This window comes from Rhinoraja longicauda, chromosome 4 (genome assembly GCF_053455715.1).
Source record: "Rhinoraja longicauda isolate Sanriku21f chromosome 4, sRhiLon1.1, whole genome shotgun sequence".
NCBI classification, from domain to species: Eukaryota; Metazoa; Chordata; class Chondrichthyes; order Rajiformes; family Arhynchobatidae; genus Rhinoraja; species Rhinoraja longicauda.
Window position 1 is genome coordinate 14,571,213 of NC_135956.1, and position 126,209 is coordinate 14,697,421.

Genomic DNA, 126,209 nt, shown 5'->3' on the forward strand with positions numbered 1-126,209 from the left:
AGATGTCGGTCACTAGTCTGTCTCCTGTAATGGAGATGGTGAGATCCAGAAATGGTAGGGAGATGTCGGAGATGGTCCAAGTATATTTAAGAGCAGGATGGAAATTAGTGGTGAAATGTATGAAGTCAGTGAGTTCTGCATGGGTACAAGAGGTAGCACCAATGCAGTCGTCAATGTAGCGGAGGTAGAGTTCGGGGCCAGTGTACGTCTGGAACAGAGATTGTTCGACGTACCCGACAAAGAGGCAGGCATGGCTATGGCCCATGCGAGTGCCCATAGCTACACCTCGGGTTTGGAGGAAGTGGGAGGAGTCAAAGGAGCATATTGTGTTCATCTTCGATGTAAACCACCATCAGCAGTTGCTTCCTACACTAATGTTAATAATAGTATCCCTTGCTATCCCCCTCTCTCCACCCCCCTCCCCTCTAGTTCTACTAGTTTCACTGTCCTCCTGCTTTGATCTGTCGTTTTCACACCCATATCGGTTCCCTCTCCCCTGACTCAGTCTAAAGAAGGGTCTCGACCCAAAACATCACCTATTTTTTTTCTCCACAGAGGCTGCCTGACCCGCTGAGTTACTCAAGTATTTGGTGCCTATCTGGAGTTTTTAATAGTGTAAGAAGGAACTGCAGATGCTGGTTTACACAAGAGTTTTTAATTGCTGTTTCTACGGACAACGGAATAATGAAACTCTTACTTGCAGCAATATAACAGGCGTGTAAAGATAACACACGTAGATAATGTAGATGTATGTATACATATAGATACACAACACAACGTTTAAGAAACATTTATTCATGTACATGGATAGGATAGGTTTAGAGAGATATGGGCCAAAACGCAGGCAGGTAGGACTTGTGTAGATGGGACATATTGGTCGGCACGGGCAAGTTGGGCTGAAGAGTCTGTATCCATGCTGTCTAACTTTATGACTATAATTTATAATAAACCAAAAAACAATAAATGGGTAACCAGAACACCATCAGTCTTAGTACAATCAAATATAGTCCATAGAAGATACTAGGAACTGTAGATGCTGGTTTACAAAAAGAGTTCATAGTTCAGGTTAGAGTTAGTGGTCAGTAATATCCATAACAGCATCCCAGGAAACATTATGCATGGCGGTCTGACAGACGTGCAAGAAACAAGCCATTTTCTAAACATTAGTGCAGATGAAATTCAGCCCCAAATAACGTCCAAAGAAAGGAGAGTTTGCTTTGTATGCTGAGCTGTCTATGAGCAGTGAAGATGCCATTGCATCTCATTGTTCACCAAGGGAGAGAACTGTTCCATACGATAAAGCTGTCAAATGAACATCTAGAGAATAGAAATAATTATTTAGGCTACAGCTGCCGTACGCTGTGCAGTTCTGATCACCATACTGTTGGAAGGAATTGACTGCATTGGAGAGGGTGTAGAGGAGATATACCGGGAATTTGCCTGGGATGAAACATTTAGGCTGAGGCCACAATGAGTAAGTTGGGTTTGTTTTGCTTGGAGCAGAGAAGGAAACATATGGAAGCACACTCCAAGGAATGGCAATTATATGAGATAAGTGTTATTTCTCAGACCGTGCATACAAAGCTTCAGACCGAACCAAAACCAGCTTAGAAATGTATAGGAAGGAACGCAGATGTTGGTTTACACCGACGATTGACACAAAATGCTGAAGTAACAGCGGGACAGGCAACATCTCTGGAGAGAAGGAATGGGTAACATTTTGGGTCGAGAAGGGTTGAGGAAGGGTCGACCCGAAACGTCATCCACTTCTTCTCTCCAAAGATGTTGCCTGTCTTGCAGAGTTACTCCAGCATTTTGTGTCTATCACTAGCCGGCCACTGTAGGAAGTGCAAGTGATGAAATAAAAGGGGAAAAAAGGGAAAGTGCAGATAAACTTGATTGGAAGATCATTTTCGCAAATTGGATGCAATAATGAGGATTTGGAGTAGGCAAATGATTCATCCAGGGCCAGGTGTAACATAAAATTTTAATCTAATGAAATACCCCTGTTGTTGGTTTGAATGAATTATTTTACAAATCTTACACATTTTTTAAAGAAAAATAATTGCGACATTAAGGATCACATTTAAAAATGAAAAGGAGGTAGAGATGTGATATTCTATATGATATGCAACAAAAAACTAATTCATACCTGACTGTGGCTGTAATTCTGACTCAAAAATTATATATTTTTGGATATTTGTGACTCACTGAGTGAGATTTGTTTCTCCTCCCTGTACGCATCTTTGGTTCTGTATCTAGTATATAGCATGAAACATAGCTCCACACATTTTGTAATCTCTAGATGTGACTTTTCCAGCTCCCTCCTGTCAACATTCATTTATTGCTCTCCATAACCTTATCCAAAACTCTGCCCTCCTTGTTCTAACACGCTTCATCTCATTACTTCTCAACTCCCATGCTTGTGAATCTACTTGGGTACCCAGTTAGGCAGCCTCTTGATTTTAAGTCTTTCATATTTGTTTGCAAATCTCTGTCAAACTCCTCGTTCATTATAACACTTCTCTAATTTTGATTTCCTACTCATCTGTGAATTTAAGCTCTTCAGTATGAGTGACTGTGCCTTCAGCTGCCTTCTTTTATTGTAGAAACATGCAACTGCAGATGTTGGATTACAAAAGAAAAATACACAAATTGCTGGAGTAACTCAGCGGGTCAGGCAGAATCCGTGGAGAACATAGATAGGTGATGTTCCGGATCAGGACCCTTCTTCAGACTATTTTTATTCTTCCTTAAACTGCTTCTCAATACTCTCCTCTCTGACTTTTTAGTTTAAACTTTGGCTCAACATCTCCTTTGTGCCTAAGCACCATTTTTTTTCAATTGATATGCTAATATAAACTGCTATGAGATGTTCTGCTACATTAAACCTGCCAAATAAATGCAAGTTAGTATTGTGGTTGTAGTATTAATTTTAAAAAATTGCACTTAAGATTTAATTTACATCGATCATTTAACTTTGTTTTTGCACTATTTGTTTCCTCAGAAAATGTGTTACTATGATGATTATCTTGCATCTCCTGCTATACCCTTATTTAAAATGATGTTCCATTTTTCCATTTCAATGTTCTCAGAATTAAAATTTTGTTCTGCAAAATATAATGCACTATTATTTTCACAATTGAAATGCCTGACTTTTCATGCCTTCAGCTCTCTTTCAGAGTAAAATTCTCTATCATTCTGAAGACAATCTTATGACAGGCCAAATTTAATTTCAGTATACTCAGGTACCATAACTTAAACTACAGTTTGAAACAGTGGCTTCCGTTTAATTCGAAAATTCAAGTGGCATAAAATGTTTTTTCTTCAACCTAGAAAGCCAGTAGAGGAATTTCCATTTTACTTTCCTTTAAGCACTTATCCTTGTCCATTGGCATACATAAATTGACACCCTACACCAGTACATCAGCGAGATTTGGAGGTTTTTAAATTATTCTGCGCTTTGTAATATGTGGTCATTTAAAAGGAAAACAAATCAGATATTATTCACATTTAGTTAGGATACTAATTAACCATAACCTATCTGAATGGAGTGCATTGGCTCATCAATTTGCTCCCTCAGTTCCTGAGACAAAAACGACTCTGAAATTCAAGAGATAATACAAAGAGAAAAGCTGACTAATATCTAACAGTGCCTGGAAATCTATTTCACTCTTCAATGCATCAATGTGTATTGTGTTTACAGGACTGTTATGCTGCTGCTAGTAAGAATTTCATTGTTCCGTTTTTGATTGAAAGATACAGCATGGAAACAGACCCTTCATCCCTCCAAGTTCACGCCAACCATCGATCACCCGTACACGCAGGTTCTACGTAATCCCACTTTTGCATCCCCCACACGCTAGTGGCAGTTTTACAGGGGCCAATTAACCTACAACCCTGCACATCTTTGGGACAAGGGAGGAAACCGGACCACCCGGAGGAAACCTACATGGTCACAGGGCGTACGTGCGACTTCCATACAGACAGCACCCGAGTAACTTCCACCTTTTCTGGAACTGCTCATCAACAGACTTTTTTAAATTCTCTCCTTGACTATAATTCAGACTGAAACCTAAGTTTTACTTTTGAAGGGATATTGTATTATCGGAGAATTTGTGCCTCACAAGCACTATCAAAGGAAATAGGAAATTAATCAATGCTCTGGAGCAGTAAAGCTTCTTCTTAATCCCAATTTTCACTCTCCCCACCCAGTTACCATCAGTACATTCATTCCAAATGATTCCCTTTTCTCCCCTCTCCCATCGGGCAGACATAAAACCTTGAAAACACATACCACCAGATTCAAGATCAGCTTCTTCCCCTCTGTTACTGAATGGTCCTACCATAAGCCAATGGGGTAGAACCAATCATCCATCCTATTTCATTGTGGATCTTGCACTTTTACTCTGCAACTGTAACGCTCTAATAGCTTTAATGTTCTATACAGGCTCCTGGCGTTTTTGCACTAGTATTATGGTTATTCATTTATTGATTTTTTGTTTATTATATATTTGCTAATTCTCATAGAGTCATACAGTGTGGAAACATGCCCTTTGGCCCAACTTGCCCATACTGACCAAAATGTCCCAACTACACTAATCCCACCTGCCTGTACTTGGCCCATTTTCCTCTAAACCTGCCCTATCCATGTATCTGTTTAAATTTATATACTAAAACTCTCTGTTTGTTTGTTTGTGATCGAACTTCAGCCAAAACGGTACTCGATAGCGCGACAATTTTAGGCTCACCTTACTCACTGTCATCCCTTAGGTGCTAACGGAAGAAGTTTCATTGAAACCGGTGTTACATTTTAAAAGTTATTCACATTTTAAAGTTTAAATCTATCTCCGAGGGGGGGGGGAGGGGGGGGAGGATAGGGGGTTGAGGGGGATGGAGTTGGGGGGGGAGGGGGGAGGGGAAGGGGGGTGGAGGGAGAGGGGGAGGAAGGGCAGAGAAGGGGGTAGTGGGGGGGAGGAGAGGGTACGGCACCAATGCAGGAGAGGTTTGGGCCCAACGGGTCATCTTGGTCTAGTGTTTTTTAAACGTTGCGATATGCATCTATGTGATAGGCATGTTTTTTGAATAATGCAATTCTCTACATACTAACAAAATTTAATTTACGCATTCCTATTTTTGGAATAACATGCTCAAATTTATGCCTAGCACCATATGGTATTGTAGTTGCATCCGGCGCTTGGCATACGGTTGATTTATATCTTTAAAATGCGAGGTGCCTGCAATTTGCATGCTGAAATTTTTCCCCTTGCTTCATCTATAGTACTCGTTCATGTATGGCTTGATGGCTTGATTGCGGTCATGAATTAGAGTGCGATTTGACTGGATAGCATGCAAATAGAGCTTTTCACTGTAACGGTACACATGACAATAATAATAATAAACCAAGTCAAACATCCTCTTTCTCAGAGCTTGCCCTTTCGCAGAATCAAGAGTACATTGGGTATTTATGTCCCTTGACAGTGTGAACTTAACAACTTCCCTTTGTGCAGCAAATAATGCTACTATTCCCCTTCACTAATTGATCTTACAATTAAAGTCAAGTACAAATTCCTAGCTATTTTCCAGCAGTGGATTGTTACTAAAAAAATGTGATTAACATCCAATTAAACCTACTGTTGGTTAGGACATATATTGCAAATGTTAATGCTCAGAAATAAAATTATAAATCACATAGAAATTATTACGCAGATAATGCTATTTGGTTCAATTGGATGCTGATTTCCTCTTTTGAAGTTTGTTATTGTGCAGCAAGAGTCACAGGTGAAAAGCAATTTACTGAAACAATCAGAATCTCAATATAAAAACTGGTCTACATATTGAGTAATCAAATATTTATCAATTGTTAACACTTATAAAGGAGGTCGCCATCTGCCTTAAAATGAAATCCATAATACCGGTGCCCAAGAAGGGCAAGGTGACTTGCCTCAATGACTACTGATCGTTGCACTCACGTCCTTGGTGATGAAGTGCTTCGAGAGGTTAGTTATGACGCAAACAACTCCTGCCTTAATAATGATCTGTACCCAGTCAGTTTTTTCATGCTCCCTATCTTTGACGGGACCTACAGGAAGCACTGCCTCAAGAAAGCAGCTAATAACATCAAAGACCCACACCGCCCTGAACTCGCTACTACCATATGGAAAGTGGTACAGGAACTTGAGAACCATTGCCTCCAGATTCAAGAACAGCATCTTCTCATCAACCATCAGGCTGTTGAAGCATCATGCACAATCCACACCACAACACCCAACTACTATAGACTTTGCACTATGTACTTTGGCTTGCACTCCCCAGTCAGAATAACAATTTATTGCACATTTATTTGTTTAAAGATACAGTTTAGAGATACAGCATGGAAAAGGCCTTTCCACCCATCGAGTCCACACCGACCATTGATCACTGGTATGTTGGTTCTCTGTTACCCCACTTTCGCATCCTACAGGCTAGTGATAATCTGCAGAAGCCAATTGACCTACAAATCTTTACGTCTTTGGGATATGGCAGGAAACCGGAGCATCCAGCGAAAATGCATGCAATCACAGGGAGAAGGTATAAACCCCATAGAGAGAGAGCAACAGTAGTCAGGATCGAACCCGAGACTCTGGTGCTGTGAGGCAGCAGCTCTACCACTACACTGTACCGCCCCAATTATTGTCAGACAAATTGTTATGTCGTTGTGTTTATTAGAATTGTTTCATATTCTTGTAAAGCTGCTGCAAATAAAAATTTCATTGTTCCAGACCCAGTGCAAATGATAATTAAACATTCTTGACTCTTAATAAAAAAGCTTTCGCTCTTTAAATATGGTTAACAATTAAAAATTCCTAGTTGTTAGGAATTACACAGAAATCTTTGATTTGCGTAGATTTCATTGATGCTGGATCTTGTGCTCACCATCATCAGAGGTAGCAGTAATTTTGTTAATTTATCACTATATTAATTATACAGGCCCTTGGACTCATTGAGTCCGCACCGACCAGCGATCCCTGCACATTAACATCATTTTGTACACACTAAGGACAATTTACATTTACATCAAACCAATTAACCTATAGACCTGTACGTCATTGGAGTGTGGGAGGAAACTGAAGATCTCTGGGAAAATCCATGCAGGTCACAGAGAGAATGTACAAACTCTGTAGAGCCAGCACCCTTAGTTCGGATCGAACCCAGGTGTGAGGCAGCAACTCTACCGCTGAGCCAACCGTGCGGCCCTGAACCCTAATGTGAGAGATCTTTCTGTGCAGTTACTATTTTGCAGTCATTTCAAATAAACATCCTTGAAGAACATAGAACATCTTCCAGGCATCACAAACTATTTAACTGCTGCTGCAATAGATGATGACCAACATGTTCTTGGATTATTCTGATATTGCACAGATACATAAAACTGTTTCCAATATTGATATAGAATAAATCACTTTCTATTGAAAACAATTGCTGATTCCTTTGGTGATATTTCATAGAAACAGGATATGTTTTTACAAAGTAATTGCAATTTAAAAAAAATCCCCTCATAGAAACCTGAGTGAACATGAACACTCAGCTTTCCCGCTAGAATATATTAAAAATGAATGTACATATTCATATGTCTACTTTCATATTTTTCCAGAGGACTTAACAAAATGCTTTATGGTCAACATTGTACTATTGACAAATGTAATGGCCAAGTGTAAAGCACAAACATAATAAATGAACAGTTAATCCCTTTTATTTGATGTTGGTGGATTACAATTAACTCTGAGACTAGGAGAGCCTCCATACTCTGTTGTAAATACAGTTAAGAAATTTGTTTTACCTCCCCAGGCAGATAGAACATATATTTAGGAATACTTGAACAGAAATATGTTCTGCAGCTCCTTGTTCCCATTTCACCACTTAGCTAGATGACGGTCAATCTGTACCCCAATTTAACACTTTACTTTTCATTTTCTTTCGGCCCACCGCGTCCACACCAACCAACAATCACCCCGCACGCTAGTTCTAACCTACGCACTAGGAGCGATTTACAACTTACGCCAATTAACTTACAAATCTGCTTATCTTTGAACTGTGGGAGAAAACCGGAGCACCCGGAGAAAACCCACAGTCATAGAGAGAACGTACAAAACCATACAGAACTGTTTCTGTCTAGGAATGATTGATTCTCAAATACCTTTAATTCTATTTCCCTCATCAAAGATAAGCTTCAAGTACAAATCATCAGATGCACGGGAACCTCTATTTCGCCGACTTTGTTTCTCCATTTTTAATAGGATTGAAACAAAGCTGATCATTTGTGTATTATTATTGCATTTTCTAGCTAAAAGAATCATGGCTTAAGTTTTTAAACAGATGTTCTTTCACTCATTGTCAGGATCAAACCTGGGTCTCTGGCGCTGTAAGGCAGCAACTCTACCACTATGCCACCCAATTATCTCTACTTTTAAATTAAATTCTCTAAATTAAGTAGTGCTTCCAAATTGCAGTACTAACTCTCCCAGCTCTAATTTATGCTTATGCTCTATCATTTTGGATTCCCCCATCACAAGAACTGTATTGCATCAGAAAATGTTATGCAGTGAATTTTTAAATAATTTTATTTCTTCATTGAATGTTTGCAAAGCAAAGTTCTCACAATTTTAACTGTTTAAACTGTGGTGAAATGGTCGTCCAAAATTCAGTATTTTCTGTAACACAGGATCAAGTATTGCACAAATATTTCAGGCTCCTATCCTGGAGCAGAGCCAGAATTGGTGCCTGACTGCCAGAGATGCAGGAGACTGCTATTGAAAAGGTCAGTGACTCAATGGGTCAGGCAGCATCTCTGGAGATCATTTTTAGGTGACATTTCTAGTCAGGACTCTTCTTCTGACTGATTATGGGGGAGACGGGACCAAAGCTGGGAGAAAAGTGGTGCAGGACAAAGCATGGCAAGTGATAGGTGGACACAGGAAGGGAGCTTTTATGATAGGCAGTTGCTCGGACAAGAGATGAAAAACAAGGTGTGAGACAAAAGGATTGGAGTTGCAAATTGTGAAGCCATGCAAGGTATGTAGATGGAGGGGGGGGGGAATAGGTGTGAGTCCAGGTTGGTGTGGGGGAGAAAGGGGAGGGTGGGGGGGGGGGTTGTTAGAAGTTACCTAAAACTGGAGAATTCATTGTTCATACTGTTGGGTTGTAAGCTATCCAAGTGGAATATGAAATGCTGTTCCTCCAGTTTGCGTGTGGCTTCACTTTGGCAATGGGGGAGGCCCAGAACAGTAAGGTCAGTATGGGAATGGGAAGGGGAGTTAAAATGATTAGCAACTGGAAGACTCAGTAGGCCTTGGCGGATGGAGTGCAAGTGTTCGGCGAAACAGTCTACGGTTTGTCTCGTCGAAGTGCAGGAAACCACATCGGGAACATCAGATGCACGGGAACCTCTATTTCGCCAACTTTGTTTCTCCATTTTTAATAGAATTGAAACAAGGCTGATCATTTGTGTATTATTGCATTTGCTAGCTAAAAGAATCATGGCTTAAGTTTTTAAACAGATGTTCTTTCACTCAATTGAAACTAGATTTTGATTTGCAATTGGATTTCTTAAGGAACTTTATCATCTTCAACTGAATTTATCACACCTCAGTAGATGCCAATGACCGTGATAATTTTTCATTGGAGTGCCACTATATTGCATGGCATCAAAAACAATGGTGGTCTTCAAATGTCTGTCCTAAGAATAAAATCAAATGCTTAACGAACCATTGCTATTTGATGTCTCTTCAGCTGGAAACTGATTGATACTGATTTTGTTTTAGCGGCTTACTGATCGCCTGCAAGTGAACACAAATAATACTGTTTCTGTCTAGGAATGATTGTTTCTCAAATACCTTTGATTCTATTTCCCTCATCAAAGATAAGCTTCAAGTACAAACCATCAATTTTAGCATATATACATTTGCCACTGCAAGGTTTCAAACAGGGACGCAATCCTATAATATGAACCCAAGATGTCAATATGTGGTAATGGATGGATTTTACAGATAGCTGCACACTAATACATCTTTCAGCTTTAAATTGCCTTATTGCTTGGTCGGCCCCATTTAATCAACAACAATGTTAATGCTACAGAAATCCTTCAACAAATAGAAAAATGTTTATCCAATTTTCTTTATTTTTACACATGATTTGCAGATCTATAGTGGCTCTTTAGTAGGCGGTAGCGGTAAGACACCAACGTTGCAGGATTTGGGGACAGTTCTGTAAAGTAGAAACTCAGGATTTTATTCTAGTAGGAATGAACATATAGTGAGTGCAATGTTTCCAAATTAGGATGGTGTATAATTCAGAACGGAATTTGTAGATGGTCGTGTTAATATTTGTTTGCTTATGTTATTCAGTGGTACATAGATAAATAGACAACAGGTGCAGGAGTAGGCCATTCGGCCCTTCGAGCCAGCACCACCATTCAATGTGATCATGGCTGATCATCCACAATAAGTACCCCATTCCTGCCTTCTCCCCATACCCCTCCATCTAACTCTCTTTTGAATGCATCCAGTGAATCGGCCTCCATTGCCTTCTGAGGCAGAGAATTACACAAATTCACAACTCCCTGGATGAAAAAAAAATTCCTCATCTCAGTTCTAAATGGCCTACCCCTTATTCTTAAACTGTGGCCCCTGGTTCTGGACTACCCCAACATCGGGAACATGTTTCCTGCATCTAGCGTGTCCAATCCCTTAATAATTTTATATGTTTCTATAAGATCCCCTCTCATCCTTCTAAATCCCAGTGACTGCAAGCTCAGTCGCTCCATTCTTTCATCATATGAAAAGTCCTGCCATCCCGGGAATTAACCTCATGAACCTACGCTGCACTCGCTTAATAGCAAGAATGTCCTTCCTCAAATTAGGAGACCAAAACTGCACACAATACTCGAGGTGTGGTCTCACCAGGGCCCTGTACAACTGCAGAAGGACCTCTTTGCTCCTATACTCAACTCCTCTCATTATGAAGACTAACATGCCATTAACTTTCTTCACTGCCTGCTGCACCTGCATGCTTACTTACAGTGACTGATGTACTAGGACACCCAGGACTCATTAAGGATAGCGGAGTTAGGGGGTATGGGGAGAAGGCAGGAACGGGGTACTGATTGAGAATGATCAGCCATGATCACATTGAATGGCGGTGCTGGCTCGGAGGGCCGAATGGCCTACTCCTGCACCTATTGTCTATTGTCTATTGTCATTGTACTTCCCTTTTTCCTAACCTGACACCATTCAGATAATAATCTGCTTTCCCGTTCTTGCCTCCACAGTGGATAACCTCACATTTATCCACATTATACTGCATCTGCCATGCATCTGCCCACTCACCCAACTTGTCCAAGTCACCCTGCATCCTCATAGCATCCTTCTCACAGTTCACACTGCCACCCAGCTTTGTGTCAAATTTGCTAATGTGACTTTAAATTCCTTTATCTAAATCATTAATGTATATTGTAAGTAGCTGCGGTCCCAGCACTGAGCCTTGCGGCACCCCACTAGTCTCTGCCTGCCATTCTGAAAGTGACCCGTTAATCCCTACTCTTTGTTTTCTGTCTCCCAACCAATTTTCTATCCATGTCCAATACCCTACCCCCAATACCATGTGCTCCAATTTTGCCCACTAATCTCCTGTGTGGGACCTTATCAAAGGCTTGCTGAAAGTCCAGGTACACTACATCCACTGGCTCTCCCTTGTCCATTTTATTTGTCACATCCTCAAAAAATTCCAGAAGATTTGTCAAGCATGATTTCCCCTTCATAAATCCATGCTGACTTGGACCGATCCTGTTACTCTATCCAAATGTGCTGCTATTTCATCTTTTATAATTGACTCCAGCATTTTCCCCACCACCGATGTCAGGCTAACTGGTCTATAATTCCCCATTTTCTCTCTCCCTCCTTTCGTGGAAAGTTGGGTAACATTAGCTACCCTCCAATCCACAGGAACAGATCCAGAATCTATAGAACATTGGAAAATGATCACCAATGTGTCCACAATTTCTAGAGCCACTTCCTTGAGTATCCTGGGATGCAGACCATCAGGACCTGGGGATTTATCAGCCTTCAGTTCCATCAGTCTACCCAACACCATTTCCTTACTAATGTGAATTTCCTTCAGTTCCTCCTTGATCCTAGATCCTCTGTCCTTTAGTACATATGGGAGATTGTTTGTGTCTTCCTTAGTGAAGACAGAACCAAAGTACCTGTTCAACATGTCTGCCATATCCTTGTTCCCCATAATAAATTCACCTGATTCTGTCTTCAAGGGACCCACATTTGTCTTAACTATATTTTTTCTCCTCTTACCTAAAAAAGCTTTTACTATCCTCCTTTATATTCTTGGCTAGTTTACCTTCATACGTCATCTTTTCTCCCCGTATTGCCTTTTCAGTTTCCTTCTGTTGATCTTTAAAAGTTGCCAAATCCTCTGGCTTCCCGCTCATCTTTGCTCTGTTATACGTCTTCTCTTTTATTTTTATACTGTCGTTGACTTCCCTTGTCAGCCACGGTCACCCCTTACTCCCCTTAGAATCTTTCTTCCTCTTTGGAATGTAATGATCCTGCATCTTATAGACAATAGACAATAGATGCAGGAGTACGCCATTCGGCCTTTCGAGCCAGCACCGCCATTCAATGTGATCATGGCTGATCATTCACATTATTCCCAGAAACACCTGCCTTTGCTGTTCCATCGTCATCCCTGCTAGGGTCCCTTTCTAGTCAACTTTGGCCAGCTCCTTCCTCATGCCTCCATAGTCCCCTTTGTTCAACTGCAATACTGACACTTCTGATTTTACCTTCTCCCTCTCAAATTGCAGATTAAAACTTTTCTTATTATGGTCACTACCTCCAAATGGTTCCTTTACCTTGAGTTCCCTTTATCAAATCCGGCACAACACTAAATCCAGAATTGCCTTCTCCCTGGTAGGCTCCAGTACAAGCTGCTCTATGAATCCATCTCCAAGGCACTCTACAAACTCAGTTTCTTGGGGTAAAGGCCATAGTTTTGGCTGGTGCAACTGAGGAAGCCGTGGCAACTTGTACAATACATCCAGTGGATGGTACTTATTGTAGCTGTGATGCACTAGGGTGAAGGGAATATGTATTTAATATAGCACAATGTACTGGATATGGCCAACTGTTAATGGAGTGTGACTCTTGCTGGCAAATAACAATTATTTCTTCACACTCTTCACTTGAGCGTTGTAAGTGTTTTGTTTTGTTTAGTTTAGTTTATTCTCACACGTACTGAGGTACAGTGAAAAGCTTTATGTTGAGTGCCATCCTGTCAGTAGAAAGACTACATGATTACAATCGAGCAGCCAACAGTACAGATACAGGATAAAGGGAATAACGTTGAGTGCAAGATTAAGTCCAGTGAAGTCCAATGAAAGATAGTCCAAGGGTCTCCAATGAGGTAGATGATAGCTCGGGGCCGCTCTCTTGGAAAACAAAAGAGATTGCAGATGCTGAAATCTGGAGCAAAAAAACTACTGGATGAACACAGCGGCTCAGGCAACATCTGTGGAGGAAATGAGCAGTTGATGTTTCGGTTCGAGACACTTCATCTCAACTGGAATAGGCTGGGATTTCAGTCCAGATAAAGGATCTCAATCCAAAACATTGTCTGTCCATTTCCCTACACAGATGCTGCCTGGCCCACGGAGTTCTTCTGGCAGTTTATCTTTGCAGGTGATGGAAAACTTTCAGGTAGTCAGGAGATTGAATTAATCAGCATCATAATTTCTGACTGCTTGATGCTTATTGTGACCAATGGTGTTTCTCAAATAGTTGATAGTGGAAAATGGAGATATCAAAGGTGTCAATAAAACATGGTTAGAATAGCTCTTGGCAGAGATGGTCATTGATTAGCACAATGCATGACACAAGAATGGTGTTTTTCTCTAGATTTTACGTGTTTTGCAGACTTCTTTGCACTATATTTGGCCAAATGTCAAGAGCAGTCAATATAATCTCATCACTGTAATTAGGCTGTTTTGTTCATATTTAGTCTAGTCTATTATTGTCACATGTACTGAGTGGAAATCTTTTGTTTGCGTGCCATCCAGTCAAAGAAACAAGTACATGAATACAATCACAGTGCACAGGTAAAGGATAAAGAATATTTGGGCTAAAGCTGTCATGGAGACCACAGAGGAGCTAATATTAGGAGACCACAGGGGAGCTCTGACTCGGAGACCACAGGGCAGCTCCAACACGGAGACCACAGGGGAGCTCTGACGCGGAGACCACAGGGGAGCTCTGACGCGGAGACCACAGGGCAGCTCCGATGCAGAGACCAAGTGGAAGCTCCGACACAGGGTGGCACGGTGGCGCAGCGGTAGAGTTGCTGCCTTAAAGCGCTTGCAGCACCAGAGGCCCGGGTTTGATCCCAACTACGGGTGCTGTCTGTATGGAGTTTGTACGTTCTCCCCATGATCGTGTGGGTTTTCTCCGAGATCTTTGGTTTCTTCCCACACTCCAAATACGTACAGGTTTGTAGGTTTGTAGGCTTGGTGTAAGTGTAAAATTTGTCCCTAGAGTGATGTTAATGTGCGGGGACTGCTGGTCGGTGCGAACTCGGTGGGCCGAAGGGCTTGTTTCCGCGCTGTGTCTCTAAACTAAACTAAAACAAAACGCAGGAGCTCCAATGCAGAGACCACATGGGCATCAGTGGGATGAAAGAATTGCCGTCGTAAGTGTAAGTTTATGTAATTCATCAATTAAGTAAGTCGGGGAGTGCTTGTATATCCTTTTTCAGGAATTGCTTTGCTGAAGTGTAGATGGAGTCACTGAGGGGTTGGGGGTTTGTGTGATGGAATGGGCAGCTGTCTGCAATTTTTTGCTATCTTGAGCAGGGCAGTTGCCAAACCAAGTTGTGATGCATCATGATAGGATGCTTTCTCTGGTGCATCTGTAGAGATTGGTAAGAGTCATTGGAGACATTGAATTGCATTTCAGGCATTGCTTTTCAGGGATTTAGTCCACAGTATTTGAACACATTTCAATTGGGGACCAGCATGTACAAACAAAGAAGGGTCTCAACCTGGAATGTCAGCTATTTTCTCCAGAGATGCTGTCTGACCTGCTGAGTTACTCCAGCTTTTGAGTCTATCTCCATGTACAAACGTTTCGTGGGACGAGAATTCAAAACGTTTAAAGTGTAGAAAATGTTTCCTAATTTGAATGACCAAGATATAGTTGGCCACAGTTTGGGAATACCATGCACTCCTGCTAAATCTCATCTATATACTAAAACTCTCGTTTGTTATCTTGTTTGTGACTGAACTTCAGCCAAAACGGTACACGATAGCGCGACAATTTTAGGCCCACCTTACTCACCATTGTCACTTTAGTGATAATGCAAGTAGTTTTATTGAAATCGGTGTTATATTTTTAAAGTTATTCACATTTTTAAGTTTAAAAGGAGGGGAGGGGGAGGGGAGGAGGGAGGAGGGAGGGGTGTGGGGTGTTGGGGGGGGGAGTGGGGGAGAAGGGAGAGGGGAGGGGGGGTTGAGGAGAGAGGTGGGGGGGACAGGGTGCTGCACCAATGCAGGAGAGGTTTGGGCCCAACTTTGTCTGGTCTACTATAAAAAAACAAGATAATAAATCAATTGAAATGTTCAAATAAATTCTCTCACTAGTCTGATTTAAAATTTAATCTTCAGATAATACACCATGTTGAAAATTAATTTAGAGTTTACCTTTACACAAATATGTGCAATGCCAGTGTTATAAAGATTTGCTTGAAGATTTAAGTAAATTGTCTTGTTTCATGCTCTGAAGTAAACAGTTTGCTGAGTACTTAATAAGATAATAAATGGACTGCCTTCACTTAATCTTCTTACTTAACTATAAATCAGAGTGCATAATTAAGCAGATTGCTTTGAGTATTTGTCCTGGTTCTTTCTATTATCTATACCTAAGAGTACAATTAAAAATAACATGCTAACTGAAATATTAACATAATTAATATATTCACGACATCAGATATTAATTTCCACATAAAATATCTCCCTTCACCAAGATGATGTTACTATTGTGAAGGCTGAGATAATTCTTTTCTTTTGTTACAGAACATAGAACAGTACTTGGCGGCATGTTGGTGCAGCGGTAGAGTTGCTGCCTTACAATGCCAGAGACCTGGGTTCAATCCTGACTATGGGTGCTTGCCAATACGGAGTTTGTACGTTCGCCCCGTGACCTGCGTGGGTTTTCTCCGGGATCTCCAGTTTCCTCCCACACTTCAAACACGTCCAGGTTTGCATCTTAATGATTGAGATAAAGAAAAATTTCTTTTATTAGAGGCTTATGAGTTTCTGGAACTCCTTGGCTCAGAGAGTTGTCAGGCAGACGGAGGGAGGAAATGAGGAAATGAGGAAGGAAGAAAGCAGGGAACATCATGTAAGAAGGAACTGCAGATGCTGGTTTATACCAAAGATAGACACAAAACGCTGGAGTAACTCAATGGGTCAGGCAGCATCTCTGGAGAAATGGAATAGGTGACGTTTCCGGTTGGTACCCTTCTTCAAACTTCTTCAGACTCTGATGCAGGGTTCCAACCTGAAACGCCGCCTATTCCTTTTCTCCAGATGCTGCCTGACCTGCTGACTTACTCCAACATTTTATGTCTAAGAAAGGATACATTGTTCGGTTTAATTCTACAGACACTCTATAGACAGTCAGACACCCAAAATATCTGTGTTAGGAACAATTGATGTTACTTGTATTCTCTGCGTTATACAGCATAGAAACAGGCCCTTCAGCTCAACTTTGCCATGCCGACCAACATGTCCCATCTACACTGTCCCACCCGACCGCATTTGGCCCATATCCTTCTAAACCTTTCCTATTCATGTACCTATCCAAATAAAATGGGGGGATCTTATAGAAACATATAAAATTCTTAAGGGGTTGGAGAGGCTAGATGCGGGAAGATTGTTCCCGATGTTGGGGAAGTCCAGAACCAGGGGTCACAGCTTAAGGATAAGGGGGAAGTCTTTTAGGACCGAGATGAGAAAACATTTCTTCACACAGAGAGTGGTGAGTCTGTGGAATTCTCTGCCACAGAAGGTAGTTGAGGCCAGTTCATTGGCTATATTTAAGAGGGAGTTAGATGTGGCCTTGTGGCTAAAGGGATCAGGGGGTATGGAGAGAAGGTAGGTACAGGTTACTGAGCTGGATGATCAGCCATGATCATATTGAATGGGGGTGCAGGCTCGAATGCCGAATGGCCTACTCCTGCACCTATTTTCTATGTTTCTAAATGTTGTTAGAGTACCTGCTTCAATTATCTCCTTTGGCAGCTCCCACCATCCTTGGTGTGAAAATAATTCCTAGATGAATCTGTTTGAGGACTGACAAGGTATGTTCTAGCAATTTCTTCAACTCATGGTCTGCCTTTTAAAAATATTGATTTATATAGTCAGCCTGGTCTCTCATAACATGCTGAGTAAAGTTTTGGTCAACATTCATCATTGTTGGACAACCAGGAGTTAAACACTGTAGAAACAATAACAAAGTTAAATACTGTATGTCTTCCCAATATAGGCACAGATATCCTTGGAAGATGCCTGACAATAACTCACATTGGAATGATCACAAGGATGATTGAGTTAAAGCATGAGGAACATTTGATGGCTCTGGGTCTGTACTCGCTGGAGTTTAGAAGGATGAGGGGGATCTCATTGAAACTTAACAAATAATGAAAGGCCTGGATAGAGTGGATGTGGAGAGGATATTTCCACTAATTGGAGTCTAGCAACAGAGAGCACAGCCTCAGAATAAAAGGATGTACCTTTTGAATGGAGATGAGGAGGAATTTCTTTAGCCAGAGAGTGGTGAATCTGTGGAATTCATTGCCACAGAAGGCTGCGGAGGCCAAGTTATTGGGTATCAGTCTGAAGAAGGGTCTCGACCCGAAACGTCACCCATTCCTTCTCTCCCGAGATGCTGCCTGACCTGCTGAGTTACTCCAGCATTTTGTGAATAAATACCTTCGATTTGTACCAGCATCTGCAGTTATTTTCTTATACTACTGGGTATTCTTAAAATGGTGATTTATAGGTTCTTGATTGGTGAGGGTGTCAAAGGTTATGGGGAGAAGGTAGGAAAATAGGGTTGAGAAGGAAAGATAGATCAGACATGATTGAATGATGGAGTAGACTCAAAGGGACAAATGGCCTAATTCTACTCCTATATCTTATGGCCTTACGTAATGCATACCGTGGAGTCCACTGTGTTGTTTGGGAATGTTTCTTTGCCATCGAATAGAAAATATGGATGAGAATTTATTTAAACTTCCAGTTATAAATTATCAACATTATTAAATATCTTTGATGTTCTATCAAAAAATCAGTCATCTTTCTTCGTCGCGTGTTCAGGAACCTGATTGTTTTGCCTACGATTTGATGATATGACAGCATTAAATTAGGTTTAATAATACCTGGTTGAGATTTAAATATTTGTGCCTTCAAAGGGATGCAGATGAAATCTGGGGTAGAAAAGTGGCTTATATATTCCAGCTTATACTGGACTCTCACTGTAAGAATTGAGTCTGGTGGAGTTTAATCCAGAGTAAGCCATGATTAGAGTGACAATCTCATTTGATTTCTTCACATCGACTCGGGAAAGTACATTTATATTGTTGGTGCTGCAAGCACGTTGCCACAAAATGTTTCATGGACTCTGGTTTAGATTTAGAAAAGTAACACCAAAGCAGGCAGAACCAAACAACATTCAAAATGCTGGAACCCAGGGGAATGGCCAGCAATCCATGGGACAGGTTAGTGTACAGCAGTTTGTTTTTCCACTGACCTATCTTTACGAGAAATCTGGTACACAGTTTTTATTTTATTTTCTTTCACAGTTTATTTTCTTATTCATAGGAAACTAAAGCAACTGGAAATTATTCCAGGAAGACAGAAGAAAAAGTTTCTGAGGTCGTAACAGTTCCTCGAATCATTGAGCGCAAGCAAGGTTTGGACTGAGAAATAATTACTGTATTTTTTAAAGGATAAATTAATCAATAACATTTACTGGGCGGCACGGGGACCGGGTTCGATCCTGACTACGGGTGCTGTCTGTATGGAGTTTGTACGTTCTCCCCGCGACCTGCGTTGGTTTTCACCAGGAGCTCCGGTTTGCTCCCACACTCTAAAGGCGTACATGTTTGTAGGCTAATTGGCTTCGTAAAATTGTAAATTGTCCCTAGTGTGTGTAGGATAGAGTTAGTGTGTGGGGATCGCTGGTCGGTTGGCCGAAGGGCCTGTTTCCGCGCTGTATCTCGAAACTAAACTAAATTACTATGTTTAGGAACAATGTACAGTTAGAATGCAAAAAAATCCTTTGTAAAGACTTGCATTTAATTACCACTTTCGATGTAATTCACCAAATGTTGAATATAAATATATGGGATAGGAAAATCCATAGGTTATTTATAAAGAGATATAACCATGATATTAACCAAGAAATTCATAACAGAATCAGTTTCAATGCAGGATATCATTGAGCAAGGTTGCATAATTGCCCCAACAATCTATTTGTTAATATTCTGTATTTCAACTTTAAATACCTTCCTGTCATAAAATCATTCATCCCAGAGAGAGCCATTATTAAATGTATTCTTAATATTTCAATTTCTCCTTCTACAGCCCTTGTCCAATGGTGCATTAGCCACTTCATTATGGGGAGAGTAATGATGCTCTACATCTACTTAGATTTCATTTCAAAGGGGATCAAACATTTCAGGAAAAATGCTAAAACAAAACTGATAAACACATCTAGTCACATACATCTGTACAGAAGTTTTGATTGTGAGCACCATTTTCCCACTGCACAAACCCCTACATCAGCAATAATAAGACATCCAGTGGTATGAACATTGAATTTTCTAATATTAGGTAACTTCTACATACAGTCCTTCCCCCCCCCCCCCCCCCCCCCCACCCCTCACCCCTTCCTCCATTAAAGGTCGATTAGCCAGTTCCACAGTTCGCAATGTTGTAACCTTCTAGGGATCACACCGTCTAGCAACAATTGGCCTATCAAGGAACCACCCTGCCTGAAGTCATCTGTTGCTGGCTCTGCTTTGTCCGGTCTATTTGTGCTTCCAGCTCCCCCCCACCCCCCACCCCCCCCCCCCCATCAATCAGTGAAGAAGGGTGCCAACCAAAACGTCACCTATCCATTTTCTCCAGAGATGCTGCCTGACCTAATGAGTTACTCCAGCATTTTGTGTCTATCTTTGGTATAAACCAGCATCTGTAGTTTCTTTTTTATTATATTCTAGCAGTAATAGTTCTGTCATTGTGTGGCACAGATAATAAAGGAAAAATAATATTCACTCAATGAAGATTAAATCAACTCAAGTTTTATATTGCAGAGGCTTTTCATGAGAGAGATAGTTGGGTGAACTGGTTTTGGGAGAGATTATTAAAGAAAGGACACAGTAACCGAAGGATCACATACCTGCAATGAAACGTCAGGGGTCTTTAAAAGAACAGAGATATGCACTTGCAGGTATCCAACATGCAGAGTGAGCGATAGAGCCAGAGAAAGGAAGGCCTGTAGAGTCAACCCTCACAATAATGGACCATGGGGGAATGGTGTCCATATTGCCAGTTGCCCGCTATAACCAAGTGAGGGGCGTAAACATAGAAACATAGACAATGGGTGCAGGAGTAGGCCATTCGGCCCTTCGAGCCAGCACAGCCATTCAATATGATCATGGTTGATCATCCAGAATCAGTACCCCGTTCCTGCTTTCTCCCCATATCCCTTGATTCCGTTAGCCCGAAGCTGCTACTGTAAATCCAACTATCTCTTGAATACATCCAATGAATTGGCCTCCAATGCCTTCTGTGGCAGAGAATTCCACAGTTCTATTCCACAGAGAATTCTAAAGTTTGACTCATCAGGCTGGAGAGCCACAGAGCCCCTGGCCTGACACACGATGTGCGAGGGATGGGCCCGGTACTCACGCCGCATTTGTGCTGCTCGTTCTCTCTGCTCCTGCAACCGGTAGTACATCACCTGGCAACAGTTCATTGGGTAACTGGCAGAAGTGGAGGGGAACAGCGCAACGGGAATCCGCTATAACCGAAATCCGCTATATCGGCGAAATGTGTGGGAAGGAACTGCAGATGCTGGTTTAAACCGAAGATTCAATGGGACAAGCAGTATCTCTGGAGAGAAGGAATGGGTGACGTTTCGGGTCGAGACCTTTCTTCAGACTGTCTGAAGAAGGGTTTCGTCTGGAAACGTCATCCATTCCTTCTCTCCACAGATGCTGCCTGTCCCGCTGAGTTACTCCAGCTTTTTGTGTCTATCTCCGCTTTCGAGAGGTCCATTATCGCATGGGTTTACTGTACTACTATTTATTAAATTATTAGCCTAAGAATTCAACTGACACAGAAACAAAAGCGAGGAGATTTTTCTTTTCAGAAGCCTTAAGCAAATTCTTTTCAGAATTCCTGAGCAAACTCATTTATATTAAGACTTCTATTCACAAAATGCTGGAGTAACTCAGCAGGTCAGGCAGCATCTCAGGAGAGAAGGAATGGGTGAGGTTTCGGGTCGAGACCCTTCTTCCGACTGTCTGAAGAAGGGTTTCGTCTGGAAACGTCAGTCTGAAGAAGGGTCTCGACCCGAAACGTCACCCATTCCTTCTCTCCTGAGATGCTGCCTGACCTGCTGAGTTACTCCAGCATCTTGTGAATAAATACCTTCGATTTGTACCAGCATCTGCAGTTATTTTCTTACACTCTTATAATAAGACTGATTTATTATGTGTATATTACTGCACAACTTGCGAAGGAATGGATTGTTTATCACTGTCCACAGCTGATCACTTTTATTTTAAATTTCTATATTCTGCCAGTGGTCTTTTGCCAATTTCAGGAAAGTTGGGTCTGTTATGGGTTGCAATTAACACACCAAATTTCTAGAAGCAAGCAACTGCAGATGCTGGTTTACATAAGATGCTGAAGTTACTCAGTGGGTCAGGCAGCATCTCTGGAGAACATGATGTTCTCAGAACAGTCTGACAAATGATGAAAGAATGGGTCGACTGGACTTGTATTCACAGAAATTTAGAAGGATGAGAGAGGATCTTATAGAAACATAAAATTCTTAAAGGATTGGACAGGCTAGATGCAGGAAAAATGTTCCCGATGTTTGGGGAGTCCAGAACCTGGGGTGACAGTTTAAGAATAAGGGGTAGGCCATTTAGGACTATGAGGAAAAACTTTTTCACCCAGAGAGTTGGGAATCTGTGGAATTCTCTGCCACAGAAGGCAGTGGAGGCCAATTCACTGGACGTTTTCAAGAGAGAGTTAGATTTAGCTTGGTGCTAACGGAATCAAGGGATATGGGGAAAAAGCAGGAACGGGATACTGATTTTGGATGATCAGCCATGATTATATTGAATGGCGGCGCTGGCTCAAAGGGCTGAATGGCCTACTCCTGCACCTATTTTCTATGTTTCTATGGGCATATTCGTGGATTTACATGTTAACATTTAAATCCTTTTATCCAAAACTCTAGAAAGACCTATAACCAATGTGATAAAATCACAGATAAAAGTTTGCAGTAAATATGGGTACATTTGATTGCAAATACCTTTCTGTTAATGAGACATTTTTAGCATTGTGTTCATTTCATCAAAACAAAATTATATGCACTAATGATAATAAGGAACGTGAGTTTCACATTTGTCCACCCTAAATGGTCACATTCTACCAAAACAATGCTCAAATGTCATTATTCCTTGAAAGGAATCCATTACCAATTCTCAGAGATGCACTTTATTGCTCTAAAGCAATCAATAATTTATCTGTCGTGCTGATGTGCTGAATGGTTAATTTCTAACCACAGTTGAAAGCGTAAAATGATATATTGAACCAAGGCAAGGCAATTTTAAAGTATTAAATAATAAGTTCCAACAAAACTATGAGTTTCAGGTATGTGAAACATTTTCCTTAACACAAAAAATAATGTTTCTTTTTAACAGCAGCAACCACCCAACTTCCTCTTCCTTGGAAAAGTACAACAAGGTCAACATCATCCTTTGAACTAGCAAAGTCCCATGCAGGAAGTGAAGCCACCCCAGAGCTGTCATTTCAGGGGCATGAATCAAGATTACACATTGATCCAGCACCAAAGGACGATGAAACTGAATTTAAGTAAGATTATTAATGTTACCATTCAATTAACATTCATTATCTCCCTTACATATATTGATGTTTGGGTTGCTATTAGATGTTACTATTAAAGTGCTACTTTAACTCTGATTGAGTAACCAGAGGAGGTAGTTGAGGCAGGTAGTACAGCAACATTTAAAATCCATTTGAGCAGGTACAGGGATAGGAAAGGTTTGGGGGGATGTAGACCAAATTCGAGCTAATGGAACTGGCTGAGATGGGGCATCTTAGTTGGCAAGGGCGAGTTGGGCCAAAGGACCTGTTTCTGTGCTCTACGACTCTATATGCTGCTTGACCAAAGTTCCTCAAGCAGTTTAGTTTTTTTGTACAGCGCCTAAGTGCAGGCTCGCCTCCTTAAAGAATGGAGTTTGTCTTCTGTGACAGTTTGAAGATTATATGTCCTGATACTCGTGCACACATTTACCAAATTCAATCTCATTGGTGTGATTGGCACTTGTAAAGTTTGGACTGCTAAGTCCAATGTATAACCAACTGGCTTTTCTGGAAGTTTCAACATTTTGCATCCTGTATAGTTTAACAGGATTTCCACCAACCGTGAGTTGGTGTGAATTATCCTGAGGTGCCAGGAATTATTGCCACAACAAGAAATTCATCCTGAAAGAGATCATCGTTTCACTATCCCTGATTGGCATCCAAAGAAGACAAAAGATCCTGTGCTCTTTTTATTGCTGGGCCCATCCGCTTCATCAAAGAGGCATAAGATCAATCGGCCACTTCACCCTGTTTAGGAGAAGCTCCACCGCCAACTCTGTAAATCTTAAACAACAAGCACAAAGTGCTGAAGGAACACACTGGGTCAGGCAGCATCTCTGGGGATTATGGATAGATAGGTGGTGATGTTGCAGGCGGAGACCCTTCTTGAGACAGATTGTATTAGGGGAGAGAATACTGCCAAAAGAGAGGAAGGTTGGGGCAAAGCCAAGCAAGTGATAGGTGGAATGATAGGCACTTTGTGTTTTTGCTCAAGATTCCTGCATCTGCAGTTCCTTGTGTCTACAAATCTATAATCACGTTGGTGAATGTGGGGCCAGTTCCACCAATTTTGATAAGATTAGCTATCTTTCTCTCTTTTCTTGCTTTGTTATAAACCTCAAATCTTTTTTTAAATGAACATGCTTTTTATTTTTTTCCGAGGATATTTACTAATTTCTGAATTATATTGGATGCTTATGGCATAGCAACAACTAATGAGCTATTTCTCAGACCAGGCATTCTGTATGAGTAGCAGAATTTGGAGAAGAAATTTGTCATAAAATTACAAACCTGGAAGCCCTAATTCTCCAATTTTAATTCAAATTAGCAAATGTGGGAGGGAGGGGGAGGAGGTCACAGAACATGGCCAATGGGCTATGATTTCCCAATTACAACCTGATGCACTTTTCATTAGGAGAAAAGTCAAATTGGCGAACCAGCTGAGAAAGATACGTATTGTGATAGTGTGAAATTTTCTGAGTGCCTGTGCCACACAATGGGTTTATCATGCAGCAGTCATTTTGTCCAATAATTATGTGTAGACCATCCTCAATTATTTGCACAATTATTTCAGTGACTTGATAGATCATGTGTAAGTCATGTTACGAGAAGTCAGCAGCTATGAACAGCATCAGATCTCAGAAATAAAACAATCCTTAATGCAATGTAGCCTGGAATATTTCTGTTAATACTTTATTCAGTGTTGTATAGCCTTTGGTATCTATTAAGCCAAGATGTTTATTTTCTGCAAATCAAATATATGCATATATTTGACTTTCCTGACTCAGCTAAAATCTGACTCAAGCCTTTTATTCTTCCCATTATGGCAGTCTTCAATTAGCCTCTAAAATGCTCTCTTATTCATATTCATATCTCTTCCTTTTCTCTTTCACGTTCTCTTTCCTCTCTCCCATGCTCCCTCTTTAAAAACCTCACAAACCCATTATGTTTTTAAGTTGTTTCTCAGGCACAGCATTAGCATTTTCCTTTTTTTAATTTCTGAAGCACAGCAAATTTTAGCTAGATTAGTCTAGTTTTAGTGTATTGTGATTGTATCTGTACTGGGATACAGTGAAAGCAAAATAATCTTCATTTCAGAAAAAGACACAAAGTCCTGGAATAACTCCACAGGCCAGGCAGCATCCCTGGGGAACATGGATAGCTGACGTTTCACATCGGGACACTTCTTCAATGGTGCCCCAATCCAATTTGTCACCTGTCCATGTTCTCCAGACACACTGCCTGACCAGCTGAGTTACTACAGCATTTTGTGTCTTTTTTTTGGTAACCCAGCATCTGCAGTTCCTTGAATCCACAATTTTCATTTCCTTTTTTTCAGCCAAACACCATAGATTGGAATTTTTTGGTTAGCAGTCCTTCTGCTAGGGTTGCTGGTGGAGGCAGACACAATAGTGGCATTTCAGAGGCTTTCAAATAAGCGGATAGATAGGGAATGGAGAGCTATGGATCACAATCAGGGCGAGGAGATTAGTTTAACCTGACATCGTGTTCTGCACTGACGTTGTGAGCCTAAGGGTCTGTTCCAGTGCTGCACTGTTCTGCATTCTATTACTCTATGCCTCTATTATATAAGGTACATGTTCAAATTTCACTTTTTTACAGTCTTCTCAACCATTTTGGCCACATTGAAAGATTTGTGAACTTGCAGCCAAGTTGTTGGTATCTCTTTAAAATATTATCATTATTTAATTTACATCATCTCCTCTCATTATTCCTACCAAAATATGTAATTTCTCATTTATCTGCATTCAGTTTATTTTACATTGTTCAAAATGTCATGCCATCTGCAGTTTAGGAATTATGTCCTCCAGACTCAACTCCAGGTCATCAATACAGAGCAAAAAGAGCAGTGATCCCAAAACTGAACCCTGTGGAAAACCATGTTATCTCCAGTCATTTTAAATGGCCAATCCAATTTATTTTAGTTTAGTTTAGTTTAGAGATACAGCGTGGAAACAGGCCCGTCGGCCCGCCAAGTCCGCGCCAACCAGCGATCTCCGTACACTACCTCTTACCTACACACTAGAGACAATTTACTATTTTTATCGAAGCCAAATTAACCTACAAACCTGTACGTCTTGGAGTGTGGGAGGAAAGCAAAGCATCCGGGGAAAACTCATGCGATCACGGGAAGAACATACAAATTCTGTACAGATAGCATCCATAGTCAGGATCGAACCCAAGTCCCTGGTGCTATAAGGCAGCAACTCTACCACTGTGCCACCGTGCCGCCGCCAATTGTTGGAACTGGGGTGGCCGTTCAGTTTCTGTACCACCTCCCTGAAACATGTTCAGTTCCGAATCAAAATACTTAATATATCTTTAAATTATTGCACCACACCTCCCTTAACCCACTTAATTCATGGATCATAATTGTCCCCTCCCCATCTTCAATTTATTTTCCACTTTAAATCTGACATAATGGCATTTGTGCTTTTACATGACACTACTTGTCTGTTAAGGGCCAGAGGGTTTATTGTTTGCGCACAAATGAGATTTTGATTGCTTAAAGTTAGAGCTTAATTTAAAATTTGTTTTGCAGTCAACAGAAGTCAGTTTGCATACAGCACCTCGGGGTACATATTAAAAGGATCAAAATCCAATTTACATGGCTGACATACGTATTTTAAAAAAAGTATGGGGGCATGCAAGGTTTCTTATGTTTATGGAGATATTAATATCTCCATAAACATAAGAAGCCTTGCATGCCCCCATATTTTTTTGAACTAGTAAACTGAGATTCTGAATTACCATGGGTGTTTCTTTGATTAGATATTAGCCACTTGAAAATGAACTCACTCTACATGTATCAAAAACATTGCCTTGGAAGACATTATAATTTGATTAAAATATTGCAATTAAAAACTTTAAAGGAAAATAATCCAAACACCTTTTTCCTCATGGTTAGCCATCCAGTTTGATAGGTTTTGTTACATTTTGTTAGAAAAATGTCATGTATTATCTGACATCCCGTTCCAAATTAATTAAATGCAGGTTTTGACTATTGTATTGAGATAAAATCTCAATAAAAACATCGGGCAAAGGAAAATGAACTTGCATGCTTAATTTTCATAACATTATATTTTAAAACTATTTCTTGCAAGGACTGCTATTTTATCTGCTTAACAAGCCATTTGTAAAAATAACCTGCACCCACGTTTTTTGGAACTAGAATTAAAACATTTGAGAATATTTTAGCCCTTCAATAATCACATGCACATAACCACAAAGATAATAATTAACTAATTAATAGCCTGCACCATGAGTTTAGAGTTTAGAGATACAGTGCGGAAACAGGCCCTTCGGCCCACCGAGTCCGCGCTGACCAGCGATCTCCCCGTACACTAGCACTATCCTACACACTAGGGACTATTTACAATCTTTTACCAAAGCCAATTATTCCTACAAACCTGTATATCTTTGGAGTGTGGGAGGAAACCGGAGCACCCGGGGAAAACCGACGCAGGTGACGGGGAGAACGTACAAACTCCATACAGACAGCACCCGTGGTCAGGATCGAACCTGGGTCTCGGGTGCTGTAAGGCGGCAACCTTACCGCTGCGCCACCTTTTTGTAAGGTTTGCTGAATAACAGATATTGTAAAACCTAGTTAACTTTTATCTTCATAAATATTGGTATTTTGCAGTAATTCACCCAGTGGTCAATCTGAGAAGCCGCCACTTGTATTTGCCAGTGATTTTGCTGATGCACAGCTCCAGAGCTTGGTGATACGAATGCGGCAAAGGACTTCTCTGTACAAGGAGAAGCTGCTTGATCAGGGTGGCTCTTCCTCAGATGAAACTCTACCAGCCAGTAAGTTCTACTATTGACGGCGAAGATCCAGTTCCTAATGGATTTCATAGCATGCAAACATTAATCATCTACGACAATTAATCATGTAAAGTTATGAGCAATGTGTCTGGAGATAACATTATATATTAAAACGATCCATGTTCAGAGATCATAATATTGATGTCTTTTGTTACGGGGCTTCTTTTCGTCCCACAAATCGTGGTTACAAGTGTTCCATTATGATGTAAGGTATCGTTGACGGTGCTTACAAGTAGAGGGAAGAGATCCACTGACTAGGCATATTGATAGGCCCATGTATGCTCCATGTGCTTCAGCGACACAGCTGGTTGAGCTGCTGCCTCACAGCGCCGTAGGCCCAGGTTCAATACTGACCTTGGGTGTTAAGTGTGTGGAATTTAAACATTCTCCCCGTGATCACGTGGGTTTCCTCCAAGTGCTCCAGTCTCCTCCCGTATCACAAAGACACACAGGTTCGTAGGTAAATTGGCCTCTGTGAAAATTCCTTTGATATTCAGTTTCAGTTTGAGTTTACTTTTATTGTCACGTGTACCGAGGTACAGTGAAAAGCATTTGTTGTGTGTTGCAAACCAGTCAGCGGAAAGACAATACATGATTACAATCGAGCCATTGTACAGTGTACAGATACATGATAAGGGAATAACATTTAGTGCCAGATAAAGCCAGTAAAGTCCAATCAAAGATAGTCCAAGGGTCACCAATGAGATAGAACCACTGAGTAGTTCAGGACTGCTTTCTAATCGATATGGTGGGAGTGGATGAGAAAGTGGGATAACATAGAACTAGTGTGAATGGATAATCGATGATCAACATGTACTGAAGGGCCAGTTTGGAAGCACCACGATTGATTTTATGCAATTGCAGTTGCTAAGGCTTAGGAAGATGAAATTGGACAGGGCCTTTGAAGAATATAAAGTGAGCAGAAAAGCAGGCAATTAGAAGGGTCAAGAGAACATGAAATGTCATTGGCAAGTTAGATTATAGAAAATCCCATGGCTTTTTATATGTGCGTTAAAAGCAAGAGGGTAACTGAGGAGAAGGTGTGACCACTCACATCAGTCAGCATGAGTTGGAGGAGCATATGTGCAGGGAGATTGCCGAAAGCTGTAAAAATAATAGTGCAATAATGGGAGTTTTTATCTTTAGTTTAGTTTAGTTTATTGTCACTTGTACCAAGGTACAATGAAAAGCTTTCATTGCGTGCCAACCAGTCAGCGGAAAGACAATACATGATTACAATCGAGCCATCCACAGTGTACAGATACATGATAAAGGGAGTAACGTTTGGTGCAAGATAACGTCCAGTAAAATCAATTGAAGATAGTCCAAGGGTCTCCAATGAGGTAGATAGTAGCTCAGGACTGCTCTCTAGTTGTTGGTAGGATGGTTCTGTTGCTTGATAACAGCTGGGGAAAAACTGTCCCTGAATCTGGTGGTGTGTGTTTTCAACTTCCCCAATATTGACTGCGTCTCTCACAGTATAAAGGACGTGAATGGGTTCATGGAATGTTCTGCCAGGAGAAAGCAGATATAATAGTGGCATTTAAGAGGCTTTTAGATAGGCAGGTGGTTGCTTATGCAGGGAATGGAGTTACATGGATTAAGGGCAGGCAGAGGTGATTTGTTTATCATGTGAACATCATGTTCGGCGCAGATATTGTGGGCTGAAGGGCCTGTTCCTGTGCTGTGCTACTCTATGCATGCTAAACTACTCCCTCAAAACGTTTGCCTTTTTTTAACAAAAAGAAATATCTGCAGTACATCTAAGGGCATTTAAGGAGTAAACTCAATGTATAAGCAAAATCTACCCGTTCATTGAATAATAGCCGGTTAATCGAAACATACAATAATTGCAGTCCAACAATGTAACTAAAGATAGAGCAACATGAGATGGAAACTTGAATGAAAGGTTTCTCCCAAGAATGGATTGGAAAGGTTTCGAGGGATATGGACCAGGGCCGGGCAAATGGACCAAGCTTGGACAGGGCACCTTAGTCGCCATGGATGATTTGGACTGAAGAGCCTGTCTCCATGCTGCATGATTCTATAAACTAAGAGAAATTAATTTATTATAAACAAAACAACTCCATAATTTTTAACCTCTGGATCAGTCGATAGTAATGTACTCTGTCATTTTCGTGCACAATGACATAAAATTAATCATCATTGAAATGTAGGATAGATACCCTTTCAAAACAAAACACCATTGCTAACAAGACTCTCTAATTGCATCCTGAAAGGAACACAAATTAACGCAAAGTGTCTATTCCTAAAAAGTGTTAACATAGACGGAACTTACAAAGTTCATAGTTTGGAATAGATAGAGACAAGTCAGAGTAATAGTCACCAATACTGCGTAGAAACAGGCCCATCGGCCCAACTTGCCCACACCCACCAACATGTCCCATCTACACTAGCCCCACCTACCTGCATATGCCCAACATCCCTCTAAACCTGTCCTATATCCATGTACCTGTCTAAATGTTTCTTAAACGTAGCGACAGTGCCTGAAGAATGAAGAAGTAGAATGAAGATCATAAACCTGAACCCTATTTTCTGTTTCTTTCTGTACAAAAGCTGCCAGAAAATGTGGAGTAATTCAAAAATTATTTTTATTTTCGAGTTCCAACATCCACGGTATTTTACTAATGTGCTAAAAGAGGCAATTTTGCATGTTGTCTGTCGTCAGGCATCCTTCTTCCTCAGTTGCAAGATAGTTTTAAGTAATCTGTAAAGAACATCTGTCCTGAGGTAATTCATCGAGTGATACTCTGACTCCTAATAATTAATGCCCTGCACAGTAAGAATGTTGAACATTTCTTTATAATTAACTGACTTCTTGCACCAGGGATTAATTTGAGAATTGAATTTCTTTAAAATGTCAACTGTATCCTACTGAAGATCCACAGGTAACTGACTATTTTTTAATTATACTGATAAAGATTGTGAAATTGCATTTCATGTTATTTTTATATATGCAAGGGGATGGAAAGCTTACAGCAAATTTTGAAGTTAACGAACCTAAAACATTGGCAAGGATTGGCAAGGAAAACAGCTTTTAAGATTGATATACACAAAATGCTGGAGTAACTCAGCGGGTCAGGCAGCATCTCTGGAGAAAAGGAATAGATGACGTTTGGGGGCGATACCTTTCTTCAGACCTTTTAAGATTCAGATTGTTTAAGATAGATATAATTATATTTCTTGTATTGCTTAGCACCCATCAAAAAATCACCACCACCAAAGGAGGACAAAGGTAAAAAGGAGGAAAAGAAACCAGAGGAGGAAAAAAACCGGAGGATGAAAAAGATGGGGTCGAACATAAAGAGGAAAGTTGCTGTGACATGATTGCCTGTAAATTCAAGAAGCCTCCAGTCAAAATGTTTATACAGCATCTACAAATACCTGAAAGCATTGATACATATTCAGGTAACTTGCTGCTAATCCAAGACATTTTTAAACTGTAGATTGAATGACATTTTCTCTCCGAGGCATTGGGACCTCCGTGCTCAGGATGTGTTCCCTGCAAAAAGTGGAATTGGCGCTCAAAGAGGTTGTTAACGTTATGCATAGACTATGATAACAAGCTTACACCATGGAGGAATCGCTGGGCTGTGCTGCCAAAGAGGATGCAGCACTTCTATTGTATCCAACAGGATGTGAAGAGAGACTGTGGGATGCGGAGTGTCTTTCAACATGTGGAGGCCATGCTTCAACATCTCTGGCAGAGGGTTGGGATTCACATCAAGTTTCTGGCAAGTAGCCTGCCGAAAGAGGGAATGCTTTTTTTAAACCACAGCGGGTTACGTACCTATTAGTGCTGAGGTTCCAGGAGAAAGATCACAGAAACGGATCAGTACTCTGCGGGGAAGCAGGTTCTCAGTGTAGCGAAGGAAGTGACTTAAATCTAAAGCATATACAATGATCCAACTGCAGAGTTCTATCTAAAAACTGCTTTGTTCAGAAATGCAGGTGGCACTGTACCTCATTAACTGGTTGACAATTTAAAAAATAAACAGCCGTTCCCGGTGGGTGAGAATATTGAATACACAATTCAGCATTCTCGCAAGAGCAAATCGGAATCATTTGGCAGTGTGATTCATAGATACAAAAAGTGGTGAATAGTACCCAGTCTATCACAGGTACTGACCTCCCCACCATCGAAGGGATTTACAGGTCGCTGCCTCAAAATGGTAGCCAGCTTCATCTGAGACCCACACCTCCCTGGCCGCACACTCATTCCACTCCTGCCATCGGGAACTCGATGTGGTAGCCTGAAAACTGTAATATTCAGGTTCAGGAACAGCTTATTCCCTACAGCCATCTGGTTATTAAACACTACAACCTCCAAATAAACTCTGAACTAAAGAGACTTGGGAGCAATTGGTTTTGTCTTTTTGCACTGTAATTGTTTGTTTGCTTTTAAATGTATGCATGCATGAGTGTATACAGTACAAAAATACACTCAAACATACACACACGCACACACATGTATATGAAACTCTCTTGACTACTTACAAATGAGTATATTTATCTCCAAATGATGTGATTATGGTTGTGACTGTAACAAAGGTACCACCTGCAGGCTACATTGGGAATTGCAGTAGGAATTGCAGTGCAAATGTTTGTACAAAAAGACACAAAGTGCTGGAGTAACTCAGTAGGGTCAGGCAGCGTCTCCGGAGAATATGGATAGGTCACATTTCAGGTCGGGAACCTTCTTCAGGTCTGAAGAAGGGTCTTGACTGGAAACGTCACCTATCCATGTTCTCCGGAGATGCTGCCTTTTTCCTGCTGAGTTACTCCAGCACTTTGTGTCTTTTTTTGTAAACTGGTCTCTGCAGTTCCTTGTTTCTGCAAATGTTTCTAAAGATGCTGTACAGAACTCGAACATTACAATGTAAGGAGTGGCACAGAACAGTTGGTGGAGAGTACAGAACCCAGAAATTGTTGCAGCCGGTTTTTTTTCTATTTATTTTTAACCTGGAGGCTCCATTAACATTTTATTTCCCAGATCTCTCAATGAGGTGTATATGATGCTAACATGCACAATTCATCACAGCTTATAGAAGTATTGCAAGCATGTTGTTTAATGGATTTTGGAGTTGGCTGGACAACACCATATACAGAAAACCAAGGTTATCCCGAGACTCAGTAACCCTATATTGAAGACTATTTGCGTATTGGCATTGCTTTGTTATTGTCACGTTGTCTGAGATACAGCGAAAAACGTTGTTTTATGTTATCCGGAAAAATCATGTCATGCATGAATACATCAGGTGTGCTAAAGTGAAAGAAAAGGAGTGCAGAATATAATGCGGCACTGTGGCACAGCAGTAGAGTTGGTGACTAACCGTACCAGAGACCTGGGTTCGATCCTAACTATGGGTGCTGTCTATGGGTATGGAGTTTGTATGTTTTCCCTGTGACTGCCTGGGGTATGGACAGGTTTGTGGGTTAATTGGCTTTGGTAACCTTGTAAATTGTCCCTGGTGTGTAGGATAGTGCTAGTGTATGAGAGTGTAAAAGATTCACAAAGTTGTTGCCAGGACTCAAGGGGCTGAGTTACAAGGAGAGGTTGTGCAGGATGGGACTTTATTCCTTGAAGCGTGGGAGACTGAGGGATGATCTTAGAGAGGTGTGTAAAATCATGGTCATAGAAATGGTGAATGCACAGTCTTTTCCCTAGGATTGGAGGATCATGAACTAGAGAGCTAAGGTCCTGAAGAGCTGTCCTCAATTACTATCTATATCATTCGTGACCCTTGGGCTATCTTTGATCGGACTTTACTAGCTTTACTTTGCACTAAACGTTATTCCATTGTGTATCTATACACTGGAAATGGCTCAAATGTAATCATGTATTTTCTTTCCGCTGACTAGTTAGCACGCAACAAAAGCTTTTCACTGTCCTTCGGTACACGTGACATTAAACTAAACTGAACTGAAAAGTTTAAGGTGAGAGGGGTAAGATTTAGCAGGAAGCTGAAAAGGTATTTTGTCATACAGAGCTTGGTACATACATGAAACAAGCTGCCAAATGAAGTGGTTGAGGCAGGTGCAATAACACCAGTTAAGGGACATTTGGACAGTTATATGAAGAAGAAAGGTTCCGAGGGATATTGGTCAAATGTGGGCAAATGGGAATAGCGAAGACGGGCACCTCGGTCGGCATGGACAAGTTGGGCCGAAGGGCTTTATACAGCATCTACGAATACATAAAAGCATTGATACATACTGTGCTCTATGACTACGACTATGAAAATAATTTCTGCTGATGTTTCTCAGAGACCGATTCCCAATTCTAAGCAATAGAATCTTAAGCAGTATCCATGCAGCTGTCAAAAATTTGAATTAAAAAGTGTAGTTCACAGTTCCTATCACCTGAGTTTGGAAACTGAGCCGTACACATACAGTAGCTCCAGTTTCTACCGAACTTGCTCCAAAGTGTTTGAAATATCCTCTCACTACAAGTTCTTAACAAAAACCTTTTTACACAATAATTCAATAAAGTAACTGTTGAAGATGTAGTACATATAGGCAGAAGATAGACACAAAAAGTTGGGGTAACTCAGCGGTTCAGACAGCATCTCTGGAGAAAAGGAATCGGTGGCATTTCAGGTCAAGACCCTTCTTCAGACTGTAGAAGGGTCTCCACCTGAAACGTCACCTGTTCTTTTTCTCCAGAGATGCTGTCTGAACCGCTGAGTTACCCCAACTTTTTGTGTCTATCTTCTGCCTATATGTACTACATCTTCAACAGTTACTTTATTGAATTATTGTGTAAAAAGGTTTTTGTTAAGAACTTGTAGTGAGAGGATATTTCAAACACTTTGGAGCAAGTTCGGTAGAAACTGGAGCTACTGTATGTGTACGGCTCAGTTTCCAAACTCAGGTGATAGGAACTGTGAACTACACTTTTTAATTCAAATTTTTGACAGCTGCATGGATACTGCTTAAGATTCTATTGCTTAGAATTCGGCTTAAACTAGCATCTACAGTTCCTTCCTACTTATAGGCAGATTTGTCGTTCAATTCTTCGGCCTATATGGTACTGCATTCACTGACATCGTCTTAAAAGCTTTGGAATCCTGTGTTTACTGACAAAGCCCATTTGGGTTAATATTGCCTTTAATGACCCATATGCAAAATTAGACAATAGACAATAGGTGCGGGAGGAGGCCATTCGGCCCTTCGAGCCAGCACCGCCATTCAATGTGATCATGGCTAATCATTCTCAATCAGTACCCCGTTCCTGCCTTCTCCCCATACCCCCTGACTCCGCTATCCTTAAGAGCTCTATCTAGCTCTCTCTTGAATGCATTCAGAGAATTGGCTTCCACTGCCTTCTGAGGCAGAGAATTCCACAGATTCACAACTCTCTGACTGAAAAAGTTTTTCCTCATCTCAGTTCTAAATGGCCTACCCCTTATTCTTAAACTGCGGCCCCTTGTTCTGGACTCCCCCAACATTGGGAACATGTTTCCTGCCTCTAACGTGTCCAACCCCTTAATAATCGTATACGTTTCGATAAGATCTCCTCTCATCTTTCTAAATTCCAGTGTATACAAGCCTAGTCGCTCCAGTCTTTCAACATATGACAGTCTCGCCATTCCGGGAATTAACCTAGTAAACCTACGCTACACGCCCTCAATTAGCAACCTGTCTCTCTCCCTAGAAGACTAACATGATAAACCAATGGATTGGAAATGGTTTCCTGACACACAGCCACTTCCAATCCATTTAAACTCCTGAGCACTCACAAACCTGACCTCTGAAATAACAAAGTCTAGACCATTGCGACTGAAATGTGTAATACTTTAACATGAGCAACTGCACCATAAGATAATTGAAAAAAAAGGCAAATTCAAAATATTTATCCTGATTTTAAATACCTTTGTTCTAATTATTAAATAATGTAGGATGTCCATTTAGAAAGGAGATGAGGAGGAATTTCTCTAGGCAGATGGTGGGGAATCTGTGGGATTCAAAGCCACAGACAGCTGTGGAGGCGTCAATGGATATTTTTAAGGCAGAGTTTGACAAATTCTTGATTAGTATGGGTTTCAAGGGTTATGGGGAGAAGGCAGCAGAATGAGGTTGAGAGGGAAAGATAGATCAGCCGTGTTTGAATGGCAGAGTAGACTTGATGAGCCGAATGGCCTAATTCTGCTCCTCGAACTAATGATTGTGTTTCAGATCGGCTTTATATGGTATGGATGTCTTTCGTGGTGCTCGCCTGGAACTGGAACTGCTGGTCTATTCCAATGCGCTGGGCTTTCAAGTATCGGCCAGCATGGATTCTTCCCTTCTGGTTAATTGCGGATTATATCTGTGACTTCATCTATCTGCTGGATATGTTGGTGTTCCAAGTCCGCCTGCAGTTCATGAAGCAGGGAGACATAATAGTAAGTTTAATTTTCAGCAGCATTTGTATAACCAGTCAATTACATTACCCATGTGGTCATAAGTGATAGGAGCAGAATAAGGCTATTCAGCCCATCAAATCTTCTCCGCTACTCAATCGTGGCTGATCTATCTCTCCCTCCTAACCCCATTCTCCTGCCTTCTACCCATAACCCCTGACCCGTACCCATCAAGAATCTATCTTTCTCTGCCTTAAAAATATCCATGATATGTGAAACAGCCCAATAGAACATAGAACAGTACAGCACAGGAACAGGCCCTTCCATCCACAATGTCTTTGCTGAACATGACGCCAAGCTAAACAGATCTCATTTGCCTGCACGTGAATTATACCCCTCCATTCTCTGCACTTACATGTGCCTGTCCAAAAGCCTCTTGCATACCGCTATGGTATCTGCCTCCACCACCACCCCTGGCATCACATTCCAGGCACCCACAGTCTGTGTAACAAGTCTTGCCCGCACATTAAACTTTGACCCTTTCACCTTAAAGCTATGCCCTTTGGCCTTCTCAGCCCAACATGCTCCACACAAGTCTCCTTGCAACTGTCATGTAAATCTGTCAAGATAAACCTTAGTTCCATTCTAACTCATAACCAGTCCTCTTTTGAATGCAACTGCTCGACACTATTTCCTATGGTAGTAAGTTCCATATTCTCCCAAATCATTGGGTAAAGTGGTTTATTCTGAATTCCCGGTAAAAGGGGCGGCTTGGAGGCTCAGCGGTAAAGTTTGCTGCCATACAGATCCAGAGACATGGGTTCAATCCTGAATACGAGTGCTGTCTGTACGGAGTGAGTACGTTCTCCCCATGAACTGCGTAGGTTTTCTACAGGAGCTCCGGTTTCCTCCCACAGCCCAAAGACGTACAGGTTTGTAGTTTAATTGGCTTGGCAATATTGTAAATTGTCCTTAGTGTGTGTAGGATAGTATTAGTGTATGAGGATCACTGGTCGGCGCAGACTCAGTGGGCTAAAGGGCCTGTTTCCACGTTGTATCTCTAAACTAAACTAAAAAAACTGGATTTCTCGGTGACCATTTTATCAGCATTGCTTGATAACATCTAGTTAATCTCTTCCTCACAAATGGAAAAATTCTCCCTCCATCCTCTTTATCCAAAACTATAATCATTTTGAAGATCTCCATTCAGTAATACCTTACACTTTTCCTCATGGCAATGTTTGTCTGACCCAGTCAGTTTTCATTGGTCGATACAGTATAGCTTATATAGATTATATGAATTAATAAAATCCACAGTCTTTATCACAGCTTTGGGGAATCAATAACTCAAGGGCATTGGTTTAAGGTGGGAGGGAAAAGATTTAATTGGAACTCAAGGGGCAACATTTTCACCCAGTGTATGGAACGAGCTGCCAGAGGAAGCGGTTGGGCCAGGTACGATAACAATATTTAATTACATTTGTACAGGTACATGGATAAGAAAGGTTTAGAGGAGTTGGCTGCGCCTAACGGCTGCGGCTCTCTGGCAGTCTGTTGTCTTTTTTTCTTTTTTTTTGTTTGTGTCGGTGTTGGGATGGTTTTTGTTTCTGTTTTTGGCTGTGTATGTGTGGTGGGGGTGTGTGGTGGGGGTGTGGGGTGGGGTGGGGGGGTGGGGCGGGGGGAAACCTTTATTTTATTAGGTCTCTTCCCCGGGGCGCGGCTCGGCTGCGGGCCTTAACATTGCCGGCGCAGCTCGGCTGCGGGACGTTTCAGTGCCCGGTGCGGCTCGGCTGCGGGCCTTAACATTGCCGGCGCAGCTCGGCTGCGGGACGTTTCAGTGCCCGGTGCAGCTCGGCTGCGGGCCTTAACATTGCCGGCGCAGCTCGGCTGCGGGACGTTTCAGTGCCCGGTGCGGCTCGGCTGCGGGCCTTAACATTGCCGGCGCAGCTCGGCCGCGGGACGTTTCAGTGCCCAGTGCGGCTCGGCCGCTGGACATAACATCGCCCGGTGCGGCCGCGGGACGTTTCAGTGCCCGGTGCGGCTCGGCCGCGGGACGTTTCAGTGCCCGGTGCGGCTCGGCCGCTGGACTTAACATCGCCCGGTGTGGCCGCGGGACGTTTCAGTGCCCGGTGCGGCTCGGCCGCGGGACGTTTCAATGCCCGGTGCGGCTTGGCCGCTGGACTTAACATCGCCCGGTGTGGCCGCGGGACGTTTCAGTGCCCGGTGCGGCTTGGCCGCTGGACTTAACATCGTCAGCGCTGTTCGGCCGCGGGACGTTTCAGTGCCCGGTGCGGCTCGGCCGTTGGACTTAACATCGCCCGGTGTGGCCGCGGGACGTTTCGGTGCCCGGGGCGGCTCGGCCGGGGGGCCTTCCATCCCCTTGCGGGGGCTGTGCGTGTCGTTTGCCTCGGTAGGGGTCGAGCTGCCTGTCCGTGGGTGCGGGGGGAAGAGAGGGGAAGTTTTGTTGCCTCCATCACAGTGAGGGGGTGTTTGGAGTCACTGTGATGGATGTTTGTGTTGGGGTCGGGTGTCCTGTGTTCTTTTCTTTTTGCTGTATTTTGTGTGACTGCTGAAATTTCGCTCGGTGTTGTGCCGAGTGACAATAAAGTGTTGTTATGTTATGTTATGTTATATTGGTCAAACGCAAGCACACAGGACGAGATTGAATGGGCGTCTTGGTTGGCATGGATGAATTGGACTAAAGGGCCTGTTTCCTTACTGTATGACTCAATGGTTAGGTGACTGTAATAGCCCTACTTGCCCACGCCGACTAACATGCCCCATGTATATTAGTCCCACCTGCCTGCGTTTGGCCCATATCCACTTAAACCTGTCCTATCCATGTATCTGTCTAAAAGTTGCGATAGTACCTGCCTCAACTACCTCCTCTGGCAGCTCGTTCCATATGCCCACCACCCTTTGCATTAAAAAGTTACCCCTCAGGTTTCTATTAAATCTTTCCCCCTCACCTTAAATCTACGTCCTCTTGTTCTTGATTCCCCTACTCTGGGCAAGAGACTCTGTGCATTTACCTAATCTATTCTCACGATTTTGTACACCTCTATAAGATCACCCCTCATCCTCCTGTGCTCTAAGTAATAAAGTCGTAGCCTGCTTAACCTAAGTGTTGGCATGCTAAAACTTGCTACAGTGTCCCAGAAGCACCAATGGAGATATTAAGTCAAAATTCCCCTGGTCCTGAATGTCATTTAGTGACAATTGCACAGACTTTTCTTTTCTGGGTAGGCCAACAGGGAACCAGAAAGGTTCAAGAAGAAGGCTTGCCGCCAGCTTACCACGAACACCTGGGAAAGTAAATCAATGCCATCTTTCCCAACAAAAGGTGACACAGTGGCGCAGCAGTAAAGTTGCTGCCTTACTGCCGGGTTCGATCCTGACTACGTGTGCTGTCTGTACAGAGTTTGTACATTCACCCTGTGAATGCGTGGATTTTCTCCGGGTTCTCCAGTTTCCTCCCACACTTCAAAAACGTATAGGAATTGTCCCTACTGCGTAGGATAGTGTTAGTGTATGGGGATCACTGGTTAGTGCGGACACGGTGGGCCGAAGGGCGTGTTTCCACGCTGTATCTGTAAAGTCTAAAGTCTAGCAATACTGTTATATTACAAAATCTGACTTGATTGTGAGTTCATAATGGAGCTGTGCTTTTAAATGTGGTGAAGATTTCTGCCTGTATTCACACAACAAGCTCCAAGCTACTGTCACTACTGTGTGAAAATCCTTTCCTTGTCTCTGCTCCAATCCTCTACTAATTATTTTAATCAAAACCCCATGGTGACCCTCAGGTAAGGAAAGTAGATTCCTAATTATTCAGCCTCGGCCTCTATTCCGATGAAAATAACTCCATCTTATCCAAATTTTCCTCTTAATGAGGTTTAGCTCATTTAGCTGAGGTTTTGGGGTGATAGAGATTTCCTTATGCATCTCCCCAGCTCTCTCTCCAGCACATGTGTCAAGCTGCATCCTAACAAGAGTTGTATACTTGTCCGGTATAAACTTCCTTCTCTTGCACTCTATGCCTTGGCTAAGAAAGGAAAAACAAACCACGGTGGGCCGAAGGGCCTGTTTCCACGCTGTATCTCTAAAGTCTAAAGTCTAGCAATATTGTTATATTATATTATATTAACCTACAGAAATGCTGCCTGACCCGCTGAGTTACTCCACCACATTGGGTCTCTTTTTTCACCTAATCTATCAGATTGTTTATATTCAGTGATTATGGACATCATCTACTTCTGTTCCTGCATATGATTCGATATGCTTCCATTTATTATGCATTCCCTTGCCTTGGCACAACCCCTAAATGCTTTGCTTCACACTTCTAAGGTTCCCTGGCCCCGGTCCCAGCCTCCCGTCACGGGAGTGCCGCGGTGCACGTAACGGCGGACTTGCATGACTACGAGTTTGTTTTCCTCCGGCGAGATTCCCACCGGCCCCTTCTGCAGCCGGTCTACCAAGGCCCGTTCCAGGTGCTTAAAAGAGGGACGGTCTCCTTCACTCTGCAAGTGGGCACCCGACAGGAACTGGTCTCTGTCTCCCGGCTTAAACCTGCCCACTTAGACCAGGACCGTCCCGTTCTGGTGGGTCAACCTCCTCGCCGGGGCCGCCCTCTGGCCGGCCCGCCGGGTTTCCCAGCTGCGTCTTCTCTCCCGCCGCCCGGCCCTCAGCTGCCCCCGGTCGGGTTTCCTCTGCCCCCTCCAGCTACGTCGCCTCCACCGGAAGGGCCCTCCCTACCTTCCCCTCCAGCGTCGCTCCCATCGCCTCCACCTGCAGGGCACTCCCGGCCTCCCTCGTCGCCGGGGGTGCCGGCCTCCCCTCCCCGGACCCGTTTAGGTCGGGCGGTCCGGCTGCCCATTAGGTACCGTACCGAAGGTTCTGGGGGGGTCATGTAGGGACATAGGGATTGGCTGTGAGTTCGAACCCTCGGTTTGGCTAACGATGTCACGCGGTGGGCCAGCGTGGGAGAGAGGGTTAGTCTAGTGTTGAACTCAGTCCAGTAAGGACGTATTCGTTGGTTGTCTATAGTTGTGAGTATTGCGTTTGTTACGGGGTTTTTGCCCATGCAAATAAACTCCGTCTTCAACACTCACCCGCTTCTGGACTCGCCACAAAGTTCTATTTACCAGTTGACCAGACAATCTACATCTTTCTAATCAAATTTAGGTTTAGGTTTATTATTGTCACATTTATCAAGGTACAGTGAAAAACTTTGGTTTGCAAGCTATCCACACAGATCAGATATACCATACATAAATACCAAAGATAGAAACAAGATTCTGGAATAACTCAGCGCGTCAGGCAGCATCTCTGGAGAAAAGGAATAGGTGACGTTTCAGGTCAAGACACTTCTTCAGACTGAGAGTCAGGGGAGAGGGAAACTAGACATATGAAAAGGTTTCAGAACAAATCAAAACCTGCACCGATGACCAAGGAAATGTGGAGTCCACAATGATCCATTGTTGGCTGTTGAAGAGGTGATAACGAAGGGATACGAACAGTGAAACTAGTGGGATGACTAAGATGGGGGGAGTGTTTTGAGTCATTGACTCATAGAATGTAAAAACAGGCCCTTCGGCCCAACTTGCCCACACCAGCCAACATGTCCCAGCTACACTAGTCACACCTGCCTGCGCTTGGTCCATATCTTTCCAAACCTGTCCTATCCATGTACCTGTCTAACTGTTTCTTAAATGTTGGGATAGTCCCAGCCTCAACTACCTCAGCTTGTTACCCTTCAGATTCCTATTAAATCTTTTCCCCTCCACCTTGAACCTATGTCCTCTGGTCCTTGATTCCCCTACTCTGGGCAAGAGACTCTGTGAATCTATGATCTACTCTTCTCATGATTTTTTACACCTCTATAAGATCACCCCTCATCCTCCTGCGCTCCAAGGAATAGAGACCCAGCCCACTCAACCTCTCCCTACAGCTCAGACCCTCTAGTCCTGGCAACATCCTCGTAAATCTTTTCTGAACCCTTTCAAGCTTGACAATATCGTTCCTACGGAGAGAGAGGGAATGTGAGGGTTACTTGAAATTAGAGAAATCAAGAGTCATACCACTGGGAGTAAGCTTCCCAAGTGAAATATGAGGTGCTGTTCCTCCACTTTGTGCATGGCCTCACTCTGACAGTGGAGGCAGCTTACAGCCCAGCGGGGAGAATATTGATCTCTCTAATTTCAAGATCCTTTTTCAGACTGAGTTATATCAGGCAGGGGATGAGGATGGTGATTCCAACTTACGTTACATCTCACAGAACGTAACCCTTACAGTAAGTCGGGAAGTACCTGTAAATGTTTAAACAAAAGCAGAATACTGCAGATATTGGAATGCAGATTGCTGGAAATATGAGCAGTAAATGCTGGGAGCAGTCTTCTTATCAGGTAATATCAGTGTACAATCAAGTAGAGTCCAAAAGGCTTTTGGCACTTTGGCCTTCATCAGTCAAAGTATTGAGTATAGAAGTTGGGAGGTCATGTTGCAGTGTGTATAAGACATTGGCGAGACCACATTTAGAATATTGTGTTCAGTTCTGAGCACCATGTTATAGGAAAAATATTGTCAAGCTTGAAAGGGTTCAGAAAAGATTTACGAGGATGTTGCCAGTACTAGAGGGTGTGAGCTATATGGAGAGGTTGACTAGGCCGGGTCTCTATTCCACGGAGCGCAGGAGGATGAGGGGAGATCTTATAGCGGTATACAAAATCATGAGAGGAATAGATCGGGTAGATGCACGGAGTCTTTTGCCCAGAGTAGGAGAATCGAAGACCAGAGGGCATAGGTTTAAGTTGAAAGGGAAAAGATTTAATAGAAATCCGAGGGGTAACTTTTTCACACAAAGGGTGGTGGGTGTATGGAACAAGCTGCCAGAGGAAGTAGATGAGGCTGGGACTATCCCATCGTTTAAGAAACAGTTAGACAAGTACATGGATAGGACAGGTTTGGAGGGATATGGACCAAGCACAGGCAAGTGGGACTAGTGTAGGTGGGACATTGTTGGTCGGTGTGGACGAGTTGGACCGAAGGGCCTGTTTCCACACTGTATCACTCTATGACTCGAGAGTTAGTACTTCAGGTCAATGACCTTTCATCAGAGTTGCAGAGTTTTCTATTTGTATTTGGAATCAAGGGTCAAACTGTAAGTGTTATTTATCCCGTGTCTTGAGCTAATGAAGCCTGCCATACATTTACTGAGACCAAATACATTAAGGTAAATTTAAACTATTTTTAAATAGCCTGTATTTTTCATAAAAGCCTTCCATGAATAGCTCTGATTTTTAGATAATTATTTTCTATTTGCATGGCAGCACTTCTGAAACAATCATTCCTGCTTTATTTCCTCTGTTACAGTACATTAATCTTTTTCCTCATTATCTTTTTGTATAAGTTATTTGAAAATATTGAACAAAATTCCCCTCCAGGGACTTACAAATAGGAAATTAAGCCACTAACAATTCAGTATGCTGCTACAAAAGGAACTCTGCCACTGTTGTCATGGCAACCCGCTTGCTAATGATTTCTGCTTATTCAAACTGTCCAATTTGTCAACCAATGTAAAGTTCTCCCAGGTTTATTTTGCCATCTTAAAAGATGTAAAGGAAACAAAAAATTGCATTTATATAGCGCACATCGAGATCTTCCAAGGCACTTTAAGCAGAGGTAGTTGTTTCTTTTAATCTAAAGATTGATGGACCTGATATATGGCAGCTTGCATACAGCAAAGTTCATTGATAGCCATGTGATAGAGAGTGGTTATGAAACTTGGAATTCCCTAAAGTAAGGAGCTATGGATCTTGAATCATTACATATAGAAGGCATGAAAGTGGGATTGAGGCCAGAGATCAGACAGAGTCATGGAGTCATACTGGGTGGAAACAGGCCCTTCGGCCCAACCTGCCCATGCCATCCAGCATGCCCCATCTACACTAGTCCCACCAGCCCCGCACTTGGCCTGTATCCTTCTAAACCTGTCCTGTCCAAGTACCTGTCCAAATGCCATTACGATAGTACTTGCCTCAACTATCTCCTACAGTAGTAGCTTGGTCCATATACCTGCCAACCATTGTGTAAAGAAGTTACCCCTCAAGTTCCTATTAAATCTTAACCTCCTGGAACAGATTCAAGGAACTGTTCCCTATGTTATTATTTCTCATGATGGTCCTTCTACCAGTGAAGAACTCAATCAGTACAGAAGAGAAATGTCAGCTTCAATTTATTTCTCAAGTCTCCGGAGAGGGACTTGGATACATATTTTTCTGACTTAGAGGTGACAGTGTTACTATTCAATCTATGCTAATCCCAGTAGCTGGGATGCTTAACACAATCACATATACAATCACAATCACATATGTAGTAATAATTCTTGTCCAAATTATTTAATTAATAGAATTTTCACTTGTGGCTCTCAGCTGAGTGTGACTATGATGAAGTACCTTTCATCACAGTAGAAAGGATTATTATATATTGTTCTTAATGAAAATATCATGCTGATATAAATACTAAATATCCTCTGCTATCTTATGTAGTAACTAAAACTATTACCAACTTATGGCCAGTAATTCTGACTGGCACACAACTCAGTGTGGAATAGTGATGTTTCATAAGGACCTTACTAGCAGAATTAATGTTGCACCTCAAATTATTCCATCGATGCTTTTGCTCGTGGCACCGTAAGAACAACTGGGAGTGTTTTGTACCCATATCGTTATTTATTTATTTATGGCACGATATTTAAAATTGATTCAGAGAAGAATGTTGGCGAGGGTACAAAGAAAACTTGTGTAGAACAATAGCAGTTGCGGGTTTATACCAAAGAAGAAACAAAGTACTGGAGTAACTCAGTGGGTCCGGCAGCATCTCTGGAGAAAAACGATGGGTGATATTTCGGGTCGGAATCCTTCTTCAGTCTGACCCGAAAAGTCACCCATCCTTTTTCTCCAGAGATGCTGCTTGACCCGCTGAGTTTCTCCAGCACTTTGTGTCTGCAAAGAAAACTAGAAAACTGGTTTTCTTCAAATACAGCTGCCTATTTTGTTGTAATCAAGCAGAGAGTTTGTGTCTGAAAATGTAACTGAACTTCTCACCACAAAGCACTGCTTCAATGCTGTGTTTGAGTGTCATATTTGCTTAGTATAGCCTGCAGGCGCAGCAGTAAGAAATATTAGAAACATAGAAACATAGAAAATAGGTGCAGGAGGCCATCGGTCCTTCGAGCTAGCACCGCCATTCATTGTGATCATGGCTGATCATCCAGTCAGTAACCTGTGCCCATCTTCTCCCCATATCCCTTGATTCCACTAGCCCCCAGAGTATCTGACTCTCTCTTAAATTAATCCAGTGATTTGGCCTCCACTGCCCTCTCTGGCAGAGAATTCCACAAATTCACAGCTCTCTGGGTGAAAAAGTTCCTTCTCACCTCAGTTTTAAATTGCCTCCCCTTTATTCTAAGACTGTGGCCCCTGGTTCTGGACTCCCCCAACATTGGGAACATTTTTCCTGCATCTAGCTTGTCCAGTCCTTTTATAATTTTATATGTCTCTATAAGATCCCCTCTCATCCTTCTAAACTCCAGTGAATACAAGCCTAGTCTTTTCAATCTTTCCTCATATGACAGTCCCGCCATCCCAGGGATCAATCTCGTGAACCTACGCTGCTCTGCCTCCATTACAAGGATGTCCTTCCTCAAATTAGGAGACCAAAACTGTACCAAGGTCCCAGCAATGGAACAGCACAGTGGCGCAGCGGTAGAGTTGCTGCCTTACAGCACCAGAGACCCGGGTTTGATCCTGACTATGACTGCTGTCAGTAGGAGTTTGTACGTTCTCCCTGTGACCTGCATGGGTTTTCTCCGAGTGCTCTGGTTTCCCCCCACACTCCAAAGACGTACAGGTTTGTAGGTTAATTGGTTTCAGTAAAATTGTAAATTGTCCCAAGGGATTGTAGGATAGTATTAGTGTGTGGGGATCGCTGGTCGGCGTGGACTCAGTGGGCCGACGGGCCTGTTTCCACACTATTTCTAAACTAAACTAAACTAAACAATGGACCCATCCTTTTGGGGTAAAAATGCATGATTTTACAGAAATTGACGTAACCTGGAATGGTTACCTAGAGTGACTATAGGGTTAGAAACTCATTTCAGAGCTAATAAGGACTCCAGGCTTATGAATAATCTGGTTTATCTTTAGCAGTTATCTTGTAGAGGCTTATATATAGTGCTGAGAACTATATTCTGCACTCTGTATTATCCCCTTCACGCTATCTATTGTACTTGAGTTTGACTTCATTGTATAGTATTATCAGATCTGAGTGGATAACATGCAAAACAAAGGTTTTCACTGTACCTCAGGACACGTGACAGTAATAAACTTAAACCTAGACCTAAAGAGGCAATCACAGGCACAGAGTTCCCTGATTTTGACTTCTCTCCTTTCTCCTATAGTAGGTTGTAGTTTGTTTCTTCCAACCTACTGGGTATGATTTAGACCTAGGAATTCTGAAAGTTAAAAACAAGTAAAATTACTATCTCTGCAGACATCTTATTTTAAAACCTTAACATATTAGCCAACACACTTTGGGTAATTGCTTTTAGTCTTACAAACATTTTCATGTTCATAAGTTCTAAGACTGTGGCCCCTGGTTCTGGACGCCCATCATTGGGAACATTTTTCCTGCGTCTAGCTTGTCCATTCTCATAAGTTCATAAGTTCTAGGAGCAGAATTAGGCCATTCAGCTCATCAAGTCTACAGCGCCATTGAATCATGGCTGATCTATCATTCCCTCTCAACCCTATTCTCCTGCCTTTTCCCCATAATCCCTGACACCCTTACTCATCAAGAATCTGTCAATCCCATCCTTAAAAATATCCATTAACTTGGCCTCCACAGTCGTCTGTGGCAATGAATTCTACAGATTCATCACCTTCTGATTCCTTCTCATTTCCTTTCTAAAGGTAGGCTCTTTTATTATGAGGCTATAGTCTCTCATCCTAGATGCTACCACTAGAGGAAATATCCTCTCCACATCCACTCTATCCAGGCCTTTCACTATTCGGTAAGTTTCAATGAGGTCCCCCCTCATCCTTATAAACTCCAGCGAGTACCCAGAGAATGGCCCAGTGCCATTTTCTTTTTTTACTAACATTGAATTCTTTTTTGTTCCTTATTTATTCTAATTTTTTTGTTTTTCAATATTTCCGCTACAGTTTTCAGATGATCTCAAGGAACAGCATATAAATAGGAATATGAGATATCATTATATATAGAGTAGTGATGTTGAATGTGATAAATATAGGTTTTTGTTAGACTTATTCTCTTGTATATTTGCATCCACGCAGGTTTCCTCCGCCTGACAAGACATGAAATGGCATATTCCGGGGAAATGTTACCGTTCCCTTGGTTTAAATGCTAATTTTAAGAATTGCCTCCTGCCTAAAGGCAGTAGTAACGAACAGAAAAATACTGTAATCATCCCATTTCACTGACTCCAGATTTTTATGCAAGGTTATAATAGTTAATTGCATCGTAATCTAAATATATTGTGCATAGAAAAACATTGCTGCATGCTGTTATGTTGTGACAGACCATTATCGACCACAATATTACAGGTAGTAGCACTAGTCTAAGTCTGAATGTTCCTGTCTTCAGCTCCTTGCTTCTGGTGATGTTATGGAACTGATGCATTCAGCAAAGAATAACTCTTATGGCAGCAGCACCATCTGCAATGCCAGCCTTCATTTGATTGATGAATGCAATTCTGACCCACGGCAAGCAAAATGTGCCACACGCCTTGATAAAGTCAGCCACATTTATGGTACGTTTCTGCCTGTGCAGGAACGTCAGTGCAGTATTTTCATTACATTAATTACGTTTCAGCTAACCCTTATTGTCTACATGATTTGGTTTGGCAACCTTTTCAATGAGGGAAATACAGGACCTGCGGCAATATTGCCGTAAAAGCCGCATATATAAAGTCAGTCCTTTATCTTCAGTGATATCTGCCTCCAATAATTTCCATTCAAGAAGGAGCATAAAACTGTGGCTATCCCACCATTTTACATGAAACCATAGTTTATGCTTTTGAACATGGATTTGGAGAAAGGGCAGTCATATTGCAAACATACATATTTATTTAATTGATCAAGGGCCTTGTGGAAAATTGTATTGATGAAAATAGGAAGCTTGCTAAAGTGTGGATTTATTCAACTGGAAAAAAATCCTTACTGTCTTGGTACTCGCCGCCAAATCATTAAACTTCTTGCTGACCTCTTTCTCTGTCTGAGAGAACAGTAAACAGTCATTGCATACTTTCTGCCTATGATGTGGCCACTCTCATTCAAATAGAGCTGTCCTATTCTATTCATTAGCTCCTCTGTGACACCAGCCCTGAATTACAGTATATTAGGCTGTTAAGCCATCTCTACTCATAATTTCCACCAAGTGTACCCGCCTGAAAACATCATGACACTATTCAGACCACTGTACATTTGTTAACACTGGTGCAATACAAAATAACCATTAACTCCACCAATACTACATCCCTGACACTAACAAATGGAGTGAAAGTTCTGATGTGTGTATCAAAACATTTGTATGTTCCCATCCTCAAAGTAAATGGATCTGAGGATGTAACTGGGACTAGAGGGCTTAGGTGAGGGTGGATAGGCTAGGACTTTTCTCCCTGGAGCGTAGGACTTGGTCGGCATAGATGGGTTGGATTGTGAGGGCTTGTTTCCGTTCTAAATTAAAAAGAAAAAAAATGAAGGATTCTATAAATCAGCAGAAGAGCCAGAGATTACATTTTATTTATCTACACCTAAAAAATTGATATGATTTCCATTACACTGGTTGACACAGTAATGCATGTTGATTCAATGGTAACTTTCAAAAAGGAATAGGATAATGGCACAAAAGTGTAAAACTTATAGAGTTAACAGGGAAGATTAAGGACGTGAAACTAATTGGAAAGTTCTTTCAAAGGGCCAGCACAGGCAGAATGGAACAAATGACTTAATTTCATGCTCCAAGCATCTATGATTCAAACAAATTTATTTTGAGCGAAAAAGCAGAAATAAAGAGAGAAGATTTGCCTGAATGTTGGGAGTTTGCGGGGAAGGGAGGGAGGAACTGTCAAGGAATAGTGCACTTCATCCGAATTGCAGCAGAAACAGATCTAGCCCAAAGAGCAGTTCAAACTGTCTAATATGATTATATTTGAAGCCACTGCAATGCATAAGCTTTGAAGCCTGTGGCTGCAGTCACAGGCAGAAAGTGCAATGAGTGTTTATGAAGCAAAGTATCGGTATATATCAAATATTTCTTCCAACAGTACCAATTTTCTGTATTATTGTGCCCAATAGTAATTTTAATGTTATTTTTCATTCATATTGCTAATGACAGAAAGTAGTGGGCTTCAAAACATATTCACGAAGAACGCAAAGTACTGACAGCTCTTAGGATAGACTGGAAGATATTTTATTTTGCATCTGTTGAAACCACAATTGACCCGAGGATATTCACTTCTGATTATAAGGTGGCAAAATGAAAAATATATTGATTCTCCTGTATTAGATTTCCTTACATTCTTAAGTATTAATGATAAGAGCAAACTCAAAAAATATAATTCTATAATATTGATTTTCTAATCTGTGCATTTTCTTGGCTGTTTTAGACTGATAAAATAGAAATGAGAAAACACTATTCAAAATCAATAAAATTCAAGGTAAGCCTGTATTTGGCTAGAAGCATGCAAACAATTACCAAATATACTTTTTAGCTGAGTTGCTATTTAATGTTAAAGTATGCTTTCTGACTTAAAATCTGTTTCCACAGCTTGATCTCGCGTCAATAATCCCGTCTGATTTATTATACTTGCTGTTTGATTACAATCCCCTGTTTCGACTAAACCGTCTACTTAAGGTAAATTCACGCTGATTATTGGTTTATTGCTGGGCCTTGTTTTTATTGACAGTGTTAAATGTAACCTGCATGTTGATGTAAATCTCATCTTTGTTATAATGGACCTTTAGAATGTGTCTGAATTGCCAAAATGTGACAAGATCTATAAATCATACTTAGATTGCTTAAAATAAAATGGGATACATGGTATCGCTTCATTAGGCAGTTATGGAGTCAAGTGAAATGATTCGGGAAAATATTACACATGGGAGTGATATGCTGTAACCATTTGCTTCAATTAATTATTCATGTAAAATCTCGATCCTGAGCCTATAAAATACAATTGGATTCTGTTAATATCAGTTTTTGAGGCCCTGCTTTATAATGCCTTTTCATGATGTTAATCCTAGTACATGGAAATAAAACGAAATATTTTCTTTGCTGTCCCTTTCTCTAGTTTCGCACCAGAGTTTGGGATTGTGGTAAACAAATCTGGATAGATTCTGTCATGGCTGACTTGGGACTAACTGGGAAAGGATTTTGGGAACAATTTTGCTAATTTCTCCCGCTGCATTAATTGAAATCTTTAGAAAAGCTTTGACTTGTGGATATAACAGGGAAATGGAGTTGGTTCATCCAAGGCTTGCCTCAACTGATCAAAACAGTAGTTTGGAAAGTAAATGCAAGAAGTACAACTCGTGTTTGCCGAATTGCTGGAAAATTTACCAACAACATGAGGAGCACTGTCAGCCAGCCAATCTTGGTCAAATAAAGTATAATTGCCAAGTGCACATGCGTGTCACCTCGGTACACATGTACCTTGACAATAATAAACCAAAACCTTGTGTACATGAAAATGAATATTATGAAGGATAGATATACAACATTAAAAAGTACAGCACGGGATCACGCGCTTCAGCCCACATTGTTTATGCTAAGATATAGTCTCCAACTTTCTGTTTTAAAGGCTCTAGAACCAACCATGTAAATTTAATGCAAATTCAAACATAATTTCTTCCTGACTCCCCATCTATCTCCAAATCTTTTTTGTTTGATTGCACAATAGATCACAATCCATTAGGGGATGGTCCATTCTCTCTTGGCAGCTGACCATTTAACCATTTAAAACTTCTGCCTGGTAATAGGCCGTACAGAACTTCCTTCACTTATCTAAACAGTCTGTATCTGTATCAAGTTGGTAACATAATAATCATCTTTATACTTCAAAAGAATCTAATTGGATATGAAATATTTGGGATCTACTGATGTTACAATGAGGTAGTTTAAGATTGCATTCAAGAGAGAGCTAGATAGAGCTCTTAAGGATAGCGGAGTCAGGGGGTATGGGGAGAAGGCAGGAACGGGGTAATGATTGAGAATGATCAGCCATGATCACATTGAATGGCGGTGCTGGCTCGAAGGGCCGAATGGCCTCCTCCTGCACCTATTGTCTATTGTCTATTGTCTATTGCAAATTCTTTCTCTCAATAACCAACAACAACAACAACGTACAGGTCCACCACCGATTTTCCGGTAGCTGGTAGTCCGGCAGCAGATCCATTCCTATCGCCAACTACCGCGGCCCACTTTGCATGTCGGCCCACCAAGGCCGTGTCCTCTGTTGGTCCGGCAAAATGGATAATCCAGAAAGGTTCTCGAACCCAGTGTGCCAGAAAATTGGTGGTGGACCTGTATCGTCATAATTAAGCATTGACGCTATATTGTAATTACAAATTAAATATTTTAATTGGGTTATTTTTTGGGTTTTTATTTTTCTCCAGTTTTCAACCTTCTTTGAATTCAACAATCATCTGGAGTCTATAATGAAAAAAGCTTACATTTACAGGTTGGCAACTTTTTTTTAAACATCAGTAACTTCTGAGTTAAAATATCAATAAAAAAGTTAGGTTTATTGAACCCGGGTAAAAAAATGCAGTTGAATTCTATGTGCAACACAGCGTTGATATTTTTGATCAAAATAGATGATTTAACTAAGTTGCTTGCTGATATCAGAAACAGTCTCAATAATCCAATGGACAAATGCTTTCAAAGCTGCTGACAGAATTGCCATTTTTATAATTAAATAGCTGAGAGCTTATACTTAGCCCCAGTCTTGCTTGGCAGTGTTAAGAATGATTAGCCTCAATTAATTTATGTTGGCACTTCTCAACTTGTTTGTTCAGTATATTCCTCACTGTGAAACATCATAAATTGTTTTTGAAAGCTCAGCATCGACCCGGCGCACAGGATATCTGTATTTTAGTTTAGTTCAGAGATACAGCAGGGAAACAGGCCCTTCGGCCTACCGAATCCGCACCGACCCGCACACTTACACTATCCTACACACAGTAGGGACAATTCACTGCTGTACCAAGCCAATTAACCTACAAACCTGTGTGTCTTTGGAGTGTGGGAGGAAACCAAAGATCTCTGAGAAAACCCACGCAGGTCACGGGGAGAACGTACAAACTCCATATAGACAGCACCCGAAGTCAGGTTCGAACCCGGGTCTTTGGCGCTGTATGGCAGCAACTCTACCGCTGCGCCACCGTGCCGTCCAAAAGTCAATGGCTCAGTAACTAAAGTACAGGTGGCCCTCACTTTACTGCAGCACAGGTAACTGAAATTCATACTGAAAGAATTCACAAATCACTACCAAAAGGTTTGGATACGGAATAAAAATCTGATGGTATGAAATTTACGTGAAAAAAAGTAATTATGCAAACTTTTTTTTCAATTTGCATTCTGTGATACTCATTCAGATGATGCAACTTTGTGTTACAGAAAATAATGATACAGATCTTTTTCTAGCAACATAACTCCCATAATGTGGAGCTTATCTGTGTCGCGCAATGTTTTGCATGCTGTGTGAATGAAGTTTGTCAAAACACAAATAAGGTACTTAGTAGCACATTCCCAAAAATCTATTATAGGCACCAAAAGCTGGAGGAACTCAGCGGGTCAGACAGCATCTCTGGAGAAATAGAATAGGTGATGTTTTGGGTTGAGACCCAGAAATCTATTTATGCCTCCTCCATTTGTATGGCCAAGAGATTTATTAGGAGTTCTCAGCTTGCACAATATTGTCAAACAGCCTAAAACACATTTGGCTAAGGTTTATTATTGTCATGTCTACTGAGGTACAGTGAAAAGCTTTGCTTTGCATGCTATCCAATACAGTAAAATATTACCATACATAAATACAATGAAGTCATACTCAAGGGCAATAAGTGGAGCAAAGGAAAGGATACAGAGTGCAGAATATAGTTCTCAACATTATAAGGTCATAAGGGATAGGAATAGGATTAGGCCATTTGGCCCATTGTCTACTCTTTCATTCAATCATGGCTGATCTATCTCTCCCTCCTAACCCTATTCTCCTGCCTTCCCATAACCTCTGGTGAATTCCACAGATTCACCACCCTTTGACTAAAGAAATTCCTCCTCATCTCCTTCCTAAAAGAACGTCCTTTAATTCTGAGGCTATGAGCTCTAGTCCTAGACTCTCCCACTAGTGGAAACAACCTCTCCACATTCACTCTATCCAAGCATTGTAGGACAACAGTTCCAGAGACAAAGTCCAATTCCTATAATGAGGTGCATGGGAATCAGACTCTACCCCAGCTTATGGATGGACTGTTCAAAGCCTCGTCACGTTTGGAGTTCAGCCCACCGAGTCAACACTGACTGTCGATCACGCATACGCTAATTCTATGTTATCCCAACTGGTCACAGGGAGAACGTACAAACTCCACACAGACAGCACCCAAGGTCGGGATCAAACCCAGGTCACGGACTTTGTGAGGCAGGAACTCTACTGCTGCACCACTGTGCCACCGTGCCACTGAGTAAAATTCTTCTGCACATAATGAGAGTTGGGGCTTACTTTCCCCTATTATAGTTTCCCCTCTTTCCCCTCAGATCTAACATCCCCCCCACACACACTTGTATTGCAAAGCCCCACTGAATTCCTCCATTAGCAGAGTAAAGGTATTTGTGTGCACATAGTGTGTAAGGCCTGCATAAATGATGAGCCTACATACAATAGAGCTTCACACCTTGGGGGGTGGGGTTTGGCAGAAAGGAGCATTGCCTGTGACTAATTTCTGTTACGTTATTTTTGGTGAGATTGACTCTGAGAGATGAAATTCAAAATGTTACGATTACTTCTATTTTTTGTTCTTGCAATTTTGAGAGAAGGTGAAGAGATTTCTGATGAAAACATACAAGTTTAATGTCTGCATTTGTTTATAATAATAGAAATAAAATCACCAAATGGAGAAGAACACAAAGTACTGGAGTAACTCAGCGGGTCTGGCAGCATCCTTTGAGAGTATGAACAGGCGCCGTTTCAGATCAGGACCTTTCTTTAATCCCGACCTGAACCATGTTCTCCAGAGATGCTGCCTGACCCGCTGAGTTACTCCAGCACTTTGTGTCCTTTCTTGTAAACCAGCATCTGCAGTTCCTTGTATCTACATTAGCCATTTTGGATTTAGATCTAACGTGGGTCGTTTCCCCACTGTTGGCGGCTTTTCTGTGCTTCAGAAAAGGAGTTTCTGAGTTACTCCAGCTCTTTGTGCTTTATGCAAAGTTCCAGCATCTGCAGTTCCTTGTATCACGAAATAGAGAGTTTTTTTTGGCTACTGGAATTTGATTTCCAACTTTAAATCACCTCAGATCTTGTTATAGTGTTAATTTTTAATAGATCTAGAGATAGCATTAATGTGCGGGGATCGCTGGTCAGTGTGGACTCAGTGGGCCGAAGGGCCTGTTTCCGCGCTGTATCTCTAAACTAAAACTAATCTTCTGCGTTTTATGGATGTAGAACACATCCTTGCAATAATGAAAACTCCATCCATGAGAGTGATGGGACTGTTTGGTCACGGCTGAATTTCTAGCTTTAGACGATTCAAGTGATGTGATTGACTCAGGGGCCTGGAAGCCTGTCAGCTGCATCGAATGAGTGGTGACGTCTTCTCTGTCAGCTAATTGCAGAGACTTTGCAGATTTTTAAATATAAATTCCCACAGGAATGGGAGTTTGATTGGAGATGGGGGTAATCATGAAATTCTGTCACCTGTCTAAAATTATAGTACCGTCTATATCCAGACACAAGTGGGTGTTTTCTATTCTTCGTCTCAAACAGGAAACAGCACGATATTGAATTGGATAAGGACAAAATGGAGCACCTCCCTTTTCTACTGCAGTTTATTCCAATTATAATAAATGCAAAGTGGCCGATCAGTGCTACCATCCAGGAATCAGGAACAGATCGCAAATCCCTCTCCAATATCAAGAATCATATCAGATGAACTTTCATCAGAGGCTTCCCCAAGTCATAGCATTGGCAGTCAATGGTGATTAACAGGTGTCAACACCATGGTGCAGCAGTAGAGTTGCTGCCTTACAGCGGCAGAGACCCGGGTTCAATCCTGACTACTGGTGCTGTCTGGATGGAGTTTGTACATTCTCCCCGTGAACACATGGGTTTTCTCTGGGTGCTCCGGTTTCCTCCCACACTAGAAAAACATACAGGTTCGTAGGTTAATTGACTTTGATAAAATTATAAATTGGTCCTAGTGTGTAGGATAGTGCTAGCACAGATGGATCGCTGGTCAGCGCAGACTCGGTGGGCCGAAGGGCGTATTTCCGCACTGTATCTCTAAACTAAACATCAAGGTGTCAATATTCAAATGGCTGCATCTGAATCCTTCAAGATCAAATGATAATTCCAAGTAGCCAAGTATGAACACAAAATCTACTCTTACAATATCAACAGAGGTTATGCAGAAGTTGTAATACCCTGAAGAAAACAAAGACAGTAAATGATGGAGAATTGAAATTAAATCACAAAATCAGTAAATAAAAGAAATCAGTACCGAGGCTGCTGCCACACTGCACCAGAGACCCAGGTTCAATCCTGACCTCGGGTGCTGTGTGTTTGGTCTGTCTTCCTGTGACCATGGGGTTTCCTCCAAGTGTCCCAGTCTCCTCCCACATACCACAGATGTGCGGGTTTGTGGGTTAATCGGCCTCTGTGTAGGGTTAAGTGTCTCTAATGTGTAGAGAGTGGAAGCAAAAGTGGGATAACATAGTACTAGTGTGAAGGAGTGAACAGTGGTTGGCGTGGTCTCAGTGGCCGAAGGGCTTCTTTCATGAAAAAAGACACAACGTGCTGGAGTAACTCAGTGGGTCAGGCAACATCTCTGGAATGAATGAATTAATCAATGAATTAATTAATAAATGATAACATGATACGTGATGTAGTAGGATAGGTTTTCATGTAGTATCTCTAAACTAAATGAAGGAAATCTGGATATTCGACATCTAGTGGGGAGGCTGAAGCTGTTGGATGTGAATGAATACTTTATACAAGAATTGTAATTGCTTTTATGACCAGAATCATGGCTTTCACTCAGATCCTGCTCAATTTAACTCAAGGATTTGATTATCATTTTTGGAATCTATTTCCTACATGTAACACCTCAGACAGTGAGTCTGTTATGCAGTGGGACGGACTAGACAAGCAGCAGCAGTTAGTGGCCTTGGAGCAGAAAGTATGAATGAAGAGAGAGAGCAGGAATAGCAAAGGAGGAGGGGGAGAAAGCTAGAGAAATCATGTACCTCCCTTCGTAGAGGCAACAGGTCACAGGCAAAGGTAAGTTTCTGACTACGGGTCATCCAATTGCTGTTAACATGGTAACTTGAGTGTCTGGGAAGCATACATTTCACTGGCCTACAGTGGTCTACAGTCTAGTAGGCCATTTCTTATGGAGACCACATCCATTTGTAATGGAGGCCAAATCCACACTGACTTCTGATCACCCATTCACACCACTTCGATGTTATCCCACTTTCTCATACGCTTTCTACACACTAAGCACAATTTTGCAGAGGCCAATTCACCTACAAACCCTAACTTCTTAAGGATGTGGGAGGAAACTGGAGGTCTACATTTACCCTGCTAAATCCTCTACCAATGCTGAAATAGAGAAAACCTTCAGCATGCTGCTTGATTAAAATAGTTAAATAAAGGACCTGTCTTCTGCGAATGTATTATTCAGCACCATCTCCACCCCATTTCACCTCTTTCAAAATCTGCAGCAGGAAGGTTCATGGTTGGCTGGAACATATTGGAATGTTTTCATTTTTTATGTGTTACCTGACCTTAAGAAGTTTGGAGAGTTAAATTTACCTGCAGGCAGACTACAAGCCTGCAAGCGGTCAAAAGCTACCATCTACCTCATTGGAGACTCTCAGACTGTCGTTAATCGAACTTTACTGGACTTTATCTTGCACTAAACGTTATTCTCTTTATCGTATCTGAACACCGTGGGCGGCTGGATTGTAATCATGTATAGTTTTTCCACTGACTGGATGGATAGCTCGCAACAAAAGCTTTTCACTGTACCTCGGTACACGTGACAATAAACTCAACTAAATTAAACTTTATTATAGCTTCCTGCAGATGGTCCTTCCACTCGCACAGTGGTTCTGTGTTTGCAAATACGTCGCAACCTGATAAAACACAGAACAATCCTAACAATTAGACAAATCATTAAATTAAATCCTAAAAGTCAATATACCGCTACATTGTTAAAGAGCAAGCAGTTCACTTTTAACTAACAAGGTCATCTATTTCAATCTGTTTCCAGAATTGCCCGGACAATAGGATATCTGCTTTTCCTCTTGCACTTAAATGCCTGTCTATATTACTGGGCTTCACATTTAGAAGGTATAGGCAGCAACAAATGGGTCTACAATGGCAAAGGAAACAGGTAATTATTGATCTGATACCATTTAAGAATGTTACTGCAAAAATCAGAAAGAGGAGAATTAGCACTGTGAACAATACTTGCTTCTCTCAGCCAATGATTGTATTTTTATCCTAACAGGCATTACATTCAGCTTCTAACATATCTATGCACTTCAAACTTCTGCATTTTCTCCCTACCCTCTCTTACAGTGACTCATTAACCCATTGCCCAATGTTCTGGGGTAAAAGGACAGGGTGTCGGGTAAATAGAGTCATATACAGTGTGCAAACAGGCCACTCAGCCCAACACACGGCAACCAACATGTCCCATCCACACTACTCCCACCTACCTGCATTTAGCCCATATCCCTCTCAACCTTTCCTATCCATGTACCTGTCCAAATGTTTCTTAAACCTTGCGATAGTACCTTCCTCAACTACCTCCTCCGGCAGCTCATCCCATACACCCGCCACCCTTTGTGTAAATATACTAAAGTGCTTGAATCTTACTGCTTAATTCATGTACATCAAGTTACAAATAAAAAAATCACTGAAGAAGGGCCCCGACCCGAAATGTCACCTATCCATTTTCTCCAGAGATGCTGCCTGATCTGCTGAGTTACTCCAGCACTTTGTGTCTATCGTAAGTACAACAGGGTTAGTTTGCAGAGAGCTATTGAATGTGAAACCACTAATTGTTGCTGGGTCTTCACCAATTTGTTTACAATATCCCTTGATTCATTCATAGAGTCATAGAGACATACAGCATGGAAACAGGCTCTTCGGCCCAACTTGCCCATGCAATCAAGATACCCCATTTACACTGGTACTGGCCGCTTGTGTTTGGCCCATATCCTTCTAAATGTTTCCTATCCATGTGCCTGTCTAAATGTATTTTAAATGTTGTTATACAACTTGCCTCAATTATCTTCTCTGGCATTTTCTCTGACATACCCAACACCCTTCATGTGAAAAAGTTAATCCTCAGGTTCCCGTTAAATCTTTCCCCTTTCACCCTAAACCTATGTCCTCGGGTTCTTGATTTCACTACTCTGGGTGCATTTGTTAAATTCTGGAGTTTATTTCTTCAATATCACATTAGGTGAGAAAAAACTTTCTCACCTTGAGCGTTGTGAATTTGTGGAATTCTCTGCCACAGAAGGCAGTGGAGGCCAATTCACTGGTTGAATTTAAAAGAGAGTCAGATAGAGCTCTAGGGGCTCGTGGAATCAAGGGATATGGGGAGAAGGCAGGCACAAGTTACTGATTGTGGATGATCAGCCATGATCACAATGAATGGCGGTGCTGGCTCAAAGGGCCAAATGGCCTCCTCCTGCACCTACTTTCTGTGTTTCTATTTTAGTCTTCTGTTTTAAAATAATATGGACTACTTATGTAATTATCCTGTTCTCTAGAATTAATAAAGCAGTCATCTCACCTTAGTTCCCAGATAAGAGATAAACTCTAGTTCAATCCTATTCATTAGGTTGTCTTATAATCATAACTAGGTGACTGGACAGAATGTAGACCATTCAAGTCAATCTTTAATAAAGCAATTAACTGTATAATTTGAAGATAGACTGCAAAGTGCTGGGGTAATTCAACAGGTCAGGCAGCATCTCTGGAGATAAAAGAATAAGGTGACGTTTCGAGTCGGAACCCTTCTTCAGGCTGAAAGTAGAGGTGGGGGGTGGTGAAGGGGAGGGGGTGAAATTAGAAGCAGGAAAAGGCCCGAACAAATCCTGTAACTGTATAATGTGTTGTTTATATTTCTGAAGTTCAGACGATGTAACATAATGCTGTCAGTTTCTTTTCTCCTTAAGTGTTGTACTTGCTGCAAAAGATTAGAGCATTATATTTTCCCTTTGATGGGGTACAGAACCCGAATTGTTCCCAATGAATATTGAACAGTTTTTTAAAAGATAATTTTAATGATAAGTCATTATTTTTAGCCATGTGCATCAGTTTAAACTTGATGAATATTTTCTATATTTCCTTTCTTTGTGATATTTTATAGTTATATCGGCTGTTTCCTTTATGCGGAGAAATCCCCTCTGGTGATGATAGTGCTTCCATCCCTCTCCAATTTATTTTTTAGGAGATCTTATTTTAATTTAGTTCAAAGACACAGCATGGAAACAGGCCCTTCGGCCCAGGGAGTCCACGCCACCCATTGATCACCATTCACGCTAATTCCATGTTATCCCATTTTGTCGTTCACTCCATAAACAATAGGGACAATTTTACAGAGGCCAAATAACCTACATAATTGTAACTACATATTGAATTCCACTTCTAAAATTCAGTTCCATTAGTGTTAGTGATGATGTTATAGTGATAAGAGTGGGTTGCCGGGGAAGAAATGGGGGAAAGATGGGATTGGTGTGAGAGCTAGCATTGACTCGACGTACTCAACGGCCTCTTATGTTCTGAAGAAATATGAAATATGAAAATATAAGTAATGAAAAATTATCTCAGTTCCCATCTTACTCAGCTGTTTTTGCGTTATTTCCAAGTTGATAAATGTTTTAGAAACTCATCAAAACATCATCACTAACACTAACGGAACAGAATTTTAGTAGAATTCAACATGTAGCTACGATCATACAGTATATGCACAAATACCTTAACTAACTAAGCAAGTTAGCAATTTTCTACCCATTAGTTATTATTAAGTGAACAAAAATAGGAGTGCAAAGACAATTTTTCAACTTTATCTTCCAGTGAGCTGCCAGAAGAGATAATATTTCATGTTCAAGCTTATGCTGAAAATTATTTATCTTCTATCCCAGCATTTGTCTGGAAAGAAATGAGACTGTCCTAATCTATTTGATTTACAAACTAATCTTCCAACTTCCATACCCTCTTTCTCACAGAGGATGGCAATTTCCCTTGTATAATAATTCTGTACACACCTTGCACCTGCTATTGAAAACATCAGCCATTCTTTTGTTAACTCCTGCCTTGCACCTTCCATCCCCCAAAAAACATATACAACATTGGTGAGGCCGCATTTAGAGTATTGTGTTCAGTTCTGGGCACCATGTTATAGGAGAGATGTTGTCAAGTTGGAGAGGGGACAAAGAAGATTTACAAGGATGTTGCCAGGACTCGAGGGTCTGAGCTATAGGGAGAGGTTGAGCAGGCTGGGACTCTATTCCTTGGAGCACAAGAGGATGAGGGGTGATCTTATAGAGGTGTATAAAATCATGAGAGGAATAGATTGGGTAAGATGCACAGAGTCTCTTGCCCAGATTAGGTGAATTGAGGACCAGAGGACATAGGTTTAAGGTGAAGGGGAAAAGGTTTAATAGGAATCTGAGGGTTAACCTTTTCACACAAAGGGTGGTGTGTGTATGGAACATGCTGCCAGAGGAGGTAGTTGAGGCTGGGACTATCCCATCATTTAAGAAACAGTTAGACAGGTACATGGATAGGACAGATTTGGAGGGATATGGGCCAAATGTGGGCAGGTGGACTAGTGTAGCTGGGACATGTTGGCTGGTGTGGGCAAGTTGAGCCAAAAGGCCTGTTTCCATGCTGTATCACTCAGTGACTCTATGACTATCGGCTCAGCTGCCTGCCTCTTATGCACATCATTCTAATGTTTAAATCCCTCCATGGTCTTCAGTATTTGGTTCAATGGTTTCTTTAACATAGAACAGTACAGCATAAGAATAGGCCCTTCGACCTGCAAAGTCTGTGCCGAACATGATGCCAAGACCAACTCTTATCTGCACATAACCACTATCCCTCCATTACCTGCATTTATATGTGCCTGTCCAAAAGTCTCAAATGCCACTATCGTATCTGCCTCCATCACCCCTGGCAGTGCGTTCCAAACACTCAACACCCTCTGTATAAAGAACTGGCCCTGCGCATCTCTTTTAAACTTTGCTCCTCTCACTTTAAAGCTGTGCCTTCCAATATTTGATTTTTCCATCTTGGGAAAAAAGTTCCAGTTATGTGTAAAAAGACACAGTGAAATGCTTGTGCTGCATGTTTTCACTCGAATCATAGCATCCGCGATTACAATAGAGGCTCTTGTGGAACAGCACGCAGAGAGTCGACATGTTTCGGTGCCATTTTGTAACCTCCAGGTCTCTGAAATGTCCAATCTCGGCCTCTGGAGATGAGCTATTCTTATATTTCTCATTTTAAGGCCCAATGTCCTGGCAGCACTGGGTCGGCAGAGTGGGTGTTGGTCTGGCCCAGCGAGATGCTGTCGGCTCCTTCCACCACCGCTCGTGTACCACCACAGAACCTCAGGGCAGGCTAGTTCGCGGATCCTTCACAGCCGCCAACTTTCCCCTTCACCTTCCACTGCTGCCAGGATGTAGGATTCATCTGGTTAAACTACGGAGGAGAGGTTACTCAAACTAAAACACATTCCCTGCTCCCCAGTTGCCCACATACCGTGGCCTCCAGCTACGCCAATCCTCAATGCCTTCCCGGCCCCCTGCAGGTCAGGAAGACATGCCCTATTTCCCAACGGTCACACATTCTCAGAATTTGTTCACCCTGTGACTGCGTGAGTTTTCTCCGGCTGCTCCGGTTTCCTCCCACATTCCGAAGACGTGCCGGTTTGTAGGTTCATTGGCTTCTGCACATTGTCCTTAGTGTGTAGGGTAGGACGAGTGTTGGTCAGCACAGACTCGGTGGGCCAAAGAGCCTGTTTCCATGCTGTATCTCGAAACTAAACTAAACGAATCCATTTATTGAAACTTCCAGCGAATGTGAAAGGCAGTATGTAAATGCAAAGTCTGTCATTTTTCAAATCCTTTAGAAATTCATAACTTCTACCCTTCACTGACAATGAGAATCACACCCCTTCCTCCCCTTCCTCCCCTTCCTCCCCTTCCTCCCCTTCCACCCCTTCCTCCCCTTCCTCACCTTCCTCACCTTCCTCACCTTCCTCACCTTCCTCTCCTTCCTCTCCTTCCTCTCCTTCCTCCCCTTCCTCCCCTTCCTCCCCTTCCTCCCCCTCTCTGTTTAAACATGGTTTCATTTGTTGAAAGATATTTGTCTTCTCCAGGTACCTGAGATGTTACTATTGGGCAGTCCGAACTTTGATTACAATTGGCGGCATTCCTGAACCAGTCACAGTCTTTGAACTAATCTTTCAGGGCTGCAATTATTTCACAGGTGTCTTTGTGATCTCCAGCTTACTTGGTCAGGTAAATTAACGTATTTTGGAATGAATCACTGTTCACTGCAGTGTCTTCATCGTGCAATTTATAAACCATGGGTCAGGCAGAAGGATAAAGCAAAGGCGGAGTGAAAAGTTAAAAGCCATTACTGCTGAATCAAATGTGTAGGAAGGAACTGCAGATGCTGATTTACACTGAAGATAGATCAGCAGGACAGGCAGCATCTCTGGAGAGGAATGGGTGCCATTTCGGGTCGAGACCTTTCTTCAGGCTGAGAGTCGGGGGAGAGGGAGACTAGATTTAGATTTAGAGATACAGCGCAGAAACAGGCCCATCGGCCCACCGGGTCCGCGCCGCCCAGCGATCCCCACACACTAACACTATCCTGCACACCCTAGGGACAATTTTTACTTTTGCCCAGCCAATTAACCTACACACCTGTACGTCTTTGGAGTGTGGGAGGAAACCGAAGATCTCGGAGAAAACCCACGCAGGTCACGGGGAGAACGTACAAACTCCGTACAGACGGCGCCCGTAGTCAGGATCGAACCTGAGTCTCCGGCGCTGCATTCGCTGTAAGGCAGCAACTCTACCGCTGCGCCACCGTGCCGCCCTAGAGATATGTGGATGGGCAAAGTGTGAAAAACACAGATCAAAGCAGACAATGGTCATTTAGAATGGATCATTGTTAGCTGAGGGGAAGGTGATACAAGGCATGCAATCAATAAAATTAATCAGGCAGACAGTGAAACTCGTCAGAAAACTAGGTTGGGTTACCCCAGCATTTTGTGTCTATTTTACTGCTGAATCAAATACTTACAAGTGAAGTATTCTCACGTCTTTATTACACTAATCTGGAAAACATTTTTTTCCAAGTTTCCAAGAGTCGGCATTGGATCGCAGGAGATTATTTTTCCTTTAAAGGTGCTTAAACATTGTAATAGCCAAACCTTTTATTGATATTGTCATTATTGGATTAATCTGACACTATTTAGTAGCCTGAGGTTATTCAACAAAAATAATTCTAAATAATTCTAAAAATTATAACTGGAAATCTTTTTAAATAATCTGCAAAACAAGAGTAAATGAGGACCTACTTTTTAAACTCAGCAAGCTGTTTTAAATTGGACACATGTCCTTAACAATTAACGGAAGTAGATTCACTAGGAACTTTCGAAAATGAAATGGACCTTAAAAAATATGAATTTTTCAAATTACAGGAAAAGGAGGGCTAAGAGGGCAGCACGGTGACACAGCGGTAGAGTTACTGCCTTACAACGCCAGAGACCCAGGTTCGATCCTGACTATGGGTGCTTGTGTGTACGGAGTTTGTACGTTCACCCTGTGACCTGCGTGGGTTTTCTCCGAGATCTTCAGTTTCCTTCCACACTCCAAAGACGTACAGATTTGCAGGCTAATTAGCTTGGAATAAAATCTAAAAATGTTAAATTGCCCCTAGTGTTGATGTGCAGGGATCGCTGGTGGGCCGAAAGGGCCTGTTTCCGCACTGTCTCTAAATGAAACTAAACTAAACTAAACATGAGACAAGGGCTAATGGCCTACTCTGTCGAAGCAGAGGCAAAGGCATAATACTTTGAATGGACTCTGAATGTGCCGTATAATTCTCTGACTCTTTGTGCAATGTCCTAGTCATATTTGCAATTTAAGGTGTTCACAAGTAATGTTCTCATGCTTATCTCCAAAGAAACCTGCAATTATGTATGACCACCTTCCCTGTTAACCTGGGCATGCCTTTATATATTGGCAGCTTAATTGTCTTCTAAAAGTTTACTTTAATACAGAGATGAGCGGTAGAATGTTCGAGGATTTGTGGGGAATGTGGTGAGAATCAAATGGGATCAATGCAGGACGAGTGAATGGATAGACACAAAATGTTGGAGGGACCAGCATTCTGGCACTGCTACACGGGTGGGTTTAAACTAAATAGTGGTGGGGGGGGGGGGGGGGGGGGGGGGGAGGGAGACAAATATGAAATGCAAGAATGAAGTTAAAGGGAAAGAAAGTATAGGAAAGGTTAAGAAAGACACCAGAATTACCAGGACAGAAAGCTCACGAAGGGATAGGAGAGTCTGGCCAAGTGAAGGGCGGCACGGTAGCGCAGCGGTAGAGTTGCTGCTTTACAGCGAATGCAGCGCCAGAGACTCAGGTTCGATCCTGACTACGGGTGCTGCACTGTAAGGAGTTTGTACGTTCTCCCCGTGACCTGCGTGGGTTTTCTCCGAGATCTTCGGTTTCCTCCCACACCAAATACGTACAGGTATGTAGGTTAATTGGCTGGGTAAATGTAAAAATTGTCCCTAGTGGGTGTAGGATAGTGTTAATGTGCGGGGATCACTGGGCGGCACGGACTTGGAGGGCCGAAAAGGCCTGTTTCCGGCTGTATATATATGATATGATATGATAAATAGGAATTGATATGAAAGGTGAGGTGATTAATCGATTAAAAGTATTATATATGAATGCGCAAAGTATAAGAAGTAAAGTAGATAAGCTTGAGGCTCAGTTAGAGATTGGTAGATATGACATTGTGGGGATTACAGAGATGTGGCTACAGGAGGATCAGGACTGGGAACTGAATATTAAAGGTTACACGTCCTATAGAAAAGACAGACAGGTGAGCGGAGAAGGTGGGGTAGCTCTGTAGGTGAGGGATGAAATTCAGTCCCTTGCAAGGGGTGACATTGGGACTGATGATGTAGAGTTACTGTGGATAGAATTGGGGAATTGTAAAGGTGAGAAGACACTAATGGGAGTTATCTACAGGCCCCCAAACAGTAGCCTGGATATAGGGTGCAAGTTGCAGCAGGAGTTAAAATTGGCATGTAACAAAGGTAATGCCACTGTGATAATGGGAGATTTCAATATGCAGGTATACTGGGAAAATCAGGTTGGTTCTGGACCCCAAGAAAGGGAGTCTGTAGAGAGCCTCCGAAATGGGTTCTTAGAGCAGTTTGTACTGGAGCCTACCAGAGAGAAGACAATTCTGGATTTAGTGTTTTCTAATAAACCAGGTTGGATAAGGGAACTCAAGGTAAAGGAACCGCTAGGAGGTAGTGACCATAATATGATTAATCTGCAATTTGAGAGGGAGAAGGTTAAACAGGAATGTCAGTGTTGCAATTGAACTATGAAGGCATGAGAGAGGAGCTAGCTAAAGTCGACTGGAAAAGGATCCTAACAGGAATGACAGTGGAACAGCAATGGCAAGAATTTCTGAGCATAATCCAGAAGATGCAGGATCATTTCATTCCAAAGAGGAAGAAAGATTCTAAGGGGAGTAAGAGGCAACTGTGGCTGACATGGGAATTTAGGGATGGAATAAAACTAAAAGAAAAAGTTTATAACATAGCAAAGAGTAGCAGGAAGCCAGAGGATTAGGAAACTTTCAAAGGACAACAGAAGGTAACAAAAAGGACAAAACGGGGTGAAAAGATGAAGTACGAGGGTCTGGCCAAGAATATAAAGAAGGACAGTAAAAGCTTCTTTAGGTATGTTAAGAGAAAAAGATTAGTAAAGATAAATGTGGGTCCCTTGAAGGCAGAAACAGGTGAAATTATTATGGGGAACAAGGAAATGGCAGAAAAGTTGAACAGGTACTTTGGTTCTGTCTTCACTCAGGAAGACACAAACAATCTCCCAGATGTACTAGAGGACAGAGGATCAAAGGAGACAGAAGAACTGAAAGAAATTTGCATTAGGCAAGAAATATTATTGGGTAGACTGATGGGACTGAAAGCTGATAAATCCCCAGGGCCTGATGGTCTACATCCCAGGGTCCTCAAGAAGGTGGCTCTAGAAATGGGGGATGTTTTGGTGATCATTTAATCATTTTTCAATGTTCAGTAGATTCATGATCAGTTCCTGTGGATTGGAGGGTAGCTAATGTTACCCCACTTTTCAAGAAATCAGCGAGAGAGAAAACGGGGAATTATAGACAGTTAGCCTGACATCGGTGGTGGGGAAGATGCTGGAGTCAATTATTAAAGAGGTAATAACGGTGCATTTGGATAGCAGTAAATGGATTGGTCCAAGTCAGCATGGATTTATGAAGGGGAAATCCTGCTTGACTAATCTTCTGGAATTTTTTGTAGATGTGACAAGTAAAATGGATGAAGGAGAGCCAGTGGGTGTAGTGTATCTGAACTTTCAGAAAGCCTTCGATAAGGTCCCACACAGGAGATTAGTGGGCAAAATTAGAGCACATGGTATTGGGGGTAGGGTATTGACATGGATAGAGAATTGTTTGGCAGACAGGAAACAAAGAGTAGGAGTAAACGAGCCCCTGTCAGAATGGCAGGCAGTGGCGAGTGGAGTGCCGCACGGCTCGGTGTTGGGGCCGCAACTGTTTACAATATATATTATTGATTTAGATGATGGAATTAAAAGTAACACTAGCAAATTTGCAGATGACACAAAGCTGGGTGGCAGTGTGAACTGCGAAGAGGATGCTAGGAGGTTGCAGGGTGACTTGGACAGGTTGAGTGAGCGGGCAGATGCATGGCAGATGCAGTATAATGTAGATAAATGTGAGTTTATCCACTTTGGCGGCAAGAACAAGGAGGCAGATCATTATCTTAATGGTCTCAGATTAGTGCAACGAGACCTGGGTGTCCTTGTACACCTGTCACTGAAAGTAAACATGCAGGCACAGCAGGCAGTGAAGAAAGCTAATGGCATGTTAACCTTCAAAACGAGAGGATTTGAGTATAGGAGTAAAGAGGTCCTTCTCAAGTTGTACAGGGCCCTGGTGAGATCACATCTGGAGTATTGTGTGCAGTTTTGGTCTCCTAATTTGCGGAAGGACATCCTTGCTATTGAGGCAGTGCAGCGTAGATTCACGAGGTTAATCCCCGGGATGGCGGGACGGTCATATGAGGAAAGATTGGAAAGACTGGGCTTGTATCCACTGGAATTTAGAAGGATGAGAGGGGATCTTATAGAAACATTTTAAATTATAAAAGGATTGGACAAGCTTGATGCAGAAAAAATGTTCACAATGTTGGGAGAGTCCAGAACCTTGGGCCACAGTCTAAGAATAAAGGGGAGGCCATTTATAACTGAGATGAGAAAAAACCTTTTCACCCAGAGAGTTGTGAATTTGTGGAATTCTCTGTCACAGAAGGCAGTAGAGGCCAATTCACTGATTGTGAATGATCAGCCATGATCACAATGATTGACGGTGCTGGCTGTAAAAGCCAAATGGCCTCCTCCTGCACCTATTTTTCTAACTCAGCGGGACAGGCAGCATCTCTGGATAGAAGGAATGGGTGACTTTTCAGGATGAGACCCTTCTTCAGACTGAGAGTCAGGGGAGATAAAATGTAATCTGGAAGACAGATTTGGTTGGAGAACTATGATGGGGGAGGCATAGATAGAGAGGGAAAGCAAGGGTTACTTGAAGTTAGAGAAGTCAATATTGGGTTGTAAACTGCCCAAGCGAAATATGAGGTTCTGTTCCTCAAATTTGCATTGGGCCTCATTCTGACAGTGGACAGAAAGGCCAGTATGGGAATGGGATGCTTGAAAGTTGGTACAAACTCTATAACTCATTGCTAGAAAGCAGCTTGAAACATGCTCATCTTAAAAACATGCTCAACTTATCATTTAATGAAAATAGCTGATGTACTTGCCCATTTCCTCCATTTCAGATGCGTGATATTATTGGGGCAGCTACTGCAGGCCAGAGTTATTACCAAGCATCATTGGATAACACTGTTGCATTTATGAATATATATTCAGTTTCAAGAAACGTACAAAATCGTATACGTAAATGGTATGAATACACATGGGAATCACAAGGCCAGTTGGGTAAGTAGGCTTTGCCCACTCCAGGTTTCCCAGCTCATGAATGTTCTATGTGACTTCTACTTAAAAAAATAATGTTTAATTTCTTTCAGATGACTCTGAGATTATGGAAAGTATGCCAGTAAAGATGCAACTGTCCATTGCTATTGATCAAAACTATGAGATAGTCAGCAAGGTTGATCTGTTTAAGGTATGCACATTTTAAACTTTCCTTTAGTTGATTGGGTTCTCATTTTCTCATTCTCATTCTCTTACAAAGAGGCCATTCGGCCCATTAAGTTTGACAACTTTCCCATTAATCCCATTCCCATCTTTCAGTCATAAATTCATAAATTCCAGGAGCAGAATTAGGCCATTCAGCCCATCAAGTCTACTACGCCATTCAATCATGTCTGATCTGTCTTTCCCTCTCAACCCCATTCTCCTGCCTTCTCCCCATAACCCCTGACACCCTTACTAATCAAGAATATGTCACTCTCCACCTTAAAAATATACATTGACCTGGCCTCCACAGCTGTCTGCGGTAATGAACACAGATTCACCACCCTCTGACTAAAGAAATTCCTCCTCATCTCCTTCCTAAAGGTACAGTTCTTTTTTATTCTGAGGCTAAGGTTGCTGGTTCTAGACTCTTCCACTAGTGGAAACATCCTCTCCACACTCACTGTATCCAGGCCTCACTGATATTCCTAACTACACCATAGTTAATTTACAATGCCCAAAACCCATAACCCAAAACCTAACAATGTTTGGAATGTGGAAGGAGTCTTGAGCACCTAGGGTCATAATAATCATAATCATAATTATAATCATACTTTATTAGCCAAGTATGTTTTGCAACATACGAGGAATTTGATTTGCCAGACATTCATACCAATAAAAAGCAACAAAACACACAAAATACATTTTAACATAAATATCCACCACAGTGACTCCTCCACATTCCTCATTGTGATAGAAGGTGAAAAAAAAGTTAAATCTCTTCCCTTCTTTGTTCTCCCGCGGTCGGGGGTCTTGAGCCTTCCGTTGTCGGGGCGATCTTGGCTCCCGTAACCGGCAGTCGGGCCCTCCGCATCGGGGCGATCAAGCTCCCGCATAAGGGGGATCTCGGCTTCCCTGTGCCGGGCGATTGGACCCCGGGTCGGGGCTAGTCGAACCTCTTGCGACTTTGGAACTTCCCGACATCGGTCTCTACCTGAGACTGCGAGCCCCTCGACGTTCGAATCCGCAGGCCGCGGTCGGAGCGTCGGTCCCAGGCAATCGCAGACTCCGATGGTAAGTCCACGGCCACGCGGTGGGGCTCAAAGTCAGTCTCGAGCAAGGCCGCCAGCTCCATGATCTATCAATCGCATCTCCATCTCCGGCAAGGTAACAGATTGAAAAAAGTTTCTCCCTATCCCCGCCATCCCCCACATAAAACAAACCAGAGAACATTAACACATACTTTTTAAAACACACTAAAAATAACAAAAAAGTTGACGGCGCCATCTGGTAAACCCACGCCCCTCACAGGGAGAACAAGTCACAGTCAAACTCATCTCAGACAGCACCCAGGATCTGGATCTTACCCAGGTCATTGGACATGATAGCAGCAATACCAGATGGGGAAGTTATATTAAAAAGAGTCCGGGTGATTCATTGGACGCAGCTTTAAAACTGCAATAACGTTATTGAAGATAGACAGAAAATGCTGGAGTAACTCAGTGGGACAGGCAGCACCTCTGGATAAAATGAATGGGTGACGTTTTGGGTCAAAACCCTTATTCCGTCTAAAGAAGGGTCTCGACCCAAAATGTCACCCTTCCTTCTCTCCAGAGATGCTGCCTGTCCCGCTGAGTTACACCAGCATTTTCTGTCTGTCTTTGGTGTAAACCAGCATCTGCAGTTTCTTCCTACACATAACATTATTGAAACTATGCTTTGAAATTCCTGTGCATATACTCTTAAGACACTGTTCCAAATTTTGAAATTGGCTTCCTTTCTATGCAATTTTGTAATGCACAATTTGCTTTTAAACAAATGAAATACAAAGCTGCTTGTTGCAAACATGTTAACCTGTTGGCTGAATATCAAGAGGTGTAGAAAGGAACTGCAGATGCTGGTTTATTCAGAAGATAGACACAGTGCTGGAGTAACTCCATGGGTCAGGCTGAGTCTGAAGAAGGGCCCAACACGAAACGTCACCCATCCTTTTTCTGCCTGACCGGCTGAGTTACTTCAGCACTTTGTCTATTGAAAGTCAACTTGTGTGTATGATAGAGCATTATAATAGAGCATTATATTATAAGCAGCAATGTTTCACATTGATTTGGTACTAGTTTATAAACAATGCTTGGTGTCTCAAAATTAACGTTGACTCAATATAAAGTAGGAGGTTGAAATATTTTTTCATTTTTTATCCTAATTTGAATGTGCTCATAGTTTCATGTATTATTTCAAGGGAATTATTAATGTACATTAAGGTATCTGATTAAATAGCAGAAAGAGAAAACATCTTTTTCAGTCAGAAAGTTGTGAATCTGTGGAATTCTCTGCCTCAGAAGGCAGTGGAGGCCAATTCTCTGAATGCATTCAAGAGAGAGCTAGATAGAGCTAGATAGCTGAGTCAGGGGGTATGGGGAGAAGGCAGGAGCAGGGTACTGATTGAGAATGATCAGCCATGAATGGCGGTGCTGGCTTGAAGGGCCGAATGGCCTACTCCTGCACCTATTGTCTATTGTCTATATCAGCCAGCATTGTAAGCATTCACACAAGTATTCAACTTTATAAGTTCAGAAAGTAGACATTGATTTGAACTTTCCCAGTTGGTGTAAATACCTCGTTCTGGTTTATGTCAGAAGGGCAGCATAGCGATGCAGCTGTGCGAGGCTGTTGCCTCACAGCACCGAGGACCTGGGTTCAATCCTGACCTCGGGTGCTTTCCGTGTGGAGTTTGCACCTTCTTCCCGTCACCTGCGTGGGTTTTCTCCGAGATCATTGGTTTACTCCAACACTCCAAAGACGTACAGATTTGTAGGTTGTGTGAGAAGGAACTGCAGAGGCTGGTTTAAACTGAAGATATAAGACTGATTGTGAAAAAGGGTCTTGACCCAAAACGTCACCTTTTCCTTTTCTCCAAAGATGCCATTTGGCCCACTGAGTTACTTCAGCTTTGTGTGTCTATCTTCAGATTTGTAGGTTAATTGGCTTGGTATAAATGTAAAGTGTCCCCAGTGTATGGAGGATAGGGTTAAGCATCGCTGGTCAGTGCGCACTCAGTGGGCCGAAAGGCTTGTTTCCGCAATGTATCTCTAAACTAAACTAAAAAATGAAATCCTGACCTTGGGTGATGTCTGTGTGGAGTTTGCACGTTCTGCCTGTGACAGCGTGGGTTTCCTCTCAGTGCTACAGTTTCCTCCCACACCCCAAAGATGTGCAGGTTTGTAGGTTAATTTGCCTCTGTAAATTGCCCCTAGTATGAAGGTATGTGGATGAGAAAGTGGGATAATGTAGAACTAGTGTGAACGATGGTCGGTATGGACTCGGTGGGCTGAAGGGCCTGTTTCCAATCTGCATCTCCAAACTAAACTAAACTTAAAATGTAAGTGTTACCATTGACTAATGCAATTTTACAGCACAGGTAATGAAGATACCCAACTGGGGGGGGGGGGGGGGGGGACACTTTTATATGTAGATCAAGCTCTAATAACATCATTAAAATTTAAAGAATGCATTAATGAGGTTGGTGCAAGGGAATAAAGATAGCTTCCCTAACAGCCCAACTCTATCTGAACATACACCTATACAGGGATAAGTACCATTATGGAGAAGTATTTATAATGATCATTTTTAAACCACAGATGCTGCAAATCTGAAATGAAAATAGAAAATTCTGCATAACCACAAGAGGAGCAGCATCTGTGGAAACAGAAACAAAGTTAATGTTTCAATTTGAAGACCCTTTATCAAAAATAGGAAAAAAAGTGTCCAAAATAGATTTCAGTTCTGGAGAGGTTGAGGGAGGAGGGTTGAGTAGGTCAAAGAAAACAGCAGAAACAAGGAACTGCAGATGCCGGTTTACACAAAAGAACACAAAATGCTGGAGTAACTCAGTGGGTCAGGCAGCATCTCTGGAAAACATGGATCAGTGACGTTTTGGGTCGAGACCCATCTTAAAAGGGCAGCACAGTGGTGCAGCGGTAGAGTTGCTGCCTTACAGCGCCAGAGAGCCGGGTTCGATCCTGACCACGGATGCTGTCTGTACTGAGTTTGTATATTCTCCCCATGACCTGCGTGGGTTTTCTCCGGTTTCCTCCCACACTCCAAAGACGTACAGGTTTGCAGGTTAATTGGCTGCAGTAAAATTGTAAATTGTCCCGAAGTGTGTATAGGATAGTGTTAGTGTGCGGTGATTGCTGGTCGGCGTGGACTAGGTGGGCCGAAGGGCCTGTTTCCGCGCTGTACCTCTAAACTAAAACTAAACTAAACTCTGACTTGCATTTCACAACTTTAAATGTCCTCTTGTCTGTTTTCTTTGACTATGACTGTTCATTTTGTCGACAAAATGGAGAGGGTACAGAGGAGATTTACTAGAATGTTGCCTGGGTTTCAGCACTTAAGCTACAGAGAGAGATTGAACAGGTTGGGTCTTTATTCTTTGGAGCGTAGAAGGTTGAGGGGGGACTTGATAGAGGTTTTTAAAATTTTAAGAGGGACGGACAGAGTTGACGTGGGTAGGCTTTTCCCTTTGAGAGTGGGGAAGATTCCAACAAGGGGACATGACTTCAGAATTAAGGGACAAAAGTTTAGGGGTAACATGAGGGGTAACTTCTTTACTCAGAGGGTGGTGGCTGTGTGGAATGAGCTTCCGGTTGAAGTGATGGAGGCAGGCTCGATTTTATTATTTAAGAGTAAATTGGATAGGTATATGGATAGGAGGGGATTGGAGGGTTATGGTCTGAGAGCAGGTAGATGAGACTAGGTCAGTGAAAGTGGTCGGCGTGGACTGGTAGGGCCGAACGGGCCTGTTTCCGTGCTGTAATTGTTATATGGTTATATGTTACACAATTATTGATACATTGATACAATGTGAAGACGTGCAGGTTTGTAGGTTAATTGGCTTCTGTAAATTCTCCCGAATCCATAGGATAGAACTAGTGTATGAGTGATCGGCTGGTCGGTTCAGACTTGGTGGGTCGCAGGGCCTGTTTACACTTTTTTTCTCTAAATAAAATAGCCACTAAGTGCTGAAATAACTCATCGGGTCAGGCAGCATCTCTGGAGAAAAAAGATGGGTGATGTTTCGGGTCTAGTTTCTTCGTCAGACTTCGTACAGGAAAAAAATCATGTTGAAACTATTCCAAATGATTCTCTTAATCACACATTCTGTGCACAGCAAATTCTCTATCAATTGCGCTAGCATAATTATGATCTGCAACAGTACTCATGTTATGGCCAGAAAATCGCATTGAAAGGTTTGTGGTAATTCTTATTATTTGCATATATATATAAATGTACTTCTAACCCAGCACCAATCCTTTTTCAATTCTACTGTGATCTTTGAACTGGCACACAACAGCATCATGAATTATGCGGCATAGTTGGTTAACATCATACCCACAGATTGTGATTTATGCACATTGTTGTGTATAAAGATGCCTATTATAATGATCATATATAAAGGTTCATCTGGGCAAACTTAATTCAATGTATATGTGTGGCTGGATTCTCAGCTACTGTTATGTGCTTTCATATGATCTAACAGAATTTGATTGCGGTTATGCTGTGACAAAGACTAAAACCACATATGTTCAGTTAGGGTTGTTCTTTGGAGGTTAGCCCTAGGGCAGATTACTGTGATATGGTTCAGCAAATTTGACTTTACCTCTAATACTATATATTGCTGACAGGGGCATGAAAAATATTCTATTTCCAGCACTGACATTCATTACATGGGAATAACTCAATAAAAATATAAACATACGTTTTTGATGCAACCCAAACATGATTTACTGTTAATATTGAAAGATTGCCACATTCTTCTGAGAGCCTTGGTGAGTCTATGCAATGAAATGATCAAGCTAAATGTGTCAACGTTTGGTGAAATATGCAGCAACTCCCAGCACTAAATTGTAGCTTTTTGGAGCTGGTAAAATTGGAACTGATAGTACCTGCAACAAGTTCAAATTGGCAATAATTTTTCGTCTTTTCAGTGTCTAAACCCTTTGCTTTTCATAAAGCGAATCCACCACATCTTGTGTTGCTAATTTATATGTATTTGTTCATGAGTAAAATTATGAAAGGCAATCTAGTTACTCTTTTTAGATAAAATACAGCATCAGCAGTCCCGCGCAGTGCTTTCGCAAGGTGGAGAACATACAATGCCCTCAAGACAACGAAACAAAGTCAATAGTTTACGTATCAATGTGACTTCAGTAAATGGCAAGCAGTACTAATGGTAGTTGCTGGAATGTAGAAACAAGGAAATGCAGATGCTGGTTTACAAAAAAATACATAAAGTGCTGGAGTAATTCAGCAGGTCAGTCAACATCCCTGGAGAACATGGATAGGTGGTGTTTAGGGTGGGGACCTTTCTTCAGGTTCTTGGGTCCTGACCCAAAACCTCACTTCCCCATGGAAGACCTGCTCAGTTACATCAGTACTTTGTGTCTTTTTTTGGTAGTTGTTGGAAATATGGCTGCAGTAAATAATGTGTATATTAGTGTAGAGGTGGAGGGAGAACACATTTGAGTATTGACTCCCAGCACATGATGTCATGGAGTCATAGAGTGATACAGTGTGGAAACAGGTCCCTTGACCCAACGTACCCACACCGACCAACATGCCCCATCTACGCTAGTGCCACCGGCCTGCGCTTGGCCTATATTCCACTTAACCTGTCCTATCCATGTACCTGTCTAAATGTTTCTTAAACGTTGAGATAGTACCTGCCCCAACTACTTCTTGCAGCAGTTCATTCCGTACACCCACCACCCTTTGTGTGAAAAAGTTACCCCTCAGGTTCCCATTAAATCTTTCCCCCCATCACCATAAACCTGTATTCAGTAAGTTTCAATGAGATCTCTCCTCATCCTTCTAAATTCCAGCGAGTACAGGCCCAGAGCCATCAAACGCTCATGATATGTGTAGATGCATGAAAGGTGTAAACATTTTTTGGTATTTGTAGATGCAGTGCAAACTATAAAAAACTAAATCGCTTCCTTCATTCAACTTTAATCAATGTTTCAACCTTTATGTACTTCAGGATTGTGACCAAGAGATGATATATGATATGCTCATCAAGTTGAAGTCAGCTGTCTATTTGCCTGGTGATTTTGTATGCAAGAAGGTAATCTTTATTTTTTTCCCCTGTTCATGTAATAAATTGTATATATTCAGCCGGTTATATTTAGTTTGAAAAGGTTTCCCTGTCGCTAAATTCAGAATTCACAAATTAACTTAAAACTAAAAACGACGGTACGCCTTTCAACTGGATGGCACGGTGGCGCAACAGTAGAGTTGCTACCATACAGTCACAGCGACCCAGGTTCAATTCTGACTACGGGTGCTGTCCGTACGGAGTTTGTACGTTCTCCCCGTGACCTGCGTGGGTTTTATCCGGGATCTCCGGCTTCCTTCCGCACTCCAAAGACTCCAAAGATTTGTAGGTTAATTGGCTTTGGTAAAGATTGTAAATTATTTTGATTGTAAATAGAAACTTACAAAATTCTTAAGGGGTTGGACAGGCTAGATGCAGGAAGATTGTTCCCGATGTTGGGGAAGTCCAGAACAAGTGGTCACAGTTTAAGGATAAGGGGAAAGTCTTTTAAGGACGAGATGAGAACGTTTTTTTTTCACACAGAGAGTGGTGAATCTGTGGAATTCTCTGCCACAGAAGATAGTTGAGGCCAGTTCATTGGCTATATTTAAGAGGGAGTTAGATGCGGCCCTTGTGGCTAAAGGGATCAGGGGGTATGGAGAGAAGGCAGGTACGAGATACTGAGTTGGATGATCAGCCATGATCATATTGAATGGCGGTGCAGGCTCGGAGGGCCGAATGGCCTACTCCTGCACCTATTTTCTATGTTTCTATTCCTAGTGTATAGGGTAGTGCTAGTGCATGGGGATCACTGGTCAGCACGGACTCGGTGGGCCGAAGGGCCTGTTTCCGCGCTGTATGTCTAAACTAAACGAAACAGTTTGCATTAGCATGCATTATAAATTCGGGACTCCAACATGAAAGATCGGGAAATACCATGTTTGTGACAAGATCAAATGAGTGTTAACCTGATATTGGGCATTTCAGGGAGGCATTGGAAAAGAAATGTTCATCATCAAGTCGGGACAGGTGCAAGTGCTTGGTGGACCAGATGGTAAAAAGGTTCTGGTGACCTTGAAGCCTGGATCTGTATTTGGAGAAATCAGGTAATGCACTGGCTGCCTAGACAGTGAATTGATTAACAATAATAAAATCTTACGTTAATATGCTTAGAGAGAAAAAAAGTTTTTTCTCTTGCCTCAAAGTAATTCATATGTTTCCAATGATATTAAAAGAAAGGGGAGGGGGAGTGTGTGAGTTTAGTACACTGTTGAAGTTAAACATTGTTAAATTAGGAGCAAAATGTTAATTGGAACAATAGTTCAAAACACTGATATCACATCTAGATTTCACATAGAGATATGTCATAGACACGTGCTTCCTCAATTCTGCCATTGAAAAGCAAAATTGGAAAATAACAGAAAGGGCTGACTAAATCTCATGCAAATATTGCAATGAACTAGGGAAAGGGGTTTATTGGGTGCTGTGGCTGAGACTTTAATTTCTATACTTCCTCCATCACCCTCTGCTTCCTTCCATGAAGCCAGTTTTCTATCCATTCGGCTATATCTCCATGGATCCCATACGATCTAACCTTCCAGAGCAGCCTACCATGCAGAACCTAGTTGAATGCCTTGCTGAAGTCCATATACACAACGTCTACAGCTCTGCCCTCATCAACCTTTTTGGTCAAGTCTTCAAAAAGTTCATTTGTGAAAACAACCTCCCACGTACAAAACCATGCTGACTATCCCTAATCAGCCCTTGTCCATCTAAATGCGTGTATATCTTATCCCTCAGAATACTCTGTAGTAACTTTTCAACCACAGAGGTTAGGCTCACTGGCCAGAAGTTCCCAGGCTTCTCCCTGTAGCCCTTCTTGGACACCAGGAATGGCAGTATCCTGCTATTAATTTCAGCAGTACATCAACAAATGACAGCTGCTGAGAAATCTGTGCTGGACTGTAAATGTCAGAGAGCAGAGAGATGCAGCTTACACGAGACAATCTTTGCAACTGGGTATACAGAGGCTGTGTTCTCTGAGCAACTGCTGGCATTGACTTCTTTTTGCCTCTGGATTCTTCAGTGTTCTGCCAGAGCCACATTAAAGATCTCCCAGTTGGCAGCACACTGACGCAAAAGCATATGTGCAAGCTAAGTTTTGCCAATGCTGATGGTCATATCAATCAGCAGCTGTTTGGCAGGGACGGGTATGTGTTAAACTGGCCAACACATGTGGTGATCTGCAAATCCACAATTACATCCAGAATGTATCAGTGAGGGCTTCCATTGCCCAAGTGCTTAGTTTAGTTTAGAGATACAGCATGTATACGGCCCACTGAGTCCGCGCTGTCCAACAATCACCCCATGCACTGGTTCTACCCGACACTTTACAATTTACAGAAGGCAATTGACCTACAAAACCGCACAACTTTGGAGTGCGGAGGGAAACCGGAGCACCCGGAGAAAATCCACACGATCACATGGAGAATGTGTAAACTCCACACAGACAGCACCCAGGGTCAGGATCGAACCCGGGTCTCTGGCGCTGTAAGGCAGCAACTCTACCAGTGGATGGCAGCATTTCACCTGATGGTGCCCCTCTGATATATTGGGTGCAGTAAAAGCTGATGAAACATCTGCCTCTGCAACATACTCATCTAGTTAAGATGATGACTGTGGTGTTCAATGTAATAGGTGGTCCCGAAAGTGCTTCAAAGTGGAACAAGCTTCAATAAGATAGGTCCAGTGCAATCAACAATGCAATGTGATGTCCAGATTCCCTGCACAATGTCTTATATAATGTATGCCATGTCGTTTGTTGTCCACCTATTTAAAACATACCAGTGCCACTGTTCTGGTTTCAGCAATCCAAGTGTGCTCTGATATGAGTTGAGTTGAGTTTAGTTTATTGTCACGTGTACCGAGGTACAGTGAGAAGCATTTGTTGCGTTCTAACCAGTCAGCGGAAAGACAATACATGATTACAATTGAGCCATCCACAGTGTACATGGTAAAGGGAACAACGTGAATAACATTTAGTGCAAGATAAAGTCCAGTAAAGTCCGATCAATGATAGTCGAGGGTCTCCAATGATGTAGATAGTAGCTTTGGACTGCTCTCTGGTTTTTGGTAGGACCATTTAGCTGCCTGATAACAGCTGGGAAGAAACAGTCCCTGAATCTGGAGGGATGAATCCCCATAAGAAGCACGGTAGGTGTCTTTCCTGTGGAGACTGCTGTGTTCCAGTAGTCGGATGTGAAGTATGTAGCTCTTGCCTTAATTTCACCTCTTCAATCTACCTTCCAGTCTGAACTGCCAAGCAACTCATTGCTGAGTGACATGGCACTGTGCCCAGATGTTTCATTCCATTTATGCTGAGCAACTAAGCAAATTCAGCACCAGTGAAATTGCTTCCATTGCAACTCTGGGAGATTATCTTTTGTAAAGCACATTCTCAGCGTTTAAAACATTGTTTGATATATGGAAGCATCGACAAGAACTGCTTCTACCCAGCTTGAATGTGCATCTATTACAATCATGAATTTTTTTCCCCCTAAATAGAACTACAAAATTCACATGCATCCCATGACTTGTTTGCATTGGAGCAGGGTTTGAGATATGCAACTACTTTAGTTTAGTGATACAGCGTGGAAACAGGCCCTTCGGCCCACCATGTCCGCACCGACTAATGATCACCTGTACACTAGCTCTATCCTACACACTAGAGACAATTTACAGAAGCCAATTAACCTACAAAACCGCACGATTTTGGAATGTGGGAGGAAACCGGAGCACCCGGAGAAAACCCACGCAGTCACGGGGAGAATGTACAAACTCCATACAGGCAACACCCGAGGTCAGGACCAAACCCGGGTCTCTGGGGCTGTAAGGCAGCAACTCTACCACTGCGCCACTGTTCCACCGCTGACAAAATGTAGAATTTGGTGGATTTTGTAATGATCTTAACAGTGTTGACTTTCTTCTATCATGGCCAAGCCACCAAAAATGAACATTTTGGCAACTTGCTTGATGAAGGATCTACCTGGATTTCCCAGATTGTCAAAGAATTGTCCCAGATCATTATTGATGTGTAGTTCGCATCTCTTCCCTGATATGATAGAAGTGTGTCATCTTATTCTTCTTCCAGATGTATTTGTATATCCACTGATGGGGTCGCGTCTCATATTGGGAGCAAGCTGTCGAATTGTGACCAGAGTATGATCCAATTATCCTGCAGTGCACAATCTCATCCACTAATGGAGTCTCACGTAGGAACACACAAACTGGCAGTCAGCTCACCATATCCACATTCTGAGTGCCCTCTTGACATTGGTAATGGTATATTATTGCACCATGTACTTAGATACAATGAGAGATTTTGTTTGCATACTTTCCAGTCAAATAATGCTAGTCAAGATCGAACCCGGGTCACTGGCACTGCAGGGCAGCAATTTTACCGCTGCGCCACCATGCTGCCCTTTTTAATATTTTTATTCTTCCCCCTATCTCCCTCCTTTTTCCTTGCAAGATTATTATGAGGCCATCTGTAGAAGTTAGTAAGAATCATTGGAGACATGCCGAACTACCCGCTGAGGAAGTTGAACTCTCGACCCGAATCGTCACCTATTCCTTTTCTCCAGAGATGCTGCATGACCCGCAGAGTTACTCCAACATTTTGTGTCTGTCTTCGGTTTAAACCAGCATCTGCAGTTCCTTCCTACACATCTTGATATGTTTTTTTCCCTGGCCATAACTTCAAAGTGATTGGGTCAGGACAAATAGTCAGAGATATTTACACTTAGGAACTTAAAATTCTCCACTATCTTCACTTGGCTGTCGTCACTGCTGCCTTCCACGTCTCTACTTTTCGACTTCGACTGCATCACCATGTTAGCACAATCCACATCCCTAGTTGTTAGTTATTAGCCCTCACTATTCTTTATCCTACAACAGAGACTGATCTCAGAACCATTGCCCCAACTCCCAACAGTAACACTGACATGAAGCAATCCAGCAAAACAATCCACTCCATGTCCTCCAGATTCACAGAACATTACTGCATATTCATATTTCCAACTTGTTATCAGAGACTAATGGCCTCCCAACCTTCATCCATATTAATATCAGGTTTAATGTGATCTGATTTTAATGTTGCCTTCCAAAATAACTAATTCATTTTTTGGAAATTGTGATGTGGAAGAAGTTAATGACTAATGATCAGGCTTTTGATTGCTCAGAAAAACCTTTGAAAACCATAGCCACAGGAGAGCGTTCCTGCACTAATCTAAACCTGCCACCTGCCTCTGACTTCACCACCTCCCACCATGGCCCCAGTATATTTCCCTGGGAGTTGGACAATATTTTGCTTTCTCCGTAAGAGTCAGGTGCAGCCTTCCATCCACCCATGGTTTATAATTGTCCCTGATTAAATTTGAACTTTTCCTTTACAAACTCCAGTGAAATATTGAGAGGAAATAATTAATCACATTTTTAATTTAACTGCAGTGTCTGCATGCATTCTACTGTGATAATGTTTTCAGGCGCAAGGTTTGCAATAATCTGTTTATTTTTTGCCCATGTGTACTTGCGTTTGACTTGTGATTGTATTTATGGAGAGTATTATCTGATCTGATTCGATAGCATGCAAAGCAAAACTTTTCACCACACCTTGTTACACATGACAATAATAAACCTAACCCTAAGCATGTAGTGTAGTGTACCTAAACAGGTAATGTAGGGGTGTGTTGTGCCTCCAGAACGATGGAGCTATGGAGTCCACACTGTGATTTAGGGAATATTTCTTCAGTAGATAGACACCAAATGTTTGAGTAACTCGGCGGGTCAGGCAGCATCTCTGGAGAAAAGGAATAGGGGACATTTTGGGTCGAGTCCCTTCTTCAGATGTCTCGACCCTGACTAAATCTCAACTATGTCTATGACTATGACTATGTTTCGATTAAATGAATTAGTTACTTTAGGAGGCAACATTAAAATCAGATCACATTAAAACTGATATTAATATGGAGTAAGCCATTAGTCTCCGATAACAAGCTGGATAGGCTTGGATAGAGTGGATGTGGAGAGGATGTTTTCCGCTAGTGGGAGAGTCTAGGACTAGAGGGAGTAGCCTCAGAATTAAAGAATGTTCTTTTAGGAAGGAGATGGGGAGAAATGTCTTTAGTCAGAGGGTGGTGGAATTCTTTGCCACGGAAGGCTGTGGAGGCAAGTCAGTGGATATTTTTAAGGCAGAGATAGATTAATTTTTGATTAGTACAGGTGTCAGAGGTTGTGGGGAGAAGGCAGGGGAATGGGGTTGGGAGAGATAGATCAGCCATGATTGAATGGCGTAGTAGACTTGATGGGCCGAATGGCCTAATTCTACTGCTATCACTTATGACCTTATGATCCGAAACGTCACCTATTCCTTTTCTCTAGAGATGCAGCCTGACCCGCTGAGTTACTCCAGTATTTTATGTCTCTTTTTGGTGTAAACCAGTATCAACAGTTCCTTCCTACATGGTAGTTCTTTAGACACTAGGTGAAGGTGGTTGAGAAAGATCCTGCCAATGACTTTCCTGTGGCAGATGACAGAGAGATCTCATTCTTTTCTACAGTCAGATTTGTTCTCCTTATTAAAGCTGAAATGTCATATTATTCAGCTTTAATAAAAAGAAGCTTGTTTAAAAGTAATCATGATTCAAGGCTGCATGGCTATCACATTGATATTAAATGTAGCAGTTAATTAGATACAACAGAGCAATTAATTAATGTATTCACTCTCTTTGCCAGATTTCCTTCAAAATGGATCCCATGGATGTTTCAAGTGTTATTTTGGGCCATATTGACAAAATATTGTTCCAAAGCAATAAACGTTTGATAATCACCTTGGATGAGTCCAATTTTCAGCAGGGATGCTTTACTTCAACTGACTGTGAGTGACCATTTAGCTGTCATTTGACCATTCTTAGAACTTGAATGTCATTTTCTGATGACAGTGTGATGGCATATAGAGTCATGGAGCACAGAAACAGGCCCTTCAGTCCAAATTATCCATGCTGACCAAGATGCTCCATCTAAACTAGTTCTTGATTAGTACGGGTGTCAGGGGTTATGGGGAGAAGGCAGGAGAATAGGGTCAGGAGGGAGAGATAGATCAGCCATGATTGAATAACGGATTAGAATTGATGGGCCGAATGGCCTAATTCTGCTCCTATTACTTATGACCCTGCCAAAACAGGTGGGTACCTTCTCTAGCCAACACTTGGTGTACCAGGGCACACCTTGCCTGTTAGGTCCTAGTCTTTTCTCGCCTCCAGCTCTTCACCACCTTTTTCTCCAGAGATGCTGAGTTACTCCAGCACTTTGTGTCTATCTTTGGTATAAACCAGCATCTGCAGTTCGTTGTTTCCACATAGAAGTGCACGTTGGCGCAGCGGTAGAGTTGCTGCCTTACAGCGCCCAGATACCGGATTCAATCTTGACCATGGGTGCTGTCTGTTCTCCCCGTGACCTGCATGGGTGTTCTCCGGGTGCTCCGGTTCCCTCCCACACTCCGAAGAAGGTTTGTAGGTTAATTGCCTTTGGCAAAATAGTAAATTGTCCCCAGTGTGTGTAGGATAATGTTAGTGTGCGGGGATCACTGGCCGGAGCAGACTCTGTGAACCTGTTCCTGTTTCCGTGCTGTATCTCTAAGCTAAAACACTAAACCAAGTGGAATAGACTAGGTTTGGGTTCAGTAAGTTCACACAGGCCAATTTCAGGTTATCTGGCTACCATTAGCCCCATCACCTCACACACAATTATGCTGGCCCATTATTATTCTCATCCATTGCGGCCACCTAACCCGATTACACTCGTTATTTTTTGTGCTTGTGCCTACATCACAGATCAATTATTTTCTAGCCCCCGTTGCCATCAAGAACTGATGAGCTTTTACATTAGCATGTAGATTGATTGTGATTGATTGCGTGTACATTGACGATTTGTCAATGCACTGATATGCATTATTAACGTCGAGACAGTCGGCTACCACCTTGTAATGTGTTTGTCTGCATCCCTGACGGTGGGAACAACAAAACACAAGACACGATAATATTGCAGAGAATTTAGGTGAATAAAATATTAGAACAATCTGCAATGAAAGTTTTGCTGTGCTGCATTTCCTTTTAACACTGCTTCAGGCCTTTATACTCCATTTGATTCACTTGCTGAAATGAATAGTTTATTTCACTTAATGAAAATGCAGAGGTGGCGAATGAAGCACGAGCTGCAATTGACCCGCTTCCCTTTTGTGGCAGTCTTTTAGCCGCAGGCGGAGGCAATCGACGGACGGCTAACGTGGTCGCCAGTGGATTCACAACCTTGTTTATTTTAGACAAAAAGACTCTGAACGAAATTCTGGTGTATTATCCAGATTCCCAGAAGATCCTTAAAAGAAAGGCCAAGTAAGTAAAAATTACAACTTAAAATCACAATTAAAACACAAAGTGTACACTTGTGCTATAACACCAGGATAAGCGCCCAACCAAGAAAGCCCCAAGCCAAAGTACTAGCTAAACTGATTATACAAACTTACGCTAAGGACAATATCTAACTCAATATGCAATAATCAGCTACCTGCATGTTAACAGGCACTTAAAAACTGATCCTGTAGATGCAAGTATATCATTGGGGTTACCAAGTGGGCACCTCCCTTCACTGGTATTTCATTGAGTTAGGCCCATGATGCCTCGGGAAGGCTCAACAGTTAGTTCTGGTGTTCACAGAAACACTTCCCCCCCCCCCCCCCAACAATACCTGCTTCACCATCTATGCTACCAGTATCTACCAAATAAATAACACTACAGACAATTAATTCACTCAAACAAATGCTAAACACTCGCATCCTGTCTTCCACTTATCCTAACCCACCATTAAACAGTTGTAGTGCCACAGGTACAGGTATGTAGGGCAGCACGGTGGCGCAGCGGTAGAGTTGCTGCCTTACAGCGAATGCAGCGCCGGAGACTCAGGTTCGATCCTGACTACGGGCGCCGTCTGTACGGAGTTTGTACGTTCTCCTCGTGACCTGCGTGGGTTTTCTCCGAGATCTTCGGTTTCCTCCCACACTCCAAAGACGTACAGGTATGTAGGTTAATTGACTGGGTAAATGTAAAAATTGTCCCTAGTGTGTGTAGGATAGTGTTAATGTGAGGGGACCGCTGGGCGGCGCGGACTCGGTGGGCCGAAGGGCCTGTTTCCGCACTGTATCTCTAAATCTAAATCTAATAAATATCAACCTTGCATAAAACCAGGATATTCTTTCACAGAATGCACTTACAAAGAAATACACATACACATACATTTCATTTCTGCCCCCAACTGACACTATTTCTTCTCCACAAAATCCACCCACTGTCTTGCTCTGCTGCCTCTGACATCTCGTTTACGGACTGACGCAAACTCTGTCCACAAATTCCTTTGTGAATCAAATGTGCTGAATTATTACAACCGGGAGGACAAATCATTCCACATCTTAATTCATGCACGTATTCATCGTTCAATTTAGGAGCCTTTTGAGTTGTGTTTGAGTTTAGTTTAGCTTGAGTTTAGTTGATTGTCACATGCACCAAGGTACAGTGAAAAACTTTTGTCGCGTGCTATCCAGTCAGCAGAAAGGTAATACATGGTTACAACCGATGTATCCACAGTGTACAAATACATGATAAAGGGAATAACGTTTAGTGCATGATAAACTCCAGTAAAGTCCAATCAAAGGTAATCCGAGGGTCTCTGATGAGATAGATAGTCGCTCAGGATTGCTCTCTAGTTGGTAGGATGGTTCAGTTGCCTGATAGGAGCTGGGAACAAACTGTCCCTGAGTCTGGACGTGTGGTCCTTTTCACTATTCTGTGGAGATTCGAGGATCTGAAGGTGGGAGGAGCAACATTTAAATGGAGATGTGTGTGGCAGATTTTTTGTTTACACAGAGAATGATGAGTATCTGGAAGGTGTTGCCAGGGGTGGTGGTGGTGAAGGTCAGATACAACAGTGACATTTTTGAAGCTGAGAGTCAGGGGAGAGGGAAAGAAGAGATATGGAAAGGTGAAAATGAGAGAAATCTTCCACAATCCAACTTCACCGCCAAGTTTCGACAGAACCCCAAAATCACAATTTCACTCACATGTACAAGCAATTATCCAATGCATTTGGGTTGTGGCATGTTGTAATCAAGTACATAAGCTGCACATTACCTTGTGCCTCAGTGTTTAAATCCTCTCTTCATGTAGCAGGTCCATCTTTACTATTCTCTATTGTTGTTCATGTCATTCATTTCTTTAATATCAAAGCCGAAACTCATATTTAGCTACTTTTAAAGATGCAAAACAAGTTGATGAATGTGATAAAGAAAGCTTCAGGTTTTATAGAAAAAAGTTATGGAATTCAAAAAAGTACTAACTACTTGGTTAGACCCCCATTTGAACAAGGGTGAAGACAAGTGGTAGAGGACGAGTTCAAAATTACAAGCATTTTAACAAGTTAAATGTGTATGTACATAAATTATATTGGAATAATCTCACTGATCTATATGCAAAAAATATACTTCACTGTACTTTGGTACACATGACAATAAAAGAACCATTGAACCAATAGACAATAGGTGCAGGAGTAGGCCATTCGGCCCTTCGAGCCAGCACCGACCGCCATTCAATGTGATCATGGCTGATCATTCTCAATCAGTACCCCGTTCCTGCCTTCTCCCCATACCCTCTGACTCCGCTATCCTTAAGAGCTCTATCTAACTTTCTCTTGAATGCATTCAGAGAATTGGCCTCCACTGCCTTCTGAGGCAGTGAATTCCACAGATTTACAACTCTCTGACTGAAAAAGTTTTTCCTCATCTCCGTTCTAAATGGCCTACCCCTTATTCTTAAACTGTGGCCCCTGGTTCTGGACTCCCCCAACATTGGGAACATGTTTCCTGCCTCTAACGTGTCCAACCCCTTAATAATCTTATTCAGTAAAATGTTTCATCTCATCCATTAAAATGTTTCCATTTACCATTTAGATGGGAACTTATCAACATAGGTTTTTTAATTGTACCTATTGATAAGTCCCTAACTAAAGGCAGGGCAAACTTCAAAATAAATTACAGAGTTGTGTGAAACAGCCAAAATTGCAGAAAAATAACATTTATTTTCCACTAATTGTGGTAGTTTGGCAAAGTCAGGAGAAAGGAAGGTTAATGACCCCCAGGGAAGCCAGAATGGAGGTGAGAAACTCGAGAAAAGAAAAGCAGGAGGTACCAGGAGCTCAGACAGTTGTAATAGAGGTTTGATATTACAGTGGTAACAATTTTAACAACAGAATAACCCATATTGGCTGAAATGTGTTTAGAGCTTTATCAGATAGGATCAAGTAATTCCAGACACTTAATAATGGAACGTATTAAATAATTTATAACAAGCGTTACCATTCATTGCTTCAATCATGAAATAAGCTTTTCAGCTATATTCTCCCAGAGGAAAACCCATTTTTTAAGTCTCTCTTCAGACTTTAGATTTTAGAGATACATTGTAAAAACAGGCCCTTCGGCCCAGCAAGTCCACGTTTACCATCTATCACCCCATGCACGAGCACTATTGTACACACTACGGACAATTTACAATTTTACTGAAGCCAATTTATTTACTAACTTTTACATCGTTAGAGTATGAGAGGAAACCAAAGCAGCCAGAGAAAACCCATAGGCAATAATTCTTTTAAATTATATTATTGTGGACCTTTTCAAATGCTTTCATAGGTTATAAAAATTGTTTTACGTAGCTAATCATTATTAGATATATTACAAGCAATGTGATTGCTATGTGTGGTTATTTCATCAGTAACTACATTATGTGTTATAAAGTGTATATAAAGTGTTTACTTCATTTGTAAGTGCATTATAACGATGCATCAGGCAAAATTGTGAGGTGTTAATGAATTTACCGCAGACCTAAAATACCCCCTTCCATCTATGAATTTCTATAGAATGTATTGATTCTTCCATCAGTCGGGAAGTCGTAGAAACAGACTGACCCTCTCATCATATCAATCATCAGTGACGTTGAAAGTAATCATAAGCAGAAGCCAGAGCTTATCTTTGGCAGATTCTTCCATAAATGTGTGTGTGTGTGTGTGTGTGTGTGTGTGTGTGTGTGTGTGTGTGTGTATATATATATACACACACACATGTGCACACACACATACACATATATATGTATGTGTGTGTGTATTTATATACACACACATATGTGTGTATATACACACACACATATATATATGTATGTGTGTGTACGTATATATATATATGTGTGCGTGCGTGTGTACATATATGTGTGTATGTGTACATATATATACAAATATATATACATACACACATATGTGTGTGTGCGTGTGTATAGCTATATACTAAAACTCTCATTTGTTTGTTCGTTCCTGAATGTTATGTTCAGCACGGCATAAAGATAAAGTACACTCACACGTTAGTTGCCTGAATCACACCGGCCTTTATTTACCCAGCATTCCCGGCTCCAGGAACACCCACTCATTAACATGGCACATGAATATGCATGAATACATTACACTGCTCTCCCTTTTTTTAAGTATTAAATCCAAGTACTCAGTTACAATTTTGGTGTTGTGATACTTGATTTAAATCAATACTTTTAACCATATTTACAAATGTAACCTAATTACTGGTTTGCGGTTCCTGCCTGATCGTTTAACAGTAACAGGTGCAACAGGCGTAACAGATGTACGTGTAGACTCAACTGTTGGCTTGTTTGGCTCTATGTTAGTACGCTGACCTTGACTAGAGAAGTCTGTTTCTTTATCTGTACTCACTGAATTTTGTGTATCAACCACAATAGTCTTTTCTAACTCACTTTCAGATGAATACTCAGGGATTAGGAATTCATGCTCAGTTTTTGGTTCATCTTTGGCTGGAATCATTTGATCCACATGAACACTTTTGATCTTGTCTCCAACATCCACTAAGTATCTTTTTGTTCCACACACTTCCACTATTTTCCCAACATCCCATTTGTCTCGACTGGACTTGTTGGGAGGACTGAGCACACGAACTTGCTCATCTGGCTTGAAGTTCCTCTCCTTTTTGTGGAAGTCAAAGTGGTGTTTTTGACTTAACTGTTTTTGCTCAACTCTCGAGGCCAAATTGGGTTGAACTAGACTTAGGCGTATTCTTAGCCTTCTCTTCATCAACAGTTCTGCAGGTGAATAACCCGTAGTTGTGTGTGGTGTAGTTCTGTACTTCAGCAAGAAACTAGCCAAACGATGTTTCATGCTGAGCTTTGAACTACCCTGCAAAACCTGTTTCTTGAGAGCCTCTTTGACTACTCTAACAGACCTTTCCGCCGCCCCATTGGAGGCTGGATGGTATGGAGGAACAAGTGTGTGTTTTACCCCGTTACGCTGCATGAACTCTTTGAACTGTTCTGAACGAAACTGAGGTCCGTTATCAGAAACAAGTTCTTCTGGTAAACCATGACATGCAAAAATCGATCTCAACTCGTCTATGGTACGCTCAGCAGTAGTGCTTGATCCCATATGCTTAGCCTCAATCCATTTCGAATGACTATCTACTAGTACCAGAAAATTATCATTACCCTTTTCACAAAAGTCTACATGAACTCTCTGAAACGGTCTACTTGGCCATGACCAGGGTTGCAGTGGTGTTTTTGGTGGTTTACTGCGGCAATTTTGACACTCGCTACATTTGCTCACCAGTGACTCAATGTCACCGTCTATACCAGGCCAATACACAAAACTTCTAGCAATTGACTTCATGCTTACTATGCCAGGATGTTCGGCATGAAGTTCGTACATAATCTTGTTTCTTAAAGACTCTGGTACAACCACTCTGTAACCCCACTTTATGCATCCCTGCTCGCATGATAATTCATGGCGTCGATTATAGAAAGGCTTCAGTTCCGAGTTTGATCCACTCTCGACTTCAGTCCACCCATTCAATGTCTGCTCATAGACACTCTTCAGCACAGTGTCCTTCTCTGTTTCAGCTGCAATTTCTGTTGCAGTCACTGGAAAGTCTTCATCTTCGACTTGCAGTGTGTAGATTGAGTTCTCGCTTCCCACATCAGAGTTCTCATGGGGCAATCGGGACAACGCATCTGCGACTGCGTTGCATTTGGGGCTTCTGTACTCCACTTTGTAGTCATACTGGGACAACAGAATTGCCCAGCGCTGCATCCTTGATGCCGCCATGGAAGGTATAGCTGACTTGGGACCCAGTATCGTGAGTAGTGGTTTGTGATCAGTCACAAGGGTGAATGGTCTGCCAAGAAGAAACTGGTGGAATTTCTTGATTCCGAACACAATGCTGAGTGCTTCCTTTTCTATCTGTGCATAGTTGCGCTCACTTGGTGATAGGGTGCGGGAGGCAAAAGCAATAGGCTTTTCCTGTCCGTCATCCATTACGTGGCAGATCACTGCACCTACACCATAACTTGAAGCATCACAAGCAAGTTTCATCTCGCGCGTCGTGTCATAGTGAACAAGGAGTTTGTCACTTGTCAGGTTTTTCTTGCAGATGTCGTATGCATGTTGTTGTTCCTTTCCCCACATCCAATTCTCATCCTTTTGTAACAGATGATGTAGTGGCTTTAGCACGGTTGCTAAATCTGGAAGGAATCGTGCATAGAACTGCACCATCCCAAGGAATGATCGTAGCTCTGACACATTGTTGGGCTTTGGAGCATTCGCAATTGCTTCAACTTTCGCCTTCACAGGGCGTAGTCCGTTGGAATCTACTTTGAGTCCAAGGTAGATCACCTCTGATTGTGCAAATGCACATTTGCTCTTTCGTAGTTTGACGTTGTGGCAGTTCAATCGTGTAAGAACTTGCTCGAGTATCTCCAGATGTTCTTCCATGCCCACTGTGAATATCAGTAGATCATCCTGGTTGCACACACAGTGTGGAATGCCTTGCAACATTTTGTCTATGACGGACTGAAAGATTTTCGGGGAAGATTTCACACCATAGGGCAGCTTTGTGTATGAATACAAGCCCTTATGTGTGTTGATGGTCAAGCACTGCTGACTTTCTTTGTCAACATTGAGTTGGGCATAAGCATGAGACAAATCCAGCTTAGTGAAGACTCTTGCTCCGCTAAGTTCTGCATACAGATCCTGAGAGGTTGGCAAAGGATACTGTTCGTCGTCAACAGCTTGGTTGATTGTGACTTTGTAGTCACCGCATAATCGAACAGTTTTGTCAGCCTTGAGCACAGCCACAACTGGCGTTGCCCAGTTGCTCTGGTCTGTCTTCACGAGTACTCCATTCCGCTCCAACCTGTTGAGTTCTTCCTCCACTTGTTGCTTTAGCGCATCCACATCTTGCTGCAGTCGAATGTGTGCAGAGTATCCTGTTATTCCCGTGTAACTGTCAGCAAATATTTCCGCATGTTTGCTTATGACATTTTCAAGACGTGATCTGGACGCATCGATGCTGAAAATGTTCTTCCAGTCTAATTTTATTTTACTCAGCCAATCCTTTCCAAGGAGGGTTGGTTTATTTCTGTAGCTGGCCACTATGATGGGCAGTGTTACTGACTGTCCATTACACTGAACTTTACAATTCATTTGTCCGCACGTCTCCAAGGCTTCGCTGGAGTAGGTTCTCAGCTTGACCTTACTCTCGGACAATGGTGTCTGTGAGAACTTTGTTTCGTACAGGTCTTTGCTCATGACCGAACAGTCTGCTGCCGTGTCAATACACATATCAATTAACTGTTCATTAACCAATAGTTTAATTCAAAAGTCCTTGTCTTGGCTGGTTGTAGGCTTATTGACATCAGTTGCATGAATGATGTACAACCCAAGTTCATTGTCATCCGGGTTCATCTCTAAGTTGTGAACTCTTTTCTGGTGTTGTCGTGTGTTTCCCACTTTAAGCTTGGCCCGACATGCTGAGGCAATATGGCCTTTCTTCTGGCAGTTATAGCACTTAGCTGTTTTGAACTGACAGGATTGGGATGGGTGATTACCGTTGCAATGATAACAACTGGCTGCACTCGGCTCCCCGCCATATTTCGGTTTCAGTTTTGGCCCCTTTTGGTTTGGCCATAGGCGCTGCTTTGTGTGTGTACACGGCCACTGCAGTATGTGGTGAGCATTCTTTGATGCCATCTCCATTGTAGTAGCAATCTTGCATGTTATCTCAAACGTAAGATCAGGAGTGCTCATGAGTCTGGACTGAATTCGTTCGTCCACTAGACCACAAACAAATCTGTCACGTAGTGCGCGTTCGAGAAAGGTTCCAAAGTTACAGTGCAACGTTAAGTTTTTCAAGGCAACAATGTACTCACTGATTGTCTCGTTTTGCTTCTGGTTTCTCGTGCCGAATTTGTAGCTTTCTGCAATTTCCAGAGGCTTTGGGTTGAAGTGCTCCTCCAACTTCTTTATAATGTCACTGAAAGGCACATCTTTTGCCTTTATGGGCGCAAGGATATTCACGAGTGTGCCGTACACTTCAGGTCCAATCTCCGTGAGCAGAATTGCTTTCATGCGTTCACGAACGGCCTTGTTTGTTGCAGCCACTACCTCTCCTTCACCACTGGTCTCCGTGATGTTGTTTGCCATGAAGAACATGTTTGCTCTCTCCATATAGGAGCTGAACGGCTCTCTACTTTTGTCAAAGATGCCCAGGCTTCCGATATAGCCCGTGGACGCCGCCATTTTTTCCCTCTCTTTTTTTTTAAACAAAGGAATGAGGAAAGTTTTTTTTTCTTTGCACAAGCTCAGATTTCCTGCCTGTTCTGGTGTAGCAAAGCACCTAAAACTTAGCAGTACAAAAGCTATGCAAAACAAACTCAGTCTCCTCCACAATCCCGTCCTCGTCGCCAATTTTGTTATGTTCAGCACGGCATAAAGATAAAGTACACTCACACGTTAGTTGCCTGAATCACACCGGCCTTTATTTACCCAGCATTCCCGGCTCCAGGAACACCCACTCATTAACATGGCACATGAATATGCATGAATACATTACACTGAACTACACGCAAAACGGTACATGATAGTGTGACAATTTTAGGCCCACCTTACTCACCGTTGTCCCATGTTCCCAATGGAAGAAGTTTCATTGAAATCTGTGTTATATTTAAAAAGTTATTCACATTTTAAAGTTTAAAAAACCATGCATGCACAGTTGGGGCCCCATTGATCTGGTACTTATGTAAGATGACCGCCGCATCCGTGCGTGCGCGGAACAATTGCGAACGTGCCTGTGCAGTTATGGCCCGTTGATCTCGGGGCGAGCAGGGCTCGGCCACCTGTCTCTTGGGGGCGGGTTTGCCGTCTCCGAAGTGGCAGGAGAGCCAGGCCTGGTGCCAGGGGAAGCAGCCTGGGCCTGGGCCTGGGCCTGGACGTGACTGGCTAACCACAAGCCTGAGGTGGGCCAAGGGGAAAGGCGGCAGCAGCGGCGGTGAGGCCGGGCGTTGGTGGAGGTGGAGGCTGGGACCTGGCACTGGGCCTGCCTTCGGCTCCCCCCGTCCCACCTCCTCGCCTCCTCAGCGCCTTTCCCACAACACCTAGAGTCCAGCGGCATCGGCGGCCATCCGGACCGGGAGGTGGGGGGGGGGGGGGGGAGAGGCACAGCCATCTACCCACCCCACTGAATCCCCGCATCTGGACCGGATGGGACAGGACACTCCCCCGTCCCCCCCTCCCCCGTCCCCGCTCCATTAATGGGGGTGGAGGGAGGAGAAGGGGGTGGTTGAAAGGGAGGGGACGGGAGGGGAGGGGGGAGGGGGGAGGAGAGTGAGGGGGAGGAAGGGAGGTAAGGAGGGAGGAGGGGAGGGGAGGGAGAGGGAGGGAGGTAGGGAGGGAGGGAAGGGGAGGGAGGGGGTAGATGGGAGGGGGAGGGGGGAGTGGTGGAGGGAATGGGGGAGGAGAGGGTGCTGCACCAATGCAGGAGAGGTTTGGGCCCAACGGGTCCACTTGGTCTAGTATATATACTCCAAAGATGTACAGGTATGTAGGTTAATTGGCTGGGTAAATGTAAAAAATTGTCCCTAGTGGGTGTAGGATAGTGTTAATGTGCGGGGATCGCTGGGCGGCACGGACTTGGTGGGCCGAAAAGGCCTGTTTCCGGCTGTATATATATGATATGATATGATATGATATATGTGTGTGTGTGCATGTGTATATATATATATATATATATATACATATGGAAGAATCTGCAAATGATCTGCTCTAGCTTCTGTTTATGATTACTTTCAACGTCACTGATGAATGACCTCAATTGTTCCACTTTCCCTGACATCTTTTTACAATATATACTCTCACTTTTTCTCCCTATCTATTCATTTAATCCTGAATTTAAATCTAACAATTTTGAAAATATGAAAGGTATGTTAAATATGCAATAAAAATTAACCTCTTTTGAAGATCATCGCAGATCTGTAGTTCTCTGTCTAGTGTACATTTTGCCATGGTCTGGAATAAATTACAGCGCACAGTGTGTGTTGATCTGATATGAGCTGTCATATTTCACTTATGCTTATGAATTAAATTCATTGATGTGGCAGTGTCAAATTACATGTCATGCACAATTATAGATGCATTCTAACCTGAATAACATAATTAAGAGACTAGTTCCTCCATCAACGATTATTCACACTCTCATAATGCACATTGGTGCAACTCAAAGGTTAGTGTTATGACATGAACAACAGTTAATGTTTTAATTCCATGTTTCACATTACAAAGCCTCCTCAAATCCTTCACACCTTCACAGGAATATTATCAAACAGATGATCCTTGTAACGCCCCACCCCATCTACCTACACCCCTTCTTCCGGCTTCACATCTCACACCTCTTACTCTTTTTTGTCTCCTTTTGATCTCTGACCGTTATCCACGCATCTGCATATTCCCCCCTCGCCTGTAACCGCCTGGCCTTGTCCCACCCTACCTCTCTTTTCCAGTTTTCTCTCCCCCTACTACAATCAGCCTGAAGCAGGGTCCTGACCTGAAACGTCACCCATCCATGTCCTCCGAGATACTGCCTGGCCCACTGACTTACTCCAGCACTTTGTGTGGTTTTCTTTTGGAAACCAGCATCTGCAGTTCCTTGTGTCTCTAACAGATGGTCACTGATTAATAGTTTCCAGAAACTGAGAGGTTGCAAATTATCCAATAGAATGACCTGTTTAATCTTGAATGTTTATTTATTGGAAACCTTTGAATTTTAAAGATAGCAAGTATTCTTACAATCTACAAACGTAAACAAGCACCTTTGCATTTTTATAATGTTACTCGACCAAGTGGACCCGTTGGGCCCAAACCTTTCCTGCATTGGTGCAGCACCCTCTGCTCCCCCACTCCCCCTTCCCCTCTCCCCCCCCCCCCTCCTCCCCCCTCTCCCTCCTCCCCTCCCCCCTCCCTCCCTCCCTCCCTCTCCCCCTCCCTCCACCCCCCTCCCCTCCTCCTCCCCTCTTCCCTCCTCCTTCCCTCCCCTTCCTCTCCCCCCCCCACTCCATCCCCCTCAACCCCCATATCCTCCCTCCTCGCCCCTCCCTCCCTCGCTCCCTAGGAGATAGATTTAAACTTTAAAATGTGAATAACTAAAAATGTAACACTGATTTCAATTAAACTTCTTCCATTAGCACCAAAGGGACGATGGTGAGTAAGGTGGGCCTAAAATTGTCACGCTATCGTGTACCGTTTTGGTTGTAGTTCAGGAACAAACAAACAAACAAATGAGAGTTTTAGTATATAGATGTCTTTTATTTTTGTTTTTATCTTTTTCTTTAGAAAATTATTAGGAAAAGCCAAAGACAAGAAGGCTGAAGTCCATCAAACCCCTAGTAAGGGGTTGGTGTTTCTAATTCCACCCAGACCAGATACTCCAAAACTTTTCCATATAATGTTGGCTGCAATAAGACAGAAAGGATTAGATCTTCTAAGGAAATTTAGGGAAACTGAAACTGAGGTAATGTCACTGCATTTTAATTGTTTTTATATTATTGAGGGATCAAATATACATAGAAATGAATGTCATAGAAATGAATGTCAAAGTACAAAAACCAATAAGAATATTAAGCCATTAAGCAGCAAAGAATCACACAACAAGAATTTCTCATCATCATTAGGCATGTGAACACCATTATTGGGTGTGATTAAATTTCCGGGGCAATAAATAACAATGGCCGAAAGACCAGATGGCCAGACAATGCGGCATTAAGAAAGTGATGTTCATCGATTATAGGAGTGAAATGAGGCCATTCGGCCCATCAAGTCTACTCCGCCATTCAATCGAGGCTGATCTATCTTTCTCTCTCAACCCCATTCTCCTGCTTCTTCCCATAACCCCTGACACCGGTACTAATCAAGAATCTGTCAATCTCTGCCTTAAAAATATTCATTGACTTGGCCTCCACAGCCGTCTGTGGCAATGAATTCCACAGATGCACCATCCTCTGACAAAAGAAATTATGTGGTGGATATTCGTATAAAGTAGCAACAAAGGCTAAATATGAACAGCGAGAGATGTATTTATCTGTACTGAGGGGAAACTAACAAGGTTGGAGCTCTCTTAACATTTTAATAGAGTAAAACTGTATAAACAACCTCAATCGCGAAGAAAAGTGTATTGAAGCAAGTACTAATGATGACCAAAATATCCAGTCTCAATGAGATTGTATTTATGTTTAAAGGCAGGCGACCCAATGATGCTGGATGCAACAGCTAAAGGGACTGAAAACATGAAACAAATTACTTCCATGTATACGGAGGGGATGGAAAGCAATGATTGTTCAAAAATTGGAGAAAAGCCTGGAACATGGGGTGTGTATTATTAATCACTTGTTTGCTGGACAGTCTGGATAGATAGAGCATAGAACACAGAACAGAACAGCACAGCACAAGCCCTTTCACCCACAATGTCTGTGCCGAACATGATGTCAATCCCATCAATAGACAATAGACAATAGGTGCAGGAGTAGGCCATTCGGCCCTTCGAGCCAGCACTGCCATTCAATGTGATCATGGCTGATCATTCTCAATCAGTACCCCGTTCCTGCCTTCTACCCATACCCCCTGACTCCGCTATCCTTAAGAGCTCTATCTAGCTCTCTCTTGAATGCATTCAGAGAATTGGCCTCCACTGCCTTCTGAGGCAGAGAATTCCATAGATTCACAACTCTCTGACTGAAAAGGTTTTTCCTCATGTCCGTTCTAAATGGCCTACCCCTTATTCTTAAACTGTGGCCCCTTGTTCTGAACTCCCCCAACATTGGGAACATGTTTCCTGCCTCTAACGTGTCCAATCCCTTAATAATCTTATACGTTTCGATAAGATCCCCTCTCATCCTTCTAAATTCCAGTGTATACAAGTCTAGTTGCTCCAGTCTTTCAACATATGACAGTCCCGCCATTCCGGGAATTAACCTAATAAACCTACGCTGCACGCCCTCAATAGCATCACTTATCTACCTGCATGTAACCCCATATCCCTCCATTTCCCGCATATCCATTTGCCTACCCAAAGTCTTTCAAATACCATTAAGGTATCAGCTTCAACCATCAGCCCCGGCAGTGTGTACCAGGCACTCACCACCCTCTGTGCATAAAACCTGTCCCGCACATCTCCATTGAACTTTACCCCCTTCACCTTAGTATTCGCCTTCTCCTCTAGTATTGAAGTGTCCATCCTCGGAAAAAGGTTCTGACTGTCTACCCCATCTATGCCTCTCATAATGTTATATACTTCCATCAGGTCTCTCCGCAATGTCCGGTGATCTAGAGAAAACAAATCCAAATCAGATGTTAGGGTGTTTAACAAAACACTGGAATTATATTGCCGCTTTTACATTGCCAACCAAAGCAAAATCGGACCCTCAGTGTGTCCATGCATGGTCTCCATTTAATTATATCTAGTATCCATGTGGTGAATCCCTAGGGTGGCACAGCGGTGCAATGGTAGAGTTGCGGCCTTATAGCACCAGAGACCCGGGTTAAATCCTGACTACAGGTGCTGTCTGTACGTAGTTTGCACGTTGTCCCCATGACCGCGTGGTTTTTCTCCGGGCGCTCCGCTTTCCTCCCACATTCCAAAGACGTGCAGGTTTGTAGGTTAATTGGCTTCTGTAAATTGCCCTTGGAGTGTAAGATAGAACTAGTGCACAGGTTGTTTGTTGGTCGGTGCAGACTTGATGGGCCGAAGGGCCTGTTTCCACGCTGCATTTCTAAACTAAACTAAATAAGCCCTGTACTCAAATTGTGGCACTTGTCCTCTCCGTAGAGCGCGGAGAATCCAGTCAACCCGAGGCCAAACCTGAGGAAGACCACTCAGCACAACACCAGTCAGCACCCCAGTCACATGGGGTTGTCAGCAGTGTGGATGTGCGCAGAGATGGAGATGCTAATACCGCTGAGGATAACTAAGTGTACGGTAAGTAACTAAGTATAGTGAGCAGCTGAGGAAGAAAACCAGCAGCTGTACTGCCCGAGTTATTGGTACAAACAACTTCAAGCAAACTGCGCTACAAACCTCACAGACTAGGAGTATCGTAGATAGTGAAGGTGGTTATCAAAAATTACTGCAGGATCTTGATCAACTAGGCAAGTGGGCTGATGAATGGTTGACGGTAGACACAAAATGCTACAGTAACACAGCGGGACAGGCAGCATCTCTGAAGAGAAGGAATGGGTGACGTTTCAGGTCGAAACCCTTCTTCAGACCATCTGCAGTTCATTCCTACACATGATGAATGCTTGATGCAGTTTAATGCAGATAAGTGCATGATGTTGTATTTTGGGACGTTTTCAACCAAGGCAGGATGTTCACAGTGAATAGCAGGGCCCGGGGAGAGTTGTAGGGCAGAGGGATCTACGAGTGGAGACACTTTGTTCCCAGAAAGTGGCATCACAGATAGATAAGGTGGTCAAGAAGGCGCTTGGCACATTGGCCTTCATCAATCCTTACTCAGTATTGAGTATGGAGTTGGACGTCATGTTGCAGTTGTACGAGACGTTGATGAGGCCACACTTGGAGTACCGTGTTCAATGTGGTCATCCTCATTATAGGAAGGATGTCAATAATGCCTAGAATCTTTTACCCAGGGAAGGGGAGTCAAAAACAAGAAGACATGTTTAATGTGAGAGGAGCAAGATTTAATACAAACCTGCGGGGCACTTTTTTCACTGAGAGTGGTGGGTATATGGAATGAGCTGTCAGAGGAGGTAGTTAAGGCAGATATTATACCATAATTTAAAAGACACATTGAGGTAGATGGATAGATAGGAGAGGTTTTAGAGGGATATGGGCCAAACACGGGCAAAAGGGCCTAGCTTAGATGGAACATCTTGGTTATCACGGGCAAGTTGGGCCAAAGGGCCTGTCTCCATGTATGACTATATGACTAGGAAGGAACAAAATGACCAAAATACGGAGATAATTGAAGGAACAAAGACCTGCTCTCAGGACTGAGTTAACCTGATTGACCAAATGGAAAGGAAGGCCATGTACAAATTTAACAATGAATCAGATAATCAACAAATGGATGTAGAATATTCATATAAACTTTTATAATTTTATGATTACAAATGAATTATTACCGACACTGTTAATCAGTTAATGGGCAATTTTATAATTGATTCAAGGTTGTTAAAGCATATTACTTTAATGATTTTGCTTTCAACAGAGCTGTAAAGCACTTCACCCTGTTTCATCTCCCAAAGTGGAAGAAAAATTAAAAGCAGGCCCAAAGCAAGTACTATATTAAGTGGACCAGCATGTGATTATCAGTCAAGCCATGAACAAGGGCAAACTACTTCAGCAGATTGCATGGGCAACTGACTTCTCAGAAAGATGTTGACAAGATGTTGAGAAAAATAGCTCGTAACTTCCCTCGACATTTGAGTGATGGCTTCCCTCGATATAAAAGGAGAACAATTTTGTGAGAGACAAACCAAAAATCCTTTGAACTTTGTGAAGTCCACAAAAATTGGGTACTCGATTATCTACTTTTACTCACATTTTATCTGGCGGGTTTGACAAATTGACTTTCAGACGTGTCACTGTTATAGCTAAGAAATGATAACTTAGTTAGACACAAAATGCTGGAGTAACTCAGCAGGACAGGCAGCATCTCTGGAGAGAAGGAATGGGTGACATTTCGGGTCTCGGCCCGAAACATCATCCATTCCTTCTCACCAGAGATGCTGCCTGTCCCGCCGAGTTACGCCAGCATTTTGTGACTATCTTCGGTGTAAACCAGCCTCTGCAGATCCTTCCTATATAATGATAACTTAGTTCTGTGCTCCCAGAAAGAAGTTGGATTTGAGGACAAAGATTGAGCCATAACATTATAACATTGCCTAAGAGCCAGTGAATATGATACCATATTTGAACCTTGATCAAATTTTGTAATTGTGTGGTCACTTCCAGTGTGTGAAACCTTCAATATTTTTCTTTTCATATTATACTTGGTGTCGATGAACATGTCTGTAAATGTTCGTAAGGTCCCTATAAGGAATGCCAACATTACTTCCCTTTAGGAAGTCGTTCCATGTATAAAAGATAAATCCAAAGTCTAATACAGCTCTTAAGAGGAAGGGAAGATTTCTTTATTAAAGAGACTTTTATTGTCAGAGTGCAATTGTGTTTTATTTTTTCATTTCAGTACAAGCTGCTTTGATTTCTCAATCGCCATTGACGATGTTCCACTGAGTTCATATCATGACTCTGAAACAGTCAACGATATAAAATGTAAAGCTTCAAGCTTCAGTATAGACCTTCATTGCGAATGGTATGTTGGCATTCATAGCGAGGGGATTTGAGTATAGGAGCAGGGAGGTTCTGCTGCAGTTGTACAGGGCATTGGTGAGACCACACCTGGAGTATTGCGTACAGTTTTGGTCTCCTAATCTGAGGAAAGACATTCTTGCCATAGAGGGAGTACAGAGAAGGTTCACCAGATTGATTCCTGGGTTGGCAGGACTTTCATATGAAGAAAGACTGGATAGACTCGGCTTGTACTCGCTGGAATTTAGAAGATTGAGGGGGGATCTTATAGAAACTTACAAAATTCTTAAGGGGTTGGACAGGCTAGATGCAGGAAGATTGTTCCCGATGTTGGGGAAGTCCAGAACAAGGGATCACAGTTTAAGGATAAGGGGGAAGTCTTTTAGGACCGAGATGAGAAAGTTTTTTTTCACACAGAGAGTGGTGAATCTGTGGAATTCTCTGCCACAGAAGGTAGTTGAGGCCAGTTCATTGGCTATATTTAAGAGGGAGTTAGATGTGGCCCTTGTGGCTAAAGGGATCAGGGGGTATGGAGAGAAGGCAGGTACGGGATACTGAGTTGGATGATCAGCCATGATCATATTGCAGGCTCGAAGGGCCGAATGGCCTACTCCTGCACCTATTTTCTATGTTTCTATGTCTACTTGTAATGTACGCATACAAAGAATCTCACTGTACCAAGTACATGTGACAATAAAGAATCAATCAAGAGGTGCTTACTATGGAGGGTGCAGAGAGTAGATGCCTATTTCATCTGAAGAGGTCAGACAGCCTTGGATTTTTAAGTAATCCTGCCTGGGTGAATTACATTGATGTGAAATTGCCTAACCATTGTCACACGTTACATCTATTAATCATTGCTGGTATTGAATCCTTTTAATAATGCTGGACAACCAATGCATGTTGATGTTTTATTGTGTCCACTGTTGCTAAGGTGTTAAAGATGAAAAATGTGCTGTATTGTGTTAATCCATCATTATTGCCTGATTTGAATGGAACATCTGCCAGTACATCTGGTGGGAGATGTATCAGCGTTGCAGAAACCCACCCCAGAGCAGCCCCTGGGAAATCTTCCAAAATTCATTCTAAATTGAGAGGAGATGTGATATAACTAAGCCAGGCAAGTGAGCTATTGAGCTCGTGCCAGAGGACACAGCACACCTCTCATTATCTTCTACATTACAGAAAATTACAACAGATTTATCCTGATTTGTTTCAATCCTGGGATGGAAATCGCCACAGCCCTGTTGTGTCGTCACGACCCTGGGATAAACCCATTTGTAACAATGGGGGCCGCACAGTAGCGCAGTGGTAGAGTTGCTGCCTAATGGCGCCAGAGACCCTGGTTCGATCCTGACTACAGGTGCTGTCTGTACGGAATTTATACACTAACTCCCTGTGACCTGGTGGGTTTTCTCAGGGTGCACCAGTTCCCTCCCACACTCAAAAGCCGTACAGATTTGTCGGTTAATTGGCTTTGGTAAAATTGTAAATTGTCCCTAGGATGGTGATAGTATACAGGGATCGCCGGTCGGCGCGGACAGTGGGCCGAAGGGCCTGTTTCCACACTGAATCTCTAAAATCTAAAATAAACAAGGACGTGACTGTGTTTCTGGGTATATTAAAAGTGCTTTGACAGGCAGCCCATTCTTATGAAAATGAAGGTAGGCAACTGGCCCAGACTAAGTTGACTTGGGAGTGGGATGTTTATCTGAGTGTGGTAGGGGAGAAGAGGAGAAAGAATAGAGGCAACCAGGGACACCAGTTCGTCAAAATTACAATCGATCCCTTTAAGAACAAAATAACACATGAACATAGGTCTGACGAAGGGTCTCAACCCTAAGTCACCCATTCCTTCACTCCAGAGATGCTGCCTGTCCTGCTGAGTTACTCCAGCTTTTTGTGTCTATCACAAGAAAATAGGAGCTGGAAAGGTGAAAGGGATGATTTACGAGGATGTTGCCAGGATTCGAGGGCCTGAGCTACAGGAAGAGGTTCAGCAGGCTAGGACTCTATTCCTTGGAGCGCAGGAGTACGAGGGGTGATCTTATAGATGTGAACAAAATCATGAGAGGATTAGATAGGTTAAATGCACAGAGTAATTGACCCAGAGTTGGGGAATCAAGAAATGAAGCACATGGGTTTAAGGTGAGGGGGGGAGATATTTAATAGGAATCCGAGGGGTAACATTTTCAAACAAAGGGTGGTGGGTGCATGGAACGAGCTGCAGGAGGGTGTACTTGAGACAGGTACTACCACAACGTTTAAAGAACATTTGGACAGGTACATGGATAGGACAGGTAGAGAGATATGGGCCAAATGTAGGCAGGGTGGAACTAGTGTAGATGGGGCATGTTGGTTAGCATGGGCCAAAGGGCCTGTTTCTATGCTGTATGACTCTAGTTTAGTTTATTGCCACATGTACCAAGGTACAGTGAAAAGCCTTTGTTGCATGCTAACCAGTCAGCAGAAAGATAATACATGATTATAATCGACCCATTTACAGTGTACAGATACATGATAAGGGAAAAACGTTCAGTGCAAGGTAAAACCAGCAAGGTCCGATCAAGGCTAGTCCAAGGGTCATCAAAGAGGTAGATAGTAGTTCAGCACTACTCTCCAGTTATATGACTCTACAAGTTGACCAGCTGCTCCATCAAGCCTGCTCCGCCATTCAATATAATCATAGCTGATCTATGCTCATTGCACCTCTTCGGTATCATTCCTCCAAATCCCTCAGTTCCTCAATCTATTAAATATCTTCCCACCTCCACTTTAAGTACTAATGATCCGCCTTCCACCACCCAGGGCAGAGAAGATGTCTCCCACACAACGCTTTGATCCACGCATTTACCTCTTTAATTCTATTTACCTTTTGCACATGGCTCGGGTAATAACAGCTCAAGGAATAATGTGGTGCTACTTTTCAATTTTATCCCAGGCTCCTCATAATCCTTCAGCAGAACGTCCTTGCTCACGAGTTAATTGTCATGTGCACCGAGGTACAGTGAAAAGCCTTTGTTGTGTTCTAACCAGTCAGCAGAAAGACAATACATGATTACAATTGATCCATTTACAGTGTATAGATACATGATAAGGGAATAACATTTAGTGTAAGGTAAAGCCAGCAAGGTCCCAACAAGGATAGTCCAAGGGTCACCAAAGAGGTAGATAGTAGTCCAGCACTGCTCTCTGGTTGTGGTAGGATGATTCAGTTCCTCCTAGTGTGTTATTATTGTCTACGTAGATTCACTCGATGCATCCTCTCCCTCCTGTTTCAATTCTGCCCGAGCCCAGAAGAGACCATCAGGCTGGCACATAGTTTTAGTTCAGGTTTAGTTACAGCATGGAAACAGGCCCTTCAGCCCACCGAGTCCACCCTGACCACGATCACCCGTCCACCAGTTCTATCCTAGACACGAGGGACAATTTACTGAAGCCAATTGGGAGTGATTAGTACGGGTGTCAGGGCTTATGGGGAGAAGGCAGGAGAATGGAGTTGAGCAGGAAAGATGATTGAATGGTGGAGTAGACTTGATGGGCTGAATGGCCTAATTCTGCTCCTATAATTTATGATCAGGCCAAAGGGCCTGTTTCCCTGTTGTATCTCTAAAACTAAAAGAAAACAAAATTCTGTGAGTCTTTTTGTAATCCCATTATGTATACTTGGAATCTTAGAGCTTTATGTATTTGAATCCCCCAATTCTTTCTTCAATGTCTTTCACTCTCCTTTTATTTACTCTCAGAAGTGGTTACCTCACAATTCCAGTGGGTGCACTGATTGCTCAGAGGCCAAAGCTACACTCCCTCTCAGATAATGAAAAGCCCATCCAGCGCCTGCCATATGCATTCAATAAGCTCAAACTAATGGAACTGGATCAGCGCTGGATCAAAGCCAGCTAAGTGAATGGAAGTTTCTGAACTGCCAGAGACTCAACCTGGAGAGGAAAACATGTTAAGTGGAAACAGCTGCTTTGTGTGCTGTGTATTTAAAGTGTGCTGCAAATGGATCTTGCCCTTTGTTTTAATATTCTCCCGAGGAACTGTGCCTTCAGAAGTCTCCTCGGATGCTGTGAAACCGAGAAATCCTCTGACAGTGTTGAATGACCCTATTTATTTTACAGGGCCTCTCAGGTGAGTTTTTGATCAAATTAAATATTGGAGGTACCACCAATTCAATCTCTTGTCAGGATTTATGTCAGCCTTCCACCCGCTTACACGGTGGACCATTTATCTTTCCCGTACCCTTAAACATCTTTCATTATCTATGTGACAAGGTTAGCTTTCCCAGTTGGTTCTGAGATAGCTATTAAGGCTATTTCTTTCCGCATTGCCATCTCTTTGTTTTTGTTTAAAACAGATCTTAAGGTAAATATTTTGTGAAAATGAAATAGATCTGATAATTCACACATCGCGGGGTCCACTGGCCTCTGTCTTTTTCCTTTGCTGATAATGAATTCTGTGTCTGACCATGAGGACAGGCAGCTAACAACCCAGCAGTATGAATATTTACTTCTCTAACTTCAAGTAGCCCTAACTTTCCCTCTCCCTCCATCCCTCCCCCATCCTATTCTCTGACTAGTTTGACTGTCTTCCTGATTAAATTTTACTCTCTATTCCTCGCTGTTATCTTCCCCTAGTTAACAATCACCTTTTTTACATTCTCCTTGACCTTTGTCCCCTTTGATCTCTCGTTTTCACACCTTACCCTTCCATATCACTCGTTTCCCTCTCCCCTTGCTCGTAGTCTGAAGGGTCTCGACCCGAAACGTCACCCATTCTTTCCATCCAGAGATGTTGCCGGTCTCACTGAGTTACTCCAGCATTTTGAATCTATCTTCCATCAAAGCTATTTGATTTACTGATCTAGGAATTTATTGCCGCTGTAATACTCCTTCTTAAAATAATTGAGGCTCCCTTATTAAAGAGTCAAGTTAAAGCAAAAATAAAGATTAATGTATCAGCATTCGTTTAAGGTCATAAGGGATAGGAGTAGAATTAGGCCATTCAGCCCATCAAGTCTACTCCGCCATCCAATCACAGCTGGTCTATTTCTCCCTCCTAACCCCATTCTCCTGCCTTCTCCCCATAACCTCTGACACCTGTACTAATCAAGAATCTCTGCCTAAAAATATCCACTGATGACTTCCACAGCCTTCTGTGGCAAAGAATTCCACAGATTCACCACCCTCTGACTTAAAGAAATTTCTCATTTGTGGTGTTTGGCAAATAGACAACGGGACTTTACTTTCCGAATGGAAGTTAAGCAGAAATGAGGCGATCAGAATGGGGCACAGTGCCACAGATAGTGCCCCACACAGCTGAGTTGAGTTTATCTGGTTTCACCATCTGGAATAGCTACTACTCCCTCACCCAGAGTTACTTAATATTTACATATGGGTCAGCTTGTGAAGGCAGGAACAAGGTGTGGTGAAACCTTGAAACTTTTAGGTTTTGGTTTATTATTGTCATAGGTATAGTGAAACATGTACAGGTAGAGTGAAAAGGTTTCGTCATACAATCACACAGCACGGAAACAGGCCCATTAGCCCAACTGCCCATGCCCACCAAGGTTTTTTAGATATTTGTTTTAGATTTAGAGATACAGCCTCATCTACACTAGCCCACCTGCCTGCATTTGGCTCATATCCCTCTAAACCTTTTCTATCCAAGTGCCTGTCCAAATGTCTTAAATATTGTTTAGTGCCTGCCTCAGCTATCTCCCCCGGCATCAGTTCGGCCCCATTGCTGCTGATTGGGGTATCTGGTTTCACTACCTCATATAACACCACTCCCCTCAACCTGTAATTGCTTAATATGGATACATGGGTCGACCCTTGCTAGGCCTTTAAGAACATGGAACAGTACATCACAAGAATGGGCCCTTTGAGGCCAAGTTCAACTGATCTCATCTGCCTGCATCCCTCTATCCCCTGCACTACCATGTGCCTATCTAAAAGCCTCCTAAATGCCTCCATCACCACCCCTGGCAATGCATTCCAGGCCCCCACCATTCTCTGTAAAATAAAACCTTGCTCCGCAAATCAACATTAAACTTTCCCCCTCTCGCCTTGTAGCTATGCCCTCTAGTGTTGGACATTTGTATTGCTTTGAATACTGAATACTGAAGGCAGTGAGGTACGGTCTTCAAACCCTGACTTGTGATACCATTAGCCCACCCGGTCAGAACATCATTGACCAAATCTTGCCACCATTTCTTATTTTTATTATTCTTAAACAGCTCCATCTGCCATTGGAAGCCCTGCAGTACTCCAGTACCTCTGGAGCACTCTGATTCACAGCCCTCCATCCAACGTGAATGGCAACTGAACCTCAGATTTAGTTTTGATTTAGTTTAGGGATACGGCGCGGAAACAGGCCCTTCGGCTCACTAAGTCCGCGCCGACCAGCGATCCCTGCACACTGACACTATCCTGCACACACTAGGGACAATTTACAATCATCACCGAAGACCATTAACCTACAAACCTGTACGTCTTTGGAGTGGGGGAGAAAACCCACGCAGGTCACTGGGAGAACGAACAAACTCCGTACAGACAAGCACCCGTGATCAGGATCGAACCCAGGTCTCTGGCGCTGTAAGGCAGCAGTTCTACATCACATGAAGGAACCCAGAAATCCTATCCAAACACCACACTATCTTTGAATATCACAGACATATATAAACAGTTTGAGTAGATCCAAACCATTTCAAAAATAAATACAACTGAAGGTTTCCTCTTGTATGCGTGTGGTTATGGCACTCAGTGGAGAGTCTGACTGTAGAACAGGCGGCCAAATGCCCTGGCATCTAACCTGCAGCACATTATCATAATGCATTTACAGGCACAACCTGACTTACACAATAGGTGATTTACACCTTACGTAAACAATTCTATTCACGGTCCCCGGTGGAATAAAGGCAGTTTGTATTTTCCTCAACACTGTACAACACGCAATCAAGTTTACATCGGAAACAGGCCAGCAATGGCAGTGGTGCTTACCCTCAAGGCCGTGTAACGCAGACAGTGCCCTGGACCCAGCTGGACGCCGCCGAGACAGTTAATGCTCTCAGTCAGACTCATACAGTGTGGAAACAGACCTTCGACCCAACGCTACCTTAGTCCCACCTGCCCGCTCTAGGTCCATTTCCCTCCAAACCTGTCCTATCCATGTACCTGTCTAACTGTTTCTTAAATGTTGGGATAGTCCCAGCCTCAACTACCTCCTCTGGCAGCTCGTTCCATACACCCACCACCCTTTGTGTGAAAAAGTTACCCCTCAGATTCCTGTTAAATCTTTTCCCCTTCACCTTGAACCAATGTCTTCTGGTCCTCGATTCCCCTACTCTGGGCAAGAGACTGTGCATCAAACTGATCTATTCCTCTCATGATTTTGTACACCTCTATAAGATCACCCCTCATCCCCCTGCGTTCCATGGATTAGAGATCCAGCCTACACAACCTCTCCCTATAGCTCACACCCTCCGGTCCTGGCAACATCCTCGCAAATCTTCTCTGAACCCTTGACAATATCTTCCCAGCTACACTGGTCCCACCTGCCTGGTTTGACCCATCTATTTACTAAAACTCTCAAGAGGGTGCTGTACCAATGCAGGAAAGGTTTGGGCCCAACGGGTCCAATTGGTCTAGTATCCCTCTAAACCTGTCCTACCTATCTACTTGTCCAATTGTTTAACGTTGCGATAGTGCCTGCCTCAACTACCTCCTCTGGCAGCTCATTCCATGCACCCACCACCCTTGGTGTGAAAAGGTTACCCCTCAGATTTCCTATTAAATCTTTCCCCCTCACGTGTTATTTCGAGCAGGGGATGGGGATGGTGGTTCCAACATATAAAATCTGACTTGTGTAAGGGTTCACGGAACGTAACCCTTGCATAAGGCAGGGAGTGCCTGAATGCAGAAGTTAGAGAGACACTGAACATTGATCTAGCCCAGAGAGGTCAGACTGGCCAGTCAATGGAATTTCTAATCAAGCAACTCGAAATTAACCAAAATGGCTCCAAACATTATCACTTCTATGAGACATATCAGCATTTACTTTCTTATGAACAAATGAGTCGTCGTGGCTATCCCTTGAGGTCGAGGATGATGGTCTACGTCCCATTGATTTTATGAACTCTCAGGTGGCTTAAGAGTCCAAAGTTGAGCGATTGAATCAAGTATTCACCGTTTCCGTGCCGGTTCTTGACTAGGAGCTTCCAGCCATCACGTAGCCTGCTCCCGTCGCTCTTCCGTGCCGGTTCTTGACTAGGAGCTTCCAGCCATCACGTAGCCTGCTCCCATCGCCCTTCCCCCATCGCCGAAAGTCTTGAGTGAGGTTTTGTGCTTCTCACAGAACGAAGACACCTGTGCATGTTTGTTTAACGTGTACTTGATGTTGCACTCCAAGAAGCACACGGTCCTTCACAAATCAATCAACTCATTCCAATGGCAAGGGTACCAAGACAATTGGAGCTGATAGATCTGTTGCAGCCTTCATCCGCCTTCACAGCCGTTGAGTTCAAGATAACTTTGTCCGCCTGGTCCACCGTTGAGGTCATGCACGTTGGATCGTTCTTAGTCCGGACCCTCATCCTCGACCTTACCGCCATGAGTGGCCCTACCAGAAGCTGGTGCTTCCAACGTCATCGCTCTCAGAATCATGGGGGCACGCAAGCCTCTTCACCACGACAAGGTGAACGATCCGAAGATGACAAATGAGTAATGCAGCAGTTAATAACACAGCGTGTTTCATATTAATCTTTCACGGTGCACAGATGACAAAGATTGTGCCTGTTCTATTAAGTATTTCTTATTGATTTGAGTAATGTTACCTTATCAATCAGATTTCCAAGAAAGGGCTTTTCATTTTTATTTAGAAGCCACATCAAGGGATGACAGGTTATTTGCAAATTTCATGCATGGAATTCAATAGTGCTTTATTTGTCCTACATGCAACTGCACAGGGAAATTCATTTTGCATATATCTCACACGTGGGCGCTAATATTTTTGCCGCCATTATTCAAAGTCCAAAGTCCGTTCGGCCCATGCGCTCGATGTACTGGAGCAGTTCCCGTGACTGACGCCCCTCTCCTCTCCTCTCCTCGCCCGGCCATCTTTGTGTCCTGGGGGCTCCTCCTGCAGCTGACCTTGAGGCCTGCAGCTGGAGGCATTACCCCGGCTCACCCTCTTACTGGCCTTTGCTCCTCGCATCCGACTTCCCGGTTACGCCGACTGACGAGCCTTCAGGTAATGTAGAAAGGAACTGCAGATGCTGGTCTAAATCGAAGATGGACACAAAATGCTGGAGTAACTCAGCGGGACACTCAGCGTCTCTGGAGAGCAGGAATGGGTGATGTTTTGGGTTGAGACCCTTCTTCAGACTTCTTCAGAGCCTTCGTGCAGGTTCCTGGTCCTGTCAGAAACTACGGCAAGCAAGCCGGGCCTACCGGGCGGGATTTCCAAGGTCGGTCCGCAGCGGGAAAGTCGCGACTGCTAGCCAGGATCATCCCAGCACACTGCATGCTGGGAACATCTGGCTTGTTCCTGTGCTGTGCTTCTCAATGGTCTATATTCTATGCACTTAAATCCTTATCAAAGCTATGAATTGCTCATTACAACTTCAAGTGGAAGATAGGATGCAGGTGTTTAGCATCTGTTGGAGTGAGTTAATCGTCTGCAGTTCCCTTTATTTAGTAGATACTGGTAGTATAGGTGGTGAGAGCAGGGATTGAGGGGGTGGTTCTGGGATTGAGGGGGTGGTTCTGGGATTGAGGGGGTGGTTCTGGGATTGAGGGGGTGGCTCTGGGATGCCAGAACCAACCGTTAAGCGTTCCCGAGGTGTCGTGGGTCTAACTCAACGAAACTCCAATGAAGGGAGGTGCCCACTTGATAATCCCAATGACATACTTGCATCTACACGATCAGTTTTTTTTAATGAGCTCGTTGACATGTAGGTAGCTGGTTATTGCATATGGAGTTAGTTAGTGTCTTTAGCATAAGTTGGTATGATCAGTTTAGATAGCCCCCACCCATGCCACCAACACCATCATCAAGTTCGCGGATGACACGACTGTGGTTGGACTCATCTCAGGAGGAGATGAGACAGCCTACAGGGATGAAATCCAAAGGTTGGCAGCATGGTGTTCAGTGAACAATCTTGTCCTGAACTCCTCCAAAACAAAGGAACTTATAATAGACTACAGGAAAACCAGTGCAGAACACGACCCACTCTACATCAATGGGGTCTGTGTGGAAAGGGTACCCGCTTTCAGGTTCCTGGGTACGCACATCGCAGAGGATCTTACCTGGTCTACCAACACCATTACCACAGTGAAGAAGGCACAGCAGAGACTCCACTTCCTGAGGATCCTCAGGAAGACCAACCTGCAGGACAAGCTCATGATGTCCTTCTATCGCTGCTCCATCGAGAGTGTGCTGGCATACTGTATAACCACATGGTATGCCAGCTGCTCAGAAAAGGACAGGAAGGCCCTTCAGAGGGTCATCACGACGGCCCAGAAGATCATCGGCTGCTCACTGCCCTCCCTGGAGCACCTGTTCAGCCTGCGCTGCCTCAGTAGAGCAGGCAAAATAATAAAAGACCCATCCCACCCCGGCCACCGTCTGTTTGTTCTTCTGCCCTCTGGTCGACGTTTCAGGTCGATCAAATCCCGAACAAACAGACTTAAGAACAGTTTTTACCCCAGGGCCATACGAGAACTGAACACTACCTTCTGCACTAGGTCACACTGTTAAAACTTTTGTATTTAATATATTTGTATTTATTTGTTTTGCATTTATTGCATATATGTTTTTACGCACCGTCAGGATTGCTATTTTTAATTTCGTTGTACTCGTTGCAACGACAATAAATGAATATTATATTATTATTATTATTATATACTTTGGCTTTGGGCTTGGTTTCTTGGTTGAGCGCTGATCCTGGTGTTATACATAGACAATAGGTGCAGGGGTAGGCCATTCGGCCCTTTGAGCCAGCACCGCCATGCAATGTGATCATGGCTGATCATCCACAATCAGTATCCCGTTCCGGCCTTCTCTCCTTATCCCTTGATTCCGCTAGCCCTAAGAGCTCTATCTAACTCTCTTTTAAATGCATCCAGTGAATCAGCCTCCACTGCCTTCTGAGGCAGAGAATTCCACAAATTCACAACTCTCTGTGTGAAAAAGTTTTTCCTCAAGTTATAGCACAGGTACTTTATGTTTTAATTGTAATGACTTCAATGCAAGGTGGGTGTCTTATCTCTTTCACCTAATTCCATTAAAAAAAGGACTGCACCAGGCAAACACGAGTCTTGTTGAAAAGGCAGCAAGAAAATTAACGCGCACATCTTTTAGTCAATTAACCTACAGTGGGGGTGAATTAATATGCTTGTCAGAAAACTCACAATGAAGCTTAGAAATCTTGCTTTGTAATAAGCAACCACTGCCATAATGAAATGTTCTAAATTAATTCGTTTCTTTTTCAGTCTACAATATATAACGTTCTACTCTTCTGCTTAGTTTGGTGCTGGAAGGCAAATGGCTGATTGATTTTTAAAAATCTTTTGTTAATAGCATGCACTTATAAGATTCCATCATGCAAGAAGCAGTAATTTTGACTTTTACTATGCAAGCCTAAAAATATTCTTTTCAGTCAAAGCTATAATTTAAAAAGTAGTCCATTGTGAAAGTTGAACTGAGCTACAACTTTAAATTGATTCATTATTCTTTACAGAAAGGATTGAAACAATTATTCATATTTTTCATAAAGGTGAGAAGCCCTGAACTTTTCCCAATTCTTCCGAAGTACGGAGGTGTAAAATTGATCAGCAATTGATCAAGCGCTGTAGGCCAAGGTGCTCTCACAGATCGCGGAGAAAACCCTCACAGGTCACGGGGAGAAGGTACCAACTCCGTCCAGACGTCATCCGTAGTCGGGATCAAACCCGCGTCTCTGGCGTTGAAAGCGTTGTAAGGCAGCAACTCTACTGCCGCGCCAGTGTGCCGCCCCCGTCACCAGAAGAAAGCCCTGGCTCTTGGTTCTCTCACGAGAGCAAACATCTTCTCCGCATCCCATCTGTCAGGAACTTGCAGGCTGTTTTATTGTTCAATCAAATCTCCTCTCACTCTTTTGAGAAGACAATAGACAATAGGTGCAGGAGGAGGCCATTCGGCCCTTCGAGCCAGCACCGCCATTCAATGTGATCATGGCTGATCATTCTCAATCAGTACCCCATTCCTGCCTTCTCCCCATACCCCCTGACTCCGCTATCCTTAAGAGCTCTATCTAGCTCTCTCTTGAATGCATTCAGAGAATTGGCCTCCACTGCATTCTGAGGTAGAGAATTCCACAGATTCACAACTCTCTGACTGAAAAAGTTTTTCCTCATCTCAGTTCTAAATGGCCTACCCCTTATTCTTAAATTGTGGCCCCTTGTTCTGGACTCCCCCAACATTGGGAACATGTTTCCTGCCTCTAACGTGTCCAACCCCTTAATAATCTTATACGTTTCAATAAGATCTCCTCTCATCCTTCTAAATTCCAGACAAAGCATGACTATTCATAACACTCGCATTCGATGTGGGATCAAAACAAAATTTACAATTGCTAACAGAATCCATTGTACATCATTTATTTAATATTTAATCGTTACGCTCAATAGACTCATTTACTGTCCACTTTCAAATGTCTACTTAGAATTTAAAATCTATAAATTTAAGTGACCAGAATTGGCCAGAGTCTAGTTAGACTCTAAAAACATGGTAAATGTAATTCTCAAAAATGCAAATTTGAAGTGTTGATTTCAGAAATATTCACATAATTAGAAATCCATATTTTAATCATATTTCCATATACATGCAATGTTGGGGAGGGAAACTCTCCCGATTTCCTGTATAAGGCCGACTAGTTGTATACAATTCCTTCGGCCAAATGCAACCCGCATCTTGCTGGTCTTAGAACAAAATGTTCTTTGGCCTTCCGTCCTACTGTTGTTTAATGCTCCCAAATGAACACCACTCAATCTCAAGCCAGAAGTACTTTTCAAACAATTCCGTCTTGCATTCTTAAGCAGAAAGAAATTAAATCTCTGGTAATTTAATCCAGATATTGTACCAAAATAAATACTAACATCGCTGAACACTACCGCCCAATCTGCCTCCCCAACCAGGTTGTCGTACTAATTTCACTGTCATCCTGTTGAGTTTCCCTGTGTGTATAACTGGTTACCACCTAACCTACGCCCAACAATGGACCATTGTGGGCTCTGCCTTTCCTTGATCATCGTTACTTTTTGCATTTCTTTCATTCATTTATTCTATATCTTGCTATATCGCTGTCGATATCTCTCGTTTCCCTTTCCCCTGACTCACAGTCCGAGGAAGGATCGTCACCCAAAACGTCGCCCATCCCTTCTCTTCAGGGATGCTGCCTGACCCGCTGAGTTACTCCAGCTTTTAGTGCCTATCTTGGTTTAAACCAGCATCTGCAGTTCCTTCCTACACATGTTATTGCTGCAGGTTTCTAAGCATGAAGTGACGTGGCACATTGCTTGTATCTAGTCTCTGTTTTGACTAAACCATGGGAAGATGGATGTTGGTCTTGGAGGACAGTAATGATACGGCAGGTCCACTTTTCATCACTTTGTGTTTTGTTGTCAGTTGCTGGGACCAACCAGCAAGTTTCTGTAAACGCAGGCACAGGGGAGAAAGATTGTATTGATCAGATGTCAGCAAATACGCTTTTCAGGAGCAGTTGAATCATCTCTTGTTTATTTTTTTCATCCACTTTCAAAATGCCTGTCAATTTGTCTTAGAGCTGCATGATGGCATAATGTTCTTTGCTCGCTTCTAAAGCACTGCTCGGAATAAGCATAACCGGGAAATTATCCTTCAATTATACCAAAAGCATGGTTTTGTCTAACATAAGGGCTGTCGCTCAATTTTGTGAATATAATTACGAGCTGACAAGCTATCTGACAAACCTATTACCTAAATAATGATGTTTGACTGACACTCTGCCAAAATTGAGCAAAATGCAAAAATCGTAAAAACAGTCTTTGGTCTTTAGAGATAGAGCCTGGAAACAGGCCCTTCGGCCCACTGAGTCTGCACTGACCAGCGATCATCCTGTCCGCTAACACTATCCTACACACTAGGGACAATTTACAACTTACAGAAGCCAAACCTGGACATCTTTGGAATGTGGGAGGAAACAAGAGCCCCTGGAGAAAACCCACGTGGTCATAAGGAATAGTAGTAGAATTAGGCAATTCGGCCCATCAAGTCTACTCCGCCATTCAATCATGATTCAATCAAGGGTCTCGACCCGAAACGTCACCCATTCCTTCTCTTCTGAGATGCTGCCTGACCTGCTGAGTTACTCCAGCATTTTGTGAATAAATACCTTCGATTTGTACCAGCATCTGCAGTTATTTTCTTATTCAATCATGGCTGATCTCTCTCTCTCTCTCCTAACCCTATTCTCCTGCCTTCTCCCCATAACCTGTGACACCTGTGCTAATCAAGATGATTAATCACAGGGAGAATGTACAAAATCCATACAGACAGCCCTTGTAGGCAGAATTGAACCCAAGTCTCAGGCACTGGAATGCAGCAACTCTACTGCCGCACCACTATGCCACAGTGAGAAATGTAGAACCAAGGAACTGCTGGTTTACAAAAACGACACAAAAAGCTGGAGTAACTCAGCTGGGCCAGGCAGCATCTCTGCAGATCAATAGTAATGTCGTTTTCCATATCTTTGCAAGGAAGTTGGAACAATTACCCTGAAGATTATGTTACCCAGCAAAAATTCTCACAACAAAATGGTAGCATCAACTTTAAACAAACTAATATTCAACTGTTTTGTTTTCTGTGCCATAACACAAGAGTACATGGATAGATCAATAATTAGCCTCCAAATGAATGTTGGTGTTGATGTGGGTATTGTGTAAGGATGAAAAGAAAAATTGAGAACTTGCTCATCTTTCTGCAGAAATGTTTATATTGTTGCGGACAAATACTTGTAATGTTGAAACTTTGGAAATAGTTTTGCTGCATTTTTGATAACTTTCAGCAATAATCCCAAATGTTAAATGAGTCATTCATCTCTTACAGTGCTTTGGACAGACTAAGGGTTCTGTTCTTATTTATTTCACACTGATTAAAAGACACACAGTTTGTTATTTTCTACTGTTTCTGTTTGCTTGCCTCGACCTTCCTCTGCAGTAGATCATGGATTTTGCAAATGTGTAGGAAGGAACTGCAGATGCTGGTTTACACCAAAGATAGACACAGAATGCTGGAGTAACTCAGCGACAGCAGCATCTCTGAATAGAAGGGATGAGTGATGTTTCAGGTGGAGACTGTTCTTCAGACTGAGAAGGATCTCAACCCGAAACGTCACCCATTCCTTCTCTCCAGCACTTTGTGTCTATCAGTCTGAAGAAGGGTCCTGACCTGAAATAGCACCCATCCTTTTTCTCCAGAGATGCTGCCTGACCTGTTGAGTTACTCCAGCACTTTGTGTCTATCAGTCTGAAGAAGGGTCCTGACCCAAAATGCCACCCACCCTTTTTCTCCAGCAAAACCTATTCAAGTTGAATTGTCAATTTGCTCTGATTTCACACATCAATGCAGCCTGTAAGAATATAATTTAAATTTATCTTTGATGCTTCTTCTGCTGTGTTGCCTATAAAGTTGGTTTAATTGGCACTTTGCAAATGTTCAGTCTATTTATTACAGTACATTTAGGGCACCAATAAAGCCTGACTTCCACATTAAATGTCCTAAGCATTTGAAACAATCCTGTGTGCGTGACCTTTTTAGCCTTCCAGCACTAGCCACCCTGAAAAATAAAGGCACATGAATAATCAGTGCTGTTGGGGGCATTGGTTTAGTTTCAGTTTAGTTTATTGTCACGTGTACTGAGGTACAGTGAAAAGCTTTTGTTGCGTGCCAACCTGTCAGCGGAAAGACAATACATGATTACAATCGAGCCATTGACAGTGTACAGGTACATGATAAGGGAATAACGTTCAGTGCAAGATAAAGCCAGTAAGGTTCAATCAAAGATAGTCCGAGGGTCACCAATGATGTAGATAGTAGTTCAGGACTGCTCTCTGGTGCAGTTGCATCATGATCCAGTTCAACAACTCAAAACACCCAGGAACAAAGGAGATGACAGAGAATGAACAAAAACAGTGTGTGGGGGAGGATCATACAATACGATAAGATAGAACTTTATTCATCCCCGGAGGGGAATTGGTCTGCCGACAGTCACAACACACAAGGCACACAAACTTGAAATGAAAATTAAATTAAAAGTGAGTGGTTTTGCAGATAGTGAAGATGGTTGTGAACGATTGCAGCAGGATCTGGATCGATTGGCCAGGTGGGCGGAGGAATGGTTGATGGAATTTAATACAAAGACGTGTGAGGTGTTGCATTTTGGGACGTCGAACAAGGGTAGGACCTACACAGTGAATAGTAGGTCTCTGGGGAGTGTTGTAGAGCAGAGGGATCTAGGAGTACAGGTGCATGATTCTTTGAAGGTCGAGTCGCAGGTAGATAAGGTGGTCAAAAAGGCTTTTGCCATTTTGGCCTTCATCAGTCAGAGTATCTATATGTATGTATATTACTAAAACTCTCATCTTGTTTGTGTGTTTGTGGATATATTTGTTCTCGAAATACTGCCAAAACAATACACGATAGCGCAACAATTTTAGGCCCACCTTACCATTGGCCTGCGGTTCAAATGGTTGTTATATTTTAAAAGTTTTTCACTTTTTAAACTTTAAAAATCAACTTTTAATAAATCCCATTTCCACTCGCCCTGGCCGTCAGCCGCGTTTGACGTCACAATGGAACCCACCCAAGTGACGGGAGTGGCAGCCAATGAGGGGGGTGCTCATCTTCCCGCTCAAAGCAATGGGCGTCGCTGTCGATCAGCCGCTGCGCAGTCGAGTTGGGGTGGGGGAGGGGAAGGGGGGAGGGGAGTGCCGGAGAGCCCCTAACAGTGGAAGGGGGTGGGTGAGGAGAGGAGGGGGGATGGAGTGGGTGGAGGGGAGAAGGGGGGTTGAGGGTGGGTGGAGTGGGAGGGGGGAGGATGCTACACCAATACAGGAGAGCTTTGGGCCCAACGGGTCCACCCTGTTCTAGTTGTTTCTTAAAAGTGGCGTCACAGGTAGATTGGGTGGTCAAGAAGGCTTTCGGCACAATCTTTATCAGTCAAGATATTGAGTATAGAGGTTGGGATGTTATGTTACAGTTGTACAAGACATTGCTGAGATTGCATTTGATGTATTGTGTTCAGTTCTGGGCACCAAGTTATAGGAAAGATGTTGTTAAGTTGGAAAGGGTGCAGAGAAGATTCATGAGGATGTTGCCAGGACTCAAGTGCCTGAGGAACAGGGAGAGGATGAGTAGACTAAGACTTTATTCCAAGGAGCGCAGGAGGACGAGGATGAGATGATTTTATGGAGGTGTACAAAATCATGAGAGGAATAAATAGGGTAAATGCACAGAGTCTTTTGTGTCAGGGAATCAAGAACCAGAAGACATAGGTTTAAGGTGAGAGGTAAAAGATTTAATATGAACCTGAGGGGCAGCTTTTTGGCACAGAGGACGGTGGGTATAAGGAATGAGCAGCCAGAGATGGTATAAGAAAATAACTGCAGATGCTGGTACAAATCAAAGTTATTTATTCACAAAATGCTGGGGTAACTCAGCAGGTCAGGCAGCATCTCGGGAGAAGGAATGGGTGACGTTTCGGGTCGAGACCCTTCTTCAGACTGATGTCAGGGGGGCGGGACAAAGGAAGGATATAGGTGGAGACAGGAAGATAGAGGGAGATCTGGGAAGGGGGAGGGGAAGAGAGGGACAGAGGAACTATCTAAAGTTGGAGAAGTCGATGTTCATACCACTGGGCTGCAAGCTGCCCAGGCGAAATATGAGGTGCTGTTCCTCCAATTTCCGGTGGGCCTCGCTATGGCACTGGAGGAGGCCCATGACAGAAAGGTCAGACTGGGACTGGGAGGGGGAGTTGAAGTGCTCGGCCACCGGGAGATCAGTTTGGTCAATGTGGACCGAGCGCAGGTGTTGAGCCAGAGATGGTAGTTCAGACTGGTATTATAACAACATTTAAAAGACATTTGGACAGGTATATGGATAGGAAAGGTTCCGAGGGATATGGGCCAAAAGCGGGCAGATGGACTAGTCGAGTATAGACGTTGGGAGGTCAAGTTGCAGTTGTATAAGACGTTGGTAAGACCGCACTTAGAATATTGTGTTCAGTTCTGGGCACCATGTTATAGGAAAGACTAGACCAAGTGGACCCGTTGGGCCCAAACCTCTCCTGCATTGGTGCAGTACCCTCTCCTCCCCTCCCCTCCCCAGCCCCCCTCCCCTCCCCCCCCCCCCCCCACCCCCACTCCATCCCCCTCAACCCGCCTTATCCTCACTCCCTCACTTGGAGATAGATTTAAACTTAAAAATGTGAACAAACTTTTAAAATATAACACCGATTTCAATTAAACTTCTTCCATCAGCACCAAAGGGACAACGGTGAGTAAGGTGGGCCTAAAATTGTCGCGCTATCGTGTACTGTTTTGGCTGTAGTTCAGGAACAAACAAACAAACAAACTAGAGTTTTAGTATCTAGACTAGATATTGTCAAGCTCGAAAGGGTTCAGGAAAGAATTATGAGGATGCTGCCAGGACTAGAGGGTGTGAGCTGCAGGGAGAGGTTGAGTAGGCTGGGTCTCTATTCCATGGAGCGTAGGAGGATGAGGGGTGATCTTATAGACGTGTACAAAATCATGCGAGGAATAGATCAGATAGATGCACAGTCTCTGCCCAGAGTAGGGGAATCGAGGACCAGAGGATATAGGTTCAAGGTGAAGGGGAAACGATTTTTTTAATAGGAATCTGAGGGGTAACTTTTTCACACAATGGGTGGTGGGTGTATGGAACAAACTGCCTGAGGAGGTAGTTGAGGCTGGGACTATCCCATCATTTAAGAGACAGTTAGACAGGTACATGGATAGGACAGGTTTGGAGGGATATGGACCAAGCGCAGGCAGGTGGGACTAGGGTAGCTGGGAAATGTTGGCCGGTGTGGGCATTGGGCATAAGGGCCTGTTTCCACACTGTATCACTCTATAACTCTAAAAGTGAGAAGAAAAAAAAGAAAAAGACAAGCGGCTGTTGGCTGGCTGCCGTATGCACAGCACCTTAACCGGAACGAACAAACAAACAAACGCAGGCTTATCCCCTGGGCAGAAGATTCCAAACCTAGAGTGCCCCTCCCCTCTCTCTCCCACACCAGGCCCCCCTTTGTTCTCCCACCGTCCCTCACGGCGGTCTCCCCACGCCAGGTCCCCAGTGTTCTTCACAGCGCTCCCCCCATGCTGGGTCCATTGCCCTGGCTGTGATGGGAGAGTGAGCAGGTATGGGATGATCAAGCTCAATGAGTGAGCTTGTGAGCCTTCTCACCGTTTCCAGCTCTGTTCAGCTGATCCTGGGAAAAACATTCTGAATGTTTACCCTATCTGTGCCTCTCATAACTTTATATAGTTTACTTTAGTTTAGAGGTACAGCGCAGAAACAGGCCCTTCGGCCCTCTGAGCCGACTAGCAATCCCTGTTACACGAGCACACATCTTGATTAATGCAGGTGTCAGGGGTTATGGGGAGAAGGCAGGAGAATGGGGTTTAGGGGGAGAGATAGATCAGCCATGATTGAATGGCAGAGTAGACTTGTTGGGCCGAATGCCCTGATTTTGCTCCCATCACTTATGACCTTATGAGCACAGACCATACACGAGTGACAATTTACTGAAGCCAATTAACACAGCAATGCCTCTACTTCCTTAGAAGGCTTAGGAAATTTGGCATGTCCCCAACAACATCACCAACCTCTCCAGGTGCCCCACATAAACCATTTTATCGGGATGCATCACAGCTTGGTTTGTGAACTGCTCCATCCAAGACCACAAGAAATTGCAGCAAATTGTGGACGTGCACACAAACCAACCTCCCTTCCATTGACTACATTTATACCTCATGCTACCTCGGCACGGCCAGCAGCATAATCAAGGACGAGTCGCACCCTGGCTACTCCCTCTTCTCCCCTCTCCCATCAGGGAAAAAGTATAGAACTGTGAAAATGCAGATTCAGGGACAGTTTCTTCCCAGCTGTTATCAAGCAACCAAATCATCCTACCACAACCAGAGAGCAGTCCTGAACTACTATCTACCTCATTGGTGACCCTCGGACTATCCTTGATCAGACTTTGCTGGCTTTATCTTGAACTAAACATTACTCCCTTATCATGTTTCTATACACTGTAAAGGGCTCGATTGTAATCATGTATTGTCTTTCTGCTGACTGGATAGCACGTAACAAAAGCTTTTCACTGTACCTCAGTACACATAACAATAAACTAAACTGTAATTAACCTGCAAACCTGTACGTCTTTGGAGTGTGGGAGGAAACCGGAGCACCCGGGGAAAACCCACGCTGTCACGGGGAGAAGGTACAAACTCCGTGCAGACAGTGTCCGTAGTCAGGATCGAACCTGGGTCTCTGGCGCTGGAAACGCAGCAACTCTACCACTGCGCCACCGTGTCACCGAGACATCTATCAGGTCTCCCCTCAACCTCCGATGTTCCAGCAAGAACAGTCCAAGATTTTTTCCCCAACCTAGAGAAGATATTGATACCAGTTAAACATTTTTTCATGAGATCAGTGTTGCTTTTAATCAACTTGTGAATTTGTTAGAGAAAGCCAACATTTACGATTTGACTTGCATAAATCATGAACAATATGTACTCAATAGGTAGTGTAACTCAATAGGTCGTCAGTTCATTGCTGCCATCTAGTGGGCAAGGAAGCCACTTGTAATATAAATATTTGAGTTTCCCCTTTTATCAGTTTTGTCAAAGGTTGTAGAATCATCGAAACATAGAAAATAGGTGCAGGAGTAGGCCATTCGGCCCATCAAGCCTGCATTCAAATAATCATGGCTGACCATCCAAAATCAGTACCCTGTTCCTGCTTTTTCCCCATATCCCTTGATTCCGTTAGCCCTAAGAGATAAATCTAACTCTCTTGAAAACATCCAGTGAATTGGCCTCCACTGCCTTCTATGGCAGAGAATTCCACAGATTCACAACTCTCTGGGTGAAAAACTTTTTCCTCATCTCAGTCCCAAATGGCCGACCCCTTATTCTTAAACTGTGACCCCTGGTTCTGGGTTCTGTACATTGCAGTCACAATAAAAACTACAGCACTGAAGAACTGAATATGATTTATGTAACACCCCTAATTTGTCCAAAATTCATTGACAGGGCAGCATGGTGGCACAGCAGTAGAGTTGCTGCCTTACAGCGCCAGAGAGCCAGGTTCGATCCTGACCATGGGTGCTGTCTGAAGAGAAGGAATGGGTGATGTTTGGGGTCGAGACCCTGCTTCAGACTGATCTTAGATTGTAGGTTAACTGGCTCTGTATAAATGTAAAAGTTGTCCCTAGTGTGTGTAGGACAGTGTTGGTGTTGCGGGTATCACTGGTCCGCATGGACTTGGTAGGCTGAATGGCCTGTTTCTGCGCTGTATCTCTAAAACTAAGAAACCTTACAATTGCATCACTGAGGCATACTGTAGAAGCAATTTTCAGAGAATGCAACTGCAAGATTCTTTGAGACAATTTTATTATCGAGCAGACATTTTAATACTTATTATGCCTTTAATTTAGTTATGATGAACATCAATTTTCACTATACAAGCAGATGTAGATCATTCATTTTATCTGGCTTTTCTTCATCGTATAAGTTCAGAAACGCATGACTCAATTGGATTTGAAGATAGACACAAAATGCCAGAGTAACTCAACGGGTCAGGCAGAATCTCTAAAGAAAGGGAATAGGTGATGTTTCGGGTCAGAACCCTTCTTCAAACTCAGATGGGTCCCGACCCGAAACGTCACCAATCCATGTTCTCCAGAGATGCGGCCTATCCCGCTGAGTTACTCCAGCACTTTGTGTCTATCGTCGGCATCTGCAGTTCCTTCCTACACAATGGGATTTGTGGCTCCACATCTATCTGGAGTCTAAAAAGTAGAAAAGATTTCATAACAGTGACAAATTCTGTGTTATGAGATAAATGCGAAATTATCACCAGGGTGGAATGCAATGCATCTTACTCCAGCACAGTGGATGGCAGCTGATGATTTTCTGAATGCCTTCATTAATCTCCCTTCTGTAGCACGGAAATTCTACCCCACACAAGGGTGATTCATCGGCCAGTCAATTCCAGCAGAAATATATCATCGCTGTTCAACTTTCACAAAGCAGACGATGATGATTTCACTATTTTCCACTTGCGGGAAAGACTAGCATTAGCTGAAAAAAAGGACGTAATTTTAGAAAGGAGGTGAGGAATTTATTTGTTCAGTGGGTTTCGAATCTGTGGAATTCATTGCCGCAGACAGCGGAAGAGGCTAAATGATTGGGTATTTTTAAGGTGGAGATTGAGATTCTTGATTAGTAAGGGTGTCATGGGTTAAGGGGAGAAGACAGAATGGGGTTGAGATGGAAAGATAGATCAGCCATGATTGAATGGCAGAGTAGACTTGATGGGCCGAATGGCCTAATTCTGCTCCTAGGGTGCAATGTCATAACTTCATCTTCCTTCCTTGTAAACCTGGAAATCCCTAAATGGTTGGTTTCCATTTAAGAAGGCATAATTATTGACTTTCATTCACAGTTTAGCAGTCAATCTACAAATGAAACTATTTCTAGAATTTTTTTTAAATGCCTTGCTTTCCTCCTTTACAAAAACACAATGTGACTCCCTTTCATCCAGCTTTTCATTAACTCTCCAAATACCTTTTCTATTGGGCAGTGTCGATATTTTTCTGATTTTTTTCCACAGTTTGCTACATTCAAGTTGTCAAATTGTGCGTTACCTCATCTTCACTTTTCGGGGTAAGAATACACACAAAACGGCAGCAAAGAAAACAAACTCAATGCTTGTATTTATTTCAAGAGGGCTTATACAAAAACAGGGATGGAATGCTGAGGCTCTACAAGGCACTGGTAAGGACGCATTTGGAATATTGTGAGCAATTTTGGGCATCATATCTGAGGAAGGATGTGCTGGCTCTGGAGAGGGTCCAGAGGAGGTTTACAAGAATGATCCTAGGAATGAGTAGGTTAACCTATGATGAGCGTTTGTCCGCACTGGGCCTGTACTCACTGGAGTTTAGCAGAATGAGGGGGGACCTCATTGAAACATACAGAATAGTGAATAGAGTGGATGGGGAGAGAATGTTTCCACTTGTGGGAGAATCTACAGGTCATTGCCTCAGAATTAAAGGACAATTTTTTAAGAAGGAGAAGAGGGGAAATTTATTTAGTCAGAGGGTGGTGAATCTGTGGAATTATTTGCCACAGAAGGCTGTGGAGGCCGTGGATATTTTTAAGGCTGACATAGATTTTTGATTAGTACTGGTGTCAGGGGTTATTGGGAGAAGACAGGAGAATGGGGTTAGGAAGGAGAGATTGATCAGCCAGTCTTAATGGGCTGAATGGCCTAATTCTATTATTCCTTATGACCTAAAATCTTTAATCCAAATCTAGAAAGCAACACTGGAGCATTCAAAATGCTCTGAGAACTATTTACCTGCCCCTTTCCCTCCATTACCAAGATAACCGAAATTACTAGATCAACCATATTAAAGTCTACCTTCCATAACAGGCTTAATGCATATCTTGTTCTACACATATCATATCATATATATACAGCCGGAAACAGGCCTTTTCGGCCCACCAAGTCCGTGCCGCCCAGCGATCCCCGCACATTAACACTATCCTACACCCACTAGGGACAATTTTTACATTTACCCAGCCAATTAACCTACATACCTGTACGTCTTTGGAGTGTGGGAGGAAACCGAAGATCTCGGAGAAAACCCACGCAGGTCACGGGGAGAACGTACAAACTCCTTACAGTGCAGCACCCGTAGTCAGGATCGAACCTGAGTCTCCGGCGCTGCATTCGCTGTAAAGCAGCAACTCTACCGCTGCGCTACCGTGCCGCCCACATGTTGGACTGCATGTTCAAGTTTTGAGCATTCACAGCCGAATATATTCAATTAGCTCAGACACATTTGCTGCAGAGCAGTACAGGTTTTGTATTTATAAAATAGATCTAAATCTTTTAGAACAAACCCAAACAAATCAATAATAGCTGAAAAGCATGACTTTCAGTTTACAATTAATGATACAGGAGGAGTTGGCTGCACCTAACGGCTGCGGCTCTCTGGCAGTCTGTTGTCTTTTTTTCTTTTTTTTTGTTTGTGTCGGTGTTGGGATGGTTTTTGTTTCTGTTTTTGGCTGTGTATGTGTGGTGGGGGTGTGGGGTGTGGGGGGGTGGGGTGGGGCTGGGGTAAACCTTTCTTTTATTAGGTCTCTTCCCCGGGGCGCAGCTCGCCCGCGGGGCCTTCCATCGCCCGGCGCGGCTCGGCTGCGGGACTTAACATCGCCGGCGCGGCTCGGCCGCTGGACTTAACATCGCCCTGTGCGGCCGCGGGACGTTTCGGTGCCCGGGGCGGCTCGGCCGCGGGGCCTTCCATCCTCTTGCGGGGGCTGTGCGTGTCGGTTGCCTCGGTAGGGGTCGAGCTGCCTGTCCGTGGGTGCGGGGGGAGGAGAGGGGAAGTTTTGTTGCCTCCATCACAGTGAGGGGGTGTTTGGAGTCACTGTGATGGATGTTTGTGTTGGGGTCGTGTGTCCTGTGTTTTTTTTTTTTTGCTTTTTTTTTTGCTGTCTTGTGACTGCTGAAATTTCGTTCGGTGTTGTGCCGAATGACAATAAAGTGTTGTTATGTTATGTTATGTTATAAAATCATATTAATTGATTGAATTGAAAGATACAGTTTGGAAACAGGCTCTTTAGTCCACGCTAACCATCGACCTCCCATTCACACTAGTTCTGT

At 42.8% G+C, this 126,209-nt stretch overlaps 1 protein-coding gene across 1 annotated transcript; it reads left to right on the forward strand.

Moving 5' to 3' along the window:
* Nucleotides 1-14,698: 14,698 nt before the first annotated feature.
* On the forward strand, nucleotides 14,699-100,531 carry LOC144592999 (cyclic nucleotide-gated channel beta-3-like). Its single transcript, XM_078398414.1, is given in 22 exon segments — nucleotides 14,699-14,730; nucleotides 16,268-16,295; nucleotides 18,923-19,013; nucleotides 23,050-23,218; nucleotides 27,897-28,063; nucleotides 31,299-31,364; nucleotides 31,367-31,510; nucleotides 36,281-36,489; nucleotides 50,135-50,185; nucleotides 50,296-50,382; nucleotides 52,143-52,207; nucleotides 58,020-58,142; nucleotides 63,156-63,297; nucleotides 68,940-69,099; nucleotides 69,189-69,286; nucleotides 76,340-76,423; nucleotides 77,381-77,499; nucleotides 84,694-84,840; nucleotides 96,215-96,392; nucleotides 97,117-97,246; nucleotides 98,703-98,852; nucleotides 100,105-100,531. Coding segments are annotated over 21 exon segments (2,433 nt in total). The 3' UTR covers nucleotides 98,846-98,852; nucleotides 100,105-100,531.
* The last annotated feature ends 25,678 nt before the right edge of the window (nucleotides 100,532-126,209 follow it).